A 144,179-nucleotide genomic window follows, 5' to 3' on the forward strand; every position below is an offset into this window, starting at 1 on the left:
CTGTCTCCAAGGTGGGCATCATGGCCTGCTCTTCGTCCTCCAAATCGTTGTCTTTCTCCTCCACCACCCCGCCCTCCTGCAGACTGATGCCAGGCGTGTGTGGGCTGGACTCAATAACCATGGTGAGGGAGGTAACCGGCTCCTCTCCCAGGATGGCATCCAGCTGCTCGTAGTAGCAGCAGGCGTGAGGTGATGCTCTAGATCATCCACTCTGCTCCCTGGCCTTGTGGTAGGCCTGGCACTGCTCTTTTATTTTGAGCTTGCACTGCTCCTGCTGTGCCCTTTCTCTGCCTGTCTGGCGGCAATCCTGCCATAGATGTTGGTAGTCTGCTTCTTGGTGTGAAGATCCTGGAGGCTGGTCTCCTCCCCCCACTTCTTGATGAGATCCAAGGTTTACATACAAATGTAGGCTGGACCTTTTCTGCATCCCTGGGCAGAGGAGGTCATGGCACCAGCAGAAGTGCTGTCAGAGGGTCCAAGGAAGCATTGGGGGTGCTCATGTCTCTGCGGTCTTTGCTTGCACAGGGCTTGCGAATGGCGATGTAGGGCAGACCAGTCTCCTGTTCCCAGGACTTTTACAGCTCTGCAGGAGGAGGAGATCCATGGAGACACTAGATGTGGTCAAAGCAGTCAGAGCAGACATCTGTGGGGGGCCTCCAGAGGCCAATTAGTTTGAATTAGCAGCACTGGAGTGTCCACACTAATGTTATTTTGGGCTTACAAGTTTAGAATTAGCATTATTCCTGATGAAAAGCAGGAGTACAGAATTCGAATTCCGTGGCCCGTTATTCCAAAAAAAAGGGCTTGGTAGTGTGGATGCACTGCTTACTAATTTGGACTTGAGGGGGTTATTTTGGAGTAAGGTCCTAGTGTAGACCAAGGCTAACAGTGCTGGAGACTGATTACACTAGTGCTTTATAGCACTATAACTTGCTGTGCTCTGCGGGGTATTTGTTTCTTTTTAGTTTTCCCATATTTTTATCCTGACTGACATCTGAATTCCAACATCTTGATTCTCTTTAAGAAAGAGGAGACAGACAGGGAAAACCAATGGTGAGTAGCAGCAGGGATAGAGAAGAGACAATGAGATTTATTCCAGCTTCCCTATTTTGATCAATCCCCCAAACATAGTGTAGCGGTGACAGCATGCATCAGATTACATCTTGCATTATTCCTTATGTTTTAAAAGGAAAATGCAGGGGTTGGGTCAGGAAGGCAGAAGAAATAACTTGAAGGAGAGCTTGTTAGATAATTATGTGATTATTTAAGCAAAGCTCAATATTTAAAACCATCCTCTATAACTGTGCAATCATTATTCGACAAATGATTACAACACCTGGTGCTGTGATTGTAGTTGTTATTTTGCCTGTCTGTTTTCTTGATGGTGACATCTAACTATCATTAGAAACTATATTTTTTTTGCAAATGGATAGTCAGCAGCTTGAAAGCATGCCTGTGTTGAACCTGGTCCCTGCTGACTCCATTTCTCACAGCAGCCATACAAAGACCACCTAAGGTACAGCTACAATAGCATCAAATGAGCATCTCTGTTATTACTATACCTCCTAGAGGCCCTCCTTCTGCTTATATGGGGCATACGCTCAGTAAGAGACACTTTCAGCTTCTAAAACAGACAAAGGGTGGGAGAATGGAAATCTTATTACCCTTGTGTAACAGATGGGGAATTGAGGCAGACAGAGATTAGATGACTTGCAGCCAAGAAAGCAATGGAACCCAGATTGCTCAAGACTGAGAATTTAACCACAAGTCTATTCTTCTTCCCTGAAGAAATATCATCTTCCTATCATATACGCTGAAGATTTAGGATTGGCATAATATAATCTCAAACTGTGGCAGAGCATAAACCAGAACTGGTAGGGAAAGGACTGAGTATGTGCTTGGCAGATTCCTGGGCATCTACCTACTTGGTTTGTGAGGTTGCTATCATTGTACGTATCCCAGGGTCCAAGTATAGCCATAAAGGTTGGGATGGCTCTTGTAATGTGCAACACAAATCAGAACTCGATTAAAAATGTGTCTATCGTGTTTGCCCAGAAAGATGAACTCCTGTATTAGAATTCTGTACATGTGTCATTGTGTTATATACATAACATCTACCTCATATCTTGGGAGAGTGTGAAACTGCAACCCAGAAGGCGCATAGTTTTTATGGGATTCTGGGAGGGGATGTTTTTAAGCTACTGTGGGCTAGTGGGGATCAACATTGGTTCTGGATGCCTTTGGCAGATGGGGAGAGGGGTTTTTTTTGTGAGTGGCAAAGGACAAAGACTCAGTGCATAGGAAATGTCACAGGGAGACCAAGAGAGGAAACAGTGCTACAGGCTGTTGAGATCCAGGGAATCTTAAAATTGCTGGGGATCCAGAGATGCAGATTCCCCTTACTACAATCTGATGGGCAGCAGGTAGAGGGAGCCCAACCAAAGCTATGATAATCTAGTTAACGGAACAAGATAGATGGTTAAGATGACTTGGTGTATGGTCTTTGGTTTTACACCACAGCAAAAATAATGGGCTAAACTCTGCTCTTGTTTACACCCATAGTGGATGACTATGAGTCATCAGACAGAGGACCTACAGAGGTTCTGTTGTTGCAGTGACCACAGTATAAAATGAATGCAGAAAGTTAGCAAGGGCAGGTGAGATGGCAATTTAGAGCTTCAGGTTTAAACTAGAAAAAAGAACAGTAAAACAAAACAATATTATTAATTTTCAAATATATTACAAACTTCTACTCCTGATGAGCAGGAAGTGCATGCCTCAGCATCCTCATCCTGTAGCTGGATGCTGACACACACCAAAATTACTTTTTATTTTGTTTTCTTGCAGCTCAGAACACAGTGAATAAGTGTGCTGCTTGAGGATATCTAAGCCCGTGTCTTTTCTGAAGAAGCAACAGTGAACCATCAGGCTCCCGAGCAGAGGTGCTTCTAAAGAAACTTGTGAGTGAAGATCAGAAATGTATCCTTAAGCAGAATTTATCCCCCAGGGAGCACCAGCTTTTTTTTTTTTTTGCTCATTACCTTTTTCTGAGCAGTAAGTGTATGATAAAGACTTCAGGTACAATAACTGTTCTACTATAGCACAGTACAGTTAATCCAATTGAAGCTATTTGCAACCAGTTTAGAATAAAGCGCTTTACCAGGCTATTACTAACAAGAAGTTGTAATAAGAATGGGGAATGGGTAAAGGCAGAAGGAAACTATGGAGAGAGGGGATTATACAATGACTATCCATCAAGAGGAAATAAATTTTTCAAGAGGAAATGAACTGACCATAAAACTGACCATTTCCACTGCATGCATCTGATGAAGCGGGTCTTTGCCCACAAAAGCTTATGCTCCTATAAATCTTTTAGTCTATAAAGATGCCACAGGACTTCTTGTTGACAATAAAACTGTTATTTTAATTAAATCATTTAAAAAGGACTTTAATTGAAATAAAGCTTTTTAAAGGAAAAGAAATGACAATTGAAAAAACCAGAGGGAGCATGGAGTTTGTTTCAAACACCAGTGGTCAACATTCTCATGAGAAGACTTAGACTTATTTACATTTTAAAACAGAGTTCCAGTTGACTGAGCTTCCAAATTAAAACAACCAGATCAAATACTGGACTAAGAGAGGAGCAGTGTGGTCATTCTGCTTCTACAAGTCTAAACTATAATTTTTGTACCTGACAACAATGACAATGTTTATAACCAAGCAAAGTTCCTAGGGAGGCAAAAGGAAGGTTTAACTGAAGAGCTGATATGTACTTCAAAAAGTTACATACAATTGAATGTCACTCTCAGATTCTAAATCATGACCTAATTAGAATCCAAGAGGACTGGTACAGATATCTCAGAATACCAGACAGGCACATTTGTCATTGTGAATCTGTCCTTAAAAGTACCTGAATCATCCAGTCTGTAATAGACAGTCTGACTATAGTGGAACATTTCTGGATGAAAGGTGCTATATAATTTAATATAAGCATAATATAGTATTTTAAACTAGAGCAAGACAAATAATACATTCTGATTTATTTATTTATAAACTTTGCTTTTTTCCCTTCCTCTCTTTCTCCTGGTCTATACTAAGGGATAAATTCAAATTAAGATATGCAACTTCAGCTATGTTAATTGTATAGCTTAATTCAAAGCATCTTAACTCGAATTTTGGCATCACCCACACTGCGAGAAGTTGAAGGGAGCACACTCTCCCTTTGACTTCCCTTACTCCTCGTAAAAACATGACTACTGGCACTGACTAGAGCACCCTCTCAGTTCAAATTAGCCTGTCTTCACTTGACCTGCTAATTTGAACCCTAGAAGATCAATTGCAGGTGCTTCAATCTTATTTGTAGTGTATACATGGTCTTTGAGAGTTGTCCATGAAGAGGTCTACATTTTCTTGAATTTATTGTTCTAATTATTTATTGTTTAACTTCTGCAAATAGCTGTTGATCTCTAGATTATTCATAACCTCAAATCTTTTTTTTTTTTTTTTTGCAGGTACTCAAAATTCAAAATCTATAGCTGCTTTAATGCAGCAATTAGGCCAGGTAGATTGCCCCATTAAGTGAATTAAATTGTGCCATGTAGGCAAGCCTTTTGTTGGGACTGTTTGCAAAAATGATTACCTGGATGAAATACAACCTGTGTGCAGAAAGCCAGCGCAAATCTTATGAAGTACTTACATCTCAATCAAGCCATTCTGTGTGAGTCTTAGGTAGGACTTGAATGGTACAGAAGCCTTTTATAGTTTTTGCATAAGGATACATTTCACTCTTCATGGAATAATCTTCAATATAACTTAAAATTCACTATAAATAATCTCCCAAAGAAAAAAAAAGAACACGTGTGTTATTTTGGAATTTAATCAAATTTGCAAAAAAAACCATGGAAATTTTAATTTGCCCTGCTCTATTTTTAATTGAGATTGATACAAAAAGGTCTGCTGGAAGTTTGTAGGCATTTCACCTGCATCATGAACCAACAGTCTGATAACCTACATTGTATTGGTGAAAGATCAAAGCGTACACATATATGTCAAAAAGGTGTTAATATGATAGTGATCTTTCTTCCAGTATTATGAAAAAAATGCACACACAAACAGATATCTATTTGAAAGGCTGTTAGATCACAATTACCTTGCTGTCCGTATAAAAATAGACACAGTGACAGTTTGTTAATCTGAATAACACGATGAAGAACATGCAATGCTCAGAATTAGTAGTCTCTTCTCAGTCAGGAAATTATAGGGATAGTAGACTCCTTATTAGTTTTTCGGAAATCGAAGGAAATCAGGTAAGTGAACATTACTCAAGACTTTGCAGGATGAAGCCCTAAATTAGGATGTCCCCTCAATAATTTTTTTAAAATGTTGATTCACCTCCTCTTAAACATGCTTCTCCTTATACATTCCTACACACTGAAACCACATTATCTGCATAAGAACAGTCTACACTAGGGAGTTATTTCAAAATAATGCCCCTTATTTTGAAATAACAAGCAGAGTGTCCATACTACCAAGCCCATTATATCAAAATAATGGACCAGTCATTTTGAAATCTGTACACCTGCTTTCCTTGGAGAATAACACTTATTTTCAAATAGTGGAGACGCTGCTGCTATTTTGAAATAACTACTCCGCAGAGTAATTGGGGAGTAATTACTCCTGAATGCTTCCTGGGGCTCTAAGTCAAGGTCGCACATCCACTATAACAGATCCTGCCTCGGACTAATTTCGAGGCTCTCCCCTAGTGCGGACACACTATTTCAATGTTGTTATTTGGGGAGTTGTTAATTCAAATGTAGTTATTTCAAAATAATTCCCTGAGGTAGACATGACCTGAGTTTTCCTGCTGTGATAGTCCAGAGAGGTCACCTGGGCCATGGTCCAGACATTTTTAGGCATAGTCAGTGGATGGCTAGGGCTACAGAAGGCTTATTCCCTCCCCTATCTCTGTCCTCTGCATCATGGAATCATAAAAATGTAGGGCTGGAAGGAACCTCAAGAGGTCATCAAGTCCAGTTCCCTGTGCTGAGACAGGGCCAAATACTTAAGTCTTAGACCATGCCTGACAGACTCAGCACTGTTCCAGTGATATATCGCCCTCCTCCCAACCCTTCTCTCTCTACCAGAATTCTTAAACCATCTCTTTCATAAATGTTCAATACTGGGGAAGTAAACATTAACATCATTTCATTTAGCAATCCCTCCTCATTCCCTGGTAGTTCCCATGTCCTGACCTTCCCTATCTTGAGCAATCACAACTTCTGTACACTGCAGTGTTGATCTCCATTAGGAACCTCCCCTCTTTTCTCCATCATTCCCTCTGTTACTTTACTGTTAGGGACTATTCAAGTTGAATTTCTGTCATTATAGACCTATCCTTTCCAAAGTCTCTGTCTTCCACCAAGCTTTTAAAATTTGACATAGCGATCATATACTTTTTCAGATCTGCAAGCCTATGGCTGAGCTAAAAAGACTAGACAAAAGCAAAATGAAACAATAGAAGATAGACTGATAGATAAAATGCTTCAAGTTATTTAAAATACTAGAGGCTTTAAAACCCTAAGGCTCCTGAAGCCTGGGCCAGACAGACTGCAAATATGCATTTCTTTTTCAACACAAGCTTCTGTGTCTTTGATATAGTTTTGAAACAGATGTGTTTTGAGCTGGAGTTGGACTTGAAAGAGAAAATAAATGTTCAATAGAAAATATTTTTTCCTATTCAGAACAGAATCTAAAGAGAGAAAAACAAATTCTAAAAGATAGTGTTAATTACAGAGGAGAAACTCAAGTGATTCAGAGGTTCAACTCAGTAAGTGTTAAACAACTGAACTTTTGATCTGAACCTCTGCTGACTTGTTGAATCTTACAAGCATGTAGAACTGGACTTGAAATTACACTAACCAACCCCTTTGTGACACATCCATAACTTCCTGCTTCTGTTCTCATTTGATACGCCCCAAACAGCTTCTCTTGCAATACTGCAGAGTTCATTTTCAAGGCAGTGGTTCACAGTATGTCTGAAACTGAATCTTTCCACTCTGTTTCAACCACTAAAATCCTTGTCCATGCCTTGATTTCTTACAGGTCTTTCCTCCCTAACTCTCTGACCTCTCATTTTATCCATCTGTAATATATATCTTAAATACTGCTGCTAAAATTGCCTTTCTCCAGCCATTTCAATCATTGTCACATACTTCCTTTAGTGGTTTCCTCTCACCTCCCACATAGGTGACAAGCTGTCCAGATGACCAGTTGGAAAATACCGCAGTCTTACGATTCTTTGATCCAGAGCCCACTGAATACAATGGGAGTCTTTCCATTGTCTTCAGTTGGCTGTGGATCAAATTCAGACCACTCGAGTTGTGATTTGCTCCCTATGCAGTTACATTGAAAATGCACTGTTCGAAAACTGATGTGCTGCTCAGACTGAACAAGGGTATCAGGATCACACTGTAAGTGCCTAGTAGTTATGCAATGCTATACAAAATATGCAGGGAAGATGAAGTCCCTGTACTGTTTCATAGTAAGTGGAATCAGAACCGAAGAGTCCATGTTCGATGGAGTTACTCTTTGTAACAAGACACCAGCAGAAACAGGGAATGCTGGGGAGTTAGGCTGGAAGTAACTCAGCCACAAGGACAGAGCAATCTACAGGTTTTAATAAAGTTCTGCTTGTTTATCTTAACCTGCATTCTGCCTCACTCTCTATATAAAACACAATGGCAACATCTGAGCTGACTTCATTGAAGTGTAGTGCCTGGCAGTGTAAGCCACGGAACTTAGTCATTTCCCCCCCTCTTTCTCCGCTGCCCTGATCCCCTTCCTCTAAGCCGTGGATTTCAGAGATACAAAACTAGTCAATGATAAACATGGTATGAGGCGTTTGAGCTGTACCCACACCTAGCCATGCATGAGGATGTCTGCAGCAAGAAAGTAAAACTCTGCAGCAAGAGTCCCGTCAGCCTTGGGGAACTATTAATCCCCAATAGCAGAATGAATCTGGAGAGTGGTGCAGTTTTCTCGTTAAACACCAGTCTGAATGAGGGGAGAGGGATAAATTCCTATGTTACTGCCCTGTGCATACTGGCTGTTATTGACAGAATCCCTACTTGTGGACAGGGTAGTCTGCAGATTTTGGCCATGACAGCTGAAGGATTGGCTAATCTGGCAGGACAATTTCACATTAGAGCCCTGCACTAGGGTAGCATTGCAGGGAGTATGGCAAGTGGAAACACATTAACAGTGTGTGCAAGAGCAGAAGATGCTCTTAGAAAGCCCCAGACTTACATGGAAGGTCACATCAGTCAGCTACGAGTACATCATGACTCTTTCCTTGATTCCAAGAGCATATTAGATTCAGGGTGTAGGAAAAGGAAAGCAACAAGGGACAATATCAGTCTCTATGCAAATAGTGATGTTAACAGGGAAACATTCCGTGCAATTTCATCTAGTTAGTATGGTCAGTTATTGGGGCCCACCGCAATGTGATTCCTTGGGGTGAATTGGACTACGACACACCCATTACAAAGAACAGATGTAATCTAATTCTGTCCAATGACAGCATAATCCATGCCCTAGGAAAATATGATGTCGCAATGACTGACCTGAACAACAATAGATAGTACCAACAGAAGTGATACACACCAGCTCTTCCCTGGATGATCAAGGTAAGATCCTGGAGTAGCCCTTACATATCACAGGGTACCCCTTCTGCTCCTGTCTTCCTCTGCATGCACAGACTATTTGGAGACTCTGCTTGTGAACAACACACTTGGTATATTGCCATTGATCCTCTGTCACCTTCACAGCACCATGCAGCATATAAAAACTCCCTAGCTCAGAGGAGCAAGAGGGAGAAGAGCTTTCTCTTTGAGATCTGTTCCTCTTGGCTCCACCGTTCTAGCCAACTACCTATCCAGCCTGTCTCTTCTCTCTTACACTTCTTTCATATTCTTCCATTCCCCAAGCACTTTAACCTTCCCCAGATCATTGCAATCTGCCCATCAGATTTCTTCCAGGTAATTTACTTGGTGATGCAATGATCAGAGTGCTGGTACAGCTGCTAGTGCCCGGTACTCCATCACAGAAGGTTAAGGGAGTTATGGTAGAGAAGCTGAATGAAACCATGAGAGAAAATGACAAGCTTTTCTCGTGCACAAGAACATAAAACTCAACCCAGGAAAAACGTGATTCAAACAGCATGAGATGATGTACACTGAACATCTGTTCACAGCAGATCCCAATAAGAGCAAGGCAGCCGGAGATGAGCCAGGTCCAGTGGGTACAAAAAGGATGTGGCACTGTATGGGAATGATACATTTTCGGTTCAAGTCCACACCTGGCTTCTGTAGCAGAACCCATCCATCTACTCACAATGCAAGGTCTTGTTCAGTGCTGGGGCAGCTCCACAACTGCAGGCATTCACACACTGAAACAAACACTAATGGATGCTTCTGTCATGAAGCACTGCAGTGCAGGACAGACATTGGCATGATGGTGTGATGCACTGGAGAAAGGTCTGGGTGGAGCTTTTTGCAGGAGCATCCAACCACTTATGCCTGCCGAGCCCTGTCAGAGATGGGTCACTGGTATTCCTAAATATAAAACAGTCCTCTGGCTGTGGTATTTGGAGTGATGCTATTACTTCAGTGACCATCCCATAACAGTGCAATCTGACCACAAACCCCTACACAAATCATAGCAAAGACTGTTCTTAGTGATCCAAAGAGATTGCAGTTCATGTTAATGTACCTCCAGCACCAACAAGTAGAAATTAGATATTGTTCAGGACAATTACCAACATTAACTGACACCCTGAGTACTGCATTTTCGCCCATCACCCAGTAGCAGGGGAGGAGGGGATCAAAACATTGCATATATAAAATAGCTGCACTACCTCCTCATTTCAACAGCAAAGCTTATGGAAAATGAATGAGGCTACCGAAAAGGACAGAGCTACAGATGGTCAAGAGACAGATTCCAGGAGGAGACAAAAGCCAAGTGCAAATTATGAGCAGAACCATATTTTCAAATGAAAGATGGGCTGAGTGCTCAGGATGAGATCATTTTTTTGACAGAGTTGTTGATCTTGCCTCGTACTTTAGCACTGATTATGGTCTTAGACAATCTCAAATGTGTGTTTACTGGCTGGGAAAGAATACACAACTCTGCTCTGTGATAGAAGGATGTGACATCTACTGGTTGTGTGATAACGGCTAACTGAAAAACACTGTTACTCTGTTACCACATGTCTTGCCCACCTGCCCATAGGAAAAAGTGGTGGACTTATTTATATTCAGGGAAAAGCAGTGCTTGATTACAGTGAGCTACTATTGACATTTTTAGGAGGTTGATGCCATGGCCGATACAAGCAGCAAACCCGTGATAGGCAAGCTGAAGGCTCACTTTGTGAGATATGACATTTATTGATGAAAGACCCCAATTTGCATGGAAAAATTAAAGGGATTTATACAAAAATAGGAGCTTGACCACCATATCTCCTCCCCAGCATACAAACAAGAATAATGATAAGATGAAATCAGCTGTGAAAATGGCTGTTACTTACACAAGGTAGTTTCTTCTGGTTCAGACCACTGGTCAGCATTTCTGGCCTACAGGCATAGTGTATCACAAGGTGTGGGAGAGTAAGAGTCCAGTGCAGGCACAGATGGGGTGAAGACCAAAACCCTGCTACAGTATCAGTGAGGATAAGCTGTTTCAGCCAGAAGGATGGCATTACCCTTGAAAGGAGATGGACAACAATCAGAAAAAATAGGTATTGAAGTACAGCTGGTCAGTCAAGGACTGACCTGTCCTATAAACAGGCATTCCTGTGAAGGTCCAGTGATTGGAGAGACACCAGAAGGAGTGGACTACAGCAGTTGTGAGGACTGCAGTGGAACCTAGCCCATATAAGCTGATTACACAAGAGGGACAAGTGAGCTGAAGAAACAGAAGGCACTTATGAGAAAGCCGACAACTCCCAGAGACAACCCACAGAGGTCTTCTCAGAGCGAAGACCAAGAACAACCTATACTCCACAGAGAGACAGTTTGCTCAGAGATGGGTGAGAGGGACATAGAGGTCAGGCTCATGTGGTCACCTATTGAGGAGCCCAAACTACCCCAAAGACTAAGGACACAGCAAAGACTGTGGGGAACCAACTTGGTTAGATCCTTGCAACCTCTGGCCCAGGGGACAAAGGGTGGGAAATTGGGCATCAATTATTTGGTTTTATATTTATATTAAAATGTTTGTAAAATATAGGTAGTAGAACTGGAGTCAGAAGGTCCAAAAAAGGCCTAGTATTGAGAGGAAAGAGTGGAACAGGTAGGATGGACACTCAAACTTCCCCACAATACTAGACATGCTGCTGTTTCCAGGCTTGGACTCACACTTTCCTGCATGACCTCACACACAGGGGGAAATGGTGCTGACTTTGGGTGTGAGATACTTTTATTCTATGTTAGCATGCCTTTAAAAGCAGGAACCAAATTATTTTAATTTCAGTTGCCTTACACTAGTAAACTGCTTTGTTGCCCTGAAACATACAGAAATGTAAATGATATTCAAGCATCTTGGTGTGGCATTGGCTGCATTAGCAATTCCTTTGTTATTCAGTAAGGGAAACAGTGGCAGATCATCTAGAGTACAAAGCAGCAAGTAAAAGGGAATAGCAGTAAGTACCTCAGGGTATGTCTACACTACAAAGTTAATTCGAACTAACAGATGTTAGTTTGAATTAACTTTGATAGGCGCTACACATACAAACCGCTAGTTCGAACTTAATTCGAACTAGCAGAGCGCTTAATTCGAACTAGGTAAACCTCATTCTATGAGGACTAACGCCTAGTTCGAATTAAGTAGTTCGAATTAAGGGCTGTGTAGCCATTTAATTCGAACTAGTGGGAGGCTAGCCCTCCCCAACTTTCCCTGGTGGCCACTCTGGGCACCACCAGGGAAACTCATCTGCCCCCCTCCCGGTCCCAGAACCCTTAAAGAGGCACGGGCTGGCTACGGTGCCCGTGCCAGGTGCAAGCCTGCCAGCACCCAGCCTGCAGACCCTGCAGCTGGCACGGCACAAGCCAGCCACCCGCTGCCATCCAGCCCTCTGCCTCTTCCCGGGACCAGGCTGGCGGCTCCCAGGAGCCTGCCCAGGTCCGCAAGAGGCGGGCGCCCACCTGGTCTAGTGCAGAGATCGTGGACCTCATCCACGACCTCCGCACTAGGCACAGGAAAGTGGTCGTCTAGGGCAGGATAGCTGCCAGCCTGGCCACCCAGGAGCAGGTTTGCATGAAAATCAGGGTGGTCCAGTGAGACCCCCGACCCTGAGCCTTGAGCTTAGAACATAAGAATGGCCGTACTCGGTCAGACCAAAGGTCCATCTAGCCCAGTAGCCTGTCTGCCGACAGCGGCCAACACTAGGTACCCTGGAGGGGATGGACCGAAGACAATGACCAAGAAATTTGTCTTGGGCCATCCATCTCCAGCCTTCTACAAACAGAGGCCAGGGACACCATTTCTACCCCCTGGCTAATACCACTCCATGGACCCAACGTCCATGAATTTATCTCACTTCCCTTTAAACTCTGTTCTAGTTCTAGCCTTCACAGCCTCCTGCAGCAAGGAGTTCCACAGGTTGACTATTTGCTTTGTGAAGAACAACTTTCTGTTACTAGTTTGAAGCCTGCTACCCATTAATTTTATTTGGTGTCCTTTAGTCCTTCTATTATGGGAACTAATGAAGAACTTTTCTTTATGCACCCTTTCCACACCACTCATGCTTTTATAGACCTCTATCATATCCCCCCTCAGTCTCCTCTTTTCTAAGCTGAAAAGTCCCAGTCTCTTTAGCCTCTCTTCATATGGGACCTGTTCCAAATCCCTGATCCTTTTAGTTGCCCTCCCCTCTCCCACCCTCTGTCTTCCCCTCTCCCACCTCCTTTTCCCAGTCTCCCCGAGTTTTGTTCAATAAAGAGAGTTTCTATTTTTGAACACGTGTCCTTTATTTTGTACATCAGGAAGGGGGCTAGGGAGGGGTAAGTGGAAGGAGGTGAGGTAGGAATGGGGTACGAGCCCCCGATGGGGAGGACTGGGCTGGCTCTGTGGGCTTCAGGATGGAAGCTCTCCTGCAGTACCCCGATTGACTGACCCCCCCCCCCCCGGATGGCAGCCTGTGGCAAGTGCAGCTGGGCTGATGGCCGAGTGCTGTGATGTGCCTAGTGTGGGCATTCTGGGAACTCCAAGCCAGGACTGCTTTGCAAGCGGGGAACCCCTGAGAACTGTTTGTCCAGGGTGGGGGTCGGGACCCTTTAAGCACAGCTCTCGGCTAGCCTGAGACCTCAGCTCCATGCTCTAAGTCCTAATCTGATGCCCTGCCGGCACTGCTTCCGGCCATCCTTAACCTCGGTTCAGGGTTCACTCAATGTGGACATGCTAGTTCGAATTAGCAAAACACTAATTCGAACTAGTTTTTAGGTCTAGATGCACTAGTTCGAATTAGCTTAGTTCGAATTAACTAATTCGAATTAAGTTAGTTCGAATTAGCGCTGTAGTGTAGACATACCCTCATTAGCAATATTGTGCTACAAGTGTGTGAGACCCCACAGACTTCAAGCCAAGCAATCAAACAGGTTATGCTCAATGGATGGCTGAATAGTTCCAATGAAAATCTTGCTTTGATGACATGTGCCTACAGCTACCGGTTCCTAATTTTGCCTGCAGTACCCATCTCTATCTTTTGCCATCCCATACAGTGCACTTCTCTCTCAATTCAGTACCTTCAAGGTACATGAAAGCTGTGAAACAGCAAAATTATAAAATAATGGCCCCTGCTGTAGCCACTCATAGTGTGTAGATTGCTAAAATGATTAGATATATCCATTTTAATGACAGAGGAAGATTAGTAAAACAAACTTAAAAAAAGGTACATGAGAACATATTTTGTGCTATTGATGATAATCAAGCCCAGGACATTTAAAATATTATTTGTATGTATTAGTCTGTGGATATATATTAGGTCAGGTGGCAGGAATTTCTCTTCCATCTTAACTTTGTAAAGTGCCTTATACGGCATAACAGAGGTGCCATAAAGTAGAAGCATCCCGTCAGTTCCTGCTTGCCTTTTTCACAGAATTAGGTATTGTTTGCCGCAGAAACCCCCTGCAGCACCTCCAGCTGTGTCCCTTCCCAGCTCCCTCTCCTCCCTCACCCGCGACTCTGGAAGCATCCTTGTTTTGGTAGCATGCATTATAGCAGTGGTCCCCAACCTTTTGGGGCTCCCGGGTGCCCAGGGGTGGGGCCTTTCATGCAAGGGGCACCCAGGGGCAGGGCTGCATATGTGCCGCATGCCCGGTGCCGGCACCACCCATGCGTAGCACTCCCGGGGCCGGTGCCACTCCTGTGCTGCATGCCCAGGGGTGGAGCCGCCAATACGCCATGTGCCCAGGGCTGACACCGCTCCTGTGCTGCATGTCCAGGGGCAGGGCCACCCATATGCCGCGTGCCCGGGGCCGGAACAGCCCATGCGCTGCATACCTGGGGCTGTGCGCCCAGGAGCCAGCAGTGCCCATGCGCTGCGCAGCTGGGGCCAGCGCTGCTCCTGTGCCGCATGCCCTGGGGTGGGGAAGCCCATACGCTGCTCTCCTGGGGCTGGCACAGCCCATGCACTGCACACCCAGGGGCGGGGCTGCCCATGTGCTGCACGCCTGGGGCTGACGCCGCCCCTGTGCCGTGCGCCCGGGGGCCGGGCCGGCCCTGATCAGTCGGCGGGCGCACAGAAATGGCCCCAGAGGCGCCATGGCACCCGCGGGCACTGCATTATAGTAACCCCATAAAGTGGTATTGTGTATTAGTAACCTTATGTTATCTCTATGAGCATATCTACACAGCAGGGCAAAAGTCGAATTAAGATACACAACTTCAGCTATATCAATTGTGTAGCTGAAGTCAAAATAGCTTAATTCAGCTTTTGGCATTGTCTACACAGCAGGAAGTTGAAGGAAGAACACTGTTCCTTAGACTTCCCTTACTCTTTGTAAAATGAGGGCTATAGGAGTTGGAATAAGAAGTCCTCCAGCTTGACAGTCTTTCAAAATAATGGCTTGCTGTGTAGATACAATTTTTTAAATTTTGAAATAATGTCAGAAATAATGCTGCTGTGTAGATGTATCCTAAGAGCATTTCAAAAAAAGATGTCTTTAGTCTGGTTTAAGTAATGGGCTAAAATAGCAGTCAAGACACCATAACTAGTTTTTAAGTACCGTATTTTCCGGCGTATAAGGCGACAGGGTGTATAAGACAACCCCCTAATTTTCTAGTTAAAACATAGGTTTTCGTCTTATACTCGCTGTATAAGACTACCCCCCCTTAAGAGACCAACTGGCAGCGCACCAGCGCCCCTCCGCCTCCCCGGCTTTGCTCCCGGTGTCCTGGTCTGCTGGAGACGGTCCCCAGAAGACCAGGGGCACCGGGAGCAAAGCCGAAGTGGCGGCGGGGTGCCGCGCTTCTGAGGCTTTGCTCCGGCAAAGACTCAGAGGTGTGGGACCCCGCCGCTACTGCGGCTTTGCTCCCGGTGCCTCTGGTCTGCTGGGGACCGTCTCCAGCAGACCAGGGACACCGGGAGCAAAGCCTCTGAGGATGCCGGCAGCGGGACAGCCCAGAGGGGGGGGAGGGGCTCAGGCAGCGGGGCAGCCCAGACGCGCCTGGGCTGCCCCACTGCCGGCTTCCCCCGAGGCTTTGCAAAGCCTCGTTCGTACCTGCAAGTCGGGGACAGCCTGTATACCCGGCGTATAAGACGACCCCCGATTTTTGGGGGATGTTTTTTAGTATAAAAGGTCGTCTTATACGCCGGAAAATATGGTAACTTGGATTAGCAGCTCAAAATTAACCCTGGCTCCCTTTCAGGCTATGATTATCTTGAGGTAGGAAAGCTGAGCTGCTTTGTCTTCACTACTATTTTAACTTGATTAGATTAGTTTGTGATAGTTAACTTGAGTTGGGAGAACACCTTTGTCTGCAGTGTAGACATAGCCAGTGAACTAGTCTAAATTAGAAACTGTTTGTCACTTATTCTAGCAAAGAAGTGCTTTTATCAGTTCCCTGAAAGAAATAAGTTTTACAGGTTGCACCTCTGAAAACTGGCAGTCTCTAGCCTGGCAACATCCATGGTCATGCTCCATGACTAGAGAACCTGGGAGCCTAATGGCAGGAGGGACGGCAGCCTGGCTGGGGTAGGGACAGAGGGACCAGAGCCCCATAGCACAGTGCTGGGATCTAAGCAGGAGAACCCTGGCAGCTCATGACAGTATGGGGCTGGGGAATCTTGGCCATCTGCAGCACACAGGGTGGGGACTGAAGATATCTGGCCCCCCGTGGCAGCGTGACGTTGGGGGCTGAAGAATTCCTGCTGCCAGCAGCAGCATGGATCTGTGGGCCAGAGAACTTTGGCCGCCCATGGCAGCATGGAACTGGGAGACAGAGAAGGTTGGCCACCCACGACAGCATGGGGCCAGGGCTGGGGGGCTCAGTGGCAGCAGGGCGGGCAGTCCGGCTAAGAAAGTAATAGAGGGAACCAGAGGCAAGGGGCCAGCTGTCTCGGAGCCGGAAGCAAGGGACAACTCCCCTGGTCCAGCAAATTCTCTTGATTGGCCCTGGGCAGATCCTGGTCAGTAGTGTTCAACCAGTAGTGTTTAAATTGTTCATACAATAACTTTTTGCTGGCATAGAAACACGCACACAAAAGAGCACTCTCAGCTTTCACACACATTGTGACCATTACAATTAGTCACTGTTCACTTCGCTCAATTTCAATTTGTTGTCTTCAAAGACAGACTGTTCAGGAGTTTTCAAGGACATTTAACTAATCTATTTGAAAAGGCAAAGTAACAAGTTTTGGAGTGACAGAGACACAAACAAGTGTTGGACAAGTGGAATTTTTTTTTAATTACCTACAATTTTAAAACTGGTCAATTTCCTCCAGACTTTTCAGGGAAAAAAATGTCTAGCCATCTGAATGAGTTACATGATTTTTTGAGCTAAAACAATTTCAATAGCCCACATTTTAGGAGAATAAATTATAAAAATAGGATTTTTTAATAAAACCTGCTTGCAACCATGACTACAGATGAACTACTTCCCCTGTATTTCATCTAAACCTATCAACCTTTTGTTCCTTCCCACTTCTCCATGTTATAAAAAGTTTCCCTTCTCTTCCATCATTTTACATCACTTTGGACAATTAAGAGACCAAATAGTAAATTTGTTACATGGTATAGTCACACGCATCAATCAATCAATCAAACAAACAAAAACAAAACAGCAAAAACCCCAACAAAAAGAACAGCCGGTTGTGTTATGTTACATAATTAACAGGATTGGTCAATAATCATTTTCCCATTGGGACAGTTATTACTTCCCTTATTTAAAGGCACACAAACATATCTTAAGACATGTTGCACTGAAAATCTTAACTATATCAATTTGTAATAAAATACTGAAGCAATGCATTAAAACCAGGCTTATGAATTACAGATGCATTGTAACAGGACCTTTACTTTGCTATTTTGCATAATATGGTGAGATGTTTAATACAATGGAATTTTTATGCAGATAGCTTTTTAAATTTCATAATGTCAGCTTATCTGTTCAATGTCTGTCCAGGAAATATACTAACTGGTAAATAAATGTTTACCATATTTTTATCCTGTGCATGGTAAATTGGTTCTAATTAGGCAGGATTAGAGTGGTATTGATGCATGCATGTGAAATAAAAAGACGACCACTAAAGGCCAATTTACAGTCTCATTATTCACCACATGTGAAAATAAAATAGGTTTGGCATGAAAAATGAGGATTCTTTGTCAGTGATCCAATGACAATACATTTGGAACAAGTTCCTACTTCTCATATTGATAGCAAATATCTGATCTGAAGGAAATGATTCTTTCAGTTTTTGAGATGTGATGCCAGCTCATACTGAATTATGTTGCATTAGTTCATATGCCAAGAAAAAATTATGTGAGACACAGTGTAAAGAATGCTACAAAAAGATGAAAGTTTTAAAGAAAAAAGTGATACAAGCAGGAGTGTCTTCTACTTTTTTAGAGAACTTGATAGATCATGAACTATGGCATAGTCATTTCTTACCCACAATTGTCATATACCATTTGAATATGTAGTGCCTGCCTGCCAGGCAGCTATTGTTGTTACTATAATTATTTGTTTGTATTGTAGCAAAGTCTAAGATCCCACACCATGAATCTGAACCCCACTGTATGAGCATAGTTCAAACACAGAACAAAGAGACCATCCCTGCCCACAAAAAACATATTAAGTCTAAACTCATCAGTTAGTATTTAATAAACAAAGAGAAAAAGGTAATAGCTAGAACTTAAATTTTTTAACCATAATTTTACCATGGTTTATTATGCTGTCACATGATATGATGCTCTCTTGTCATTTATTTTTCTTCAAAGCTGCCTAATAATGAAACATTGCATTGTATACCTACGTTGTTTTCTGCTTCCTGAGTGGAGATGAATGGGGGAAACCTGGGCTGGCTAAAAGTTCTGTATGCATCACTTAAGGCAGGTGAACAAACTCTGAACAAATAACAATAACAATAGAAATGTAGCTAATGCCCTTCACCACACAAGATTCCAAAGTCCTTTATTGCTTCTCACTTATAGATAATTTTCTGTAAATTGTAAAAGTGGAAAATTCATCCATGGGCTCCAGAAATATAGGCTGAGAAACTCTGAACTACAAGGCTATGTCTACACTGGCACCCTTTTCTGGAAATGCTTAAAACGGAAGAGTTTTCCCTTATAAGTATTTCCGGAAAAAGCACATCTACATTGGCAGGATACTTTTCCGGAAAAGCACTTTTTCCGGAAAAGTGTCCGTGGCCAACGTAGACACGCTTTTCCGCAAAAAAGCCCCGATCGTCATTTTAACGATCGGGGCTTTTTTGTGGAAAAGACTACTGTGCTGTCTACACTGGCCCTTTTCCAGAACAGTTTTTCCGGAAAAGGACTTTTGCCCGAACAGGAGCAGCATAGTTTTTCCGAAAAAACACTGACAATTTTACAGTAGATCGTCATTGCTTTTCCGGAAAAGCAAGCGGCCAGTGTAGACAGCTGGCAAGTTATTCCGGAAAAGCGGCTGCTTTTCCGGAATAAGTGGCCCAGTGTAGACACAGCCCAAGTGTCAGACTGCGTCTACACTGCAGTGCTATTTTGGGATACCTGAGGTATCCTGAAATAGCTATTCTGCATCTTTTGATCGCACCGGTTATTTTGAAATATAATGGGCTCACTATTTTGACGTGCCTGTAAACCTCATTCCACAAGAAGTAAGGGATGTTTCAGAATAGCAATTTATTTTGAAATAAGTGCTTTCAAAATTGACTTGAAATAAGCTATACTATTTGCATAGCTTATTTCAAACTATGGGTGCAGTGCAGATGCAACTTCAGAGGGGTAACCGTGTTAGTCTGTAACTGAAAAAACTTAACAATGAATGGTCCTGCAGCACCTTAGAAACTAACAAAAAAATGTAGATGGTATCATGAGCTTTGTGGGCACAACCCACTTTTTCATATGAATGGACTAAGGGGTCCAGGGTACCAATGCATGTACCAAATTACAGTGGTAATTTTTCAGCAAGTCAAAAGAATGCTCTTTTGCTGAATTGTTCAGTCTGAAAGACAAAAGGTATTTTAAATTAATCTACCATATCAGATGTTTCTCCTTGTTCAATTTCTGATAAAGGAATTCTTGCATATGAAAAAAGTTTTGGTTTACCTGGACTTTAGTTATGGCAGAATGTTATAATTTCTTTTGAAGAAAGAGGAGTGTCCAACCCATTGAATTAGGGTACAATTTTCAAACGTATCTAAGAGACTAACGTGCCTAGTGATTTGGGCTTGATTTTAAAGATATTTAAGTATCTAAAGATGGAGAGAAAGGCCAGATGAGATTTTCAAAAATTCCTGGGCACCTATTTCCCATCAATTTTAATTGGAGACAGGTATCTAAGCACTTTTGAGAATTCTTTAGGCACCTAAAAAATTCTCCCAAAGTCACTTAGATCTAAAACCTCAGAGTCTCTAGTTGCCTGACTACACTGAACTTAGGCACCTAAAGACATTTGAGGAGCTGGACTATAAGCATTTTTGAAACTTTTATCTTTATCACCTCTGTATGATGTTGGTTACCTAGCCTTACGTGTAATTTTAGAGGGAGCCTAGGAAATTTCCACCTGCTTAGGGACATGAGATGGGACGAAAGTTCAGCATCATGGAAATACTGCCAGCAACAGCAGCAGTACTCTCATCATACCCTTTACCCTGCTGAGAGCTGTGTGCAGACATGAGGACTCCATTAAGCAATGCTACACCGAGCAAGTCCTTTCAAAAATGCTATCCCAGTCATTCAGCAGAGGGAGCCAGCACATCCAGAAGAATTACCTTTCACTTTGCATCCTAACTCCACAAAAACTATTCTATATTTTCAGGAGAAAGACCCTTGGAATCCAAAAGAAAGTACTACTGGTTAGAGCCGAGAAAAGTTCCACCGTGAAATTCTGTAATTTCAGTGTTTGTTCTTAGCTTGAAACTAGACTGTGATGGATGAACCAGGCCTGGAAGCCCCCTGCTGGAGGCTTGTGACCTAGCCACACCCTGCTGCCAGAGAGAGGTCTTCCAAGGAGCCTAGAGTGGCTGCCCAGGAAGCAATCAATCATGGGTCTGTAAAAAGAGCTGGAGACTAGAACAGCAGTCAGTATATCTGGAGCCTTCAAGGAGGGGGCCATCTGGCTCATCAGATGCTGGGGTGTGTGTAGTAGTACCCCAACAAATGATCAGAGGGTGCACCACTCACCAGGTGCTTGAGTATGGCCTACGGCTGAGAGGCAGTCTGACAGCTATGGTTGGAGGGTGGGTGGGGCTCTGTGCTTCTCTAGGAGAGGGGGTGGCAAAAGGGTAGGTCTGGTCTGGTATGGACAGAATAGGATGTGATATGATTGCGTGTAACTTCCACAAGCCTCTGGTTCACCCACCACCTATTGGTATCCTATCTACCAAAGCCCCAGCTCTCTAGCCTGGAGAGGGGGATGTGATGGGCTCCCCCCAGGGTGCCATCTGGAACTTGGGTACCATTGACATTCACCAACCTGGGGTCCCTCAGCACTGTGCTGCTATGACAAGCTACAGACTGCTTGTCACCTGCACATTGAGCAGCCATTTCATGAGCCAACAATAGAGAGGCTTGATACTACAGCCAAAGGACCCCAGAACTGTACCTTCCTGCCCTGGTCCAAATCCCAGTCAGTATGAATTTATAATCCCGTTCACTTCTCCCCCCCCCACACACACTGAAACTGCCCTTTCAACCGCATGGGCTCCTTTACTACGTCTTGCTGTGGGCAGCCTTCAAGCTGTCTATAGCACACACACAAATAAGGCTCCTTTGTTGAATTACACAGAGTCTGCAATCAGTTCCGTGTGGGAAGACTCAGCTCAGAGATTGTCTAGCTCTGAAGTCCATACACCCTCTGGAGTATAAACCCACAATTATATTGTCTTGCACTATATAGAGAACTATATAGTGCAGGGCTACTCAACTTTGGAAGCCCCGGGGGCCACAATGATACTCACAGCACATACTGAGGGCTGCAACTTAAGTGTGGTTGCATATACATGCAAATATACATGCAAATAGCTTATTTCACACTGATGGGCATGAATACAAAACACTTCCCACAATGTCCCAGTGGCACCTCTTCCCTAGGGGTTAGAAATGCCAACACCCTGTACCTGTCTGTTCTAGCCAGTCCGTCTGCTTGCGTCTTTCAATGCTCACCCCGCCTCACTGTTGTGGAATATGTTCCCAGTGGAGACCATGTTCAAAAGATCTCACCCCCGAAGCCGCGTGTTGAGCCCCACATAAACCCAAACCATACCATGGGCTACAAAGAAATGATCCGTAGGCCACATGTGGCCCGTGGGCCATGTGTTGAGTAGCCCTGATATAGTGTAAGCTCATAAAAATTGTCCCCTTCCTCACTAAGGAGGTTGATATGCACATTCTCCTCTTTCCCATTATGAATTGCACAATTGGGTTTTAGAATAAACAAAAATAAGTTTATTAACTAAAAAAGATAATGTTCAAGTGATTGTAAGGGATAGCAAACAGATCACAGCAGATTACTGAGCAAATAAAACAAAGCATACAAATTAAGCTTAATTGTTAAACAATACTGGATATATATTAAAAAAAAACCTCACCCAAATGTTGTTTTAAGCAGATTGCAGGGTTTCTTGAAGATAGACTGCATGGGTTGCAGCTTAAATGTCCAGGTATGCTTTTCACAGGTTAGACCTTTATTGCCTGCATTCAGCCACTGCTCCTCCTCCCCCTTGCTTAGTTCTTTTGTTTCTTGAGGTGTTTTCAGGAGTCTTCCTTTTAAATAGGATATGTATATGGCAAGAATCCTTTGTTTACCAGTGGGATCCCCACACCTTCTTAATGGAAAAATACTGGACATTCAGGATGAAATCTAGTACCAGGAATTACTACAGTGCAATAAATAGAACATAATGAAATGAAATATATAATACATATGTCCAAAGTCTTGTGGTCTGAAATTATAGAAGGTAGAGAGTTAAGTACGCTCATCTGTGGTGAGTTTGTAGAAGTACAGCAACATAGTAAGTTTCATTTGCATAAGCTTTCTACCTTAAAATCTTCCAAGTAGCAGTTGGGGAGTCATGGAAACTGCACTCAGACTCTGAAATGGTTGGATAGTCGGACTGAACTGAGAGGATCAGGGCTCCCCTGCCTTGTGGCTAAGAGTGTATCACTGGCAGCAAAGACAGTGCTTAGGGAAATGACAGATCACTGATCCACCTCCTCCAGTGAGGAGTGTGTGAAATGATGACAGAAAGAACTTCATGATGAAAGATGGCCCAGAGGTGGCTCTTTTGCTGAAACTGTGGAGGGAAGCAATACAGCTAAGCAAACTCTAGCGAGGACCTCTATCACCAGCACAAATAAAGTTGAAATTACACAGATTCAGTGTTTGGGGAAGGTTACTCAAGTTAAATATTTAGTTTTCCCATACTCATGTAGGAGTGTGAACCAGTGAGGTGTGTATTAACTTTAAGAGGAACCTCTAGATATTTGGGAATGGTCCTTGTTGATACCGACAGCACCTGGAAGAAAGATTTAGGTTACAATGTCTACACTGAAACTGGAAGGGTAATTTCCAGCTTGAGTAGACATAGCCTTTTATTTTCAATGTTGCCAGTGCTACTGCAGGTATCTATGATATGAGTTGTGCCAGGCTGCAGGTATCTATGACATCATGAATGGAGCCAGACTGTAGCAAATAGCTGCCCAATTATAATTCAGATTTATACTTGGGCAGCTAACCTCTTCTGCTGCTCACACCACAGTGGTGACCCTTCTATTTTTAGCTTTCTATCACAGAGCTAGTACAAGTATGTCTATTCAGGCTGGAAATTTCACCTTGCAGCTTCATTGTGGACTTACACTATGATTTCCGCAGAATCACAGCTCATTCCTTATTCAAAAAACCCTTGTCTTTCCTTCATCCAATTATGCATACGCAACATAACACTACAGAAATCTTCCAAGGAAAAGTCATTTTGCACAATACAATTGCTAAAACTACTATGTGCAGTATAATGCTGGAGAGAAGGAAGCTTGTAATTTTAACTTTTGCAGCTATAAATCAGTGGTTCTCAACCTTGCCTGGCTACTATGCCCCTGATTTGTCTTGCATACACCCGAGTTACACCTCATTTAAACAATTACTTGCTTGCAAAAATCAGACAAATTCAAATGTGCCACATCATACTATTACTGAAAAAAATGCTTCTTTTCTCATTTTTACTATGCAATTATAAAATAAATTAATTGGAATATAAATATTGTACTTAAATTTCACTGTGTAGTACAAAAAGCAGTATAAACTAGTCATTGTATGAAATTGTAGTTTGTACTAACCTCACTAGTTCTTTTTATTTAGCCTGTTATAAAGTTAGGCAAATATCTCGATTAGTTGATGTCACCCCCCACTCAGAAGACCTTTACATACCCCAGGGGTACACGGACCTCTGTTTCAGAATCACTGCTGTAAATGATGTTATGGAATGAAATTAGACTCCACATTATTTCATCATAGCTTTTGTAGGTTCATCTACTGTATATATGACTTGCTGAATGTTAACCTAAACCAGAATTAATAGCATTTCTATTCATTGTGTCTGATGGTCTTTCCTATTTCCATGATTTCCTGTGAATAATTCATACAATCTAATATACTTTCCTTTTAATTCTGTAACATCAGGACATTTAATTTACGGACAAAATCTGTAGAAAAGTTCCTTCTATCAAATGAATGAATTAACTCAGAATGGAAAATGATCTTGATGGTTAGTTTAATGCATTCTGTCCCCTCTACCACCTCCCTCCAGATGAAAAAGACAAAAGGGGTTTTGTTGCTGCTTATGTTTGGGGTAGGTTTTTTTGCGCTCTCTTTTTTTTTTTTAGTCTGGGCTGCAGCACGGTAAATTCTAATGAATAATTCAAATGTAATGGGAAAACAAAACTTCCAGAGCCCCAGTTACTCATTATTAATTGTAGATTTTCTCCTAATATTCTGCAAATAATATTGCATTGGAAGTCGGTACCCACAAAAATCTAATGAATATTATGTGAAGCATTTTTAAAGTCTTTAACTTTCACCAAAGGTGCAATGAAATTGCCTTGGGTTATGTGCATAGATCATCCCAAGAGTCATAAAATGAAGAAGATCTTTTCTGTTTCTGAGAGAGATTTAGTTTACTTCCAATCTGACTAGCAACCCCAGGGACTTTCACTTTTCCTCTATAAAAAAAAAAAAGCTTTACTTTCTCCATATAATTGGATAATTGTGAAGATGATTAACTTCAGCACCAGAAGGGCATTAATCCCAGAACATGAATAGCACACTTTGATGTTGCTGGTGGCCAAAATGCACCACCCATTCATTTAAATATCACAGAAAAATAATCTACTTTGGGAAACATTGGAGGGATTTTTTTCCCTCTGCTTAATTATTACAGGTATGATATTTTAATGAGCTTTAAATATAATTTAATTCATTTTTCTTTATGTAAATGACTCCAAGCCTTTTGTTCTGGGAGATCAAAGTTGCTTGTACAGCCTCTACTACTCTCAATCACATAAACAAACATTTTCTTTGGCATTTCAGAATTTTTAGCATTTTGGGACCTGTATTACTATGTACCATCTGATGGTGAGGAACTGAAGGTCATTTGCAAATAGTCTCTGAGGATATCATTTAGATAAGTTGTACTAAAATAAGGTAGCGCAAATTTCTTTAATGGCCTATGCAAGGAACCAGAATAGTGTTCCAGTGACATTTAGCATCATGAGAGACATATGAATAAGTGAGGACAACAAGATAACAGATGAAAACACATTTGGATCATAACTAGCTTGGGCTATCTCCACACATCAAAGCACAAATGTATTTTTTTGTGGGTAATGAGGATTAAAAAATCATCCTCCATTCTAAATGTCACCATGTATATATCTAAAGTCTTTTGAAATGATGTACAGTTAATTGTTCTATGATTCAAGAAAAAATATTAATGTATTTTTGCATAGTACCTTTAGTTAGAAGAAGAGCTAATATTAATTATGCCTTATTAGATCTCTTAACAAGGGAAGTAAATATGCCCCTCATATTGTGTACTGAAGCTTTTGACTTTGCCTAAAGAAAGGATGATAAGCAGTGAGGATGAGAAAGGGACTTTAGTTGGAATACTCTGTGCCTTGAAAATGTTCTGAAAGACAAAAATGTGACTTGTACTTCAGTGAAGAGTTGAAGTTAGGTGTATGAAGAAAAAGAGTGCAATAATGTTGTACATAATAATATTGCCTTAGCATTCCCCTGTATATAGACAATATTATTGAGAATCCTTTTTTATATGATTCAGTTGTGTATATTACTTAACTTCATCATGTATCAATGTCAAACAGTGCATAAATAGTAAAGCTAAGAAGACAACCCAGGAGACCTAGTTTCTAGTGTGCTGGTATAACTGATCCGAATTTATTTTTACTAATTACAAAGATAAAACACCATGTTAGACTTATAGCCACATGTACTTTCATCATGAATGCCATAAAATGATGATTTACTTGAGCAAGAACAATAATCTGTACTGTATTATGTGTCAAGGCAAAGACATTTAGGAGATGGTTTAGTTAATCTGGAAGATGGAAGAGACCATGGTGTTTAGGGAAGCATGCTTTAATATTTATTCTTCCAACACACTTATTAGTGTGAATGAATCAAGGCTTAAAGATATGCAAATTAATTTTAAAATGTGCACTAACCTTTCAGGAATTTGCATAGTGAATAAAAAACTAACATCAGGGAGGAAACCTTGGTACCACTGAAGTCAATGGCAAAACTCTTAAGCTATTACTCCAGACGCTCCCAGTGCCACAGTTTAAAATCATCACAATATTTTTTGGTTTGTACTCTTTTAAAATTCTATTTTCTTCAATTGCCTATCATTATGTGTACTCACTACTCATGAGCTACATAGCAGGCATGTTAAATATATTAAATGCTTGCCTTCATCAAAATATCCTTTATTTACTTATTATTTATTTAAAATATTTTACCCTGCCTATTTAAAATATTCGAGACAGCTTACAAAAATTTTAAAAATAATTACATCTATGTCTATATATAAACAGAATAAAATACAAATTAGTCCATTCTATTGCATCTTTACTAGTAATGCAAGAGGATGCAGCAGCTTCAAGGTCAATTATTTTACAGAAAAAATATTGTTTCAAGCATGCTTTTATGAAAAAAAACAAAGCTTTAGTAATTTTTAATATTTTAAAGACTACATCTTTAAGACATGAAACGTTAGTACTGAACTTGATTTTGAAAGCAATGTGGTCTTAAAAATTGCATTTGTAGAAGACTTCAGAAATGCACTAGAATTCTTGGGAAATTCAAATTGATTGGGGGGCATTCAAAATTTCTTGTTTTAAAGGTTCAACATGTCTGGAGTCATAAAGATTCACTATGATGACAAAACAGTCAATCTGGTAGCATGGGGATCTCGGCTCTCTTGCTCCCAGAGTTGGGTGATGCTGATGACAGATGACAAACTTGAGCTGCCTGGGAAAATAACAGTGAGTTTGCATATCTTAGTGTTACCTCAGAGGAAGTTGAGCCTCCTAAAAGGTGAGGTGATCACAACTAAGTAAGGAGGTCGACAGTACTTTACAGGTCCAAGCCTCCAAAGAGCAGATTTAATTAAGAAACATTCAAGGTAATACAGTTATGGAAGTGGGAGATAGACAAGTAATTTAATTGGAACCACCAGAACTCATTAATAGCAATAATGCAAAAGGGAATCCAGGGGGTTAAAATAGGAACATGTTCTATTTGTAACAATGGGGCAGTTTGCCTCGGTATGTCTCTGAGGGCTTAATCGAATGCTTACTGAAATCAGTGGGAAAGAATACACCCACTAACTTGAAGGGGAATTGGATTTGGCCCTAAATTATCACCGCAGGAGAAGTCAAAAACAGACTTGTTAAACCCCTAAGAAATGAGTGTTGAGGATAATCCTCAAGAAAACAGCAGATAGGTTTAGATAGTCCAAAAGGTCTTTTCTAGTTCTCTGATCTGTGACTGCATGATTCAAAATTGGTGTCAGCTAAGACGATGACAAACATGAGTGTTATGACTGTAGTCCTTTAGCTGAAAAGTATAAGTTCGCTCAGGAAAGTAATAGTCCTCAGGCAAAGTGGTGGGAGGATCATATGTTCTCCTACATTGAAGGAAGACAAAAGAATAGATAGCTAAAACTCAGATATAGGTAGGATTGAGAATACAATCCTTAGATATTAAAGAACAGTCAAAAGGCATAAAGGGCAGTTCAATGTGACAGTCAATGCGATAGTCAATGCACAGTCAACAACTTTTGCTTTTGCCAGTGGGTGCTTTGCCTTCTAGCTTCACTGTCTACCATGTACATGTTCCTGCCATCAAATAAGCACTCCCCCCCTTTTTTCGGTGGGTGTTTGAACCAGGAAGCACCCATAGATAGGTGCCTAACAACCCTTTGTGACTTTGAAAGTCTCCCTCTTGAATGTTGGAGTTTAAAGTGGTTTATATGAAATATTTTGATAAACAATTTGCATCCGAAACAAAAGACGTTTTTGGGGTGAGGTAAGCACATACATTTTCCCCTCACCCTATTCTGAACAGACTCCACAAATACTCACTTCCTGCAGACCCTTAAGGAATTATTGAAGCAGAGGAACCTTCTTGAGTCAGTAAAAATGTGTCAGTATCATTCTGCAAGATGTTCTGCTGTCAATCTTGTTAGCAGGCAATGACTCACAGGGAGGGTTAAAAGAACTGCTGCCTTACCTTTTGTACATGAAGAGGGGTTAGGATGACAATCTATTACTTTTTTTTTAAAGTGCATTTAACATTCAGGAACAAAAGTCAACTTGTCCAGTTTTTGGTATGTGTGTGTGTGTGTGTGTGTGTAAATTTTCTGTGAAAAGAATGTAAATACATAGAGGCAGATCAATCTCTTTCCATCAACCTGGTATTCGCAGCACATTGTGTTTAAACCAATATTATTTATACATACTTACTATACTAATTAGGGCATTCTTATATGCAGATATATTTTTGAAAAACCCCAAACCAGTAGCCACTTGAGCTGATATGAAAAAGCAAAATTAAGCTGCTGAAACCATCCTACTTGTAAGTAGATCAGAGGGAAAATATGTCTGCATAGCTTTAAGTCTAGAGAGCCCAGCATAACTTTTATTGCAACCCAAAAGTATCTTTAACATGCAAAAACTTCTCAAATAATTTTTGGCACAGAATCACACTAAGCCTGTCTACAACATAATGCTTCATCTGTAAACACGCAAATTACTTGGCTTTTAACAATAGTCCTATAGAAAGTGCATTCTAATTAAATTTAAAGGCAGACTAAGGTTTTGTAATTAGGATGAATTATAAATATGCAAGTGTTTATGGGAGTGCTCTTTATGCTTTATAGTGTAAAAATGCATTGTAATTTCTAAAATCACTTCAGACTCTACTGGCACACTTGATATATGCTTCTGAACTGTATTAAAGCCATAAATGGCCCAAACTGTCATGAAAATGAGAAAGCCATAAACATTAGGTAGCACAGGATATAGTGTGTGTGGGTGGATGGCGGGAGGAGTATCATTCAGTGGATAGTGGCTACGTTAGAATTATTTTCTTACATTAACAGGATATAACACCAGATTATATTTATGAAAATATATTTATGGAACAATAATGGTAATAGTAATTTTTGCTAATTAAAAAAAGCAAGAGTACTGTACAAAATTGACCTACAGCAGTGACTCCTGTGCATTTCTCATTTTCATACTCTGTAGGATGAATTCTCAGTCACAATACTATAACCTCTTTAGTCAGTGGAGTTATTCTGCATTTCAACCTTGGTAACTGAAGGCGTTATTTTGTGCTGTAACATTTTATATTAGTTATATGTAACCAGAAAATATATCATCAGGCACACAAGCACAAATTTACAGAATATATAACCCTTTAATAATTCTCCCCATCTGTTCCTCAATATTGAGTGTAGCACAACCAGTTCAAGCTGTAGAACAATCTACTAAATATTCAAAGCAGATTTAAGCTATTAATCAACATTTCTACCCCTACCAAGGAAAAATATACAAAGGGAAGGGTCTTTGTATAATGTATTGACTAATATAGATAGTGCATACTGAAATGTTGAATACTCTTGATAATACTCACCTCATGTGAGGTCCTCCAAACCACTTAAGCTTCACAATAGGCCTGTGCGGAAAGGGCCATCGATATAATGGCTACATGATAAAACACTTTCTGCATTGCGGAGGGAAGCAATGGCAATACCTCTGGGGCAGGTTACAGAAACTTATATGATGTAGATCTAGGGCTGTATGTAGCACACTCTGCGAATATTGTAGAGTGGCTGTGCCACAGTGGGTATCTCTTCAGTCCTGTACCTCAGTCCAGGTAAGGTGGTGGATTTAATTCACCCCAGTGCACTCCACCCACTTAGTGCCTAATCAGTTGTGTTGTATGAGGCTAAATTAAGTGAACTTTAGGTTTAATGAACTGACAAGCGCTTAGGATTTAGACTAAGTGGAACTATTTTTAGTACTGGAATACAGTAAATGAATCAGAGGTCCAGAAGTTCTGTATTACCATCTTGTTTCCTACAGTATAACCTCTGCTTTTATGCTCATCTACTACAATAACTCATAGTAACTGCCTAGTCCTCAAGGTTATGTCTTAAAAGCACTCTAATATTTCAATAATCCATTTTCCTGTGGCTCATTGCTTTTCTGTTTCTCAAGACATTCACTTCTTGAACATTGGCACTGCATTCACAGTCAGTAACCCTGAACTTTAACTAATATCTTTTTCTGTATCTTCTCACTAATTACTACACACACCGTATTCAATAAACCTTATCTTCCTACCAGGCAACTCATTATTTTAAAAACTCTTTAACATTTTAAACTAAGCCATGTTCTTGAAAAATTTTGGTCCAAAGACACCCACCTTTCAGTTCAATACATTTCTACTCTCAGCTATTTTTTTTATCACATGTTAGATTAAGGAAATGTTTCTGAATAGTTTATAGAAGGTTACTAAGTGATTAATAAAGGGTTTAATGAAAGGCTAATCAATTGTTTTATGTTCTAGGTCCATAGTTTGCTTATCACACCTCTTATGATGTGTTCATAATCCCTCCTCTTGTAACACAGCAACTATTAATCAGTTATTAAGCCTTAGTAAGTTATTTATAATATCAGGGATGACATATCTTATTCTCCACTGTGTGCTTCTAAGGTCTTTCATTATGCAGACTACTGCTGTTACACTGATTGTTTCCCTTCCCTGCCTTGACTCCATTGTACTCTGGTTTCCTTCTCCTCAACTACACGGCTGTGTCTACATTGGCCCCTATTCCGTAATAGGGATGCAAATGTAGCACTTTGGAATAGGCAAATCCACAGGGGATTTAAATATCCCCCGCGGCATTTGCATTAACATGGCTGCCGCTTTTTTCCGGCTTGTAGATAAGCCAGAGAAAAGCGCCAGTCTGGACGCGATCCTCCGGAAAATAAGCTCTTTTCTGGAGGATCTCTTATTTCAAAAGAGCTTATTTTCCAGAGGATCGCGTCCAGACTGGCGCTTTTCTCCGGTTTATCTCCAAGCCGGAAAAAAGCGGCAGCCATGTTAATGCAAATGCTGTGGGGGATATTTAAATCCCCCGCGGATTTGCCTATTCCAAAGTGCTACATTTGCATCCCTATTACGGAATAGGGGCCAATGTAGACACAGCCAATCAGTTTTCACTATGGTTGCCAGTTTTCACTATGATAGCCAGTGATGTCTTCTTATCCTTATTTTCTGGCACTTTTAACATAGATCACTATTTCCACTTCCATTGGCTTTTTGACTATGCTTTCTTTTTTCTTTCTTCTTTCCCTTTCTTTAAAAATTTGTCACTGAGCCCCATCCCTTAGGGTGTGTCTAGACTACATGCCTCCGTCGACGGAGGCATGTAGATTAGACAGATCGACAGATCGGCAGAGGGAAATGAAGCCGCGATTAAAATAATCGCGGCTTCATTTAAATTTAAATGGCTGCCCCGCTCTGCTGATCAGCTGTTTGTCGGCAGATTGGGGCAGTCTGGACACGCCACGTCGACAAAGAAGCCTTTCTTGATCGGCACAGGTATGCCTCGTGAAACCAGGTTTACCTGTGCCGATCAAGAAAGGCTTCTTTGTCGACGCGGCGCGTCCAGACTGCCCCGATCTGCCGACAAACAGCTGATTGGCAGAGCGGGGCAGCCATTTATATTTAAATGAAGCCGCGATTATTTTAATCGCGGCTTCATTTCCCTCTGCCGATCTGTCGATCTGTCTAATCTACATGCCTCTATCGATGGAGGCATGTAGTCTAGACACACCCCTACAGTGGCGTGAGTTTGGAGAGGCTTAGTTTCCTCCAGACTGCATTACATGACACCTACATACAAGATGTTGAAAAACCTGTCCTTATTGCTCTCCTTATTCCTCCTCCTTCTATGCTGAAAAATCCATAATTATTCCCACCATCCAGGCTCATAATTCCTCTTTCTTCCTTCAGCCACATTGAGATCTATGGGTACATCTACACTAGCCCCCTAGTTCGAACGAGGGAGGCTAATGAGGGTGATCGAAATTGCTAATGAAGCAATGATTAGCATATTCCCTGAGGTTTAACTGTTAATTCGAACTAAGGGGTTTTATCTTGGAATCACGCTTCTCTGCCATGTGTAGACGCGGGCAGTTACTTCGGGCTCGTCAGTTTCCAAAATGGTGACAGGCTGGGAATATGCTAATCAAGCAAGGGATATTTAAATCCCGCGCTTCATTAGCAATTTCTGTCGCCCTCATTAGCCTCCCTAGACATACCCTCAGATCCTGTTGGTTCTTGCTTTAATACATCTGTGATGGCTAGGAGGAGTGCTGGCCTTTTCCCAACATCCCAGCATTTAGTAACCAAAGGTTTAAACTCAGAGAGCAAGGAGGTGTTGGCAGGGAGACAGGCGAGCCAATGGGGGAAGGTGTTGAGATTTGAAATGAAAGAAACCCTGTTTGCTTTTGCTTTTTTTGTGTGAGCTTTAAGCTAGGAGTTGGGGGGAACAAGATGAATTGAACCAGGCAGAACTATTAAACCTACAAAGAACACTGGGCATGGAAATGGACTGGACCTTGAAGCACGAATCTGAGAATCGATGGGAATGGAATATAAATTTATTTTCTTTGTTTTGTTTAGTTAAACTAATCTGTCTTTGCAGGTTTACCTTTCTCTATGTCTTTTCCCTCCTCAGGCAGCAAAAGAAAAAAAACCCCCAAAACTTCCAAACAGTGAACGAAACTAAAACGTGTCCTTTTAAAATCCTAAGATCTATGTACCTGGTTCAAAATGATCCCACCAGTACTGCCACCATGTGAAGGCTGTTCCTCACTCTGGCACTCCAAGTGCAGAAGGCGGGGATCCACCAGAGAACTTAAAATACCTTGCCTCTATAGGCTTCTTCTTAAAAGCTCCCCATGGTCACAGATTGGGAGGCCTGGGAGGTAGCCATCACCACAAAGTGAAAAAAATTCTTTCTTCTTGAACCCAGGAAGAAAGCACTTGGACTTCTCCAGAGGAGTACTCCCAAACTCTTTTCCCACAACAGAGCTCAAAAAGAAAAAGAGAAAAGCTGCTACCTCTGAGTCTTAGGCATGCACACACAGACCTCTTACCCCCAGGATATAAGAATAAAATCATAGCCTTAAAAAAGGTGATTTTATTAACAAAACAAAAATATATACTTGATAAAGCATACTTGCATACGAGGGCTATGTCTACACAGCAGCGATATTTCGGAATAAGTTTTTCTGGAAGAGTTTATTTCAAAATAATGCATCTACACAGAAAATGTGTTTTGAAATAGCACGGAGAGTATGTCTACACTACCCCCCTAGTTCGAACTAGGGGGGTAATGTATGCATACCGAACTTGCTAATGAAGCCCGGGATTTGAATTTCCCGGGCTTCATTAGCATAAAGCCGGCGCCGCCATTTTTAAAAGCCGGCGAGTGCGAACCCCGTGGCAGCACAACTTCACAAATGATTGGTTAGCCTCACCCAGTCAGTCAGGTTTGTGCATGGAACCCTGCGCCTCTGAATGGCCAGAGCTGATTAATCACCTGTGAAGCTGTGCTTCCCAGCTTAGAGGGAACACTGCTGTCTGCCCCGCCCCTGCACAGGCTGCAGTCATGTGCTCTGGAGCCCCCTGTGCTTCGTGGCTGTCTGTTATTGAAACAGGTAGTTCCCACTGGCTGGTTTCTGGACAGAAACTGGCCAATGAGACTGTGCTGGCGGTGGGAACAACTCCTAAAGCTTTCCCCCTCCCCTCCAGACTCTCAGCTTTTAAAGAGAAACAGCCCCGCAGCCGCGTTTCTGAGCAGCATATGAGTGGGGCGAAGCAAGCAGGAGCCTGCTTGGCTTCCTGCAGCGTCCGCGGTCAAGACCTGGTGGCTTGGCAGGCTGGATCCGGTCCATGGGCCAAATTAAACCCTTTCTAAGGCCTTTTAAAAACTTAACTTTGCAGTACACTGGAGCCTGCAATTCATAGAAGTGAACAATTTGGAAATGACTGCTAGGCACAAATAACCATGACTGCCATTGCTCTTTCCCCCCCTTGTGAAAACTTCTCACAAATGGTGCAAATAGGTTGCACAATTTAAATGTAAAAAAGTCTTGAATTGTGGAAGATAAATATTGTACAGCAATATCACTGGAGTATGTGTCCCATGAGCATTGTTTCCAATTTCTGTTTTCATTGGCAAAATGTACACATTATTTCATACACACATTCGTACACACATTGTATGTAAGTTGTACAACTTGGCTAAATTAATGCCACTGTGGAGTTTAATCCATGGGTATTCAGAGATGCTCCCATTGATAACAATGGAACTTTGTGAATGCACAGCAACCTCTGAAAAGTCAGGCCATAATCTTTGACACTTCCTGACTATTTTGACTTAAACTGTGCATTCTTAATGTTGCATAAATGCAGAATTAAATAAATTTTGCATTTAATTAATACAATATTATGAAATCTTCATCCCGCACATGAAGAAAACAAAGCTTGCTTTTGTCATTCAACAGAACTCAGAGTGATGCTTTGCTGAAGGCCAAATTAAAATAATGTCCATTGACGACAAAAAGCCACTCATTAGGGGGCATAAAAAGATTTGACAGAAATGCAATCTTCCATGATTCCATCAGTATGAAATTGTTGCAGGTTGTCAGCAGCCATTGCTAAATGAAATATGGCAAGTGACAATTACCAAAAAAAAAAAAAAAAAAAAAGTCACAACAGGTTGGACCTCGCTGGTCTGGCACCCTCGGGACCTGGCTGGTCCTGGATGAGGGGATTTCCCTCCCTCCCATCGTGGCCATGCAGCCACCGGGCTAGGGTTCCAGCCTGTCCTGCTGCTGTCGGGACTGTAACGCCATAGCCAGAGCTGCTTGGGGGCAGAGCTCTGCAGTCGCCTAGCTCTGTAGCTAGGGCCAGAGCTCTGTGGGCGGGGCAGAGGGCCAGGGCCAGAGCTCTGGAGTTCCCCATCCACTGGAGCTAGAATGTGGCTGGAGCCCGGCAGCAGGGACCAGGACCAAAGCTCTCTGGCTGCCACTGGAGTCGGAGTTCCCTGGCCGGGGCCGGAAGTCTACGACCATGGCTAGACTAGAGCTCCCCAGCTGCTGGGACTCCCTGCCATGCTGCCCATCCTCTCCCTTCCCCCCACCACACTCTGGGATCCTGGCTGAGTCGCTGGTGCCCTTTATGGTGCTCCTGCCCCACTGCCAGACCTCCTACTTCCTTGGCTCTGTGGTCCAGGGACATCCGTGGTTTATGCCGGACCACAGATGTTGCCAGACCAGGGAGTCCTGGTTAAGAGAGATACTACCTGTATAAATGAGGAGAGATATGCCCACTTTCAATTTATGAGTACATTAAAAAAAAACTCTCAAAGAAAACATCTTAATATTTTACCCAGTACACGTCTCCTGACATTGGGCAAAACAAGAAATATGCTTTGGAAATCAGCCTTCTACAAAAAGCCCCCAGGGAAATTGTGAAAGATGTGTTATCTTGGGTTATACATTGTACTCAGACTGAACTGTCTATGCAAATACCTGCCAGGAAAGCAAAGTAATGTCATCTTTTGTGTGCAATACTTTAAACTCTGCATTCAGTTAAGCATGTAGTACAACAGATTCAGAAATTTCATATTAATTGAAAATGGTTCTTTAGATACATTGAACAATGTACAAACCCCAGTACTACAAGAACAGAAGTAACAGATCATAATTATATTGTCAGCTTTTAACAGTATTAAAGTTGGTTGAAAATCACTTTCATTCTCAATATTAATTTCTTTCAGATTTTATTTCCACATAACATCTACAAATTGCATTGTGCCAGTGTGACCAGGAGATTAACTTGACACATAAGCAGTAAGGTATGTTCATAATCCATTTGGTCTGCTTTTGTCATGCATTCTAAATGCACTTTATGATTAGACAAATACTTTTTAATAAAGATTATCCTGCATTATCTCATTGATATATAAATGATATAACTCCTGGCATTATCTGCTTTAGCACTGAGAACTCACAAATTAATGTCTGCTGATAATATCCAGAACTTTCCTGGAGCTTCATAAAGCAGCAAAGCATGATTACTCTCTGCCCCTTTCTTAAACCAATTTACACCTCCCATGCAAAAATATATATCCCAACATGGATTCAAGGGAATACATCTTTTTCTTCTCATCAGATACTTCCCCAAGAAATACTGAATAAATACCATTTCATAGCTAGTCTTACTTCCTTATCTTGGCCGGTTCCACTCACTTTCCTCGTGGAATGAGGTTTAACAGTTAATTCGAACTAAGGGGTTTGTCTTGGAATCCCGCTTCTCTGCTGCATGTAGATGTGGGCAGTTATTTTGGGCTAGTCAGTTTCCAAAATAGAAACCAGGAATATGCTAATCTAGCATGGGATATTTAAATCCCGTGCTTCATTAGCAATTTTGGTTGCCCTCATTAGCCTCCCTAATTCGAACTAGGAGGCTAGTGTAGATGTACCCAAACTTATTAAAAACAGCTACAAAAGAGATGGCCAAGGCCAAGGACTATGATGAGATAGCCCTTCCGTGTAACACAGGAAAGGTGGAATGGGAAACAAAGGACTTTTTATCCCTTATCCAGGGCATTTTATTTGAAATCTGAATGAGACCACCAAACTACCACTTGTGGCTATAATCAGACATTTTTAACTAAGTTTTCCTTCAGAAATGACAGTTCAATGGAATTTCTATCTTAACACACCTTCTTGCTTACTGTAAGGAGCAAATTTTAAATGCATCATTTGCAAGCTATCTTAGAGCTTTTTATATCACAGGTGTTTAGAGCGTACTGAAATGCTAGTATAATGTCACTTTTAAAGACTGGCATTCTTCAGAGGCTTCAATTTTCATCACTAAAGAAGGCTGATCTCAGACTGTATTTAATGTCACACTTCTTCCCATGACAGTAAGTGACATACACCAGGACACAGTAGTAGGAGAAAAAAAAAACCTGCAATGTGGTTCCTACTCAAAGTGCCCTGAGAGTTTCAGCCTGTTTAGTTTGTGCTGCATCAAGATAATGGTGCTGTATAATGAGAACAATAGGGCATGACAGCACAGCACTGCTGTTGTCTGCTTCATCCAATGGTGAGGTCACTATCCCATGCTTGTACTCTTAACAAATGGTAATGCATCACTGACAGCACAAGGAGGCTGAGTCTAGAGGGAGAAAGTTCTGTTTTATACATATCTATTTGGATAATAAATAGTGAGGAAAAGGCATATGGCATTTTAATTGGATTTGGATAACATTGTCTTTTCCTAAAGTTTACTTTCCGTAACAACAGAAGAACAACCATACTGGGTCAGACCAAAGGTCTAGCCAGACCAGTATTTTGTCAGCTGACAGTGGCCAATACCAGATGCCCCAGAGGGAGGGAACACAAAAGGCAAGCCTTATGTGATCCCTCTCATGTCACCCATTTCCAGAGGAACAGATGCTAGGGACAATATTCCTATCCATCCTGGCTAATAGTCATTGATGGACGTAACCTCCATGATTCTATCTAGCTCTTTTTTGAACCCTGTTAAAGTCCTAGTCTTCAAAACATCCTCTGGCAAGGAGTTCCACAGGCTGACTGTGAGCTGAGTGAAGAAAAACTTCCTTTTGTTTGTTTTAAACCTGCTACCTATTAATTTCATTTGGTGACCCCTAGTTCTTATATGATAGGAATAAGTTACTAACTTTTCCTTATACACTTTTTCCATACCATTCATGATTTTATAGACCTCTATCATATCTCCCCTTAGTTTCCTCTTTTCTAAGCTGAAAAGTCCAAGTCTTTTTTAATCTCTTTTCATATGAGACCAGTTCCAAACCCTTAATCTTTTTTGTTGTCCTTTTTGTAAGGGGACTGTTAGCCCCTTACTAGAACTCTGTGGGAGTTTTTTGGTTTGCCAGCTCCCAGTATCAAAAGGGGAAGGGTCCATGAGACTGACAGACCTCAGAGACAATGGAAAGCAGCCAACACTCCAGCTCAGCCTGATCAACAAGTTGAACAGGCCAGTGAGAAAAGCAAGAGGCCAGGACCCATCCTCCCTGTGAGCTGGGATTGTTCAGGGTCTCTCTGAGCAAGGAGAGAACTGAGACACAGCTAAGAGCAGTGCAAGCTGTGTGCAGAAGAAGTCCTGCAGCAACAGAGCCAGACACAGACAGCCCAAGGAGTGCAAGATGTGTGGAGAGACAGTTTTTGCAGCAGCAGAGTCAGACACACAGAGCTCAAGGAGTGCAGACCCTGTGTTAAGCAGCAGACTGGCAGTGCTCAGAGAGCCAAAAGGAACAGAGAAGCAACGCAAGGAGCTAGAGACTGGCCAAGCAGCACAGCCTGCAGCTGGATGTGGTGAGCAGCTGGGAACTGCAAAGTGTGGGGAAGAGGCTCTGGACTGGGAGAGGGGTCTGGCCACTTAGAGCTTGAGGCTGTGGGGTCACTGCCAGAGCAAGTGTGTCCAGCCTGAAGCCCCCTGCAGCACATCCAGGGCCTCTAAGGAAGAGACTGTGAACTGTCCTTACACTCTGCAGACTGCTGTTTTGATGTCCCTGTGCTACAGAGCAGGGCTGTGTGTTCTCATTTAACCAGTCTCATCTTTTTCTTATTCTTTTCTCTTTAATCAGTTGATGTTTAATAAATTGTATTTGCTTTGAACCTGATGAAATAATCACTGCGCCAAGAAATCATACAGTGTAAAGAGAGCACCTCGGAGTGGGGACACCCTAACTCCTGCCCCTACTGACATTAGACTTACTGGTCTGTAATTGCCAGGATCACCTCTAGGGCTCTTTTTAAATATTGGTGTCACGTTAGCTATCTTCCAATCATTAGATACGGAAGCTGATTTAAAGGATAGGTTACATACCCCAGTTAATAGTTCTTCAATTTTACATTTGAGTTCTTTCAGAACTCTTGGGTGAATGCCATCTGGTCCCAGTGACTTGTTACTGTTACGTTTATCAATTTATTCCAAAACTTCCTCTAATGACACCTCAATCTGGGTCAATCCCTCAGATTTGTCACCTAAAAAGAATGGTTCAGGTTTGGGGATCTCCCTAATATCCTGAGCTGTGTATGCATCATTCCAGGACTAGTGCAACTAATGGTCGGCCCCAATGATTGTCAACTTTGGAGTGTGTTTATCAAAACCCTGAGTAGGAAGGCTGGCATCACAAAACAATGTTAGGTTACACTAGGAATGAACAATCATGGTCTCAAGCTGTAGTCTGCCAATCCCTGGGGATTGTCTAAGAGATTACAATTGTTAGAACAGTGGGTTTTGACCTATTCACCCACAGGGGTCTCCAGACCATGTTTGAGATTTCCAAAGGGATCCCCACCTCTGTGCAAAATTTTGTAGGGGTACACCAACTAAAAAAGGTTGAGAACCATTGATTAAGGTCATGGTTACTTTAAAGGCCCTATGTGACCGGAATTTCTAGCTGAGAGCACAGGGGGCAGACAGACCTGGACCTGCCCCAGTTGGGAGATATGCACCCCTCCTACAGCTGTACCCGCTCTACCTGAAGTAGCCATGGAGAGGCACTTCTCACCTGATCCCAAGTTGCTGTGGTGAGAGAGGGCTGGAATAGTTCTCTCCCTAGGTCAGCCTGAATACTGAATTCCTCATCTCCATTCCCACCCCAGAGCAATGATTTAAATGATGCATGTACATTTTCATTTTATTTTCCAAAAAACACCCAAAATTAATAAATTGAGTTAAGAATTCGAACACCACAAAGTAAATCTTCTAGTATTACATCTATATTGCGCTATAGAAAAGAGGCCCAGCTGAGATCAGGGCCTCATTGTGCTACACACTTGACTAAAAGAGACAGTCCTAGCTTCACAGAGTTCATAATCAAATGATCTTCTGTATTTGGAAAGCACTGAGTGCTACTCTATTGTAAATGCAAATGATAAATATATTAAAAACATTTGCATGAGAAATTTAGTTCCGGAAGATATGCAAATCTAATCAGGTAATAGAAACATATCAGGTAACTTTTGTGACCAAACAAAACAGCTGAAATATTAAATACAATGAATAACCTACAGATCAAGATTTTCTCCTTGAACATTTGTTTACCATAGAATTTCACGTGGCAAATATTTCTGAGAAAATAATAATCCTTTCATAGTTAATACATACATAGGAAAAGTTGAAGTACAAAGACAGGCAAATTATTTGTAGTTTGTTTGTGGATTTGTTTGTGAAAAATAAAGTTATACTTCGGGATGACCTACAGATACCAAATTTTGCATAAACAATCCTCCCACTTAAATTAGCAGAATGCACTACTTTGTACACCAGAATATGCTGGGTGAAAGGTTTAAATAATTATTTTTGTTTTTCATTGGAAAAAATTCACGATATGATTAGAGTTCATAAAAAGTATTTGCTAACAATTAAAATCAAGTCACCTATTCAACTATTATTTTAGTGAAAAGACATTTTTTACTGTTATAAATCACAAAATATCTCAAATTAGTTATGAAAAGAGTAATGAAAGATTTACAAGTTTCTGATTCAAATTAACTAGGTATGGTAATTATTCAAGAAAATGAATAATGTTTGAAGTTGAAATCTTATACATTTAAAACTGCTCTTTTACTTCCCTTTTGCAAGCATGTTAATAAAAAATTCTGTTACTTATATTTAATTTGTTGAACTTCCCTATAAGTGTAATCTACACAAAATGACTTTGCCCAGTCAACAACGGGCCTCACCTGCTAGTAAGATATAATTGAGAAAATATGGGTGTTTTCTTTTAAAACTAGTATTAGTTATTTGCTAACACATTTAGGCCCTGACTGAGAAAAAATCCATTGAAATCACCCATTAAAGTCTAAAGGACTTAAGTAACCTCTTAACTGATGGCTTAATCAGGACTTTGATCCTGTGAACCTATTTAACTTTTATAAATACAAACTCCTTGCATAGTTTGTGAATACACCCTCCTCTCAGGATACAAATGTCCATAGTGCCAACTCCAAGTATTTAAAAGTTATAAGTCAGGCACCAAAATAATTAAATTAGCTTTAAAATAATTACATTTTTTAAATTTGGTGTTATTTGCCTAAGGTAGGAGCACTTACAGTTAAAATTTTCACCCTTCACTTCATATCCATAAAGGATTGAAACTTACATTTTAAAAATAAATGATAGCTAAGATTTTCAGCTAATAATCTAATTCCATCAGCTGAGGTTTTAAGAAAAGCTCCAAATATTGAGAGAGAAAAATCACAGGAGTTGGCACTATGTTGGTACTACCACTACAATTGAAATTTACAGCATTGACTACTATAGGTCTTGACCTTTTACAAAAATGAGGCTGTCTCTGGGAATTGCATAACCCATGGGAATGAGCAAAGGTGTCAATGAAGCTCTGATGAACCATTATTCACAGCTCTGATGATGTCACAAAATGTTTCATGACTCTCCAACCCCCTCCTAACAAGCTGGGACTTATGCATTATGGAATGAGATAGACTCTAAAAAGGAAGATGGAAGAGTTCCAAGTATATTCTAGCAGCATACAGTAGACCTTCCTGCCAATAAAGAATAAATCATGACATCTGAAGGGAAGCACAAAACCAGTCTGGTTTCTAGGACGTCGATAGCTGAAGTCAGAGAAAATAAGTGAGGGGTCTGTCTCTCCCTGTATGCTGCACAGCATCAGAGCAGCTGTGCTGTCCTGATCAGTATCACAGGGAAAGAATCCCTAAATGTTGAAATTTGGGCCTTTTCAGCTGCATGGTGTTAAGACACTTTGTTGTTTCAGGTTATTTGCATATCATTTTTCCTTAGATATGAGCTTTACATGGCATTCCGTAAACTCAGTTCTAAATGAAGGAGTTAAGTTGCACGTCACCACTCTCTTTGAAGGATGGTTGCTGGAGAAGGACAATGATGCCTGTAGCACCAAATGATGAAATGGAACTTCATTCTAGCCCTAACACTGTGGTTTTAATCAGAGCAAACAGTGTCTTGTACTTGGTTTATGTTCTCCATGGCTGGAGGTCTTTTCATGCTATAAACTCCACATCACTGAAACCATTGTTCATTGATGCAATCATGAAGAAAAAAGTCACGTATAAACACCGCAGAACATTATTTCCAGCTCAGTGGACCGGCATTGGTTAACAGAATGTAACTTGACAAGTCACGTTTTCAATTCTCAAGCTAAAGGCTTCTACAGAAAATACAGTCCTAACAAAACCACTTGAAAAGTGTACGTCTCTCTCTCTCTCTCTCCGATACAGTTTCCATCATCACCAAAATTGAGAACGCACATATTCAGTGCTGATAATAAATTGGGGATGGCAACCTTTGGTCAATTCCTTATTGTCAAAAATTCTCAGGGGAGAATACATCTGTATTTATTCAGTCATACTGTGATTCTGAAAGATACAAATATTGTAAGACAGTTGTGCTTCGGTGCAAGGTCAGGTGTGCTGATAGCAACTGCTGTTACCTTCATGAGAGCTTCCTAGACTTATGCCCTGGAGTATCATTTGGGACTAACAGGAGAAATAACTCAGCTGTCTATGCAGATTCAGATGGAATTTTGTTTATGGCCTTGCAGATTGGAATGAATAGAGGAAGTATTTCTCTGAAGAAAAGGATGGAAAAACCTTTTAGCATATTGGTTACATGATTTTTCCTTCCAGTCAATTCTACAGGCATTATTGGAGAATACACACACTGGTATGATATGACGAAAAGTGACAAAACAGTAAAAGTAAAGAAATTCTGTAGATATATAACCAGTTATCCAATCATGGTTTCATAATGTTTATGTAGTCGAGTATCTACATGGTAAAAAAAACCCTACTTTCTCTAGGTAATGGCCCAGCTAAAGTCCTACAGGCTATATGCACAGTTGCTGTCATTCATATCATTATAAGACATTGATGTAAGCCTGAAAGGAATCTATTTTGTCTGGCAATAAACTGAGTTTGCAGAGGCACCAAAGGGATCATTTAAAGTTGAATTGCACTAGAAATCCTAGAGAGCCTTATTGCCTGCATATCAATATGAGATTAATTAATCTCTCAATGGTATTACAATAAGTAATGCATGGGAATGAAAAAGAAATGCCCAGAGTGTAGATAGTATAATACTTTATTTTAATTGAATTAATTGGATAGTTTGTCATTTTTCATTATAACTCCATAAGGACTTAAAGTATTTATGATTTCATGTATCTGCAAATGATATTAGTTATCATTCCCGCAAATAATTCAGCTGAGATTTTCGTATATTCGCTGTAGCATATACTAAATAATTAATTAAATTCCCAGTCTCTCTGTCCTTTTGTATACTTTGCCCACTAATGTTAGTGGGAGTTTTATGGATAGTAGGGTACTGTCGTCATCAGAGCCTTAACGTGTCATTTGACAATTTGAGATAATGCTGTGAATTCTTTTGTTATACTTGATGAACTACCTATTGTTAAGAGGTTAAGAGAAATAAATGTGAGTCATTAATCCTGTCACACTAGTTCTTTTTTGTATGGCCACTACAAAAGGTAGCCTCTACACCAAGAAATCTTATAAACTACATATGTAAAGTAATGAGATGGTGTTTGGTACTTATGCTACTCTTGAGAGCTTACAGCCATGCAATTGTACCAATGCAGCTGTGCTGCTGTAAGATCACTAATATAGCTTCTCTAAGATCTCTCCAGTCAACTTCATTAATCCACCTCCATTGAATGGTAGTAGCTGTCCACACTGGTGCTTACATCAGTGTAATTTACCTCATTCATGGCATATTTACACTAAGAAATATTTTTGAAATAACTTATTTTGAAATAATTCCCAAAATAATTTCAAAATATCATGTCCACACTACTGGGAAGCCTTGAAATTACTCTGAGGCAGGCTCCATTAATGTGGAAGCGCTACCTCGACTTAGAGTTCCAGAAAGCACTGGGAAGTAGGTCGTTTGAATTACGCTGGGGAGCAGTTATTTTGAAATAATGCACCAGGGCATCCACACTGCTGCTATTTTGAAATATTTATTTCAAAATTAGCGTTATTCCTTATGGAAATCAGGAGTTATTATTTCAAAATAACCAGCCCATTATTTCAAAATAACGGGCTCGGTAGTGTGGACACTCTGCTTATTGTTTCAAAATAAGGGGAGTTATTTTGAAATAACTCCTTAGTGTAGACCAGGGCTAGAGGTGATTTATTCACATCCCTGAGTAGCATAAGTTATAAAGACATAAGTGGTAAAATAGACATAGGATTAGTTTCCCTGGAATAATTCAGGGAAATTAATGGTTGTCAGACTTTGTCTCAAGCAATAGCCAAGGTTAGTGATATAAATAAAATTAAGCCCTAAGCAGAAGCAGTGCGGTTATAAGAGCCTTTCCTACCTGCTATGAAAAATACATACAGTTTTATAATGGTTTATGCTTTTATTAATTTTTAAGGACCCAGAGCATGGAAAAAGTACTTTTTATATAGCATATATAAATTTAAATAAATTATTTATTTAAATTCATCTCTAAAATCCAGATTCTAGCATCCACACTCACGGGACTACTTGTGGAGTGACAAACTATTCATTGGGATTCATAGTGACAAAAATATGACCCCATATTCACATGCAAAGAATAAGTCTTCCCAGAGAATTAGCTTTATTCAGTAGTCATAAGATATTTCAGTTCATTTTTTTTAGAATATAAAATATTTTAATGTACTTCAAATATTACCTCTCTGTAACTTTCTCAATTCCAAACACAATGGTACGCAGAGGACTATGGGTCAAGCAAGACAGGAGATTAGCATGTACTTTGAAAAGGGCAGCTCCAACTCTCAGGATGATGCCAAGAGATTATAAACCAACTTCCTAGTGTCTGAAGTGGCACTGATGCAAGTCTAGTATCGCAACAACCAGTAACTGGTTTCAAACAAAATTTGCCATATTCACTCCAAATCATCACTACAATTCTTTCCTTCTCTAGTTACTAACAAGGAACTAAAAACAAAATACCAGTTAAAAATTATAACTTCTGACTGGCTAGCTGAAAATTATGTAACTGCACTTAGAATATGTAATGAGAATGTCAATAGTTAGGACTTTAAAGCTTCATAAAATTGATAGATATTGATGCAGTAGTAAACTTAAATGTAAAAGGCTCTGCTCACTTAGTAGGTAGGTATATATTTGTTTTATGTGTTCTCTCTGCAGTGCCTGACGGGTGTGCTGGTTGTACAATATTCATCATAAAGCAATCTAAAAAATATAGGGCAGCAAATAATTAGCAGAAGAGGATGGTTTGACCACCTTTCTACTTATCTGTGGATTTCAGACAGACACAGAGGGAAAAGAACAAACTTACTTTACAAGTATTACAATTAGCAATGGATAAATCACTTTGGATTAAATGATTACATAACTGTTAAACATTCACAATAAAATGAAAAATTATCAAAGTACTTGTTTTTCACATTTTATAATGATACCATTTCCAGAAATTTTTCTGTAAGCCTTGCATTTAAAAAAAATAGAAAATGGACACATGTAAGTGAAAATTTGATTGACATTTGAGAAAACTTAGTTTTACACAACAATGATGCAGACCCGCATATTTTAGATGTGAAAATATCACTCCATTGAAATTTTGCATCTAGTGAACTTTGAGGGTCATGAAATCATGTTAAACAAGAGAGCAAAATGTTCCACAGAAAAAAAAGCACAAATGTTAGATTTTGAATTTTGCAGTCTAAAATAAGCATCTCCAGCCACAAGCCACAATGTAAGTCGCAGTGAAATCAACTCACTAAAGGGTTCAAGTTATGTGATTAATTTGAAAACTTCTGAGGCTCAGTGCTACAATGGACTCAACACTTTGGCTTGATGCAGCAAAACAGCTACCCAAATACTTATCTTTAAGGAGATGAAGAATTTCAGAGCCCTAAGGGTATGTCTACACTACCCCGCTAGTTCGGACTAGTGGGGTAATGTAGGCATACCGCACTTGCAAATGAAGCCCGGGATATGAATTTCCCGGGCTTTATTTGCATAAGCGGGGCGCCGCCATTTTTAAAACCCCGCTCGTTCGAACCCCGTGCAATGCGGCTACACGGGGCACGAACTAGGTAGTTCGAACTAGGCTTCCTAGTTCGAACTACCATTACTCCTCATTCCACGAGGAGTTCGAACGAGCGGGGTTTTAAAAATGGCGGCGCCCCGCTTATGCAAATGAAGCCTGGGAAATTCAAATCCCGGGCTTCATTTGCAAGTGCGATATGCCTACATTACCCTCCTAGTTCGAACTAGGAGGGTAGTGTAGACATACCCTTAGAGAGGAAAGAGAAGCACAAGGCTTGCTCCTTCACCATTTTAGTCAGTGGCCAAACTCCCCCTGAAGAGTATAGGAGTAGACTCACATACAGAGAGCTGAACTGAGTTGGCCAAAAGTCATACAATAGGTCTGTGTTATCCACTCAGCCATGCTGTTAAAACGGTGCTTATGAAGAAGCTATGGTCTTGCGATCATTCAAAATAAGTAGCCAGCAAAGGGGGGAGGGGGGAGGGAGAAGTCCTGGAAAACTGGAAAATTACCATCTGTTTGTAGAAAATGTACGACCTTAAACAGATAGTGTTCAAATACATTATTCACTGAGACTTAGTCACACAGCTCTAGTGAGTATCCTGAATGCTGTATGCGAGGAAGAGGGGGAAGAGGAAGTGTAGATGGAAGATGAAAAAGACAAAGGTAGAGAGGAAATCAAGGCTAAAGTGAAAAACCAGACACCGAGCCCAACTTTCTCAACAAGAGAGACAGAACACAAGCCAGTAGTGAATGAGATACCAATGATTCCACAACCTCCCAGGAAAATTTATTTAGGTGCTTAACAACTCTGCAATTTAGGGAATTTTTCCTAATGTCCAACCTAAACCTCCCATTGCTTCTTTTCCTATCACCAGAGGTTAAGGGAAATATTTCTTTTTACTCTCCTTCTTGCAACAACCTTTTAGATACTTGAAAATTGTTATCATGTTACCTCTTAGTCTTCTCTATTCAAGATGAAACAGACCTAATTCTTTCAATTTTCACTCATAGATCATGCATTTTAGTCCTTTAATCATTTGTGTTGCTCATTTCTGGACTTTGTCCACATCTTTCCTGAAATGTGGCATCTAGAACTAGACACACTACTTCAGCTGAGGCCTAACCAGTGTGGAGTAGAGCAAGAGAAGTACTCCTACTACTGCATACAAGAATGATGTTCATTTTTCTGTTGTTGTTTTTTGCAAAATTGACTCATATTCGGCTTATGATCCACTAGTACTCCAAGATTACTTTGTGCAATACATTTTCCTTGGAAGTCATTTACATCACTTAGGAAACAACAGTTTGCATTTGTCCCTGTTGAATTTAATCCTATTTACTTCAGGACATTACTCCAGATCAAACTACTTGCAACCCCTCCCAGGTTAGTATCATCTGCAAAACTTTATAAGTGTACGTTCTATGCCATTATCACTGATGAAAATATTGAACAGACCCAGACCCAGAACTGATACCTCCAGGGGCGGCCCGTGGCTATAGGCCGACTCGGCCATCACCTAGGTCACTGCCTTCAACGGTGCCCAATGATGAGGTCATGGGGTGCCCAGGGCGACCAATGATGATGCCACCCCATTGATGGCCCATTGACAGCCGTGCAGGCAGGGACGGTGATTGCTCCTTCCACCTGGGACATCAGCTGCTGCAGCCTGCCTCAAGCCACTCCTGGATACCTCCAAGACCCCCTTGATATGGCCTTACAGAAAGGTTTTCTAACCAGTTATGCACCTACCTTACAGTAGCTCCATTTAGGGTAATCATTTTTGCAAGGGAGCCACTCCACAAATTTTGGTACATGGTCATGGACTGGCTCTGGCCCCCCCAGAAGGGATGGGGCCTCAGGCAGAGGGGATGAAGCTGGAGCTCCAGAGAGAAAGAGAGAGATAGAGTGTGTGTGTGAGTGTGAGAGAAAGAGAGACTTTGTTCGTGAGAAACAGACTTTGTGACAGAGTGTGTGTGTGTGGCACAGAGACTGGGAAAGTGTGTATGTGACAGTGGTCGTGTGTGGCACAGACTGGGTGTGTGCTGACTGCTGCTGGCTAAGTTTCTGGGAGAAGCCGAGCTCTGTGTCTTTATGGGAAATCTGTCCTGCTCTGTTGTCTCCCCACCCTGGTTCTGCTATCCTCTGAATCACATGCTTCAGATTGTAGTAGCTCTAATGACTGCGTCTCTGTCTATAACCTCTGCTCTGCAGAGATGGGGTACAGAGGCAGGAGGACACTCTGACTTCAGCACTCCCCTCTCTCCTCTACCCCCCTTCACAGCTAGCAGGAAAATCTTGGAAGCAGTTTGGTTGCAGGGTGGAGCAAGGTGGGGGGAGGGCATCTGAACACATGTACCTCTGCTAATCACCTGGTCTGGAGAGCAATGCTTAGTGGGCTGGATACAAGCTCTGAGCCTGAGTTTGCCCACTCTGATCTAGGTTGTATTTCCCTAATTGGTTTATGAGAATGTCAGACGAGAAAAGATAGTAAATGATGCTTGTTACCCTGTGAAAGAAAGCTATTAAATTGGTTTGACACAATTTGTTCTTGAGAAATCTGCACTGACTCTTACTTATCACATTATTCTCTTCTAGGTGTTTGCAAATAGATTGCATAATTATTTGCTCCATTATCTTTCCAGGTACTTTGAAATTAAGATGACTGGTATGAAATTCCTCCAGTTGTCCTTATTTTACTTTTTTATTGATGGGCACTGTATTTGCCTTTTTCCAGGCTTCTGGAATGTCGCCCATCTTCCTTGACTTTTCAAAGATAATCAGTAATGGCTTAAATATTTCTTCAGACAGGTCCTAGAGTATTATAAGTTGGATTTCAACAGCCCCTAAATGATTTGAAAAGATTTAACTTATCTAAGTAATTTTAAACTTGTTCTCCTCCTAATAGTTGAGGCTCCAACTATGACCCACACTCAACAGTTAAAAGAATTTTTGAAAAAAACAACCACCACTGTGGAGCACACAAAACTAATACAAATTGTTCTCTAGTGAATTGTCCCTATGCAACTCAGATGAGGTCAGAGAAGTTGTGTAACCCCACAGAATGTGAACATAGGCTGTGTCCTTGCTATGATCTATAGGTGAGACTCCACTGCTGATGTACACACTTAAGTAAGCTCTTATCAAACTAGTGAGAGTCTAGATAGCAAATGTAGCCATGGCAGTTGGAGTCATGACTCAGCCATGTCTTCACTGGCACTAATGTACACTAGCTTGATGAGAGCTATCATGAGTACACGTAAATGAACAGTAGTATCAAACCCAGATCTCATAGCATAGATGCAGGGTAGACATAGCCTAGTGAAAGACTGATCAATGATGAAGCTTTGCAAGCTTATATGACATACCCTTTCATCTATGTGTTGTATGAATCCATGATGGTATAAGATTCCAAAAAGATATGAAAATGGTATCACTGTATTAGAAATTTATTATAAAATCCTGATTGCTTTGCTCACACCAGACGTCCTGCTGACTTTAGCAGCACTACTTGCATGAGAGCACTTTACTCAATTTTTCCCTGTAAGTGTCTAATGTGTAATTTGGGATTTAGATTTTTTTCCTTTTGGATTCAGTTGTTATAGAGAGTAGCATCCTGCAGTTTTCTAAGGGTATGTCTATAGAGCCTGCTGAGGGAGAAGAGGCTACTTTTCTCTCTCCTTTTGTCTGTAATGAAACATTATCTTTATGAAGTCTCCAGATTTTATGTTAAGGAAATTAAGATGGCAAATGATATTTTCCATTTTGCACAGTCGTGTTGCTTTATAATTGTTTTTGGCTTCAGTTCAGATAGTACTTGAAAAAAATCAATACATTTTATCACTTTTTAGTGTTTAAAAATATGATCTATTAGTGGCTCTGCTCATTTGGACAAGATTTTATTGTTTCCTTCCCCTCACCAACCATCTCAGCTATATCTTAAGACATTCCTAGTGAGGTTATAGTTTATTAAATAAAACTCATCTACTTGGAAGTCAGAACCTAGAATTTTAAAAGGATGCTTACAGAAGTCCACATGCATTTGCATCAAACACCCACATCTAACCAGAGTTGCTCTAATGTGTTCGATGTTTTGCATGATCAATTTCAGTATACACAAATGTCCACACACATTGGAATTTCCATACAGGATCAGACTCCTAGATCTTTCATGTCAGGATGATTTTTTAATTTGAAAACAAATCAAAGGATTCTCTCAGTGATACCTGGTTAAACTAGGGGTGATGTCACATAACTAATACTTGGATAACAGTATTCAGGGCAGATGGAACATGGGGAACTGAAATTCCGATTCTCTCACTCTTACAATCCCAGAATACCTTCACTGAAGCCTGTAGAAGTAACTGATGAAAAGCTGGTGTAAATTGAAAGGAGATTAAGGAACAGAATGATCAAAAACACCATGTCCATGCAGGCCAAATTAAAGCACAGACATTATAGGCCTCTGCTTATGACCTCATGCCCTTGAGCGTAACACTTTGTGGGCTATGTAACCAGGCGCCTTTCTGCCACTCTGAGTCTACACCCAGGCTACGTCTACACTGCAGGCTTCTTGCACAAGAATTGTTTTGTGTAAGAGTTCTTGCGCAAAAGCGCGTCCACACTGCCATGTGCTTCTACGCAAGAGCATCCATGGCAGTTTGGATGCTCTCTTGTGCAAGAAAGCTCTGATGGCCATTTTAGCCATAGGTATTTCTTGAGCAAGAAACCCCTGTTGCCCATCCACACTGCCTTCTTGCGCAGGAGGGCTTATTGCTTAGGGGGAGAGGAATAACTCTTGCGCAAGAAGCCATCTGTTCCAACGCTTAAATGTAAATTTACTTGCGCAAGAATGCACATGCAGGGTAGACACGCCGGAAGTTTTTGTGTAAGAACGGCTGTTCTTGCGCAAGAAGCCTGCAGTGTAGATATAGCCCTGGTGTCTATTATAGGGTGGAGGAGGTATGTGTTGTACCCAAAGCAGGGATGCAGCACAAGTACCATAATCTTGATCTTAAACTTTACTTCTACTTCTGCAAAAAGTGAATTAAAAAAAATACCCTTACTTACCTCACAAGGGTTTTGTGAGGATTCAATATTTGTAAAGAACTTTGAAGATGAAAGAACTATATAAGTGTTAAGTAGGCTTCTAATTTTACTCTCTTCATGTTATCTACAAGGGAATTTTCCTTTCAGGTTTATTTTCCTTTTTTCTTCCCTTAATTTTATTTCTCTTCCCTACATCTATTTTCCTTTTAGCTTCATTTATAGCATAAAAAGTGATCTCTAATTTTCTTCGAGTCAAACTTGTGAGCATATTTATTGATGTTTTCTAGATCATTTTTTATTACTGATTCAGATTTATGACTAAAACAGCTGCCCCATTTCTTTTGTTTCCCTGTGAAAGAGCTCCTTGCATTTAGCCATGAGACCAGTAGGAGAAAGGAGCATAGCAAAATAGTGGACTACAACATGCTGTTGAAGCCAAAAAAAGAATTTTTGCTTAAAAACAGACAGCATGATACGGTCTGTTGTTTTGTTCCATGTTATTACTAAAGCAGTTTTCCCCAAAATACATCCTAATTCATTATGGTCACTAAACTGTGATTCTGAAACACTAAGATATGGAATTAGAGAGAGAAGTTAGGCTAATTAAATTGGCCAGGACACTTCAGGAAAGCATTTTGGGCCAATTTAATTGGTAGTGGATGAGGGAAAATTCAGGAACAATTCTGTGAAATGCTGTTGTAATTATGTGTAAGGAGAAATGTTGCCCTTATTTTCAAATTTCTTAATTAGGAAAATGAAGCAGCAGCATTAATAACCTTTGTAGTCCACAAATATGGAAATGTTGGATAAAGTTTGTTTCATCAAATTTTATGTTAATTAGTCAATTACAGGAAAGTCTATATACATTACTTTATACTCCCCTCCCCCAGTGCTGTTCTTAGGATTTATGGGCCCTATGCAATACCATTAAACTTGTGCCCCTATGTTTGATGGCAGCTGGGGAAGATGACGATTTTTTAGAGATCTGATTTTATAATCTTCAGCAACACACTAATGACATATTTTGAAAACAAATTTTAAACTAAAGCCAGAAACTGATAGTATGTACGTGGGGGTTGGCAAATGCCGATTAAATGGCTTCATTACCACTTGAATGGCTCTTTCACAGGTTCAGTGTTCTGTTAGTAGGTCTGTCAGGCTTTTTCACTTTTTAAGTTAACTAGATTCTTTCTGAAGGAAGCAGAGCCACAGAACAGGAACAGGAATAGATGGGTGGCCATTAAGACCCAGTGCCAAATTTTTGGGCGACCTATGCAACTACATATTCTGCGTATGGCTAAGGATGGATCTGGCCTCTCCTCTCCAGATCTATGAACAAAGAAACAAAGAAAGAGGTGGAAGAAGAAACAAGAAAGATAAACATAAGTGGGAGGCATGCAAATATTCCAAGAAACAAAAGTAGCCAGAGGATTAGGGATGGGACTGACTTGTACTCTCCAACTTGAAAAGCAAGCATTTCTCTTTATTATCCAAGTGATGTGTGTGCGTTTGTACGCGCATGTGAGTGTGCACACTTCATTTTACCACACACACACAATCCAAAATGGTCAAATAACAGAAAACTTATGAGTCAGGAAGAATACTAGAAACAATTTTATATCTTCAAAAGCGGCGAAGAGTCCTGTGGCACCTTATAGACTAACCGAAGTGTTGGAGCATAAGCTTTCGTGGGCAAAGACCCACTTCATTAGATGCATGTAGTGGAAATTTCCAGAGGCAGGTGTAAATATGCAGGCCAGAATCAGGCTAGAGATGACGAAGTGGATCCAATCAGAGAGGATGAGGCCCACTTCTAGTAGCTGATCTGGAGGTGTGACTACCAAGAGAGGAAAAGCTGCTTTTGTAGGTAGCTAGCCATTCACAGTCTTTGTTTAATCCTGAGTTGATTGTGTCAATTTTATACCTTATAATTCAAAAGTACCTTTACAGGTTTCATGTAGTATTAGCTCTGTCTGCCTACCCATGTAGCATCCAATCCAATACTAACCTAATAAAACTGTTATATTTCGAGAGTCAAAGGCTTAATCTCTTTAGTTTGTGTCCATGCTGGTAAAAAACCTACTGCTGACAATGTATATCCATAACTGGTAAGCTAAACTAGATCTGAATATAGTTTAGTTACAAGTGTAACCAAGGACAAAATATATTCATCACAGTTTCTGAAACCATGTGTTTTTAACATCTTTAATAATTATTCTCAGTGGCTTCAAATGAATACTCAAGAAGCTTAGCTTGAAACAATAACAGTAATATGGCAGTGAGCAAAGATAAAAGAATATTATAGATGCTAGAGTGTGAGAAACAGGCCATATGTTCCCCCAAAAGCTAAGGAAAACTTGCAACATTATGTGACTGCTATAATTAAGGGATACTGCATGGTGTAAAAGGAATGAAGGACCATTTATTCTCTCATTTTTAACAACTAAAAATACATCTAGTTTATTCCAACATAAAATCAGGCTATAGAGACTCAAATGTGAACCATCAGACCCAAATTCAGAACAGGAGCAATTAACCAGGTAGCTCACACACCAGACTATACCTATCATATGACAACATGCAATAATTTGAGTAGAACTTCTTAATTAACCCAAATATTCCTAAAATGTGAGTATTGTACAGTACTGTTAAGATTTATTTAAACAAATCAACAGCTTTGCTTCCTAATTTTGTATTAAGCTGAGCAAAGAAATGAATATGGTAGGCTTGATTCTTAGGACAGTTACAACAACTTCAGACCCTTGAATTCCATGAAGCACTCCTCATTTTTAAGGCTTGTTCCTGTGAAGTAGTGAGGGGGTGTCATGGAAGATCATGACCATCTTTCTGGAATTACTTTGTGCTCGTGTTCTAGAAGTAAGTCTAAAATAATGGTAAAAATGGGTGTTCTGTTAAAGGGGGAAGTTAAAATGGGGGTTGAATTCCAAATTATACTACTGGGGGCTCTCATCTTGGCCTCTATATGACAGACCAGTATGAAAATGTGTTAGTGGATGGTGACAATGAAATAATTGTAATAGAGGTCCTAGACAAGACAGAGTGAGACCAGTGATTGTAAGGAGAGACAAAGAGGCCCTTGATCCTGACTAGGGTACTATATTTTGCTAAACTGTATGTTAGAAGACCTCCACCCATTAAGGAATTTCAGTCTGAATTGAGAGATTTGTAAGAGTTCTGTGCAGAACACAGATCCCTTCTCAGTCAAGTTAGAAAAAGAGATCAATTCTTCACTATGTATTGAGCACAGCTTGGGTACAGCTGAAGGGTGGGGGCTGAAAATGATCCTACTGTGACTCCCTAATTTTACTCTCTATAGCCCTAGTGTAACTTGTGGCTGACGGGAGCATCTTAAAGTCTTGATCCTGGAGAAGACCATGCACTATCAGAGAATCAAAGCAGAATTTTACTCTTTTCTCCCTTCATTCTCATCCCATCTGCTTCCTCCTGTCATTGACCTGTCTCTTGCTCCTCCTCCAAGCCTCATGCTGGGCAACTCCAGCAGAGCAAGCAGTGGGTGGCAGAATCAATGAAAGAAGCAACAGAGCTGCTTGTCAGCTTTACTCTGATTTGAGATTCCTGATACAGAGGACAGGACACAGGTTTTCATGGGGTTTTGCAGTACAAAATTAACTTACCAGAATGGAGAATCTGGCCTCAATTCTTTTAAAAAAATATTAACCTAAACGTTTTATTTGAAAATCTTCCATTTTCTTTTGGACCCAGTGGAAAAAAAGCTGAATGGGTATGTTCCAAACTTGCAAAAACATCACTTTGGAGCCATTTGTGCCACGTTTCATTTTAAAGTCTGAATTATAAACTCCTGAAAATAGGGGATTATTATGGAAAGGATGACACAACCTTGACTATAATGTTATCAAAGTGATGTTATAATGTCAGTGCCGTGATTGAAAAGAAAAATTGTTTTAAAAAAATGTTTCTAAACTCAGTTTGAAAACTACACTACCTGTGTATCCTGTTAATAAAAATACACTGCCTTTATTTTAGTGGGACATTTTGATAGCATATTGAAGACAAATACTCACACAATGCTGCATCATGCAGCCTTTTAAATGTAGGTTTTTATGCACTATAGGCTTAGGAAATTTTTTTGAAGGGACATCAGCAATATCAAAAATTCAACAAAGAGAAAAACAAAAGTCATTATTTAAAATGTTCACAAATCTTTTCTGAACAACATGTTATATTTCTTGGTATGTGTCCATTAAAATTATATAATAGGATTCTGATGTAAAGGTACTTTCAGATGTATAGTGACTCACATTATATTTTAATACATTATAATAGAGACTGCTAATTATGATTACATGATATGAAACTGGCTTTTAATCTGGGATATAAAGGGGATCTAAAGCTTTAAAGCATTTATAGGGGAAAAATATCATAAAAAGCTTTGCAAGGTACAAGCTCATAAACTGTTGTAGGCAAATAAACATTTCTACATGCCAGCCTCCTCAAACTGTACTCATAGAAAGTTCCCTTTTTTGAAAAGTGCATTATCCGTACACACAGATTTGGATATAAAATATGACTCAAATGCAATAGTAAGTGGTTGGGACATCTTTGGAAGGAGACTTCTTACAGCACATTGTCATAAGTACATAAATATCAATTAATACATAGCAATCTAATTCCTATCTGATTTATGACTGCTGACATTTTTTGAACTCAGGAACTAAGAGGCAATAAAAATTGTCACAGTGGCTAAAATGCTTAGTGTTAATTTTGAGTTTCTTCCTTGGGCTCATGCTTTTCCTCAGTTATGTGTCTAATTTCCTTGGATAACGTTCTACTGATGTTAACATCCATAGTAGATTCACTTTATTTCCCTGCTGTCTGCTAGGACTTATATGGTGTAATGAAAGCATTTATTTTATAGTGCCCATAGAGACCAGCTTTCAATTGACCCACTACTCTAAACTTTATTAGAGCTTAAAGAATAAATGAGTATAACACAGAAATCCTAATTCTTTTCTGCACTCTAGTTTATTGTAAATTCATGTTCAATTGAGAGATAGATAGATTGTCATAATTTGTGGCTTGTACAAGAAAAGAAATGTTTTGAGAACATTCCGTTTCTCCTCATTTAGAGGCAGACTGTGATCTAGAGGAGTGAAGTTATATCTAAACTACAAAGCCTAGCCCAGTAGAGGCCCTAGTGTAGATGCAACAAACCGTGGCAGAAGGAGTTTTACTGAGGGCATAGGAACATAACCTCCCTGAATGACAATGATGACAAAAGTTTAATTTTTTCAAAAATTTAAAATCACTTCTTGACTAGCCCAGTGCGATTTGTAATAGCTGAGATATAACCCCCACTCCCTGCTCAAATGGGTGTATAATGGAAACAGTGAGAACACCTTAATTATAGGGCACCACTATAAAATCTATTTTCATGGAAGAATTAAAGTGCAGTTCTCCTTTTTAAGTGGCCTTTCGTCACACAGAAAAGTGCAATTAGGAATTGCATCTTGGCAGGTAAGAAGCAAACAACTCTCTTCAGTTCCAGCTCTCCCAGTTGTTGGGGAGCAGATTATTTGTTGCTATAGTATTTTCTCCTCTTGTTTTTACAGAGGTCAAGTGCTTGGATATAGTTCAGCTACCAGAAAAATCACAGGTTGATAGGACCAGAAGCTCTCTCAGATTTCAACATGCTTGAAAGTGATGTAAACACACAGTACCATGGAAAATGTTTCAGTCCTGCAGGGTTTTTGTGCTAGCGTCTTCATTTAACAATGATCTGTTTGCTTATTTTGTACTTATGTAATATGCAGTCCATTGCAACATCCTTTTTATACTGTCAAAGGTGTTAGGATTGTGGGGGGAGAGCTTTGATCCAAAGGCAATCACAGATTTCATTAATGCCAATGGGCATTCTCTAGTCACGGCTTCGTCTAGACTGCAGGCTTCTTTTGGAAGAAGCTTTTCTGGAAGAGATCTTCTGAAAAAGCTTCTTCCAGAAGAGAGCATCCACACTGCCAAAGGGCATTGAAAAAGTGATCTGCTTTTTTGAAAGATAGCATTCACACTGAATGGACGCTATCTCGCATTTAAGCTGTGATTACTATGGACGGAGTGGCCACCAGGGCACCTGTGCTTTTTCCTTTTTCCTCTTCTTTTGAAAAAACTCCCTCTTCCCCATCCACTCTCCTTTTTCTGAAAGAGCTCTTTTGGAAAACTCCCTTGTAGAAAGAGTTTTACCAATGTTAGGAAAACTCCTCTGTTTTGAAAGAACGCGATTGCAGTGTGGACGTAAGTGAAGTTTTTTCAGAAAAACTGATGTTTTTCTGAAAAACTGTAGTGTAGACATAGCCTCTGTCAGGCTCAGTGGTAGGAGCAATGAAACTCTTTATGTAGTGGAACAGTTGCAGACGATAGAGACTACTCCTGGAGCCATATTGCCATACATGAGCAAAGCTAACCCAGCTAGAACAGGGCATTTCTCTTCAGGGCCTGAAGACTGAACTGCTGCCTGTGTGTGCTGGAAGAAGAAAGCCTAGGGAAGGAGGCATGAGCATGACCTTGGGAAGAAGAAAGATGGAGCTTCTTAGGTAAGTCTTCACTGGAACAACACTATTGGAGAATTTCAAACAGGAAATCTGCCCGCTCTTTGTATCAGAAAAACAGGACTTCATGTACCTGGCTCTGTATCACTGATTGCTCATCCTCATGAAAGCAAGACCCCAAGTATTGACTGTTTACCCTGTCCAGTAGATAGGACACTAGCCTCAAAGACCTGGATACAATCCCCAGCTCTGCCACAGACTTCCAGTGTGACCAGACCAGTCACTTAGCTTCTCTGTTTCAGATTGTAAGATACAGATAACACTTCCTGAACTCAGAGGCATGTTGCCAGGCTAACTACATTAAGAGGTTCCTGGGTATTATAGTGAAGGGAGTCCAAGAAATATCTCCAGATGCTTTTCCAAGGAAACATTCCCCTTTTAGCTGGACCAAAGCCACATATTCAGATTAGAACCGAACCTTAAATTATGCTTTGATGCAAGGTTTTGCTTTGGCTCCAACTTTTCTGCATAGTGTTAGGTAGCATTTTATCCTCACTTTGAATGGCTTTAAATGATTTACAGGAAGTGGAGGGCAACAGAGAAACAAGCCGAACATCTCGGGCCTTCAATTACCCCATGTGTGGAATGGGGATAATTGATATTCACCCCTTCTTTGTCCTCCTTTTACACCATTATTTCCTGTCACACATCACCTCCACATTGAATTTTCTTAGGAGTACTATTCTGCCCAGGAGTGGAAAAAAAAAATTACAGGGAACATTATGTTTGACCTGTCCTCTTCATAATTTACCACTTCCCCCATCTGTGTGTCATCTGCAAAAATTTTTAGCAATGATTTTGTACTGTCTTCCAAGTCATTTATATAAGTGCTAAATAACATAGGGCCTAGAACAGCATTTATGATACTTCTAGATTGACACCTGATTCAACTTGTAGGTTTCGAATTTACGGTACTCAGCCCTGCAACGGAGTAGATTGTGGTTACAACTTTCCAGCTTACAACTGTAAGGAACCAACTGTGTTTTAAATTCAAGGATTCCCTGTATTTAATTTGTGCCATGTAATTTTTGTATCACCCCAGTTTCTCATTCAAAATATTGTCCCATACAAAGTCAGATGTCTCACAAAAAATCTAAGTTTCGTACATCTGTGCTATCACCTTTATCAACCAAATTAACAATCTCCTCCATCATTAGACAGCATCTATCTCCATACACCAATATTGACCTTCCTTTAACTATTTATTAATTGGTTCCCATATCAGCTGCTCCATTATTTTGCACAAGATTGGTGTCAAGATGAAAGTCTTATAATTATCCATATGGTCATCTCTACCCTTCTTAAATATTGGCACAATATTATGTTTCTTCTAGTCCCTTGGAACTTCCACAGTGTTGCAGGTATTACTAAAATCAATGTTAATCAACTAGTGAGCTCTTCCAACATCTCTTTGAAAATCTCTTGATGCAAGTTAGCTGTACCTGCTTATTTTAGTGTTTAGCTTTAGTTTTGACAGTTTAACGTCCTCCTAAATTACTGTTGGAATGAAAATATTTTATAATTGTATTTTATGAATATATCCTCTCTTTTTCCAAATATAGAACTGCAATATTTATTGATTTCTTCTGCATTTATTATTGACAATTCTACAATTTCCATCTAGTAATGGAACAATACTGCTGTTAGGGTTCTATTAGTTTGCAGTATATTATTTTTCATTGTGCTTAACTCTACTGATTGTAGATATATATTTGTGTCCTTTTGCTTTCCTCGTCAGGTTTTGACAGTTCTTTCCTTCTAATTTATCTTATGTTATTACCTTTCTCTTTTCCACTTCTGATTTATTAGTGAGTTTTTAGTGGCTTTCCCTGTAAGCCTATATACGTTTTTAGCAAAAGTAGCCTTCCTTCCTGCAGCTTTTGGGACACCTTAAAAAAAGGAAAATTTATCATTCAGATATTTCTGTTTTAGGTACTCTCTTCCAGCAGATTTGGCTTACTTTAGTTTTTTAATTTTTGAAATTGGTCTTTTTAAAGCATGAGTGTTACAATCTGGGATTTTTTGTGAAACAAAGTAAGTGCAAACAACTTAGCAGCCATTAAATTTTAATTCTGTGATCAGTTAAGATCAGTTATAATAAAGAATTCTATGTTGGATTTGACACTTTTTGAAATTTTCATTTAGAATTTCTAAAAATTCCAAGGACATTTTAGTACTAGATTCACGAGGACTCAGCATATGTTGCTCAATTCAAGTCACCCAATATAATAATACATATTATAGATAGATGCTTAAAGAGACAGTCATCTTGTTGCCTCATGTGCTTTGGTGGCCTGTACAGAGATGAATTAGTACCCACCCTATATTTGTTAGAACACTGATCAATAAGCATTCAAACCATTTGTTTGTCAGTGACTTGAAATGGGTAATGGCATTTTTGAGAGAGTGCAGTTTTCCCTCTACTTTTTGTCCACTGGATCCTATCTACCTAAGGTTATTTCTATTCTTAAAATGCTACAGCTGGAGCAGTGCAACTATGCCACATCAGCAGTTCAGTGTAGATGCTTACAAATAGAATAGTCTGGATTACTTTGGATACTGGGTGCAAGCAAACAATGTGTATTTCAATAGGACTAAATATAAGGTCACACGTCCAGGAACAAAAAAAATGTAGGCCAGGCTTACAAGATGGCTTCTGTTTCCTGCAAACTTAGTTAAGTATCAAGCCAGGTCTGTTTCACTCAATAGTCACTTAGACACACTTTGATAGAAGAATCTCCGGACCACTCGGTCTTACAAATTCTGATAGTCACAACAAACAGGAAGCTCCTGACCACACAGTGGAGTTGATTATTATTTCCATTGAGCCCCTACGGGGGGCTGTGATAGTACCTAGATCTTATAAAACTACAGGATCCACCCAGCTAGAAGTTCCACCAGTGTGGACTAGCCAGGGCATCATGTTCCCCTTCTTGGTAACTCTGTTTATAGGGATTGTCAGCAGGAGAGGCGGGCATGGTCAGAGTGCTGCTGCACATCAGCTATAGTTGGCTGAAACAATAGCCCTGAAGGAAGAAGAATAAGCAATTGATATTATTTAGAGCAACCCTCTCGTTGCATCAAGTACACCCGGGCTGATATAGAGTTCCCAAAGTCCATCTTGACCACACTTATATTGGGTGCAGTTCAAAATGTCATCTGTTTTCTTTACTGATGTTAGATCTGTTTTCTCTATTGACAGAGTGAAACAAAGACTGTTTAGGTTATTTTTGTTTTTTAAATATCTATATGTTGTACTGTTAGCTTAATTAAAACATTTCCCCAGTATCGGCAATTTAAACGATCTCTTAGAATTCTATGAAAATTGAAAGAACCTACTGAAATTTATTGTGGTTTGCTTGGAGTTAATATGTAATTCAACATGCAATGGAGCATGTATGGTTTTCCCAAGCAACATCTTATGGAGTTGATCAGCTGGAAGTGAGTTGAGACAAAATTCATACCCATAAATGGTAGAAAAGTGTAAAGAACCTTCTGTTTCATGAGCTGATTCCTTCTTTAGACTCACTAATTTTAATATCTACTGTATGTGTAAATGTGATGGTCATCTATGCTGAGACTTACAGTCAAGATTGTCTATAAGCTTTTAAAATTGTTAATCACATGCAAAGCAACTATGTTAGTGAATCCTTTAGCTGTGAAACTGTAAAAACAGCATTGGACTATTTTTTTCCTCTGTGCCTTTTAAAAAAGCCTTTTATTTTGCTTGTTGAAGTAACTCTTCCTGATAATCTTGGAGTACATTCAGATATCAATAATGTACAGTGATTTATATTTTTGCTAGTAAGTTCAGACATAAGGTAAGCCTGTGGCAGATTAACCTAACTGATCACCAAGGTGGAAGGTTAACAAGGGCTATAAACTAGGCAAATGTTTAGATGTGATTAAAGTGAGTTTTCTAGGGGAAACTGTACCATACGGACATTAGTACCCTTTTAAAAAGCCTCTGCCTCTTCTTCACTGTCAGGTAGGCAAAATGCCCTCTAAATATCCATATGTTTTGGATGAGTTCCAGACTGGCTGAATTCACAGCTTTGGTTCATCTCTAGTTACTGCAGTAAGGTGATGTATGGTAATGGAAATTTCACTGAGGAATGGCAATTTAAAGCAACAGAAAATAATGGTAAAAATATTTGGCTATATTTCTCATTACCATGAAGAATTGCAACTTGAGATTTCATGACATGAAAAAGCTGCTTACTCATCTCCTTTGATGAGATCTGAGATATTTATAGAAAAAGGAGTAATCAAAGGCGGACAGATTCTATCTGGTGTTTCTTCAGGTGCCTAGTGGAGTGAACAGAAGCAAGGAGCCTTTCCTCCTCCATCCCTGCTACACAGAGTGTATGTGTTGCCATGGAAAGGGAGAATAAGGAATTGGCCCAAAGCTTTGCCCCCTCCCATACAGACTTGCAGTAGTCATCACGGGTTGGCTGCCTGCATGTTGTCCCTTACTCAGCCATCCTTAGACTCCGGCTCGTGACCCTGTTTTAATGGTATTCCCAGGGATGGTATTAGACTTGCTTTGGCCTAGGATTAAAACAAGAGCCCAAGCACCAAGTGGCTTCAGCCTTGGGTGGTGAGGCTCTGGTTACAGGCCCTTGGGCTTTTTGCTCCCTGCCTAGAGCAATGGAGCTCAAGTGGGCTCAGGATTTGGTCCCTCCTGCTGGGGTCCTGGAGTAATTTTTGTTGTCAGATGTGTGTGGGGGGAGGGAGGAGTGTCTCAAGTTTGAGAACTCATGATCTAGTCCAGAGCCCATAAGACTTGAACCCAAAGTTCTGGAATGTTCAGATGTTTCTAATGGCTATGTTTGAAAGACAGGCACTAACTGAATCCACCTGCAGTGTCCTAACATTGGTAGCATGTCTCTCAAGGGCAACAATCACCTGACTGAAGGTCTTAGTATAAACCAAAACCATATTTCAAGAAACTTGGGTGATGCTATGGCACAAGTGTCCATAATCGAGCTTTTACACCTTCCTCTGAAACACTGGGTACTGGCCATTGCTGGAGAATCTGGAATGGCCAGTGGTCTACTCCCATATGGCATTACCAGTGTTACCATAAGAACACTCAAAGGTGCAACTTTTTTAATGTAGATGAATTTCACGGCATATTAATCCCAAATCCTGGAAGTGAATGAGTTTCACGTGCCCTGGGGGATCTTTGGGTTCAAGGGAGGAAGAAGTGATTCCTAACCAACAGCTTCAGCTCTTCCCCTGTTCCCTTCCATTTCTGTGGTGTTATCTATGTGTGAAGCCCACAGCCTTAAAACTCAGGAGATATATCTGGTCTTTTTTCTCCTGAATGGAAAGCAGTGGTACAGGAACATTTTTAAGGGTGGGACTGCTAACACCCTTCTTACCTCTATCTCCACTCCCAGCTGAGGCTAGGAGCAAAGTCCTGTCATAGAATCATAGGTCTGGAAGACACGTCAGAAGGTCATCGAGTCCAGCCCCCTGCCCAAAGCAGGACAAATCCCAACTAAATCAAACCAGCCAGGGCTTTGTCAAGCCAAGACTTAAAAACCTCTAGGGATGGAGATTCCACCATCTCCCTTGGTAACCCATTCCAGTGCTTCACCACCCTCCTAGTGAAATAGTTTTTCCTAATATCCAACCTAGACCTCTCCCACTGTAACTTGAAACCATTGCTCCTTGTTCTGCCATCTGTTCCTACTGAGAACAGCCTTTCTCCATCCTCTTTGGAACCTGCCTTCAGGAAGTTGAAGGCTGCTATCAAATCCCCCCTCACTCTTTTTTTCTGAAGAGTAAATAAGTCCAAATCCCTCAGGGTATGCCTACACTACAAAGTTAGTTCGAACTAACGGACGTTAGTTCGAACTAACTTTAATAGGTGCTACACTAGCGCTCCGCTAGTTCGAATTTGAATCGAACTAGCGGAGCGCTTAGTTCGAACTAGGTAAACCTCATTTTACGAGGACTAACGCCTAGTTCGAACTAGCTAGTTCGAACTAAGGGCTGTGTAGCCCTTTAGTTCGAACTAGTGGGAGGCTAGCCCTCCCCAGGTTTCCCTGGTAGCCACTCTGGCCAACACCAGGGAAACTCTATTGCCCCCCTCCCGGCCCCGGACCCCTTAAAGGGGCACGGGCTGGCTACGGTGCCCGTGCCAGGTGCAAGCCTGCCAGCACCCAGCTAGCAGACCCTGCACCTGGCACGGCACAGAGCCACCCACCCGATGCCCCCCAGCCCACCCCCTCTTCCCGGGACCAGGCTGGCGGCTCCCGGGAGCTTGCCCTGGACCGCAAGAGGCGGGCACCTTCCTGGGCTAGTGCGGACATCGTGGACCTCGTCCACGATCTCCACACTAGGCACAGGAAAGTGGCCGGCTAGGGCAGGAGAGCTGCCAGCCTGGCCACCCAGGAGCAGGTGTGCATGAAAATCAAGGGGGTCCACTGAGACCCCCGACACTGAGCCCTGAGCTTACAATGGCCGTACTGGGTCAGACCAAAGGTCCATCTAGCCCAGTAGCCTGTCTGCCAACAGTGGCCAACCCTAGGGACCCTGGAGGGGATGGACCGAAGACAATGACCAAGCCATTTGTCTCGTGCCATCCCTCTTCAGCCTTCCACAAACTTTGGGCAGGGACACCACTCCTACCCTCTGGCTAATAGGACTCCATGGACCCAAACTCCATCACTTTATCTCACTTCCCTTTAAACTCTGTTCTAGTTCTAGCCTTCACAGCCTCCTGCAGCAAGGAGTTCCACAGGTTGACTATTTGCTTTGTCAAGAACAACTTTCTGTTACTACTTTGAAGCCTGCTACCCATTCCTTTCCTTTGGTGTCCTCTAGTCCTTCTTTATGGGAACTCAGGAAGAACTTTTCTGAATGCACCCTCTCCACCCAACCCCTGCTTTTAGAGACCTCTATCCTGTCCCCCCTCCGTCTCCTCTTTTCTAAGCTGAACAGTCCCAGTCTCTGTAGCCTTTCTTCATCTGGGACCTGTTCCCAACCCCTGATCATGTTAGTTGCCCTCCCCTCTCCCAGCCTTTCTCTTCCCCTCTCCCACCTCCTTTTCCCAGTCTCCCCGAGTTTTTTTCAATAAAGACAGAGTCAATGTTGGAAGAAACGTTATCTTTATTTTGTACATCAATAAGAAGGGGGGCTAGGGAAGGGTAAGTGGAAGGAGGTGAGGGAGGAATGGGGTACGAGCCCCCGATGGGGAGGACTGGGCTGGCTCTGCGGGCTTCTGGGGGTGGAAGCTCTCCTGCAGCCCCCCAATTACTCCCTCTCCGCAGATGGCAGCCTGCGGCAAGTGCAGCCGGGCTGATGGCCGAGTGGTGTGATGTGCCCAGTGTGGGCACTCAGGGCACTCCAAGCCAGAACTTCTTTGCAAGCGGGGCACCCCTTAGAACTGTGTGTCCGGGGTGGGGGTCGGGACCCTTTAAGCGCAGCCCTCGGCTAGCCTGAGACAGCATCTCCATGCTCTAAGTCCTCCTTTTATGCCCTGCCGGCACTGCTTCCGGCCATCCTTAAGCCCTGTTCAGAGTCCACTCAATGTGGACTTACTAGTTCGAACTAGCAAAACGCTAGTTCGAACTAGTTTTTAGTTCTAGATGCGTTAGTTCGAACTAGCTTAGTTCGAATTAACTAATTCGAACTAAGTTAGTTCGAACTAGCGCTGTAGTGTAGACGTACCCCCCGCCTCTCCTCGTAGGTCATGTGCTTCAGTTCCTTAATCATTTTGGGTTCCCTCTGCTAGACCCTCTGCAATGAGTCCATATCCTTTCTGGAGCAGAGGCTCAGAACTGGACACAATACTCCAGATATTTACTTTTCTAGATCTTCTGGCAACGCTCCTCTTAATGCAACCTAATGCAGAGATAGCAGCTAGGACCTGAGGTAGGAGGCTGGCACTGGAGCCCCCAGCATGTGGGGCCATCAGTCAGGACCCAAGGCACGGAGCCAGCAGCAGAACCATTGGTGCACAAGCCTAGCAGCAGAGCCCTGGGCACACTGGGCAGCATCTGGGACTATGGTTGCTGAGCCAGCAACAGAAATCCCGGAGTAAGGAGAGGCAGCCTGGACTCTAGGCACTAGGCTGGAAGTGCGGGGACTGCTGCAGCATCTTCTGCACCACTAGTTCCCATGCCTATGATGGAAAAAGTGATTGCATAACCTGCATCTCCCTTCTGGTATTACTGACATGCTGGCCCTAGCATGTACTCACCCTCAGCTGCTTCAAGGATCTTCAGAGGGGACACGCTCATGTCCGAACCCCATTTCAGCAACAACAGGAAGGGGATCATTGCTGTTGGCATGGGAGAGTGTTCTCTCTCAGTTGGAACAATCTGAAATGACTCCTAGGGTTAGCCTGGGAACCCTCATTCTGAGTTTCAAAACCTAAGCTCAGGGAATGAAACCTGATGTGAGCTGAAACAGAACAAAAGACTGCCTACCTCCTGTGAGGCACAACAGCTAGCTTTTTGCACAGCTCTAACTGATACCGGAAATTAGTATTAATATCTTATTCTGTTTTAAGGAACACTTTTCCATCACGTGTTTCTTTTATTACGAATGTTTCTCCCCGGTCCTTTTTAAATTGAAATGTTAATTTACACTCTTTTTAATTCATGTTCAGATGGTCTAATTTTGTTCCATCTTAATAAATGATAAAAGGCACATGAACAATAGATGAAAATAAACTATTAGACATCCCTGCACTTGAACAGTCTGATTATAGCAGTGTGCCTTTTGCAAAGTGTTTGTTTCATAAGGTTCACTGTTATTTAGTCTTCAATACAGAATTAGAATGACGTGGTGAAAAGGTGTCATGCATAAGGCATACATCAGAGTGAGAATACCAGTTTTTACTATCATTTGTATAATTTCCTGATAACCAGACAAATGGTGCAAATTGAATTATGCTTCTTGGTTTGTGGTTATGAATGATTTCTTCCAAATGTGATACTCTAATGTGCAACACCCATAAAAGCACAGCACATTATGTGAATACTCTGGGCATTGTCATTCCACAACTGATTACTTCTTTGATCACACTATCGCTATGTCAGCCTGTTTAAAGCTCATCAATAGGAATAAACAAGCTCAAAGTGTTTGTCTTGGAGTGACTGCACGAAGCAGTCCGCAATCAAGACTGAATGTTTAAAAGACAAAGCACTGAACAATAAAAGGTTAACTTATAACCTCTGGTAATATGATAAAATGTTGTTTGGGTAAAAACATTCAATCAAATTCAAATCTGACTTTTCTTCATACAAAAAAGCCTTTTCAGTGCAAATTGATCTCCTCCCCAAAGTGCAAGACATTCAATAGCATTCAGGATGCCCTATTAGATGCCCATTTTCTTTACATTTCATATGAAAAGCATGTCTAAAGTGAAAACTGGCGATGTTTCATTTTAAGAGGCAGCAAGTAGCACAGATGGGCCAATCATTCAGTAATCTAACCGTTTTGAAAGCCTCTGAGTAGAGCCAGTGAATCAAAGAGTAAATCAGTGGAGCACCAGTCTAAACCACCCTGTCTGTAATTGCAGGCTGCACCTTGGAAAACTGGATACTTCATCCTGGCACCAACTTTTGCAACTAACAACAATTTGGTAAGTTCAAAGGTTGGGGGAGGAGCCATATCATCTGCACATCAGCAACAAACTTTAGGATTGTTTTTATGGCGATAAAGATTATGGGATGGCAGTCACCATCTTAATCTAAGATAATGATTAAAGCTGTTTACTGTACAAAGCCACAGAGAACAGATGCTGGAAACAAATAAGCATACCTATGACTGGTAAAGTGCTGGACTGAGGCAGTTTAGTCCTACACTCTCATTCATTACTGCAGGTATTACCAGACTTTATATTCCACTAATAAATGCTAAATTTTTGGCCAGATTGTCTGCTGTGACAGTTGCTTTGCATGGCATTGCTGGTGGAATCTGGCTATGGAGCTGGCACTGTCTGAAACTGGGAAGATGAGTCCAAAGTAAAGCTTATCCCGCCAATACTTTAGAGGCTCCTTCGTTACCTGACTCCTTGTGGCAGAGTAGGGACATGGCTAGACTGATGTTATGTGCGAGAGATTCCTGGCTCTGGGTTTAACATTTGGGGCAGTTGGCAGGCAACATATGTTGGAGAAACTGACTTGAGCTACTTCTGACTGACTTGCGGAGCACTGCACACAGCCGCCTCATAGTCAAGGGAGTGCAGAAGCGTACTTTGTGCATTTTTTGCCTTCCACTCTGAGATGTGCTAAATATAGTTTATTTGGACTCCAGGATATGGGTCTTACTCTCTTCCTTTGTAACATACTTGTAAAATTCTACATAAAGTTGTTTGTTAGAATATATAAGCTAGATATTGATATGCATAAAGTGCATCCTAATGATATACCTCAGCACATTTTTATGAATTGTATGCATGTGCTAAGCATTAGTTTACATTAACTGAAATATGGAGGCAGTAAACACCTACTGAGAATGCTTAATTTTAAAAAAATCATCATGGTAGCAGTGTGTCCCTCGTAATTCTAGATAATATGTTTCTGATTACCATTTGCCTCTCAGCTCCATAATGTGAAAACAAACGCAAATGTAAGTCTCTGTCTATACTTATGGTCATATGTCATCCTATCCAACTGGGCAATAAAACAGCAGGATGAGGCTGGTGTTAAATAATAAAAAATGTGATGCATGAAGAAGGAGGTAAATATGTGCTTATTTAAGTTACGACTATCCATACTGTTTCACTGTGCATTTTTGCATCATCTCTGCAATGAACAGAATAAGCTGTTACACAGTTTACATAGGTTTCTGTAGCATTCTGAATATATGAATAATTTATACAAGTCTCCTAGAATTGACTCCAACTATTACCAGATTAATAGGATTTAAAGATAGGAATACTGTGAAAAAGTTGAGACCACCGCAAAGATCTTGTCTCTCTCTTTTATCATTCTTTGGAACTAGTCTACTTAAACCTCAGTCTCAGAGGATCTACTGAGTCACCTAAAAAGATGGTTCTATTTTGTGATTAATGGAAGCTTTCTGCATGTATTAATGTGTCATGTTTTGGCCCAAAGAGCACCATACCTTTCAAACAGAACAAAGGTTTCCCTCACTCCTGTCTGCAAGGAGAGCATGAAGCTCTGATAGCAAACCTGCATTCTAATGCAAGCTACCTTCCAAAATAAGTGACCTGACTTTTGCTGTAATGAAGATTATATTACAAACTTCATTCTTATTTACAGTAGGATGCCTTAACACCACTCTGGAAGTGTGAAGGGATTTTAAAATGTGTGTAAGTTAAGGCCATATTATGGCTTCCATCTCTCTTCCTGAATGGTGAAAATGAAAAAGAGGCTGTGTGTGTTGAAAGTGGTGTTTACAAGCATTCAACAGTTCACCATAATGGTTTTGTGCCAATACAAAAGTCAATAACTAAATTTTGTTAATCTTGTTTGATTTCTAAATGTTATAAAAAAACCACAAAAATCCAGGTACAGGGGGAATACAGAAACAGGTCCCTTGTGACCTGGGACAGTTTGCTTGAAATACTGTGGAAGGACATTTCTTTCAAGATATTCATGAACTTATTCTGATGGGGAAGTTATTTCATTTATAGTCTTCAAAAATGTTAGCCAAGTTTTCCCTGACTCTAATGTCACAGGGCAGGCACCGATCACTAAAAGTTAACACAAGCTTACATACTCTGTGGGATCAGTCCTAGAGTACTCAGCTCCTTGTAAGATCAAACACTTGGAAAGTATAAGCATGATTACACTATAGGTCACTTGACTTCTTCAATAAAATGGGTTGGACTCTGGTTTCTTACAAGTCTTAATATCACAATTAATGGACTCCATCCACAACATACGATTTTCAAGTGAGAACTTTAACACAGAGACCGAAGTTTAGATAAAATTAATTTTATCCCTAGTCCTATGGAAATTTTCTAGCCTGTGGATGGAAGACATTTGTACACACGAATGGCCCTTCTATAGTTGTATTCCAAAACAAGTTGGCTGCTGCTTTTTCATGCAGTGGAACTATCAGAAAATTGTGTTGAGTTTTGAAGTCTCAAAAAACACAATATGAAAAAGGTATCTCATTTGATTTTCATATTCCATGCAGTGCCTAAAGTGAGCAGAGCTCACAAGACCTGATCTCTTGACCTTTTCTCTAACAGGACCTGATTATCTGAAGTAAAACAAAGAAAAAATACATGATTCCATGCAGTTGAACAAGAATAAAAAAGACAGAGAGGTTGAGCAAAGAACTACAAGTTTAAGGAAGTAAAATCTGAAAACACTTAATTTGAGAGCCTGACTATTCATGTTCTGCACATTTTTACTTTACTATCCTGCTTTATCCCTTGTGATCTTCCCCCATCTCTTACCTATGTTAGTCTCTTTCTGTGCACTGAATATATAATATACTAGCACAAGACAGATGTACTGATAAGCATGTCAGCAAGTCAATCTCATCTCTGCCAGGATATAAATTAGAATTAGGTTTCATGATGCCCAATCTTAAATAGGTTTTCCAATATTCTTTGGGCCAATCCTTCCTTCTGCCAATTGACAAAAATATCAGGGATTAGTTATTTCATCATGTAAATCAAGATGTAGTTCACCTTTAATGGACATAACTTTTTGTATCACTGTTGGGAGTGTAAGTGCAAACAATGGGACAGTATTAAAAAGCAGGACACAAGCCCTTTATTGGTTGTAAGTTCTAAACTTAGATTTCACCAGCAAGCCAACTGCACCCAGGGCAAACTTCTCAGATGCTTTAACAGCATTATCACTGAATCACAGGCAGTCCCCTTAGATAATCCAGTCTTTCTTGACACTCAGGTGAATGTATCTGTGATAGATGGCACCTTTCACTAAGAACCACAGCAATAGTGAGGGTAACTCCTGATGCAAAAGGACCAGTCATTTACTCCAGGTGAATTGCATTTTAAGTCTCACACACAAGCCCATGCGTGTAGCCAGTCCTATATTGAACTACATGAAGATCCATTCAACAGGAAATTAGCGTACATCTACACAGCAACATTGTCTGTGTCTACACAGCAGGCAGTTATTTTGGTTTGGGGTTTTTAAATCTCCCGCCTTCCACATGCTCTGAGCAGCAAATTCAGGTGAGGGGAAGAGTCCATTGCATTTCTCATCTTCAGAAGAAGAACAGAAAAAATAGAGTCTTTAGTCCTTTTCTTGGTAGCTTCTCGATCCAGATATAGGCAGTTTCCAGCTGTAAGATTCAGTCAAAATCTGTCAGACAGTGGGTCTTCTTTTGCAGGAGGAGAATGAGAATTTCCGTAGAAGAGCAGTAGCTCTTCACACTGAATAAAGTCCCTCTCTTGTATTCAATATAGTTATCCTTTTAATATCTTGGGACCAACATGGCTGCCAGATGGGTAAGGCAATAAATTTATTTAGACCAACTTCTTCTGGGGAGAGAGAGACAAGCTTGAGAGCTACACAGGGCTCTTCTTCCAGTCTGTCCAGCTCAAAAGCTTGTCTTCTCAGCAACAGAAGTTGGTCCAGTAGAATGTGTTACTTCACCTCTCTTGCCCCTCTGTTGAGTTATAGTCACCACAGCTCACCATACAACCATTCAAATATTACAAGATGGAATTCTGGTATTAGAAGTAAAATTAATGCATGCATTGTGCACAAACTATTCAACAGATTCTAAACACTACATACTTACTTTTATCTCTAATACATTCTCTGTCGATATGACCTTGCAAGTGAATCAGATAGATGCATAGATGGAATCCATTAAGTGATCAGATGAGACATGTGTGGCTTGGCCTGTGCTGGCATCTGGTCTGCCAGCATCATGGTTTCTGCATGTGACTGGACTGAGTGGTGGGTGATAAAAGACTCAACAATCTTTTCGGTCAGTGAGTCAAATTTTTCAGTGACAGCTACATCTTAATGAACTACTTATCTTGTAGCCCACCTCCCATTTGTTTTGTGATCACATAGTCCACCTTCCTTGTAAATCTTAATGACAACGTCCCTGTGGCAAGTGCAGCAATTGCTTCCATGAGAAAGCATATCATGTATTTTTAGTTTTTGTTATGCCTTTTAGAAACTGCATACAAGGAGAAGAGCCAAGTGTATGGGACCATATGGCTTGCTGCAAACCACTATACAGTGCTCATTTGGAACCTTTGCTTTCAGCCTCAGCCAAAGGAAAATGAAGCTTCCTCTATCTTACCCCTCCGGGAGGTTTAGCTAGCTCACTACTGAAGTGCATTGATAAGGTGCACGTTATTTGGAACCTCACACTACATAGATAAATAGTGGTTGGAATCCACTGTTTGAATTTTCCAGGACTTTAGTTCTGAGGATGCCAGTCCAGTGCTTTTTTCACTGAGGCTTTCATCCTCTGAGCACTTTACTTACAAGAATAGTGAGTGCTTCACTTCTTACATAAATAGTTAACTTGATTCTAACAGAGCTACTCATCTGAACAAAGTGAAGCTCATGCGTAAGTGTTTGAAAGGACAGGTTCTAAATTAAACTTTGCTTTTTTAAAAAATTCAAATTTCAGTGAAAGCGACGAGGAGTCCTGTGGCACCTTATAGACTAACTGAAGTGTAGGAGTCAGGCCTGTTCATGATGACAACAGCACCTCCTTTGTCAGCCTCTTTGATTATAATGTCAGAGTTGTTCCGGAGGCTGTGGATGGCATTGCGTTCTGCACAACTGAGGTTACCAGGCAAGCAATGCTGTTTTTCCACAATTTCTGCCTGTGCACGTCGGCGGAAGCATTCTATGTAGAGGTCCAGACTGTTGATCTACAACCCATCCTGGACAATGATCCCTCGCTTTCACAGGCCTTGGGAGGTAGGCCGGTCCTTGCCCACAGACAACCCGCCAACCTGAAGCATATTCTCACCAGCAACTACATACTGCACCATAATAACTCGAACTCAAGAACCAATCCTTGCAACAAACCTCGGTGCCAACTCTGCCCACATATATACACCAGAAACACCATCACAGGACCTAACCAGATCATCCATACTGTCACTGGTACATTCTCCTGCACATCTACCAACGTAATATATGCCATCATGTGCCAACAATGCCCCACTGCTATATACATCGGCCATACTGGACAGTCCCTATGTAAAAGAATCAATGGACACAAATCTGATATTAGGAATGGCAACATACAAAAAACTGTAGGGGAGCACTTCAATCTTCCTGGACACACAATTGCAGATCTAAAAGTAGCCATCCTGCAGCAAAAAAACTTCAGGACCAGACTTCAAAGAGAAACTGCTGAACTACAGTTCATCTTTAAGTTTGACACAATCAACTCTGGATTAAACAAAGACTGTGAATGGCTTGCTAACTACAAAAGCAGCTTCTGCTCTCTTGGAATTCACACCTCCAGATCAGCTGCTAGAAGTGGGCGTCATCCTCCTTGATTGGATCCACCTTGTCATCTCCAGCCTGATCCTGGCCTGCATATTTATACCTGCCTCTGGAAATTTCCACTACATGCATCTGACGAAGTGGGTCTTTGCCCACGAAAGCTTATGCTCCTACACTTCAGTTAGTCTATAAGGTGCCACAGGACTCCTCGTCGCTTTTGCAGATTCAGACTAACACGGCTACCCCTCTGATAAATTTCAGTGACTACACACTACCTAGACCTAAAACAAAAAACTTCAACTTGTGTGCTTCAAGATATCTAGCAATTTTAAGAATATACATAAAAAGAAGCATACGTGGAATTATTGGTGCTTTAACTGACACACATAAAATTCAGACATCTTGGGAGTCTGGAGTCACATTTAAGAAGTTTGAAAGCCTGAGGAACACAATTTCCATGGAGAATCAGCTTCATCATTGATGCTGTAACCATATTTACAGTACTTTCAAATGTTTATTCAGTGTAGGTATTTTCCCCATCTCATTCTGAACCAAATTGAAACACAATCAAGATTTGCACTGGATCCTAGATTTGTGGCCCTACTGTTTGATTCTATAGAATTTGCTCTTTTCACCTCTTGTATGGGTTATTTAATGAAAATGCTTCTTTCTGTTTGTGTGATTTCATATTTCTCCTAGCCTATTTTTCAAGTGAGATTACAAAATCCTGTCATTAAAGTAGATCTTATTAGCAATAAATGACTATTTTGATCCAGTGTTTCTTTGAATTCAGTGATCAAATTACATTTATATTTTTTCAGCTTCTAGATCACATAAATCCAAATAAGATGCCTCACAATAGCGAGGATGTGCTTGAAGTCCGACATCACTGTATTTAAATTTATCACCATTTTAAGAATGTTTCCTCAATAGAATATACAGGCAGTCCCCGGGTTACATGGATCCGACTTACATCAGATCCCTACTTACAAACGGGGTCAGGCAACCCCGCACTAGCTGCTTCCCGTCAGCAGACCAGGGAGATGCGAAGCTAGCGCCCCCCTCCCCAGCAGACCAGGGAGACGCGGAGCGGCTTTTCTCAGCAGACACCTCAGCTTGAGAATAAAGGACTGAGGGAAGTGAGGTGTGGGAGAATAAAACTGAGCTCTGGAGAAATGTTTGGCTAGAATTTCCCCTACAATATGTACCAGTTCCGACTTACATACAAATTCAACTTAAGAACAAACCTACAGTCCCTATCTTGTACGTAACCCGGGGACTGCCTGTACGTCTTTTTAAAGAGTTATATCTAAGAGCAAGTGTGCTATTAAAATAAAAATGTGAAAAGTGATTTGTCCACTTAAACTGAAGTGCTGTTTTATGAAGTGCAGGTTATTTTTTTTAAATGTGAAGATACTGGCAAAATGAGTCACCCTGCTAAGAATATAACTCATCTATCCTATGTTTAGCTGGGTGCTCGCCATGTTCTACATGTCTTGCCTGTTACAGCCTTATCTCCTACTCAAATGATGCAGAGCTTCTATCATTCTACCAACTGTGCTAACCTGTCACAGATATATCATTGGCATCTGAGCCATGCTGCATTTCCTAAATCAAAATTTAGAATGCAAACTTCTGATATGGTATTAGATAATGTAAGGAACAGAGATGAATGAATGGTGAGGGAAAATAGACTGTTAATATTAGCTCAGATTCAAAAGTTAATTTTGATATGATCATTTTTGTGCCCCTTTCATACACCCTTTCAGAGAATACTGAATGGCTTAGAAACTGGTGAGGCTCATGCTCAAATGTTGAATATTCACCACTTTTAATTTAAGTGAAAATTCACAACTAAGGCTGTGTTGGCTCATCTGTATAAATGATGCAGTATTGTTTCTGCTCCCAGAATGAATGGTTTGAGGGACTAATTGATGTAATATAAACTGTGAATTTTGCATACAAGAAGGATATTTTCAAAAGTAAAAAAAGTAGTAAAGCAATGATGACTTTGGGCATTTTGGCTGTTTTGTATGTGTTACAGGTTGGTTTGTTTGTTTTTGCCCAGATCCCAGAAATTCAATATTCACTGCAGCAAATACATTGGATAATACTGTGATCTGTACTCAAATATTTGAAAAGATGAAATTCATTAAATTCTGAGTTATTAACTCACTTTTAATAAGTCTAACAAAAATAGTGACAAATTAACTTTACATGCCCATCTTTATAGCCTTTAGATGTGTGAGAATCCCACTAATTTTACTTGCATAAAGAGTGCATAAAGAATCCCCGTAGGTAAGTTATTTAAAACATCTTTGATCCAATGGGATGCCCCAAAGCAAGTACAATTTAAAGGCAGAGACAGCAAAGAAATTTATGCCAATGCCATGATTTATTTTTTAGAAACATAGTAAGACTGTAGAAAACCATGAGGCAAGTAGTTTTACCTTAGCACAGAGAATTTTCATAACTGCTGTGCATAAATTTTAGCAGTATTCTTATGTGATCGATCCAGTTCATTGTCACCTAAGGGCTTTATTCTATATAGACTGCTGTATATGCCCATACCTTTTCTACCTCGTTTGGCTTTTGTGCCTGACAAGATGGTGCTGTTGTTTCCTGACCCAAAAGCATAAACAATATGTGCCTTGCTCTGCTCCTGGGAAGAATTTAGCCTATGGTATTAGTAAATGGAACTTCACTCCCTCGCTCTTCTCCTTTTTGTAATAAGCAAATGAAACATGTGTCCATAAGCAAATTATATAATTAAATAAATGAACATTTTAATTATCATAGGTGAGGATCTCTCAGATTATTAGTTTTTGGTGGGGATTTTCCATATAACCCTGTCACAAAGGCAGGTTCTCTCTTTGGTTGATATGGATGAATTGTTTGGAGTAGCATATTAAAAAAAACATGCAGAAAGGCACAGAGGATCCCTCCCCCCCATACGCTGTCTAATATTTCAATTCTAAAAAATTTGGGGTGATGTAGATAAAAGTCAGGAAAGCATCTAAATTGTTGTTAGCAAATCCACATTGAATCATTAAGGTTCTCTCAATTGCCGTCTTTCAGCTTGGGAAACAGAAATATTCAGAAAGAGATAAGATATCCTCAAAGGAAATATTCTATAATAAAATGAGAACAAAGAACTTAAATCCTCAAACTTCCTTATTAATCTCAAGACAGTATCTACTAATAAAGAGGTGATATTGGTGAAATGAGCAATGAGCCTTCTATCAAAGAAATATTAGCTATAACTTGGCCTAGCTGCAATCCTGAAATACAGTACTCACTGTGGAGAAAGAATCCAATATTAAATACATTTTGTTCCATTCAGCCAGGAAATGATTAGTGTTTTTTTTTAAATGGAACATGTGCCACTTCAGAATGTCAACTCCTTTTCTATTGAGAATGATACAATATTGCATTCAAAATTATAGGCAGAGATTATATCTACCCACTTTGGTCAGCAGGGGACTGGTTATTAATATGTAAGTTGGAATGAATAGCACTGTTTTTTGTAATGTCTGAATGTTTGTATAACTTTGTACATAAATCACTGGGGGTATGTCTACACTACCCCGCTAGTTCGAACTAGCGGGGTAATGTATGCATACCGTACGTGCAAATGAAGCCCGGGATTTGAATTTCCCGGGCTTCATTTGCATAAGCCGGCCGGCGCCATTTTTAAATGCCGGCTTGTTCGAACCCCATGCCGCGCGGCTACACGCAGCACGGGCTAGATAGTTCGAACTAGCAAGCCATTCCGAACTATCTGTGGAACGAGGCGTACAGATAGTTCGGAATGGCTTGCTAGTTCGAACTATCTAGCCCGTGCCGCGTGTAGCCGCGCAGCACGGGGTTCGAACAAGCCGGCGTTTAAAAATGGCGCCGGCCGGCTTATGCAAATGAAGCCCGGGAAATTCAAATCCCGGGCTTCATTTGTATGTTCGGTATGCATACATTATCCCGCTAGTTCGAACTAGCGGGGTAGTGTAGACATACCCTGGGGGACTAGATCAGGCTGAAATATTAAGAAGGCACATAGCACAATAAAGCAATTATTGCAACAGTAGCCACACAGAACTTTTTTTTAAGAATTAATTTACATATTAATTTCATATGTTCACATTAAAAAAGCAATGGTGTCCTTGAGTGCCCACCAATCAGACTAACTGTACCCCTAACCAGTAGTTGGATGTTCTGCTCCTCATTCTCCTGCAATCTTGCGGAGGCCCTCACGCCACTGCAAAGTGGTCATTCTGATGTAACAGCATTTTGTGCCCCATTTGCAATGGCATAAATATTTACACAGGATCCAGGATAACACAAAATCAGGACTAACATGTGGGTGTCCTCCTGTGTTCTCTCTAAACTGTGCAGGAGCACAGCTTCACAGGTGATTAATCAGCCCTTCCCAGTCACCATACATGGAGCTGACTGATTAGGCGGGGCTGATTAATCACCTGTGAAGCTGTGCTGCCTCAGGGAGGACATAAGTCGGGGGGGGGGGGGGGGGGGGGGGAGGGTTTCAGCCCTTTCCTCACTTACAAAAATGGTTGTAAGTGCAGGGGGGGTCACAATTTGAGCCATTGTAAGGTGGGAGGTTCCTGAAATCTCAGCTAGGGCTTAAATACGTGTTTTAAAGTCTGTAGTTAGCAACCCTGCCTACAGAGTAAAGGGACAATCTCTTCCCTGCATATCCAGGAGGAAGGAGAATGACACCCTTTGTGTGGTTTATACTTTTTTAACATCTGAGATGCCTTTCAGATATGACCTGATCCTGATTTTACTGAAGTCAATGGTAAAGCAGCTATAGATTTTAATGGGGGCAGGATAAGTCCTGTCCAAGACTAGCTCTACTTGAAAGCAAAGGTCAGACTCTAGTCCCCTTTCTATCAGCAGCAGAAAGGGAGTGGAAACCTCCACCAAGTTTCCTCATTTAGTGTGGCAGATCCTAGCAAGCACAAAGCCTGAACACCAGTTCCCATGACTTTATCTAGGAGCTCCAGGAGCAGAAGGCAGCAAAGAGAAGAGATTCTGAAGGACCATGGACAGATGGCACAGTTTACAGGAGCATTGAAGCTGCTCTAGCCTGTGCCCAGAGTCAGGGCCAGAGAGGAAAAACGAAGCATAATCTACTGTAGTCAGTATAAGTAGAATGTGACTTTAGATAGTCTGTCCCACAGAATGGAACCATTTATCCACAAATGCTGAAGGTTCAGATAAAAAACCCAAAGCATATCCAGGGTTTTGTCCACATTTTATTTAACTATTTGCAAATATACCATTATTTGAATATAAACATTATTCACGTTTGGCCATGAGAAACACTGCTGGCATCACATTACAGATTTCTGAAAACTTGGTCAGCAAAGGTATGACATACACACATGACAAGGCACCTATTCTTCCAAACGTAATTAGTATAATTCTGCATCAAATTGTATTCCTGCATGCACTTAGGCTACTCTGCACTTTGGAAACATAGTGGCCATATTGACTGAAGTTGCAACCAGCAGTCACCTTTCTGCATTAAAGTAAGGAATTTTGGCTGCTCAGTGATGAGCCATTAATTTGGCTTCAAAGCAATTTCAGCTCTGGGGCATATTACTTGACTCAGTTATCAAGATTTTTCCTCATCTCTTGAAAGTTCAGCAATATACTATAGGCCTAGCTGAAGCCTAGCTGTGCTCTGTGCCAAGAAAAAACTAAAATCCAACGTCCTATTGAGAGATAAAAGCCGGATATCAATCACAGTAAGGAGAGACATATAATTTAGCAGTACCTTTTAATACATTATAAAATTCAGAAGATTAAAAGATCGGTTCAACAATGCGCTAAGAGGAAAAAATACAATAATGTTCTATTTCTGCAGCATACCAGAATCTCTAATCACTGACAGTGCTAATGAAATAAGTCTAACAACCCCAATGTGAGGTTGTGAAATCCCATTTTAACAAATGAAAAGCTGAGACTCAGGCCACGTATACAGTACATCCGGCAGTTCGGCTTCCCTTAAATCGGGCTTGGCACTATTCCCAAAGCGGGAGGCCGACAGGAGCAAATGCTCCCATCAGCTTTCCTTACTCATGGCAAGAATATGCGTACCAGATGCCAGTGGGGTGCCCACTGAGTTCAATTTAGCAAGTCTTAACTAGACTCACTAAATCAAACTCCAGAAGATTGATTGCAAGAATGGCAAGCTTCTGCAGAGTGAAGACGTGGCCTCAGAGAATACGGGACTTATAGAAAGAAATTCAGTGCAGTTCTAGGGTAAAAGGGAGAATTCCTGATTCTACCTGTACTTTAATTACAAGACCATCAGTCCCTCCAAAATTAAGAAAGTCATTAGAATTTCTCTTCTGCTATTTTTAAAAATCAATCATCAGAGTAAGCGAGTGGTTGTAATGTGCTGATTTATTATTAAGGATTCTGCTATAATTATATATATTTCCCACGAAAGGATTAACTTGACTATTTTTTTCCTGAGTATATCACTGCTGAGGCCCTGCAAATGTGCATCTCTTGTGTGCCATGAGACTCTGCTGCTCACTGATGTTCCATTAATTTAATTGGAATATCAATTTAGAGTGTCAGAACACAGAGAATGAGGAAATATTTCTTGACAGTGAAATCTATTATGTGATGGACTAGCCTCCCAGATAGCATGGATTATCTACTGGAACTTTTTAACCACTAAGGAATCAGATTTATCATGATGCTTATATTTTGATATCTTCCAAATATTAAGATTTTGGATCCATCAGAAGGGTTAAATTCCCAGAAAGTTTGTATTACATGAATTTTCCGCTTATTAGAAGAAGCCACCTTCACTTAATATTGCAAGCATCTGTTGGATTCTCTCCTCACCCTGCAAAAAAACTATTCATGTTATAGATCCAGCTTTATAAACTCAACCAAATGACAGATGAGTTGCTAAGGAATTTTCCATCTGGACTGGGAGAGCCAAGAGGTAATATATGACAGGAGCTCCACATGAAGAAATATGGAGGCATTCATTTATGGAAAAGTGAATCCATTGCCAACTGCATAAGTCTGCTTTCTCATATCGGCCCCATTAACTCTGCAATGAGCTGTTGAAATAGCAATGCAGTTGGAAGCTACAATACAAGAGGCTAATTGGCTGGCAGACATATATTACCTATTCCAGTCTCATGAAGAGAGTGAAGTCCAGAACCTTTGTATGCATAACCATCTTGATATAATGAAGTCAGAAAAACAAGACAAAGACTTGTGGGTGCTATCACGGAGCTAGTGTATCAACCAGCTCATGAACCACAGCTGTAGAAAGAATAGCAATATAATGCTATTTTGGGGGCAGCCTAAGCTTGTCCATACTTAAGGTTGTGATGAAATTCCACCTGAATAAAAGATGGAAAGCTTTCTATTTTTCACCTCAGCAAGTGAATTTAGCCTCCAATTTTAACACATTCATGCTTCATAGGCCAGCTGAATTTACCATAGTACCTTTTTTTTTTACCAAAAGTTTAAAACGAAACAAAACTCTTGAAGTTTCTCCTGAGAGTTTAACATTTTTTTCCAGAACCTTAAAACTGGGGCTGCTGATTTGTCATGGAGGGAAGGGGGTGTCACAAAGCAACTTTTTGTTTATCCATTACTTTTTTGCTGGGTTTATGATTCATCCACCAGGGATGGCACTCGCATTTCCACGGAACTGGGCCCAGTTCTCTAATCTGAGCATTGTAGTGCTGCTCAGATTTGACCTGCCCAGCCCTCTACCATGATGGAAACAAGAAGTAGGGGGAGCAAACTTGAGTGGCCTTGTGAACTAGCATGCCAGGTCTCAATGCCCAGGTCAGAGAGCTGGTTTAAACCCGGCAGGACACGAGAGTGGTGGGAGCCATCTCTCTGTGAGGTAAGTGTGGTGCAGGCTCAGTCTCCCATCCTCCTTCTTCTGGGACCTCCCCTCATACCAGGTCAGGATTACAGTGTTTACCTACTACAAACAATGCTGTAAGTTATCAAATATAAATCTAGTAATCTGAGCTCCAAAATGGTAACTATATCTAAATTATAATCATAGCTCTAATAAACTTCTTTCTGCTTCAGTTTCCTCAGCCATAAAAACCAGAGTGTGACATATCACTAGAAAATGTTTCAGGTGCTTTGAAGATGCCAAGCACTAGTATATATACATATGGCTAATAATAAAGTAGACTCAATACTGCTCTCATACCAAAGGCCTCACATTGGTCCAGACAGAATATTTAAGACACAGGAACCCTGCAGTAGAGGAACTGCAAATATTGGTGATATGTGATATGGTAAAATACTGATACGTCATCAAGTGCCAGAAAACCCAAATCATAGAAGAGTTAAGGGGTGTCTAATGCAGGAGTCTGAAACTGCCAGCCCACAGGACATCCCTAGCCAGAGCAATTGTGCAATCCAGCCTGGGAGTCCCTGTAGTAATCCAGCCCTATATGGGCCCTTACCACACATTACTGAAGATAGAGAGGAGGCACAGAAGATAATTGAAAGGTATCAGATCTTCCCTTTGGAAGAACGGGCTCTAGTTACAAATCTGTCCGATCCAAAGCAAAACACCGAGTTTTGGAATAGACTTAACAGCTTGTGGGAAGTATTCCTCCAAATTCTCAAGGAAGGAATGCCTGCCAACCATCAAGCCATATTGGCCCTAGGCATTTTGGTTGGAAACATATACACAGAACACAACGCAGGAGTAGGAAAGGGCTGCCAAGCAACTTCAGGAGATTGTCAAGCCCTTGTTACCGAATAGATAACTACAGCCTCTCTGGCTGGAATCGCAGGCTACCCAAGGATGTTTCACAATGCACAAGTCGGGGCTGTCCAGAAAAAAAAAAGTTAAAACCTTTCCCTCACACACTGTTATAATTGGCTTGAGGGCGTGGGAGGACGTAACCTAAAAGCCACCCTAAAAGCCAACTAGTGGTAATTGAATTTGAAGATGTAATCATTATAAGCTAAATCTGCCCTAACAAGGAGACACATTCTGCAACATAAATCTCCTTACAGAGCATGGTCGAGTAATCCACCCCAGAGTTAGCAGCATAGATCAACTGCTGCAGCATGGATGTTATGAAAACCCTATACTGAGAAGTTTAAAATTAGTAATAGCTGACTGCAATAATACACATTTGGATTTACCTATTGAAAAGAATTAGGAGGTGTGGAGGCTAATGGGAAAGCCCACCCTCCTTACCAAATTAATACTGGACAAACCTGTGTCATTGAAAAAAAAAAAAAAGGTCATTTAGCAGGAATCAGGACAGATCATAAGACAATCAGGACAATCCAGCCTGGGTAATCTTCGAAGCCGCATCCTCGGGGGGGTGTCATGGGTGGAGAGGACGGAGCAATGATTGGAATAGTCTGGGCTTGAGGAACAGTAACAGACAATCCCTCCCTCCTCTCTGGCCCACTGGGACTCCTGGGTCAGATCATGCTACTGCTCTGGCTGAGAATTGCCTGTGGACTGGGAGTTTCAGACTTCTGGTCTAATTAGAATGGAACAGATAGGCTTCTCGCCAAATGACATAGACATAGTAGACAGAGTGAATTTGAGCAAGTGGAAACAAAGAATCATATAGAATCATAGAATACTAGGACTGGAAGGAACCTCGAGAGGTCATTGAGTCCAGTCCCCTGCCCTCATGGCAGGACCAAATACTGTCTAGACCATCCCTGATAGACATTTATCTAACCTACTCTTAAATACTTCCAGAGATGGAGATTCCACAACCTTCCTGGGCAATTTATTCCAGTGTCTGACTACCCTGACAGTTAGGAACTTTTTCCTAATGTCCAACCTAAGCCTCCCTTGCTGCAATTTAAGCCCATTGCTTCTTGTTCTGTCCTCAGAGGCCAAGATGAATAAGTGTTCTCCCTCCTTCTTATATCACCCTTTTAGATACCTGAAAACTGGTATCATTTCCCCCCTCAATCTTCTCTTTTCTAAACTAAACAAACACAATTCCTTCAGTCTTTCCTCATAGGTCATGTTCTCTAGACCTTTAATCATTCTCGTTGCTCTTCTCTGGACCCTCTCCAGTTTCTCCACATCTTTCTTGAAATGCGATGCCCAGAACTGGATACACTACTCCAACTGAGGCCTAACCAGTGCGGAGTAGAGCGGAAGAATGACTTCTCATGTCTTGCTCACAACACACCTGTTAATGCATCCCAGAATCATGTTTTCTTTCTTTGCAACAGCATCACACTGCTGACTCATTCAACTTGTGGTCCACTATAACCCCTAGATCCCTTTCTGCCATACTCCTTCCCAGACAGTCGCTTCCCATTCTGTATGTATGAAACTGATTGTTCCTTCCTAAGTGGAGCACTTCTCATTTGTCTTTATTAAACTTCATCCTGTTTACCTCAGACCATTCCTCCAATTTGTCCAGATCATTTTGAATTATTACCCTATCCTCCAGATTAGTCGCAATCCCTCCGAGCTTGGTATCATCTGCAAACTTAATAAGCGTACTTTCTATACCAATATTTAAATCGTTGATGAAGATATTGAACAGAGCCGGTCCCAAAACAGACCCCTGCAGAACCCTACTTGTTATGCATTTCCAGCAGGTTGTGAACCATTAATAACTACTCTCTGAGTACGCTTATCCAGCCAGTTATGCACCCACCTTATAGTAGCCCCATCTAAGTTGTGTTTACCTAGTTTATTGATAAGTATTGTAAAGCAGGCTTTTTCTGTCCATGGCCTTCGCGTATAGCCCATCCTGCCACACAAGGCCCCTCACACAAAACCCAGATACTCAGAGGAGCCTGGGCAGCACAATGCAGTTTTTGTGAATGGAATTTGACCTTATAGGCATCCTGGAACTCAAAGGCACCAAGAAAATAGGGAAGTAAGCATAACTAGATAACGCCTAGCTGAATTTACAGATAAGCCTCATTTGACCGTAGCTTGACCAGTCTTAGGGGCAAGGGGAAAAAGTAAACATAGGGTAATAAAACACAGTTGTCTCACACTAACTATGCCCCATCTGGTCCTGTCCACGAGGGGATCGCGCATACATCACGAAAATTCCTATAGGGCAGTATTGTCATACTACCTCATCACTAGCCTATCAGGCCCTGCCAAATGCAGACCCTAGCATGGCACAGACACCGAAGTTTTGTATAAAAGACCCTCAATCCCTTTGTTCAACGGAGGTTCCGTGTATTGAGGGCACGTGTCTTTTTTTTGCCCGGCTAAAGGATTGATCACCCTGAGGCTGCCTCCCCACCCTTCGAGTCAAATATAGGGGTGCACGAGTCCTGAGCATGCTCCGAGTTCTAGTGTGTCTTTCTGTTGTTATTGTTACTGGATTTGTAAGTATTGCTTAAATGTATTAGTTATTGGTTTAATTAATAGTTAGATTGTGTTAATTTCACTGTGTAATTCTGTAAAGCGTATCTAAGTTCTGTTAACCACACTGTGTAAATTGTATAATTTTGTGTTGTCTAGTAGTGTTGTATTTAGGTTAAGTATAAGTGTTAGAAATAGAAGACCCAGAGTTGTTAAGTTGTAAAAGTAGATTTATGACTAACTCCACCAGCTGTCCTAAAATAACCATAGAGGGGCTGGCTTTGGACGGTTCTTTTATTATCATTACTTTGGCTTTGTTTTTTGTATTTTTTATTTGTATGCTGCGTTGTCTTAGGCAAGTTAGGGATAGTGATTTGATATGAGTTGAATTGTAATCAAAGAAGTTTGTAATTAGTTAAGTACAGCGAAGTTTAGGGTTTTCTACGCAGTAAAAGTATTGAGCAATTGCTAGTTTAAACACCTATTTGGTAATTATTGGTTTTGACCACTTAATAAAAATAATTTGTTTCACCATCATCCAGTAGTTTTCACTGGGTAGTCAGCTTTAACCCTTGAGGCTCTCATCACATCACCGAACCAAGGTGCAACAATAAGAATATCATGCAAGACCGTCTCAAATGCCTTACTAAAGTCTAGGTATACCACATCAACTGCTTCTCCCTTATCCACAAGATTCGTTATCCTATTAAAGAAAGCTATCAGATTGGTTTGACATGATTTGTTTAAAAATCTGTGCTGGCTGTTCCCTATCACCTTGCCACTTTCCAAGTGTTTACAGATGATTTCCTTAATTACTTGGCTCCATTATCTTCCCTGGCACAGAAGTTAAACTAACTGGTCTGTAGTTTCCTGGGTTGTTCTTATTTCCCTTTTGATAAATGGGCACTATATTTGCCCTTTTCCAGTCTTCTGGAATCTCTCATGTCTCCCATGATTTTCCAAAGATGATAGCTAGAGGCTCAGATACCTCCTCTATCAACTCCTTGAGTATTCTAGGATGCATTTAATCAGGCCCTGGTGACTTGAAGGCATCTAACTTTTCTAGGTGATTTTTGACTTGTTCTTTTTTTATTTTACCTTCTAAAACTACCCCCTTCCCACTAGCATTCAATATGTTAGGCATTCCTACAGACTTCTCAGTGAAGACCAAAACAAAGTCATTAATCATCTCTGCCATTTCCAAGTTTCCTGTTACTATTTCTCCCTCCTCACTGACCAGTGGGCCTACCCTCTCCTTGGTCTTCCTCTTGCTTCTTCCTTTGTCCTTTGGATGGTGGAAAGGAAGAAGTTGGCCATGAAAGTCAGAGAACAAACCTTCATTTTAAATTAAAATCTCATGTGCAGTACATGATTTGTAGGACACTCTCTCCCATGATTTTCTATCCAACTGGGATATCTTTTTTAAACACCACCCCGCTTAATCTGTTTTATCACAACACAGCAAGTAAAACATGAGGCTGCAGATTCCAGTACTACATTTCCCTAAAATTATCTGATTTATTTTAAGATGTTTGATAAATAAGCAGCACCATGAAGCTCATAGTAGAGACCATTTTCTCTTTAAAAATAGAGAAAATACTGATAACTGGGTCTACTTTCATACCTTAACTCCATTAACAAGGTCTACTGACTTGCTCGAGCTATTTTTTAGCCCAGCTGGTATTTTTTATCTTTGCTGATTAGGAAATTAGATTTTTAAATCTCAATGGCTTAAATCCTGGCTAAATTTAAAATTTACTCTGTGAGCCTTGTACCAAGCAGCATCTATAGCCATACATCACTTGCTGTGCTTTTCTTCCCAGAATTTGCATTGAACAAACAAACAAACATACATACATTTTAAAATTCACCAACTGACCCTACTCAAAGTCTTATAGATATTGAATAGAAATAGGAAGGAAGTAGTTGTCTAGGATTGTTAAACACTGAAGATGCATATTGTAGAAATACCTAATCAGCATCTGATTCCCATTGTGCTATGACATACACACACACACACACACAAGAAAATCTCGTAGTCTTGATAAACAAGGCAGAAAGCAATAGACAAGTGTCAGTTACATACATTAGTTCTTTCCTCACAGTCAGCCGAAGCATCTCCTTATCCTTCTGTCCACATGCTTGAATCAATGTGCCCCTCCCCAATGCTAATTTAATATGATTTGATTCTACAGAACCTGAGATTCTTTGCATTCTACAGAAATAGACTCAGGATCACCAGGGTGGAAGCAACTGATCAGATGGATGCTTAGAGGACCGAACTGCTTTGCAGTTATTATACCTGACCTCCAGCACCTTGTCTTATTTCAGGTGCCGGGGTGCCTGGTTGGCTTCCATCTATAACTGGGGCCTTTGTCCTTAACAGTGTATGTATGTTTGGTACAGGGACCTGGGTCCTCCCTCTCTAGAAGGTCCCAGATTAGATCCTTGTAGGAAGCAAGACCAGAAAGGTACTCCCTGCAGAAAGATTAACTCCATTGCCAGGAGTACTTCCTACCTATGTGCAGCTTCAGTCTGGCACATAGTCTCTATAGTACAGTCAATATTTGAACAAAAAGCATTCAAATTAGTAGGGCCCTGCAAATTCTCAAGAGGGGGCACTGCTTGGAGGATACACTGCCTGCAGGCCTAACTCACTTCATGATCCCCTCTCAGTTTCAAGCTTCTGTCCACCATTAGTGGGCTTCTGAGCTTCTTTTATCCTACCCTCCAACTGGAACATGCTGGGCAGGTCCAGAAGGCTGAAGCAAGATGGCTCTGAGTTGCCTTTTAACCACCGTTGGGCCAAATGTGGGGTTTGTATACCCCATCATAATTCCTCTCTTATAGGGTCACTTAAGGTCTCATTCCTGAGTTATATCTAGTTTATTCTTGGCACAGCTGACAGAGGGCACAGTGATAATAACCAGCTGTAAGTCCTAGGCTAGCCTGGAGTAAAAAATTCCTCTCATAACTTGAGGTTACTCAAATTTATGTCAGTTGCAATGCAAAGCAACTAATCTCAAGCCTCAAATGTCTAAAAGCCTCTTTGCAGCTCTTGCAGGCAATTCCAGTGAACTTTCTCCCATACAGGCAAGGGTGATACAGCAGCCAGTATGTACTTAAAGGATCCCTTGGATCTGGGAGTTGGGAAAAGCTGCTCTGAAGATACGTGCTGTCTCATTAATATTGTTTAAATATAGCTTAGGAGTGTTTCAAAAGAACGGTGAAAAAATAAAATGGCTAATTATCTAAACACCCACGGTATTTGAGTATAATGGTATTATTTGATAAACTACAGTGACTATTACATACACTCTCACAAACATAGGAATCATTTTAATCCAAAGGAGGATGTATGTGCATTCCTCTGGAGCAAGAATCATTCACTAGGAGCAGATGCTATTCCTATCACAACAGATATGTTTGCAACCATAGGAGGTTGGATATAGGTTGGGTTTATTCTTAATTTTTAACTCCTTTGTGCAGTGCAAAACGGACCAACAGCACTGTGAGCTGTGTAACGTTCAGATTTTCTTACCACTGAGCTCCATGTCCAATAAGAACCACCATCCCTTTATATCTAGTATCCACAACTATTTTTGTATTGATAAGAACTTCCAGCTTTTTTATGCTTTACAAACAATATATGGAGTAATCACTCAAGACCACTTCACTAGTCTAAAAAAATATAAATTTCAATCCTGAAAACAATCTGCTGAAAATCCAGTAATTTATCAAAGTTTATCTAGATTTTTTTCAGAAAGTATTCTTTTACATTTTAGGATATAAACTTAGGACAAGACTGAGAAAAATCTAACATTTTAAAATTATAGCCCAGGTAATAAATGCATGCCTAAATTTCCTCCTGCTAAAGAAAGGAGGCCAGCATAGTAAATGTTACCTAATTTCCCCTTATTACTTCAGTAATTCAGTTATACAAAATAGTGACATTAATTCAAACAGAAAGGTTTGTTTGCTGCTGTGATTTTCTTTAATGATCCAACGTAGACTTAGCGTATGTCTACACAGCAGCTGGGAATGTGCATCCAAGCTCAAGTCGTCAGACCCTCACACAGGGAGCTGACAGACTCGCCAGGACCCTGGGCAATGTGTGCGGGGTGGCTCCTCTTTCCCAGAAGGGGCATGGCTAAGGGCAGACAGTGCCTCACTGGCTGGATAACCATTCTCAGACAGTAGTTAACAACTGTTCACAGTCATGCTAGAAGGGCATATCCAGTGGGATTCTGCAGGGCTGTGTTTTGGGACCAGTTCTGTTCAATATCTTCATCAATGATTTAGATGATGGCATAGAGAGTACACTTATTAAGTGTACAGATCATACCAAGCTGGGAGAGGTTGCAACTGCTTTGGAGGATAGGGTCATAATTCAAAATGATCTGGACAAACTGGAGAAATGGTTTGAGGTAAGCAGGATGAAGTGAATAAGGACAAATGCAAAGTGCTCCACTTAGGAAGGAACAATCAGTTTCACACATACAGAATGGGAAGCAACTGTATAGGAAGGAGTACTGCAGAAAAGATCAAGAGGTCATAGTGGACCAGAACATAAATATGAGTCAACAGTGTGACACTATTGCAAGAAAAGCAAACATGATTCTGGGATGCATTAACAGGAGCATTGTGAGCAAGACACGAGAAGTCATTCTTCCGCTCTACTCTGCACTGATTAGGCCTCGATTGGAATATTGTGTCCAGTTCTGGGAACCACATTTCAAGAAAGATGTGGGGAAATTGGAGAAAGTCCAGAGAAGAACAACAAAAATGATTAAAGAAAACATAAGCTAGAAAAAATGAGCCATGAGGCAAAGCTGAAGGAATTGGGCTTGTTTAGCTTGGAAAAGAGAAGACAGAGAGGACATGTTAGCAGTTTTCAGGTATCTAAAACGGTGTCACAGGGAGGAGGGGGAAAAATTGTTCTCCTTGGCCTCTGAGGATAAGACAAGAAGCAATGGGCTTAAACTGCAGCAAGGGAGGTTTAGGTTGGACATTAGGAAAAACTTCCTAATTGTAAGGGTGGTTAAACACTGAAATAAATTGCCTGGGGAGGTTGTGGAATCTCCATTAATGGAGATATTTAAGAGCAGGTGAGATGGACATCTATTAGGGATGAACTAGATGATGCTTGGTCCTGCCATGAGGGCAGGGGACAGGACCTGCCCCTGATGATTTCTTATCTTGATGATCTTTCGAGGTCCCTTCAAGTCTAATATTCTATGATTCTATGCACTACTGGTGAACAACCACCTCAAAAAAATCAGCTCTTTACACATTTATACAATGAGGGTCTAGCCATGCCCTTGTCAACTATTAAGATTTGCACCCAGGCATAAAAAATGAATATGGGTTAATCTCTTCTGGACAAATTTGGAAAATTCTCAGCAAAGAGAGCCACTGACATAAGAGAAGCTTTAGAAATACTGATATGAAAAACAGGCTTTTTTTTCTAATCTAACAACATATTTTCCTGGAAAAGGAGGCTGAGGAAAGGATAGTGGAATCACTGATGTTTGAATTTTGGAGATAATCAGCCACAAGCATATGGCCATGCTGTGGATGATCTGCAGGTAAATCATCCCAAAGGGCGACATTCTGCTCTCTGTTTTACTGACACAACTCCTGTTAACTCCAAAGGCAGTTATGTGATTGCATCAAATGTCAGAATTGGGACCTCATGTGCAGTACATGTGCTCACATTTCAGGCTTGACAAGTGTCACACTTCTATACTATAATTATAGCAAATAGCCTGTGGAGTCAAGGTTGAGAAAGGTCTGTCCATCAGATGTTGACTTTTGAGAACATTTTCTAACCTGTGCAAGTGATTTATAAGACAGCTCCTTAGTAACAGGGGGGGATCTTGCTTTACAAAAAGATCTAATGTAAAAACATACTACATGGTGAGACTCTAATTCTTTCCATTGCTTGTGTCATTTTTATTTCAGTTGTCTGGATGACACACACAATCCCAGTTATCGGTCCATACAAACACTATATAAATTTTTGTTAGTCACTAAGGTGCCACAGGAATACTTATTATTTTTAAAGTTACAGAACGACATGGCTACCCCTCTGAGACATATAAACATAGGCAGTAGAACAAGCTGCACAAGTTTCCTCATGCCATCTCACCATTATGCCTCATCTCTAATCTGCAGCCCTATGAAGAGAAACAGGTAGGCCAGTGGTCAAGTTGTTCCCAAACAGGTTCCAGACGTTCCATCTTATAGGCCGTGTCTAGACTACATGGCTCCATCGACGGAGTCATGTAGATTAGGGTTATAGGCAAAGGGAAATGAAGCAGCATTTTAAATAATCGCCGCTTCATTTAAATTTACATGTCTGCCGCGCTGAGCCGACAAACAGCTGATCAGCTGTTTGTCCGCTCAGCACGCTAGTCTGGACGCTCCCCTGCCGACATCAAAGCCCTTTGTCGGCAGCCCCATTATTCCTCGTGGGATGAGGTTTACAGAGGCTGACGACAAAGGGCTTTGATGTCGGCAGGGGAGCGTCCAGACTAGAGCACTGAGCGGACAAACAGCTGATCAGCTGTTTGTCGGCTCAGCGTGGCAGCCATGTAAATTTAAATGAAGCCGCGATTATTTTAATCGCGGCTTCATTTCCCTTTTTCGAATACACAAATCTACATGCCTCCGTCGATGGAGGCATGTAGTTTAGACGTACCCATAGATATGGAACAGGGGCAGAAGGTATGCAAGAGGCTATCACCACAACAGAGAAAGATGGAGATGATTTGTTAGGAATGCTAAGCCATGATAATACATAAAGAATCACAGTGAGTTGAGGAGCCCCTTTGTACTGGTACCCACACAAAATGAATTCTGTATTTTCAGCTGTTCATTGACACCATTTCAAAATTCAATTCATACCTGATGCTCAGAGTCAATGAACTGCTGGAAATACAGAGGGTTATAAAGCATATATCCACCTCCAACTTGGTGAATGGATACTAGCAAATCCACTTGACACCTGAATTTAAAGAGAAAAAAAAGTCTTATCCAGAGCATGGGGCTATCCCAATTTAAAACCACATCCTTCAGATATCATGAAGCTGCTGTCATTCTTCAGCCACTGATGGACATAGCGCTATAGCTACCTGGTTTGAATTCAACATATTGGGGCCCAGGAGAGAAAGGCCAAGATCAAGCACCACTGTCCAGGCCTGAAGCTGAAGCCTGAGCAACTTCAGGGGCTTTTCAATGGCCCCTGCAGCATGGGAATCCATGCAATTGCTCTGCTTGCTACCCTAACACCAGCCCTGCATGGCTGCCTGCATTGATGATATTGTCATCAACAGTGAGAGCTGGGCCATGCATCGGAAGCACAATGCAGTGGTATTGCAGAATCTCAAAGAGATGGGTTTGATGGGCAACCCAACTAAGTGCTGACTGGCCACCCAAGAAGGCACCCTCCAATGGTATGCTGTGGGGGCAATGGAGGGGCAGCTATGACTCTTGGTGGACAAAATCCAAGTCCTGCCTGGGGGTCTTGTCCCTTGCATAAAAAAGCCCGGTAGTTTTTGGGACTAGCGGAATGCTATCAATGGTTCGTCCCATACTTCACTTGACAAACGTGGTAAAGACACAACATTCCAAATGGCCTGTTGGACCAAAAGACATGAGGAAGTATTTAAAGACCAGTTGACCTGGGAACCACCATCATTCCACACAGATTTCTCACAGCCCTTTATTTTCAAGACAGGCATGTCCAATGTCAGACTTGAAACAGCACTCTCTCAGAAATTCAGAGGAGAATAATACTATTCTCTCTCTCAGCAGGACGTTGCTCCCACAGGAGGAAGCATGCTTGATCATGGAGAAGGCAGCCTTCGTAGTGAAGTGGGCCATAGATGCTCTGCGCTATTATTTGTATGAACAGTTCTTCTGCCTGTTAACTAACATTGCACCATTCGAGTGGCTGAACTCAATGAAGGATAAGTCAGGCATCATGTGGTGGTAGCTGCCACATGCAGGCATGGAAAAGCTTCATGAGATGGTGGGGACATGAATCAACCCCTACGCACCACACCCCAGGGTCTCTGAGCAAAACTGTGTGAAGGGTTACCCAAACCCTATGCTGGGCTGGACAGGTTAAAGGATACTACTAATCCTAGGTTGTCCCACCCCTCCAGAACATCCTCCTATCCATCCCTGAACAAGGGATTGCAAAGGGAGCAACCCAGTTCAGGAGGAGGAGGCTGGAGAAGTAAGACTGTAGTAAGACTGTACACTGAGCCTAGTTGACACTAATGGTTTGGTTATCTTTTTCTTTTCACCTTATTAAGGATGAAAGCTGAGAAAGGAAATGAAAGAAAAGTGATCCAGGAAGTGTAACTCAGAGGGCATGTTTGGAGGCCAGGCACTGCTGATCCTTTTGTAACTCAGAGGGCACTAGGTTGGAGCCTGGTGGAGTGGATGGATTTGGGCTGTCCTAGCACTGTTCCCACTACAGGAGCGACTTCAATTACTTGTACTCCTTACTGCACCTTCGAGTAGAGAAGAATCAGGACTACAAGATTGACTTACTGGGAGAGGGTACTGGGGAGCACTAAGTGTAATAATCACTAGGCTACCTACCCCACCAGGAACTCTCTTACAGAGAGAGAGTGAACAATGCAGTGGGAATGTTCAAAGCTGGGGAAAATAGCTTTCAAAACTAACTGTAAGCCTAGGTGTTTATCTTTAAACATTCTCTTAAGTCCTTTTAAAGTCAACCTATTTATGCTGACCATCTTCCTCAAGTACTGCAGATAGGGAAAGAGGAGTCTTTGCTTTGCTATTTAGCACAGTGAAGCTGTTCACGCGGTGATTTGTGGGAGGCCTCCTATTTAGAATTCTGAAAGAACACTGGAGGCAAGTTTGAGCCAACTAACTGTGATGGAATTTACCAGTACCCAGGAAGGGATGAATTTCATCAGAGTTAGGGTAATTGGCTCGAGCTCTCCTTTCATATACTTTCAGAATTTTAAACACTTTCTCTTCAGAGGCATCCCTGCCAGAAATGACTTATCCCGGGGCTAATAAAAATACTCCCAAAGAGAGAACAGCTTTCACTTTTTTGATGGACCAACTGCACAAAAAGTTATGTACTTTCAAAGTTTACCAGAGAATGCTATTTTCCCTTCCATGCAAGACTTGCAACAAGTTCTTCACACTTCAGTTTTTATAGATGGAACACACCATAGTATATCACATATAATCCTCAGGCTTTCAAGCAAATACACCTAATATAAAAGCAGTCTTGTCTCCTATTATGCTAATTGGTGTAAGAAATAGTTTTGTAGAAATGGAAAAACAAATGATTGTACAAATTATCCACTTTCTGCACCCCCTCATTGCAAGCACACACATCCTCAGCAGACAGTAGAATGCAGCTTTTCAATTGAAAAACCAAAACCAAAATAAAAACCCAAACCTAATATATTTTTGACATTGAGATACATCTATTAAGTAGTACTTTAATCAATAGGACTATTCATGGAGTATAGTGGAGCTGTTTGTGATATTATGTCATATGAGTAAGGACAAATTCTTCCAACATATTAGTAACACATCTCTGTCCATATTGAAGAAAAGAAAAGAAAAACATTTTCTTTCTGATCCAGATGCTTACTGCTGTTACATATCTAAATTCGCAGCACATATTTGGGAGTAAGCAAAGTTTATTCCATGAATTTTGCTAAAACTGGGGGTAGAGATTAACAACCTATTTAAAAGTCCGAGGAACAGTGTACCCATCAATATTTAATGGTAATGTTGAATGGTTAGTTCAATTCACAAATAAAAATAAGGTTTGGAAATGTAATGATTACAGTGCACTTTAGTTATAATTACAGTGCGTGGACCAGGCAGTGTTTGCTTTTTTATAATAAATCATTATTTCCCTTGCTTTGGAATAGAGGAGTTTCCTTATTTCCTGAGCAAGATAATATGTATATTGTCATCAAGGTGATAAAGATATTATTTGGATTGGTTGCTGTATAATGAAAGGTTCATTAGTGCATTAAAAAACAGAGAGCTTTGCTAGGAAATGCTAATTTGTCATAGTGAGGAATATTTATCTGCTTTGCAACTCGAGGGAATTTAAGTTATTCTTGTGGAAATGAGTAATGTAACAAAATAGGAGCCAGTAATCAAAAATAAACACAGATCTTCCAGAATAACACAGCTCTATCAGAACTTTGTATTTTAGATATGAAAAACATTTTTGTTAAGTAACTGATGCTAGACTCCATGTGTTTCATAACAGTTTATTGCCTCAGTGCCTATCCAGATGAACAACATTTGCTGCTCCCCCTCCCTCTTTTTTTCCCCTAAGTACAAGGCTGATATAGGTTGAACTTCTCTAGTCCAGCACCCATAGGGCCTGACTGGTGTCAAACCAGAGAATTTGCTGAACCAGGGAGGTCAATATTGTCTAGCAGCATTAGCAACACTTCCACTGCTTACTGGGCCCTTAGAAGGCATTTATGAGTTAATTAGCACTAAATAACACAGAAACATTGACAGCCAGGACTGGTGGATGTAAACAAAATTTATGGTACTGTGGGAAATTTGGTCACACCCATGATAAGCGGCTATCTGGCTAACTAAAATCATGCCAGACCATGGATGTTGCTCGACCACAGAGTACCGGACTAGAGAGATTCAACCTGTGTTGCTGTGTCTTGCTGCCTGTTTGAAGAAGATTCTCTGTCTCACTCATTGTGTCAAATGCAGCCGTATAGTGAACAAGATCTATGCAAGTGAGGGAGAAAGCTTAGAGGGATATGGCTGGTGTCTGAGTGACCAATTAAAAACAAAAGCCAGAGACAGAGGTACATGTGGATATTTAATGAATGTTCAGAATACTAGACCTACTTACATATGTATGTAATCTTATTTAAATGAATAGTGGTAGAAATGTAGCCGTGTTAGTCTGGTGCCACTGAAACAAAAAACAGGACTGTGTAGAGCTTTAAAGACTAACAAGAGGGTTTAATAGGTGATGAGCTTTCGTGGGCCAGACCCACTTCCTCAGATCAAATAGTGGAAGAATATATATGGTTGTGACAATTTTCTTCCACTACCGTATTTTCCGGCGTATAAGACGACTTTTTATACTAAAAAACATCCCCCCAAAATTGGGGGTCGTCTTATATGCCGGGTATAAACATACAGGCAGTCCCCGACTTACAGGTATGAACGGGGCTTTTCTCGCCCTGGAGGACACGGACTGCGGGACCTTGTGGTCCCGCCCCCCGTGTACTCCGGGGCGAGAAAAGCTGCTCCGCGTCTCCCTGGTCTGCAGACCAAGAAGACGCGGAGCAAAGCCGCGGAGGGGCTCCGGCAGCGGGGCAGCCCAGGCGCGCTGCCCGAGCCCCTCCGTGGCTTTGCAAAGCCTCGGGGGAAGCCGGCAGCGGGATAGCCCAGATGCGCCGCGGCTGTCCCGCTGCCGGCGTCCTCAGAGGATTTGCTTCCAGTGTTCCTGGTCTGCTGGAGACGGTCCCCAGCAGACCAGGGGCACCGGGAGCAAAGCCGCAGCAGCAGCGGGGTGCCGCGCCTCTGAGGCTTTGCCAGAGCAAAGCCTCAGAAGCGCGGCACCCCGCCGCTGCTTTGGCTTTTCTCCCGGTGCCCCTGGTCTGCCGGGGACCGTCTCCAGCAGACCAGGGACACGGGGAGCAAAGCCGGGGAAGCGGAGGGGTCCCGAAGAAAGTAGGAATAAGAGATCCTCCAGAAAAGGGTTTATTTTCCGGAGAATCACGTCTAGACTGGCGCTTTTCTCCGGCTTATCCCCAAGCCGGAAAAAGCAGCAGCCATGTTAATGCAAATGCCGCGGGGGATATTTAAATCTCCCGCGGATTTGCCTATTCCAAAGTGTCTAATCTGCATCCCTTTTCCGGAAAAGGGGTGCAGTGTAGACACAGCCTCAAAGTTTTGTCAATTATTTACATGGAAGTAGGATCAGACTCCTAAGTAGCAAGTGTGGATTAACATCAGGCTAAATATTTGCTGTTTGAAAACCAGTGGGCTGAGCAAACAAAATAGCTTCCTTTGAGATGAGAAGAAGACACACTGAAAACATTCTTGTCCCATCTTAAGGAGCAATGGTTTTGGTGCTGCTCTTTTGTCCTCCTTACTTTGACAATGGCAGGTACCCTTTTGAGCTGCTAAATTCCCCTGTTCTTTTTGTTTGAAGCATACCTCTTTCTGGCTGCTTGTCTTTACCAAGCCCAGTGTTTGGTTTGGATTAAAGTACAGGTTGGACTTCCCTAGTCCAGGGCCCTCGGGGCCTGAGCAGTCCTGGATGAGGGAATTTGCCAGACCAGGGAAGGTCCCCTGCCACTGGCCCCCTCAGCCTGCTGTCCTCCCCACCACCAGCAACTTTGGCTCTTCTGCCATCCGAGTGACACAGCTGCTCCGGCCCTGATGCCAGAACAGCGTAATACAGCCCTGGCCGAGCTGCCCTGGCTGAGCTGCATTAGTGACAGCACCAGCCCCACTGCCAAACCAGCATGCAGCCCCAATCGGGCTACTGGTCTGCCCTGGCCCCAGCTGGGTTGCTGTGGCCCCAAATGGGCTTCCCCTGCTGGGCTGCCACAGCCGAGCCTTACTTCCAGCCAGGCTGCCATGGCTCTGCCCTGGCTGCCGGGCTGACACACAGCCTCGATTGGGCTGCTACACAGCCTCCATCGGACTGCTGTGGCACCAGCTCTGCTGCTGGGCCAGTGCATACAGAGTACCCCAGCCAGGTTGCTGGGCTGCTGCTGCCCTGCTTCCAAATCCCTGCTACCGCTGCTGGGGCTCTGGCACCACCACCACCACCACCAGCCTCACCATCTGCAGAACTCTCAGTTGCTGGCCCTCCTGCCCCGGGGTGCTCTCATTCAAGAACATGGATGTTGCTGGACATCCTGGTTTTAGGAGGTGCAACCTATAGTAGGGAGTCATTAAATCCTTTCCTGGGGCCTCCTATAGATTTAATAACAGCCTTCCTTAAAAAGCCCGTGACAATTTTATTTGCTTATCACATAATTTATAAAACTCACACTTAAAAGCTACACAAGAGTGAACATCTCAATGCTCCAATAATCTCTTTGAGCATATCAAAGTAGTAAGTAAAGAAGAAACTTCTCACAGTTTATTTTTGACTTCAGAAAAGTCTTGGCTAAGACCTTGCGCAAGTGTTTCCTACAGAAGCTGATTGGTCACCAAGGCAAAGGCAAAACATACCCTGGCTCAAAACCTGGCTATGAGACAGAAAGCAAAGAGTGCATAAAATCGTCAGTTTTCATCATGGCAAAAGGTTAAAAGGGGTGTCTCAAAGTTCCGTACTCATTCATGTGTTGTTTAATATATTTACTAGTGATCTGGAAATGGAGGTGAGCATTGAGGCGGTAAAATTTGGAGATAAAGTTATTTAGGTTACTCAGGACCAGAGGGGACTGTGAGGAAACCCAACCAAGCTACAGGAATGGGGGACATGTTGACAAAAGAAATTCACTATTGACAATTGTAAACTAGAGCACATTTGAGAGAAAAAAATGTGACAGACTACTCAGACATCTTACTGGGTTCTAAATTAACTTCATCTATTCAAACAAGGCATTTGGGACCATTGTTGATGTTCAAGGAAAGCGACAAGTCAACGTGCAGCTGCTATAGGATGCATAAGGAAAGGGATGGTGAATAATAAAAAGACTATTGTATTATTGTATGCAATACTGGTCATTCCATCTAAAAAGGATATTTCATACTGAAGAGTGTTCAGAGAAGAGCAATGAGAACGATTAAGGGACTGGAAAAAATTCATAAGAGAGACTGAAAAGAATTTGATTGTTCACATTACAAATGAAATGAAAAAAGGGGACACGATAAAATCCATAAAATAATGGGTATTATAGAGATGGTAAATCAAGAGTTTCTGTTCTTCCTGTCCCATTATGTAAGACCATTGGGCCATTTAATTAAACAAAAAGGTGGGGAAATTCAAAGGAGAAATTAAACTATGGAACTTGTTACCAGAGGTAATCACTGAGGTCAAGATTCAAAAGGTTTTAGACATTATAAGGCTATCAACTATGAATAAAACATGCCCCCCACCTCCTCATCCTTTCCCCCACATGGATTTCCAAAATTTAGTAAATATACACCGTGACATCAACAGTAATATTGAAACGTGAAGAATGTATCAGCATTTTGCTTCATTATTAACCTTGTTTTGTTTTTTAAACTACCTGTTTGATAAGGACCAGATCCTGTAATCAGCATACTTCTACTGATGTCAATGGAGTTGTTCTAAATTGCCATTCCCTAATATATTTTCCTTTGTGCAAATAAGTCCATATTACATCACCACACACTTAAAGGACTCAGAATGCATTGAACGAACTATAGACTTCTTACTACTTGTCAGTGTCTGTGTATTTCTTGTTAGAAACAGGAACATTTTTGGTCTTGCCTAAAGAAAAGATATTTATATAGTGCCCAACGCATGCTTGATATTATACAAAGTAAAAGACAGGTCTCTGCCCTGCATGTGTGTAGGGGTTGGAGATCAGGTGGGGAAGAAAGGAGATCACTAAAGTGAAAATATCAAAAAGGTTAGGTATTTTGGTTTTGCTCTGGTATCTTATCTAAACCATAGAGAGCCTCCCAATCTTTTCTGATTCCCATTTTGCTTATTGCAAGGCACCCATGTTAATGTACATGAAACAGAGAATATTATATCTAGAAGAGTTTCTCTAATTTTGTTGATTTAAGAAATGTCTGCTCTAAGTCACAAAAAGTAACTGTGATTTACAAGGTTAGCTAACTAATCAGCTTCATTCAGACAGGAACGTCGATCCTCATTATGATTTTAAAGACTAACTGATATGCAGAGGTACTTAATCCAGACCAACTGAGTTTTTCAATAGTATACTGCCTGTCTTCATTTCACAATATTTGCATTTGGATTATATAAAACATTTAGAGATGATATTAAGTGTGGATTCATCACCATTTACTGCAGGAGCAGTCCTCTGTTCCACACACATTTCAGGCTTTGTTTGTGAACTGCTTTTCAAAACAATTATCAGAAGCCACTGTGCCTGGGATTCCTATCACATCAGAGTAGAATGGTGCAGGTGTGTCATTTCAGGAGGGACCCCAACATGTAATTTAGCTCTTGGAATAGTAACATTTTCCAGATTGCTGTAGATGACATGTGGCCCTCTTGATATTAATGAACATTTTGCCATTTAATTTGAGGCAGGATCAAAGTTATAGAGGATTTGATACTCTTTTATACACAAGCGCCACTGATCTTGTCAAGCTCCACCCAGTTTTCTGTGATGAGATTTAGCCACTGCATCTCTTGTGACCTTTTAAGCTTCCCTGTATCCTTGCCATACTGTTTCCTCCCCTGGGGTTTCTGGCATAATTCTCGGGCAATGACTCAGTCTTTCATCACATATATCAAAATCAGCCTTTTATAACCTTCTAGTTCCTCTGTTAGGTATTCCTGGATCTACCTCCTCAGGTGGCTTTGTTACTAGGTGACCTTTCCTATGACAAACTAGGTATCTTAATTAGAAGGCTGATCAACAGAAATAGGTGTTTGTATTTAAGGAGAAGATCATCCAGATTTAATGACCCTCTGTTAATAAATTACAAGGTCAGAAGAGACCTTTGTGATCAACTAGTCTGACTGCCTGATTGAATTATCACAATATAATTTCTACTTGAATCAGACAGTATCATAAAAAGGACCATGCAACATATCCACCCATGATTTAAAAATTGCTGCTGGTGGAGAATCCACCCAAAATCTTTAGTTGTCTTAATGGTTAATCTTTTATAGATTGTCTGGTTTCAACTTCCAGCCAGTGGATCTTGTTACACCTTTGTCTACAAGAGGGTAGAGCCCATGATCAAATGTTTATTACCCATGTGGGTACTTACGCAATATGATCAAGTTGATCCTTAAACTTCTTCTTGTTAAGCTAAATAGATGGAGGCTCCTTGAGTCTATCACAATTAGTGATGTTTTCTAATCCTTTATTGTGAGCCTGTATCAATTCAAACTGGACTGAAATTCCAAGGTGTGGGCCACTGACAACAAAGAAGGTAAAGAACATCTAAAATGGTATCTGCAATCTGGTATAGATACATAAAGACGGACTCTCTTATGGAACAGAATTAATACATTGTACATAATTTTGAGAATCTGTGCCACATAAAGGGCCCTTAACACAGCCACAGTGGTGGTCTTGGTGTTAATGAGAATGAAGCCCAGGGTGTGTATGCCTTACTTGGCCACAGTCTCAAAAAGATTAAAGTGTGTCTCACGGCAGCAAGGGAAAAATCTAAGTCTGTCTGAGTAAACTTTGAAACTTTTTTGTTAATATAGCAGCTGGACTAGAATTTTATATGTTTCCAATTACATTCCACAGTCTTGTAATTAGGGTGTAAACTGTGGTTTTAAAATCAAACCCGTCACTAAAGGAAGCAAAATTGGACAGGAAGCTTCTTGAAGCCAAAGGAGTTGTGAAGGCAGCTCCTCATGCCTTCCAGAGGGTGAGAGGAAACACATCCGTTGCTACACGTGCCAAAAAAGGGTTTAACTGGATGGGTAAAGAGCTCGGTATCCGTAGTTCCCTCTTTGTTCCATTTGGATTTTCCAGATGTGGCTCTAGAAACTACGGTCTTTTTATAGAAGAAATCCAAGGGCTGGGATTGTGCTTTGGTCAGAGTATGTAACTGGCAGGGCAAGGTGAAAGCACATTTATACAGACGCAATCTCACATTGCCCATGTCAGTGCTCTAATGGCTCTGCGAATGCATACTTGTTCATTTCAATTCTCAATGGTAATGATAACACATATACATTTACGGTCCTGCCCACTTGTAGTCATTAGATTATCTATTTTTCAAGAGAAAAAAAGGGGTGTTACTGCTAACAAAATTCACATTGGAAAAATTACAGCCTGCTTATTTTAACCCGCTGCCCATGGCCCTTGTATCAACTGGAGGAGATATTCCACATCACTTTCTGCCTAAGAGAGTTATGTAATTTGGCTGCTTCAGTTTGCAGCATGAGTGCCCCTGTAAGTTAGTCACAAACAGCATGGTCACCTCAGTATCCTAAGGGGCTACCTGATCTCATATTGAAGCTGAAATAGAAATAAATGAGACTTACTATTTTTATTCTACTTCTCTACCCTCAGTATTCTTTTCAAACACACACAAACACCAGACTTTTAAAAGAGGTTTATGTGACCTCTCCCAACAACGCAGAAAGTTAGGGTAATTTTTAAATTGTCATAAAATTTGGATACACTGTAACAAGCCACACAATGTTGATGGTATGTCCTCTTCTACCAATGTGAGTGGGTTTGCTAGGAATTTGGCTGATTACTTTAAAAAAAAAAAGTGTTTAGTTAGCTAAAGTGCTCTGAAAAAACCCCTATAAAAGCCAGACTTGAATATCCAACACTTTAAAGCCTGACTGTGCTGGTATGAAAAGAGAAACAAAAAGCAATAAAAAAATGAATTGTCTGTGTTAGTCAGTGCAAAATAGAGTCTATATTGTTTTCAAGTTATTTTTTAGTGGAAGATAGATCTTTTGTTTGACTATGACAATTGGGATTATTTGTCTGAAGCATTATTCTCTATCGTATTTGTCCTTATTATCTAAGCAAATAAACATTTAATTGATTTGGAGATTAACAACCTCCAACTTTATGCAAAAAATTAAGTTCCCATTATATTAATGGAATGAAAAAGCTGCAGACTGGAAAAAATGTTATTTACTGAAGTTTTGGTGAACTTTCTGGAAAAGCAGCCATCACACTGAGATTCATTGTGTGCATAGTCATTGGCCCTTCCACCTCTTTTTTTAATGAAAATCTAATCCAAACCTAATCCACAGTAATTGTCTAATAATTTTAACTATCATTAAATAGTCACATTACTCTCTTCCAAAAGATATGCAATATGATTAACTCCATCCTTGCAAATATTACTTTTCACAGAAAACCCACTCATAGTGTTCTTCAAAAACTTTCTATTTGCCTTAGATTACTGGGAACCACAGCTTGGCAGTCTTCATGTTCAGTAACACATGTTGCACCTCTATAAATCGAAACTCTCTGGTCCAGCAACATCCAGAAGGACCACAAATGTTCCAGGATCAGACAGTCCCATTGGTGGGAGGCCAAGAGAACAGTGTGAATTGGGGGGGGGGGTGGGGGGGCGGAAGGGAGGGAGCAAAAAGGGAGGTGGGCAATGCACTGCCCAGCTGGGCTGTAGAGGAAACCAGGAATCTTGGGGGGGGGGGGGGGGGTAGGACAGGGGATGGGGCTGGCAGCAGGAGGCCAGAACTGACCTCCCTCATCTGGCAAACTCCCTCATCTGGGACCAGTTAGGTACCAAGAGTGCCGGACCAGGGAGGTCCAACCTATAGTTTAGATTTGGTCTATACTTAAGTTAGATTGATACAGTTACATCAATCAGTGACAGGGTGATGTTAGCAGCTATAAATAGAGTTTCTTTAAGAGTCAGTCATCTGTCCACTTAGGGTACATCTACACTGTATAAAATATTCATGGCATGACCCTGGCTAGCATGGGTCAGCTGACTTGGGGATGGGGAACTTAGGTAAAAATTATCATGTTGCTATCTGGATAACGGCTAGATGCCAGGTGCCAAAAGCTTGTGAGGGAGGGTCTCAGAGCCCAGTCACCAACATGACCCTAAACATCTACTCTGACAACTACATCATCTACTTTTGGGGGTTTGACTTGATGACTTCCTGAGGTCTCTTCAAACTCAATGATTCTATGCTGTTCTCAGGCCTGCAGCCGATGCCCTGTGAGACCAAGTGAATTGACTCAGGCGGTGAGGATAGGTGCTGCAGATTTTAATTATAGTGCAGACACACTTTTAGAACATGCAGAACACTGTGTAGTTACAGTAGGAGAGACTTAGGCAGTCTGATTGGGGTTGAAAGGTTAATGGACATTATTTGCATATCCCTGGATATACAAAAAATAATAAGACAGACACTTAGCGAAGGTATTCTGGTGCAATAAGCATGTGTATCTTGGGCATGTGATCCAGAAGGAACCTGCTTACATTGAGGTATAAAAACAGTCACATCCCTAATAAGTGCAACTGTGTTGACCTAACCCCAGTATAGATGTAGCTGTCAATGAGAAAACATTTCCAACAGTGGAGCTACTACTGCAGGGGGGTGGTGTTCCTATACTGATGGAAAAATCTCTTTAATCAGTGTAGGTTGTCTACACTATGAGGTTATACTTCTAGAGCTATAGAGACATGTCTGTGCTGGTATGATCTTCCCATTGTAATCATACCTTGATTCTTTAAGCAGTCACACGGATTGAAAAATGGAGTGAGGTGCTACGCTGAGTAAAGCTGACAATCTATTTACCCTAAATCAGTAGTTTGCTATAGAAAATGCACAGTACAAGGAAATAGTTAGGCACAAATTCAGGCATGGAGGTCACTATTTATGTAAGTCCAAATTGGCAAGTTTTTAGAAAGCCACTCTAATTTACTCAGAATTGGTCAGGGTCTTGAACTTGAAGCTTTCATGAACTGAAAACGCGGGCAAATGACCAATGGTTGGGTAATAGCCTATAATTAATAATGCAGTATGTGAGAAAATTTATCATCGTATGGGTAAGATTTAGGGTAACTGGAAGACTCAATTAAACTGCCAAAGTGAACTAGGGTGTGCTCTATTACTATATAGACTAAGGTTTTAATTAAGATAGAAATGCCCTTTTTCTAGAGGTGTAAAATAAATAGCTGAGGGCATGTCTATGATGGGGAGTTATTTTGAAATAACACCATTCATTTCAAAACAACAAGGTGAGCATTCATACTACCAATCCCATTATTTTGAAATAATGGGCTTGTTATTTTGAAATAACTCTTGTTTGTGAAGAGGGATAAGCTTATTTCAAAAATAGTTATTTCAGGAATTATTATTTTGAAATAACTTGGTAGTGTAGACATAACCTTAGTGAAGAATCAATTTAAGATTACATATTTAGGATGTATAGCAGAAAATAAACTTTGACCTTTTTAACAATGGAATTGTGTTCTAATATAAAGACAAAATAGTGAACTTACCCTGTCTGGAGAAGCAAACCGGTAATGTATCTAGTCATTGTGAAATAAAACTCTGAAAACTTTTTCCCTTCTAAATTTGAATGAATTTTAAGAGTTTCAGGTCATACCTCTGGGGTCCCACACAATGTTTTGCTGAATCAATTCAAAGGAACCATTCCACTGATGCAGTCCAATAAAACACCCTTGCAACATAATATACTACAATTGATTTAGGTAATTTTATTTCAGTAACCTAAGTAAAGATTAGGACTCTTGTGTAAGTCAATCAAGAAATAAATGAATATAATATAACTAAAACAGCAGCCTAGAAATTCTGTAAGATGCAGATAAATATTTCTTGGTTACCTGCACTTCTAACAAGAGTAGATCACTCAGAATAATAAAGAACAGGTCCATAGGTTTTACTAAGCACTTTTTTCTTGTTCTTGTCTTAAAGGATATTGCCTATGTAGTATTATTTATGATTTACATTCTTTTGTCTTTGATTACTATCCTGCACACCAAGAGCTGCTGTTCTTTTCCAATGGACAAGTAATGTTTTGCTCCATTTTAAAGTGAATTGAATGTAACCTATTTTCTCTCTATTTCTATTCTTTTTTAATATAACAAGTCAACCTATATGGTATCTTAATCTACCCGAGCATCATTTCAGTACAATGGTACTGCCCAGTCCTGGCCAGTTCTCCACTACTGCCATTGAGGGAAAGAGGGAGAAAGCTGGTCTGGAATCATGTAGTGGAATCACCTCTCAGCTCTGTTCTTAGCCTATGTCTACACAGCAGTGTAATTTCGGAATAATGTTAGTTATTCCAAAATAATAAAGTCTGCATCTACACTACAAGTAGTTATTTCGATATATTGTCAAAATAATATTGAGCTGGAGGACTTTTTACTCCGACTCCTATAACCCTCATAGTATGAGGAGTAAGGCAAGTTAGAGGAAGAATGCTCTTTCTTGGACTTACTGCTGTGCAGACAGCACCAAAAGCTGAAATAAGCTATTTTGATTTAAACTATGCAATTGACATAGCTCAAGTTGTGTAGCTTATTTCAGCTTTAGCCCTGCTGTGTAGATGGGCCCTTACACTGCAGGTCCTGGAAAGGACCTCTTTATTCACACTCCTTGCAGTTGGTAAATCCCAGTTGGGTTTAGAGACATAAAATATCATGTGAGGAAAGTCACCTTTGACAATTTCAGAGGGAATATTATAGGAAGATTGATCGTCAACAGATAAATTATTATTCCTGGAGATGTATCATTATAGAAACAGAATAAAGTGATTCTTTTCTGAACCCCACCCCCACCCACCCTGTTGACAGCGATGTAATCTAATTATGTATCTATACTATGTCCCTGTCCGTGAAGTTTCCTATATTGTGCTTATCATCAAAAAATCTGAGCGCCTTCCAGCAATGTGTTAAGTAAAACAACTGCACATCTGTCACATTTGTTCTATCATCCCCTCCCCAGGAGAAAAAGCATGCACAGTGCAGTGTCTTGTTTTGGAATTTTTTGTTTTTATTTTGGTTTTTATAATACTATTGTGATTCCCCTGGAACCTTTTCCACTTAGTTCCTCAAGAATTCAGTCCAACTCTAATCTGGTGTCTCAGTTCCTTTATCTGGCTTACAGCAAAGCTATTCTGAGTTGATCAGACTCAAGTGTAATGGAGGAACATAAGCATATAACACGTCCAAAATTACACAGTGAACCTCTTGCTTTATATATATATATATTTACTATACATTGCATGTATATGTTTTGTTACTTTGTAGAAACCAATCTCTGTAGAGCATGCACAATTTACTCTTTACACCATCTTATCCATTTTTACCTTGTCCATTGGAAATGGCTCCCTAGTCATCCTTCTCTTATCTTAGCTAGTGTGGACATTATGTTTCCAGCTTGCTTATCCAAATCCCCTTCTCTCCCCCGCTCCCCAAGAAATGAAGGCTCATCCAGGTTCAATTACTCATGTTGGCCTACACATACTCATTGCTCATTCATATTGGAGAAGGCAAGTTACAAGAAGTGCACCTTGCACTTTGAATGGAAGATGAGGATTTTTGTGATAGTGTTGTGGGATGTTCTACTCACATCCAGAGTACCTCCTCCTGGCTGCATCTAGGGATTAGCTTTGCCAGGCTAACACACTTTCCTGTGATTCTGTCCCTCTATCCTTCCTGGGACTTGACTGCTCCTGCTTCATTGTGTTGGCTCTTCAGCCAGATCATTGTTGTTTTCCTCTTTCAGGGATGTATTTAAGTCTTTCAGGACTTATTGTCCCAGGCAGTCTTCCCATTCACTGACTCTTCATGGTGCCACTTCCCCATTGGCTGGGAACCCAGGCCCATCCTCTACACTGGGTTCCAGACCATGGACCCTCCAATAAGCAGTTAAGGCATGGGTGGGTTAGTCCCTGCAGGGCTCCACTGCCACATTTATCTGTGCCTCTGCAGGTATCAGAGAATGGCAGTTCTTGTTGGCCACGAATTGCCATTCACAGCCAATGCAAGCAGCAGGAAACAGCGTCCCAATCCATAACTCTTCCTGCCACTTGCATTAGTCACAAAAGGAAATTCGCAGCCAACCAGAGCTGCAAACCTCTGATACCTGCTGAGGTGCCAGTAAACATAGTGGTGGTGGCTTGCCAGGGACTAACCCTGCAGGCTGCTATTTTTTTATTGCCCACCCCTGAGCTAAGGTCTTCACAGTCCAAAACATGACTGCCATATCCCTGGGCTACTTCCTACCTTACCTTCTCTCACCCTGAGAGCAGCTGCATCCCATAGCTGCCTTCACCTACTGCACTTTTTTCAAGTCCCTCCTGTCCAGCTGAGCCTCATCTCTAATTAATCCTTGTTGCTTGGTTTCTCCTCTAACTGCAGTCTAGGTGGTTAACTGGCTTACCTGGACATCTTACCCCATCAGGTCTTGTGTGGGATGGACACCCCATCACAGATGGTTGTTCATTCCCTTGAGAGTTCATTTCATAATCTCTGACCAACCCTCTGAGAAAGATCTGTCTCCTGCAAAGAAGAGCTTTGCTCTTGGTATAGAAAGATCCATTGTGCCATGGGAATATAGCTGTTGACCCTGGTTTTCTCCTAGACCTTTAAATATCCTAGGCCTGGGCCACAGAGTGATTTGAAGAGAAAGACTCAGATCTCCAACTTGATGAAATATTTGCATGTATCTATCAAAATTTGTGTAACTATGTGTGTCAATATTTTCTATGCTTTCTCTCCAAATGCAAACAGTTGGGCATCACACCAAATGGACTGAAGGTGAAAAATCCATTGCAATCAACATACTGCACAGACAACTGTGAGAGATTATGAACCTCGTTATCTCTAGCCTGCATATTTATACCTGCCTCTGGAGATTTGCACTACATGCATCTGATGAAGTGGGTCTTTGCCCACAAAATCTTATGCTCCAATACATCTGTTAGTCTATAAGGTGCCACAGGACTCCTTGTTGTTTTTGCAGATCCAGAATAACACGGCTACCCCTCTGATACTATGCTTAGTGGGAACATTTTAAAAATGAAATTAACATTAAGTACATTCACAAGATTTATTTTTGGTATCTACTGTTTGTGTCTGTTTCAAAGCAAGGATAAAACACATAAGGTGCATTGACCTTAGTTGTATTTGGACAGCCAAATCTTTTAGGCAGTTTTAAAAATATCAGGCACAGACAACATGAATATATTCACTCTGCTGGACCTATTCTTACTACAGTACCTGTTGCTTGGCTGCTAACTGCTTTGGGAACAGGAGCCAAATCATTAGGTAATGTAAATTGGTATTAAATTGTAAGTTTCTTGGGGCTGGGACTGTCTTTTTGTTCTGGTTTTTTTAGGTGCCTAACATGGAGGGGCCCTGATTCATGACTGGAACTCCTAATTGCTCAGACTATACAAAAGACAAATAGTAATGTCAACAGTGGATAAAAACCTAGTCGTGCAAATACAGGATGATAAGTAGTAGTATCTGTTAAGATTTTCTGAACATATACTCTCAGTAAATTCCAGCTCATTATTCCTCCCAACCTTTTTGAGGCTTTTTTTGTGTGTGCTCTTTATAGCTAACTAATTTCAAGCTTGTTGCTCATTAGTTATACAGTTTTCTTTTCTTTTTTGCTTGATTAGTTGGAAACACACAAGAGAAAACTCTGCAAGGAGATTGTAGACTTAGAAGTAAATTATTGTCAAGGTACAAGTTAAAATCCTTTTGAATAAGGTAAGCAGATGATCCCATTCTAAGCAGATGATCCCATTTGGAGTTCAGCCCTGCCAAATCTGCAAATGTTAAGATAACAGCTAGAAAATGAAGAACATATGCAATTAGTTTTTTCAGAAATGTCTGATAGCTGGTATTATAGATAGATATTGTTTATTGGAAATGGAACAAAGTAGATTACAGAAATTGTAGTCTGAGTTTCAGAAAGTGGGATGGGAAATGAAAATAGGCTAATGTATTAAAAGATGTATTGTGAAACTGTGGTTTAATGGTCTACATGTACAATGAACAAAGAAATGTTATAATGACTACTTGCCAAGAGAATAATGCAAGTGATCACTCGATCCCTAATGATCCTGTAGTTAAATTGCCCTGGGAATCCCCTCAAAGACACCTCATAAGCAAAACATAGTTTAGGGAACACAGGATGCCACTTTATTAAATAAATAAACAGGAATATAAAAACCCAGCGGGAAATTAATATGCTCTTTGTAATAAAGCTTGGCTATAGTTGCTAATTCTGACATCAGCCATTGTATCTTAATTCACAGGCTTCAAAGCTGAACATTTGTCAAGCCAGGAATATCATCTGGCACCCATGCCTGGACACATCACTTACATGAATCTATGCTCCTGCCTTGAAGTGAGGGTTAAACTGAATTAAACTAAAGGAAGTCTCTGCTAATGAATTTTGTTTGGTCAAGGTACCCAGGAACACCACCACTCTGGGATTCTGAATATATCACTATAGATATACTCCTCACCTTCTTACCATCAGAGCCCAGTCAAATAATTATCCCTGCAAAAAACCTCTAAGTCTGCCCCTGGAGTTGTGATATAGTATAGTACAGTTTGGAAAACTCAAACACAATGCTGGCTTGTCCCAAAGTAAGGTTGCCAGCCCTCCAGGATTGCTCTGGAATCTCCAGAAATTAAAGATTAATTAAAATTATGTCATGTGATAAAACATCCAAGAATACATCCAGCCAAAATTGGCAACTCTAGCCCAAAGAGTAAAGACAAGACAACGGTAAATTAACATCACAAGAATGTTCAGGATAAGAACCAACCACTCACCCTAAGCCCAGCGCACAGGAGCAGGGAGGTTAGCAGGGCAACCTTGCTGAAGCAGAAGAGGCATTTGAATGGCCCTTAGCTCCTTTCCCAACCTAAATGAAGAGGGGTGTAGCTCCCTCCTTTCCTCCTAGCCAATAAGGCAGCACCTTAGAGCCCGAGGCTCAAACTTTGGAATGGCCTGACACAAAGCAGGGCTATGATTGGTTGTGAGGAACAAGTAACCCCTAGAATCCACGTAGGGAAATCTCCAACAAATCCAGTCCAGTTGGCCAATGCCTAAACAACCTGCAAATGGAATAGAGGGGCTAATGGGGATATGAGATGAACTGTCTAAGTACAAACCTGCCTCATATAAATATTGTGCATACATAAATCTATATGGTCGCAACATATATATTAATATGTATGCATTAGGATCTGGCTTGTGACCCACTTGGGGAAACTTATTTACATTGCCTCACTACAAGGGCAAAATTATACAGCAATGAAGCATGAATTTGTAACAAATGACACTTGCCAAGTTTTTTAGTTCTATTCAGAGGCTATCACTCAGTTTTATGACTGTGGTAAATATTAGATTGTTAAGACTGGAGGTTTCCAGTCTTAAGTGGGAAAAAGTTCATGATAAGGGAAAATAAATTAAATTGATGGTTTTGAATTCAAGTTTGGCAGGACAATGGCAGTGGACTTCATTTAAAGAGAAAGAACTGGTGGATGCAATAGTGAGTTAAGCATGGGACACAAGCAATAAAGAGAAATAGCACAGATGGATTAACAGGTGGTGTGGGCATAGCACAAAGAGAAGATGGATGGAATACTAATAGTGGAAAAATATGACCAGATTCAATAAAAAGTCAGCTGAATTGCAGTGCAGGATACTAAATTTTGGAGAGCAGAACCACAAATCCATCTGGGGCATTTACTGTTGATTCAGGATCTTGCCAATGCCTGGGACTAAGTAAAGAAAAGCAATAGAAGAAATAAGATGATGAGGGCTATCAAAAGATATTGACAGCTGATTACTTTTTTTGCCTAGGATTTCAGTGGGCAGTCTGATGGTTGCAAATTTTGGATAGTAGCTTTTCAGTAATTATCAGGTTATCTGGTAACCCAGGATGTAAAATTTTATGATAGAGTCCAAGAAATCCAATCATTCCCCCACCCCCTTTACATTTAGTAAGAATGCACACTATGTTTTTCTTCCAAACACTTGTCTAACACTTTTAGAAAATGAAAATATTAACTGAAGTTGTTAATGTAGCATTGCAATCAAGAAATACTGAAAAGCTTTTGTGGAGACCTTTTTTCAGAGCTAAAAATCAATTCCATAGGCTCACTGAACAAGAAGATAAAAGACAAACAGTAGAAATAATTGTATTTAGATAATTTCCAGAGTTTTCCAATAAGACACTGATGTTGGTGCCGTATGCACTTTTTTCCCTTGAAGGCTAAATTTGCTGCAAGTTATGCTATGGGACAAAACCTGTTCATCTGATTCATGCGAGTAGTCTGTTTAAGTCAATCCTTGCTTAGTCTTATGTAAGTAAATATTCACTTGAATAAGGACTTAGTTCTCTGTGTTGTTATTGTTTCTGGCATTCTGATTGTCTTGCTATAGGCTTAATGTGAGCATTAGTTTGCTTTTTGGAAGGAATCTCAAGTGTCATTCTCCCTGATATTCTTAGCTTTACATTTTTCTTGTGTTGTAGTTTTGTTATAGTCATTCCTCCTTTGTATTTTGAAACCATATAGCTAGGAAGTCAGTACAACACATTGTTATCTTATCTTTGAACTTTTTTGAAGTACATTATCAATTTTAGGAACTTTTACAGGTGCTCATTACCCCAGTACCGCTCATTCCTTTAGTCTTGAATCCTGAACACTTGAGTTTATAGGCATTTATTCTGAGGTTTTTACTAAGCATACAAGTTACTGTAAGATTTCTGATATAAATAGTACACAAAGTTTTACATTTATCCTTGACAATTTCACCAGTCATGAAATCAGAAGATCACCACATGTCTGCTTTCTTTACCCCTACAGTCTTCTCCAAACACCATTCCACTAAACTGTAGCTCAGGTCCAAGAGATTGAACCCAGATTTTAACCCCCCAAATTCTGGATTAATAATGGCAAAGCATCTTTTAGGCTAAAGCTAGTAAATGAAAGTAATGTTGAATGCAAAAAGTTTGAGGTAAATCTGCTAGTTACAAACAGGAAAGCGATCAGTTGTTGTTCATGTCCACTGAAGATAAGAAAAGTCAAAATAATATACTTAATCTGCAACAAGGGAGATTGAAGTTAGATATGAGGAAAAAAATTAACTATAAGAATAGCTAAATATTGGACTGAGTTATCAAGGAAGGTTGTAGAATCTTCATCAATGAAGGTTTAAGAAGAGGACAAAAACTGGCCAGTGATGGTCTAAGAATCTATTTGATTCTGCCTCAGTTGAAGGGGTGAAAGAGGAAGAGGAAAAACTTGAGGTCCTTCAAACCGTAATCTTCTATAAAGTCTAAGAAATCAGGTTTTATTTACCCCTTCTAACGTAGAGGTTGACATTTCCATACCAGGCTGGTATGACCAGATGGGGTTTATTAGCAAGAGAAAGCATTTATTATATGAATTACTGCCCTTCTAATGGTTTGAATGAAGAAGGCTATTTTAAATAACCGACGTATTAAAATGCAAATGTTGCAAGGAATTTGTACTCCTTGGTCATGCCTCCTCAGGATTTTGGAACCTTGATGGCCAGCTCTGTGCTCTTTGGCGGACCAAGGAAGGCAGATTTCTTGTAGTGCCATAGTTCCATTGCTGAGGAAGATTCAAATTTTTAAGTGTCTATCAGATGTTCATGTGTAGTTGAAGAAATTTTTCAAGATGCAACAGAGTTACAAATAGGCTGTGCAATTTCACACATCTGGGTATATTTTTATTCATAGTTTACATGATCCTATTGAAGAAAGAATACTGATTTGTTTTGGTTTTTAAAAATACTTTGGTGGAGGTGGTCAGGAAAGTGATTTTTTTTCCTGTGAGAAACTGAACAACAAAAATCCATTCATCTTTTCTGTTGGAAAGTTTTGGTTTTGCTATAGGGGATATTAGTGTCAAAAGAAAAAAATTTACATTACAAATCAACATTTTGAAACAAAAAATCATTTTGGCTTTTCCTATTTCAAGTTCCTCTTCCTCCCAACATCTATTTTTAAAAGTTATCAAAATTATTAATATGATTAAAATCATTTTGAAATTTCATGGGGGAAAATAATTTGTATTTTTGTTAGAATTTATATTCTCCTATGAAAACTTAATTTTACATTAAAGTATATTTTTGGATAAGAGGGAACTTTGCTCAGAACATTTTTTGTTTAGCACTATATTTTAGGAATTATTTACTTTGCTCTTGCTGAAAACCTCAGCTATTAAGTCACCCATTAGTCTGTGGAGTGCTCCAAAATCATTGTTGTACTAGAGAGATGAACTCTTTAACTCTCTGCTATTTATTAGACTATTTTCCAACCCCCAAAATAAAACTAAATGTTGAAGATGAAAAAAACCCATTAATCCTCCTTTAATAGTCCTGTCCTCCAATTCTTTATAACCTAGAGACAAATACTTTATAACCTAGTGACAAAAGCGCTTTTCACAAGATATTCCATAGATGAAAAACAGCTCTAATAGAGAGAAACTTTCACTAAAAACTGTCAGTACAAAGCGATTTTCTGCATATCTTATGAAATTTAACAGTGTGTTTAAAACAGCTTCATTATAGTTTAAAGGGGAAACCCTACAACCTTTATTCAGGACTTGCTGAACTAATGAGAATTTTGCCTGAGTTAGGACTGCAGTTGGGATTTTCAAAGATATCACAGGGATTTAGGTTCCGAAATCTCGGTGTAGTTCAACTCTCTTGCACCCCTTGGAAAAATCCCATCGAAAAATAAATCTTCCCTTAATCTGTATTTACTGGTTACAGTTTGCAAACTTTATCTATCTACCTATATATAATAGAGTGCATCCTGTCTATCTGTGTGTCTGTGTGCAAGTCCATTTGTTCAAGAACACCTCCTAAAGAGAAAGAGCTGAGACCACCGAATTTGGTATGCAGCTTCCTCTTCTCCCAACTTAAAACAAGGTCAGGGTTTGGTTGTGCCAAGAGTTGGACAACTGGAAGCACTCGTAAAGGGATGGTATTACATAACATTGAAAGGAGGAGCTGTTTGGAAGATATTAGGAAAACCTATATCACTAGGGTTATGTCTACACTACCCCGCTAGTTCGAACTGGAGGAGTAATGTAGGCATACCACAATTGCAAATGAAGCCCGGGATTTGAATTTCCCGGGCTTCATTTGCATAAGCGGGGCTCCGCCATTTTTAAATCCCCGCTCTTTCGAACCCCGTGCCGCGTGGCTACACGCGGCACGAACTAGGTAGTTCGAACTAGGCTTCCTAGTTCGAACTACCTAGTTCGTGCCGCGTATAGCCACGCGGCACGGGGTTCGAACGAGCGGGGATTTAAAAATGGCAGCGCCCCGCTTATGCAAATGAAGCCCGGGAAATTCAAATCCCGGGCTTCATTTGCAATTGCGGTATGCCTACATTACCCCACTAGTTCGAACTAGCGGGGTAGTGTAGACATACCTTAGGAGAGTGGTGAAGAACTGAAATGGGTTACCATAAATTAGCAAATATAGCATGCATCCAAGTATAACACACACTCATGTATTACCTGCAGTTTTTCTATTGTATGTAAAAAGTATATTAGAATACCTGCAGGCGTACATAACCCACAGGTTTTCGTAAAGAACAATAAATGACCGAAATCTGTGTTGGCTTCTTTTCATTAGGTATATACATAGTATAGAATAGTAGGGTATGGTGAATCATCCTCTCTGTTTATAGTATCATTGAAACCCTAAACTGTCTATGGTACCGTAATCGTCCTGACTTTGAAGTTGTCAGCATTCGCCAGTACAGCTATTGCTTGCATGAAAGGCAAAGCCAGTATAATTTTGCCAGTCAGTTAACATATTATCACAGAACAAAGTCATCAACTATCGTATCAAAGAGACTTCTACCGCCTTCATGAAAGAATATGATGGTCTTCGATGTTGTTGCCACTCGCCAGCTATAAACATTGGAGAGTACGACATCATGCAGCCTGATAATACTGGGTCTTGGTATACCGGTAATGAACCATGGCTGAGGCTGCTGAGCTATAAAAAGCAATAAGCACTACCCTATTACCAGTATATAAACCTACACCAACCACAAAGTTTTAAAACTTTTTCAGTTTATAACAAATATAGTCCAAGAAAATATTTTTAAAGATGCCTAAATGCAAACCATATACAGCTGATTTTCAACTATCTGTTGTTAAATATGCAATAGAAAATGGCAATAGAGAAGCAGGCAGAAAATTTTCCATTAATGAAAAGTCTGTTTGCGAGTGGAGAAAAGAAGAAGTGGCTATTGAGAAATTAAATCCTCACTAAAGAGGAAAGAAAGTCAAGTGGCCAAATCTAGAAGAAGACCTGGCGAAGTGGGTTCTTGCACAGAGAGATAGCCAAAGTGTGGAAACGAGTCTTAAAATATTACTACACCATGATACCAGTAATATGAGTAAAAATTAAACTGCATAACAGCGGACATATATATCCGGGGGGGGAGGGGGGAACTTGGACAACCCATGGGCTATATTTGCTAATTAACAGTACTGAAGGAGGTGGTAGAATCTCCATCCCTAGAGAATTTTAAGTCCCAGCTTGACAAAGTCCTGGCTGGGATGATTTAGTTGGGATTGGTTCTGCTTAGGACAGTATGTTGGAGCCAATGACCTCCTGAGATCTCTTCCAGCCCTATAATTCTATGAGTGACCACTGGGGACAGTGAGCCTGCAAGGGAGAGCTATCCTGCAGAGTCTCCACTGGGAGCAGCCATACCATCAAGTGAATGGTCAAGAGGGCTGGAGCTCTGCCACCTTGCCTGCCAGCACACCAGCTAAGTAGCCCCCCTGTTCCAAACCCTTCCCCCCTCCTGGGCCTTGGATGCAGTGCTGGGGGGAGGGGAGAAAACAGGTACCTGTAGGCTGGGGAGTAGCAGGGTGGGGGAGAAGAGAACAGGCCCTTGGTGGACAATGGAAGGAAGAAAACAGGCCCTGTGTAGTCTGGGGTTGGGGAGAGAACGCTTCTCTGGCACCCAGCCTCCTGCACCCCCTCCCCCCCCCACAACCCCAAGTCACTGCCCTGAAGACCCAGGCAATACCAGCTAAATCTGCTAGTATATTATAATCCAAGGGTCCAGATAATTTACTCCCTTTGCAGAGTTTCTTATCAATCATTCAGTCAGTCAGCAGGGGAGGAAAGGGGCCCTGTCTCCAAATTCCACTAATCCTGGTAGATCTGCAGAAGGTTCTGTGCCTCTTCTTTCCTCAACCAAAGTGTGTGATGTAGGGCCAGGGTAGTCCATTTAATAAATATTATATATATCTCTATGAGCCATGGATAATATGCTGGTTCCTTTGGAAGGCATACCATTCTTGAGTCATTAAAATAACTAAAGGGCGATTAATGTAAAATCTCACAGCTGGTTATGCAGATATCCAGTCCTTTGAGTGTTTGGCCTACTAGGGGAAAAGGGAAGTGACTAGTTTTACTTGTTTTTAGTAAGCTTGCTTTTGGGGCAAAAAAGTTGAGCCAAACAGACTCGAGGGACTTCTTTTTGATCTGGCAGACGTGACCTTCTGTCCAGCAGAGGACTCCAGCTTCTTGAAGGGTTGGAAAGGCTGGAACATGCCATGGTCTCCTTAAAACCAATGTAGGAGATAAAATAAAGTGTTGTAATCCCTAGATTTTTTTTCTTTGTATGTTTTTCTTCTTAAATAAATGTCCTCTGCTTTGAATAAGCTGTTTGGGACACAAGTAACCAACAGAATACACTGATCAAAGCCATTATAAAGAAAGCAAAGTGCAGGGAGAGGGGAAATGAGGAGATGCTGGATTTTAGTCATAGCTCATTGGGGAGAATCACAGCGAGTGGAAGGGATGCAGCCTAGACCTCAATCTAGAGGATCCCTCCCCTGAGAGAAGTGACTGCTAGAGGTTTGAGTCCTGAGCAGGCATTCCTGGAGCAGGTATTGGAGGAGAAATGGGCCACAGGTGCAGTTTTTCTGAAACTAATATTTCTGATTTCAGTCCTAGGCAAGATCAAGAAGTGGAGAGGAATACAAAAATGAAGGGAAAAAAAATGTTTGTCTTATCTCAAACACTCAGAAAGCTTGGATTTTTTTTTGAGGAGATTTGGATCTATCCTTATTTTAACAACATTCATTAGCCAAAACCTACTGGAAATATTATTTGTATCTTTTTCTCTAATTATCTTTACTTTTACTTCTAGAAGATGAGGCTTGAACACATAACAAAACAACATAAATCATTCCTCTCTCCCTGGTCTCTTTGCCAAACTCATTTTTCTAATAAGGGTATTTAGCCTAATTTGTGTATCTTTTAAAAGTAAACTGTGCCTATTTTACTCATTCATCAGATTAAAAGGTTACACATTTGTCACCATAATATGCTTTGAACAATAAATATTTAAAATTTTCATTTAGTTGGCAATTCTGAGGAAAATACAGGAGGTAGTGATTTTGTAGAAAAGCTGTGAGATTCCAGGGGCAGTGTAAGGCAGGGGTGGGCAATTAAATGGTGGCAGTTCACAAGGGTTAGCTCCTGATGGGCTGCTGCCACTATATTTACCTGCACCTCCACAGGTATGGGCGATCACAGCTCCCATTGGCTGGGAATAGTGATCCACAGCCAATGGGAGCTGTGATTCCTTGTACCTGCAGAGGTGCAGATAAATACGGTGGTGTGAGGGCCAACCAAGGGCTAACCCTAGCATACCAGATCTGGCTCATGGGCTGGTATTTGCACAACCTTGATGTACAGGCATAATACAACAGTATATAGGAGCAGTTTCCATCCTGCATTCATATTTGCTTAACACTCTGAAAAATAATCCTTCCATTTAACATTGACCAATTATGTAAACTGAGTGGTGGGCTGATTTCAGTTATAGGCAGTCCCCGACTTACGCGGATCCTACTTATGTTGGATCCGCACTTACGAACGGGGCTTTTCTCGCCCCGGAGCTCATGGGCAGCGGGTCGCCACCCATGTCCTCCGGGGTGAGAAAAGCTTCTCTAGGTCTCCCTGGTCTGCTGGGGGGGTCCAGCACAGCTGCTGGACCCCCCAGCAGACCAGGGACACCCGAGCAAAGCTACCGCCTGGGCGGCTTTGCTCGTTTGCCCGGGAGCAAAGCCGCCCAGGCGGCGGGACCCCCGCCACCTGGGCAGCTTTGCTCCTGTCCCCTGGTCTGCTGGGGGCGTCCAGCAAAGCCTCTGGACCCCGCCAGCAGACCAGGGACACCCGAGCAAAGCCGCCGCATGGCGGCGGCTTTGCTCCTGAACAAACGAGCAAAGCCGCCCAGGCGGTGGCTTTGCTCGGGTGTCCCTGGTCTGCTGGGGGGGTCCAGCAGCTTTGCTGGACCCCCCCAGCAGACCAGGGGGACAGGGGCAAAGCCGCGGAGCACGCCCGCAGCGGGACAGCCCAAGCGCGCTCGGGCTGTCCCGCTGCAGGCGTGCTCCGCGGCTTTGCTCTCCGTCTCCCTGATCTGCAGGGAGACGGGGAGCAAAGCCTTGGAGCACGCCCGCAGCGGGACAGCCCGGGTGCGCTTGGGCTGTCCCACTGCGGGCATGCTCCGCAGCTTTGCTCCCCTTCTCCCTGGTCTGACCAGCAGACCAGGGAGATGGGGAGCAAAGCCTCGGAGCACGCCAGCAGTGAGACAGCTGTGGCGCGCCTGGACTGTCCCGCTGCCCGCGTGCTCTGCGGCTTTGCTCCGCGTCTCCCAGGTCAGCAGACCAGGGAGACGGAGCAAAGCCATGGAGGACTTGGGTGGTCCTGCCCTCCCCTCTCCCTGGTCTGCTGTGGGGGGTGCAGCTAGTGCCCCCCCCAGCAGACCAGGATTTTCTTGCCTACCCCTGGGGTAGAGCAGCTGGGGGCTGCCGGGTTGGTCCCGCAGTGCCACTCCGGACCAACCCGGCAGCACCCCAGCTGCTCTGCCCCAGGCGTCCTGATTCAGCCACTGCTGGTCAGTTTCAGCAGCGGCTGAATCAGGAGGCCTGGGGCAGAGCAGCTGGGGTGCTGCCGGGTTGCTCCAGTAGCGCCGAGGAGCCGCGCTACTGGAGCAACCCAGCAGCATCCCAGTTGCTCTGCCCCAGGCTTCTTGGAATCAGCCGCTGATCAGTTTCAGCAGGAGCTGACTTGGGGATGCCTGGGTTTCGTAAGTTGAATCTGTATGTAAGTCAGAACTGGCATCCAGATTCAGCCGCGGCTGAAACTGATCAGTTTCAGCCGCGGCTGACTCCAGTTCTGACTTACATACAGATTCAACTTAAGAACAAACCTACAGTCCCTATCTTGTACGTAACCCGGGGACTGCCTGTACATCAATCAATAACATGGCTGAGGGGGTTATGCAGTTTTCTGTTACAATGGATGATCCCGGTGTATGAAAACTTTAAAAACAGTTTGAAATGTAATAGGGTTATAATATAATTGTCGTTTGTAGCAAATGACAATAAACAGTACAGACAGTGAAAATATGAAAGGTTGGGAGTCAAGGACTCAGGAAGTAAAAGAAATACTTCAGTATTAACAGCCAAAAAAGTAAGATCCTAAATCCCCTTCTCTTTCGGCTGCTAGTAGAAAAAATACAAAACAAAAACTAGGATTGAGGCTGAGATTTACATAGTTTTAAATTATTTTAACATTTAACACATTAGTGATTCTAGAGTGCATATTGATCAAATCTGTAGATGACATGAAGCTAGGAAGGATTGTCAACAATTTGAAAGATATAGCTAAAATTCAAAAGGATCTTGATAAATTAGGGTGGGTCTACAATTCACCGTAACTCAAAATATAATATGTAATTTGAACTATGCAAATTGAGTATCTTATTTCTATGTTATTTCAAAATAGCTTATTTTGTCATTTTGCACTGTCCACCGAGTGCCAAATTTCAAAATGAACCGCTATTCCAAAACATCCCTTACGCCTCGTAGAATGAGGTTTACAGGAACGTCAGAATAGCAAGCCTGAAATAATGGGCTTGTTGTGAAGACGCAGGATAGCTATTTTGTGATATTCTGGTATCCCAAAAAAGTGTTGCCGTGTAGATGTAACTTCAGTGAACTGGGTTATAGACAACATGAAATTCAACAAAAACCAATGTAAGGTGCCACACTTCAGAAAGAACCCCCCCCCCCCCCAAAAAGCACAAATACAGAATGGGAGATAACTGGCTTGGCAGCGGCACTGATGAGTAATAATCTCAACATGAGTCATAATATGATGCTGTTGCCCCCCCCCCCCCCCCCCAAAAAAAGAGAGAGTGCAATTTTAGGTTGTATTAAAAGAGGCATAGCAGGCAAGTCACACAAGGTGATAGGACCTCTGCATTTGGTGTTGGTTAGGCTTTAGCTGAAGAACTGTGCCCAGTTTTCATCATTCATTATATAGAAAGGATGTGGAGAAATTGGGAAAGGATCCAGAAGTGAGCAATATCTGTGATCAAAGGTATGGGATGAAAGCCATATGATAAAACTCTGAAGGAACTGGATATGTTTGGTTTCGAAGAGAGGAGATCAATGGGGGTCTTAATAGCAGTCTTCTTTGAAAGACTGGAGAAACAATATTCTCTTTTGGTATAGACAGCTGGGCAAGAGGCAATGGGTTCAAACTACAGCATAGCAGATTTAGATTAAAACTCAAGGGGAAAAAAAACTTCCTCACTGGAAGAACAGTAGGACAATGGAACAGACTGCCTTCACTGGAGGTTTTCAAAGGAAGATGGATAGCCATGTCTCTTGGATGATTTAGGCATAACAAATCATGCATTTTGGCATTTGGTATTCCTGCATTTGGGTTAGGTTAGACTAGATGACCCTTGCAGCTCCTTCTAACCCTATGGTTCTATGGTCCTACCTGGGCTGGGATGCTCACTCTGAGATGTAGTGTAGACATAACGATAGCTAGCACTAGGGCTATGTGTACACTATGTGGTTTTTCTGGGATATCAGAGGTATCCCGGAAAAACTCCACTGCGTCCAGGGAGCATGTCTGCTCTTCCACTTTCTTTTTTGCAGAAGAGCAGATGCGCTCTTTTAGAAGCCCTATCTTCTTCCTCTTCCCACGAGGAAGAAGGGCTCTTCTGAAAGAGGAGGCTTTTCCAAAATTTGGCCCAGTGTAGATGGGCCAAATTTCAGAAAAGGCTGTTCCGAAAATCTATCAGAAAAAGGTACGCAAACTGCGGAGTACAATTTGCGTACCTTTTTCCAATAGATCATTGTATTATAGACATAGTGTAGGAGGTTGAGCAGAGGTGGGCTGGTTCAAGGCGTACCTTAGAAAGGATTGTATAACTTTATTCCTGGGAAACATCTGCAGTTGTTGCATTTCGAGCCATAGTAAAATTCCAGAATCCCCTTAAGACTGATATCTTATACTAACCATATAGTGTGCTAATCTTTTGTATTCTTTTCCTATTTCTTCATTCTAACATACACTAAAAATATTGACAATTTTATTTTCTATATAGACTGAATTTATCTGAGACAGTTTTTTTAATGTTCATATCCCAAATTTGCTTTTCAAATAATGAGGACAACATGTTGAGAATTTGATGCCTAGCTCCTTAGTTCATATTTTGGCACTTAAATAAAGGTGGCCCTATTTTCAGATGTTCTGAAATCCTGTCACCCACACTGAAGTCAGAGTCACATGTGTGCACATCTCTGAAAATACATCTGTTTTGCATACAGGAACTTAACTTCAGGCACCCACATTTCAATATATCATCTTGGGTGCGCAATTGGAAGCACTAGTTTTTGCCCACCCCAGGACTTAGATTTAGGCTTCTAAATTGGATAGTTAGTTTTGGACTTGCAATTCATTTTTGCTCTCAATTATTGGTTTTCTAGATATGTCTAAACTTGTTTTAAATGTAACCACTAAGAGATGGGATTGAAACCACATAAGAATCAGCTATGAATACTTTTCAGACAGCGTGATTTTTTAAAAAAGGCAAAGATCTTTGAATTTTGTAGCTTACCTTAGACTCCGTGGAACAAAAAAATACAGATGATATATTTAGGACATACTATGGATAATTAATGTGAGAAAGAACTTTCCATAAGCAATGCAATATACTGAATATGTGTGGGCATGTGCATGTACAACACACTCAAATAAATTCTATGTATAGATATATATGGAGAAACTCCTGGGAGAGTTCAGAAGAATTGTGTAGATGACCTTAAAACATACAGAGTAACCTCATTATCTACATTCTTCCCCAAAAAAGCAAGGCGTAAATTCAGTTTTAAGAAAAGCTAACACTTTCCATTCTGTTTTAAAGCAATTTCTTACCTGGCAGATGGATAATTTTGTCTTCACTTACATCTGTTGAGGTGCAAATTAATTTTTGCTTTCGATAGCAAGTTATCCCTTTTTGTAAAAGAAATTGTAACAGTAAGATATAAGTTTCTTTCCAAGCAAGATGCTTATGTTTAACGCAGAAATACATGGGATTCAGCAAATAATTTGTTTGCTTAAAATTAATTTGTACTTTCTAGTAGAATACACATTCAGAAGGACCAAATACTCGGTAGTATCATCTTAAATATTCCTCTCTTTTGTTACCTATTCCTAGAAAGAAATTACATTTTAATGGTTTTATACTGTATTAACAGATGAAATAGCTTGGATTTTATATATTTTAGTAAGCCTTTTAGAAAACACCAATAGCAATATTCAATAGGCTACTGCATGCTCCCTATATACCATACTTGTACAGTACTCCCAGCAGTATTATAACAAAGTCAAAAGAGAATCAAACAGTAAAATCATAGTAGCCCAACACTTACATCTTTATTCAAAATATGGTGGAATTGTAATCTTTGAAACAAAATTATAAGTTTGTATACTTAAACACTACATCATTATATATATATATATATATATATATATATATATATATATATATATATATATATATATATATATAGAGAGAGAGAGAGAGAGAGAGAGAGAGAGAGAGAGAGAGAGAGAGAGAGAGAGAGAGAGAGACATTTCAAGTTGTAGTCCTTTTTGTGTAATATTGTACCTTTGAATAGACTATTGTATTCTCATATACAGAAACTGAGTTTTGAGTCTCCTCTAATTTACCCCAGTGTAAGTCAAGACTAGCTTTACTGAAATAATAGAAGGAACATTAATTTATAATACAAGACTAAGTGGAAAGAACATTAGGGCTTTAAATTACTGTCATCGTCTTAAGACAGGAGTGTTAAATCATGGTAGTTATTTTTATGCAGTGTTTACACAAGTGACAAATGTAAATTGTATTAACATTATTAGGCTGCATTTTCTTGTCATGTGACACTTTAGTAACATACAATACGTAGCCTTAAGTGCATTAATTTCTATCTATATAAAAACAACCTACCAATCATGTTACCAATTAATGACATTCTGAAGTGAAAAGGTACTTATTACATAGAATTATGTAAATGTTTTGACTGCTTCTGATTTATTATAGTTTTTGCTACCAGAATTTGATGGATACCATAGTAATCCTGTAGGGATTTGTCTCATTCTTTAAAAGTAGTGCAAGTCATCAAATTAACATATGTATACTTGCCAATGATGTTGGATGTCACTGATAGACATTCATAATCCTTTTTGGTAAGTGATATAGTGGAAGCAAATATATTCAAAGATCTTTTTACTGATTTTTTTTGTTGATACACATAGCTTTAAAACATAAACACACCTGCTTTAATACCTTGCTGTATCAGGGACTTTCAAATCAATTCTTTCCTTTAGAAGAAAGTGTCCAAGAGACATTCTGGTGGTTTTTCCTTTTGCTAGTTAAAGATCAAACACCTTTGTTTATGTTAGTAAAAAAAAGACTACAATTTCACTCCCAAAGTATAATGTGCACATAAAAGTATGATTTTTAGAAGTTGGTAAAATATAAACTATTTTTTACCTGAACACACACCATTATTTCTCATTGAATTTTGTTTTCCTGCCACTTTTCTGCTGATCTTTCTATCATTTTAGTTCTTGAGGTATTTAAAAATTCTTTTTAAACTGGAGAAAGTGAATTTTATTCACCCCTTATTTGAGGGTGCCTGAACCATTTTTTGCTTATACTTTCCAGTCTTCCCAATTTGCTATAGGGTAAAATAGAGGTGATACATATGAAACATAAAACTAAACTGCATTGCTGATCTAAATGTATTTTAGAGAGATAAGGTGGGTGAGGTAATATCTTTTATTGGACCAGCGTCTGTTAGTGAGAGAGAAAGCTTTTTAGCCACACACAGCTCTTCCACAGGTCTGAGAAAGGAACTCCCAACATCACAACAGAATGCAAAGTGGAACAGGTTGTTTAGAAGTTTGCTGCGATGTTGGGAGTTCCTTTCCTAGACCTGAAGAAGCACTCTGTGGGGCTGGAAAACTTCTCTCTCTCACCAACAGAAGCTGGTTCAATAAAAGATATTGCCTCACCCACCTTATATCCATTTAGCTCAGCAATATAGTTTAGTTTTATGTTTCATATGCATCGCCTCTGTTTTAGCCCAAAAAAATTCAGATCTTTGTTCTCTCATCTGGCATTCTGAAACAGATATATACACATGCACTTCAACTATAAATGTATAGTTATAACATTTATTACATTGATAGCTTTTATTACATTTTCTTTGGACAGAGAGTTGACCAGTATGGGAAGTTGGAGAGGTTAAGATATATTAAATACATTTACATTAAATCATTTCATAGCTCTTCATATCTGGTACATAGACAGGTATGCCCTCTTGGCCACCTACCAGACCTGCTGTGAAGAGAATCAAAGGCTCTGGGACCCTGGACCTATCAGTGTTTTAAGCTTCCGGAGCTGAAGAGTGTCCAACTGCAGTCCAAATCTCAAAGACCCTGGGCACACATTTGGGGTGCAGTCCTGTAGTCTAACACTCTCTTCTGAGAGCTAGAACCCGCTGTTCAACTGCTTAGCAGCTTGGGGTGCAAGATAGACACGTTAGACTGACCTACAGTTAAACACAATGTTAGTGAAACAGATCCTCTCTTTGAACTTTATTTCAAAGTGTGACGCTTAGGGTTTATTGTTTAACTCTCAGACACACATGATAATTGGAAAGCAGATAATATACACACTCTTGCTGTTCAGAAGTCTAATTAGTTAGCCCTACAAAATACAAGAAAGTACGGATTACATAGAGAACAATTAACACCCTAACTGCAATGGCCCTTCCTAGCTCGTCCTTCCCTGGAGCACCCTCGGGGACTATCTGTGTCCGGGAAGGTTGGCAGGCAGGGCTTCCCCTGCCTCATGCAGGCTGTTACGTACTCAGCCATTTCTCACAGGATCTCTTTCCCCTATGATGCAGTCATTGTTTAGCCAACTTTTATGTTGTCAAGGCACAATCATGAAAGTTAAATATTCTCTGTTGTTCCTCAGTTGGTATGTCCCTGTTGCATGCCCCGTCTTCAATGGTGAGTCCACATACATAGACATAAGCGTTCTATGTTAGTAATTTCATGATGCCTCCAGAATTCAGAAGTTGTACAGATAGACCCCCTAAACTCATCATAGGAAACAACATTTTTATGATACTTCAGCCAGCTGAGTTCCAGATGGTACAGCATTAGATCAACCAAAAAACCAGGACCTACAGCATAATGTAACTCATGCCAGAACATAATATATGCCATGAACATACATACATACTATCAGTCCTATATAATGCTATAAACAAGTGCAATTGCTTGAGTGACAACCTAGGGCTGAGCTAAAAAACTGATTTTACCATTAGTGGAACAAATTTTTTAAAAAATCCATTTGATTAGAGATAAATTGGTTGAGATTGCCCATATTTCAATGTAAAATGCTAAACAAGTTGGCCTAATGCCGTTGAACCAGAGCTATGTAATGTCATTTCTTCACAGAGTTGTTTTCGTGCTACCAAACAGTTTATTATTGGTAGGTCAGCTGCATGTTCAGACTTATATAATCTCTAAACTTGTAAAGCAGGGGGAAGGAAAGAAGGAATACAGCCCCAGAAGCACATTCAGAAATCAATCTACTCCAGAGGCCTTGAATGTTTGCTGAACCTAAAATTGGTAGCAAAGACAACATCAATAAAGGCATATTGTATGATTTATAGAATGATTATTGCACTTAACCTGAACGGCTATTGTGTCTTCCCAATATGGACTGAAAGGAAAAAATGAATAGCACCACAATAAATTACATTTTTTTTGAGAGCACATAATTTATGGGCAATCTGGCATGTCTCAGAATAGATATAAGCTCTCAGTTCAGAAACATGGGAAGTAATTTATCCAAATGGATTAAATGCAAAACAAAAATCTGCCTCTGTCTAGTAATATTTTAAATTTTAAACAACATCTTTTTACAAAATCATTTCCCAGAAAATAAATAACGATTCCAGATTTATGAGGGGCGTTTATTATGATGATTTCCAGAATTTTTAATTTATTAAGAAACACTCAATAAAATACAAAATCAAGTCCAACTTGAACAAGGACTATATGTGCTTTACATGCCTCTGTAAAGTATTTCCTGGGTATCCAGCACAATCTGGTTCTAATCTTTAGTTAAAAGACCACCTTACCACTAACAAAAATATGTTGGCCGGTTCCTAATATCATTTCTTATAGTACAGCAAAATCCTGAGTGTGGACCACACAGGTTTCAGACCAGGCTGCAGTATCTCAGGGAAGCCACTCATCTAATTTAAACCAGATTGTGATCTTCTGAGGTGGTCTGCTGTCCTCTAGCACTGAGGCAAACTGGAAGTGGTTTTGTCCAGTATAGGATGGGGAGGGAAGGGAACTCCATTTTGAAGAACACATCATAGCGACCTCACACACAGAGCATGCAATGTCACAGCAGCAGGGGCAGGGCCTCAAAATGGCTCTGCCTGTGCAGTGTGATCTTGCATGCATGGTGAAAGTGTTGACATGATGGCTGGGATGAGGTATGTGCTCCCCACAATGGTGTGTGGCCCTGTGGCAAGTCCTCAAACACAGTGTATGTGAGCTGTCTCGCTGGCAGGGTCCATCCGTGCCATTCCGAGAATGTCCAGTATGTGGGAATGTGTGTGGGTACCCTAAGTACCTGTGATCAAGGGCATGCACTCAGCACCTACATCAAGAATGGCTTCCATACCAGACAGAAGACAGGTGCAGAATTCCTAGACCTCATAATTGCATATAATAGAGTCTGGCATGAATTGATCAGAAAAGTGAATTAATCTCTGTGAGGTAGTAGTGTGACAGCTCCCTTTCCTTCTAGGCCAGTGGTTCCCACCCACCAGTCTGCAGACCGGTGCTGGGCTGCAAACTGCTGGCTGCCAGGCTGTGGCACACTGCAGAGCCAGCATGAGCAGGGACTGCTTAGTCTCAGCTCACATTGGCCCCAGGAGCTACCCCCCACTGAATACCACAGCAAGGGTAACTCCTGGGGCAGCAACAGGACCGATGAGCCCTGTTTCAGGGAGCCCTGGCTAGGTGGGGCAGCAGCAGGACCGGCAAGCCTCATCCCCGGGGATCCCCAGCAGGTGGGGCAGCAGTGAGATAAGTGAGCCTCTTTCCCAGGGATCCCTGGCAGAGCGCAGCATAAGTGGGGCAGCCAGCAAACTCAGTCCCTGGGGTTCCCCAGCAGAGCATGACAGAAGTGGGGCAGCCAGAAAGCCCCATCCCTGGGAATTTCCAGTCTGACAGGAGAGAAGCGAGGCCACAGCGGCTGGGGAGCTCCATCCTCAGGGAGCCCCAGTGGGCTGGAGCCCAAGTCCAAGCCATGCAGGCTGCAGCGCAGTGGCAGTGGGGCTGGAGCAGAGCCAGAGACAGGGGAAGGTGGGGGGTATCCTGGGAGACCAGGGGCAAGGACTTCCCCATATCTGGCAAATTCCCTCATTTGGGATGGGTCAGGTCCTGAGGGTGCTGGACAAGGGAGGTCCAATAGTAAGGCCTGCAGGAGCTCTTACTACATTTGAAATGCAGAGCCACAGTGGGGTTAGTTCCCAGGCTGATGCAAGCCGGGATTAAGCAGTCCCAGTTCGCGCTGCCTCTGGGACTGTGAAGGTTGAATAGGCATTTTAATTAATTAAAATAATGAATATGCAAATGTTTCTGTGTCAGTCCACCAAAACTTTTTGAATGAGTTTGCCAGTCCATGGTATAAAAAAGGTTGGGAACCCCTGTTCTAGACAGTCCCTCTGTTTGCTATCCTAACCTCAATGGGTGGGACATACGCTCTGTAGTTGATGCTGTGATGTCCTGTCCTTTTCAATATGGGTATGTCTACACTTGCTCCCTAGTCTGAACTAGGGATGCAAATGTAGCATACCGAAGTTGCTAATGAAGTAACATTGCACAAGGAGTAACGATAATCCGAGGGAAGGGGTTTCTTTCAGAATACCGCGTCTATACGCGGTGAGTTAATTCAGACTAGTGGATTTTTTAAATGGTGACCGGCCGCAAATATGCTAATCAAGCACGGGCTATTTAAATCTCGTGCTTCATTAGCAACTTTGGTATGCTACATTTGCATCCCTAGTTCGGAATCGGGAGCAAGTGTAGACATATCCTATTTGAGCAATGCCCTCTCTTCTGTGAAATGCCTTCCTCTTGGGTTTTCAGTTTTACTGCCTGAAGCTCTAATTAGCAAAGTCTCTCCGGTAGGCAACTGTTTCTGTCAGCTCCTTCTGTATCCTCCTCACCATCTCCTATGCTCAGTCCAAACGGAAGAGTTGTTGTGCAAGTATGTGGGGTGGCTGCAGAGACCAGTGGTCACCTGTCCTTTTGCAAAGTGTCATTCTGCAATGCAGGGGATGGAGCAAAGAGTTGGTACTGAAATGTAGAGCAATCTCTCTTTGCTTTATGTCAAGTATATATAAAAAATAAAGGAGTTGGTACACAGAAGTACTCTTTCCCTTGATAAAATCAGCATAGGGGCTGGGTTTGTGGAGGGCTTGCAAATATTGTAGATGTACAGAACATTGCCCACTGTATTTGTGGGGTGATTTTAAGCAAGGTTATATTAAAGTGGGTTTCAAATGTCAGTGTGAATGCTGTAGATCATGGTCATTCTCCAAAAGAACATGTTGGGGCAGCGGTATATGCCTATCACAGTTGTGTAACTCAAAGACAAAAGTTGTATCCCCCTCCACATATCTGTTTAATTAACAGCCATCTGAACTGAGTATACTAGGAACAGATGTCTTGTGTATAACTGATTCTAGACAATTTCTGAGAAAAAGATCCCAAAACACCATTTGTATAAGCCTGACAAGACGTATATTCACTTGGATCTTGATTTGAATAGCAAAGTGATTTGATCCACCGTTCAGCTAAATCAGATACCCAAATACAAAATGCAGTTCACTGAAACATTGTGCAATTTTTTTTAGCCCTACAGGGAGCGCAGTGTCCAGAAACCAATGAATATATGTATTTTTAAAGGTGGCAAATATATTTATCACACTCTTCCTTTCGCATAGTAAACAATCAGGAATAATTCAATTAAAGTTATGATGAGAAGTTAATATAAAATACTACTATAAGGTTAAAGCTGCTTTTCTACATGGATTACACTGGTTCAGAAAAAGTAACAGAATGAAGTTTGTAAAAAAAAAAAACATTTAAAAATAATTAAATGTGCATGCATCAAGTGAATTCTATTACTGGGTTATAGGTATGCCTTATTTGTGACAGTTAGAACATAATAATATAAATGGGAATATTTTCCACTGAAGCCCCCCACTGTACTATATTTCCTCCTCTGTCAATTATGTTTCAGTCTGCTAGGAGCTGCTTTTACACCACCATCTTTCCTCCAAAGCACTCAGAGTGCGTTTGAACAAGTTGCTCACTTCATCTGTCATCTTTACATAAAGAGACCTTCTATATCCTGAATCTCCCTTGGTCAGTGGGCTGCACTGGGAGGCAAGTGGGTCAGGAAAATGGCCTACTCACACTGTTGCAAGGCTACTGACCACAGTTGGAGATGTCCCAGAGCATGATAATTATAGAAACATTAGGGAAGAATGTAAAGACCACTCCCCTTTCACCTAAAAAGACTGGAAAAGTTAAGCGAACAGGATCCATTGAAGAGAGATGAGGGGCAAAGATATTTCTACAAACATGAAAGTTTGGGTTTGTTGAATCCTGGTGACCTTCACCTATGTTCAAATGTTGCTCTCAAACTTTCTCTCAGCTCTGATTCTGTCATCTTGTTCTGGCTTCTTACTTGCTCAGTTATTTCAACTTTGCGGTTTACTAAAGATCTATTTTGTACTCGTTCTTCTATCTTGTACCCAGGATGGGAAACATAAGATCAAATTGAAATAAATGTCCTGCTGATGGAAACTAATATAACTCCACAATCACCTGATGCCTATTTATATCAGCTGAAGAGCTGAACCAAACTGAAGATGTGAACCAAAAAAAAATGTATTTTTTAGACTTATCAAATTAATATTTAAATGTGATATTCAAATCCTTTGGATATCATAAGATTTTGCAATATCGTTTATTTGTATTCATGTGCTTCCTGAGTTCTCTCCCTTACTGTTGTTTTAAATCATCCTTTGGACACATGTTATTCTATGGTTAACACTATAGAGAATACTCAAAAAGTTGTTTTAGTCTATTCTTCTAAAACTCCTAGCTTATCTCTGGATAAATGTTTTAACAAAAGGTAAAGACTGTGGAATGTCATTTAAGCTGCAAATTGCTTGGTTTAGAATTTGCTAGAGGGTAGAAAAAAGAAAAGCTTTTCCTTTATCTCTTCCTTAATCATCATTAAATCCTCCTAAGAACCAGAGCTCGGCAGGCAAACAGATCTAAAAGGAAGAAAATATTTTAAAATGGAGTAGAGGATATATGCAGCCTAACCTTGGCAGTGATATCCTCTCCAGCACTTGTCTCTGTCTATCAGATTTCTCTCTGTCACACCATCTGAAACTGATACCCCCGATGCCCTTCCAGGCAACACCTCGCTGTGTCCCAGCTCATTCTCGTCTGTGACACTTTCTTTCAACAAGACTCAGGCAGGCTTTTAAATAGAAAAGGAAAAGAAATCTGCCTTTACTTCCTTTCAGAGTTGATTTATGAGGAAATATATATTAATGCAGTCTGGTTTAATTGTTTCTGCAGAAGTTTTCTACCTGAGCAGAGGCTTAACTTCATGACTCAGACATGTAGTTTTATACTGAGCTTCAAAGGCACATGGCCTGGGCAAGATACAGCTCTCTCTGCATATTTGTTTGCCTCATTCAGATCAGAGACATGAATTTCACATTTAAAGTATTTACATAATTCAGTGGTGTTGTGTACTACCTTATTCATGAATATCTGAAAAGACAAATTGACATCGCATATCAAATAGGATGCTGGTAAAGAGATGGCAGTGAACTATTTCTGACAACCTAAGACCTGCTGAAGTTTGGACTCGGTAGAACTTTATGACTGATGGCAGAGTCAGTAGGTGTCACTTTAATTAATTTTCCTTCTGTGACGGCACCCATTCATACTGACACTGGAAAGACATTCATATAACTGGTACAGTCGCATGAATTCATGGGAGATTAAAAAGAAAAAAATCTCTGGTCTTTGCTAGGAGTACTGAGATCACTCACAAAGAATAAATCATCATTCTAAGAATTCTAAGGAGGAGGACAAAAGGGGATTCTAGTACCATATGTACCAACTCCATGGGTGCTGTGGGGTTGGAAAACCCACAGGAAAAAACAGTGGCTACTCAGCACCCACCCATGGGCTTTGTTTATCTCCCTCCCAACTGCTGCAGATTAGCTCCTGAGCAGCATGAACGAGGCACTGGAAGGGGAGGGGTTAGAACACATTTGGGGACACAGATGGGAGAGGCAGAGCAGGGGTGGGAAGAGGTGGGGTGGAGTTGTGTGGGAAGGGTTGGATGTGGGTGGGACATTGGGTGGAGTGGGGGAGTCAAGCACCTTTCAGGAAATGAGAAAGCTGGCACCTGTGCACAGTACTACTATAAGATGGAACAAGTGAATACCTGACAACTCCACTTGAGTTTGGCCTGATGGAGGGGTGGTTGGGTCAAACCTGCTTCTCTAAGCAAATGCCTTGTTCACTTATCACTAGGCTGATCCCTATTGAAAAGGACACTATTAACAAAGGGATTAATTGCTTGATCCAATCCCATTGGTTGAAGGAGAAATAAAACGGGTGTCTAAATCTTTCCATGTTTTCATCATTAGTACTAAAATCTGACATTTTAAGTGAAGAAGTTAATTTGCTGCTGCTAAAATTGAAATATTCGATATTCTAGGCAGCTCATTTGTGGATACTTCCAGCACAACTTCAGTATTTATATGCTTAGCGTAACACAGCCTGAATTCAAAGGCTGAATGAGTTTATCTATCTAAGAATACCTTCAGAATGTATTGCATAATATCACTCTGGAAAAGGATTGTGTGAGATTATGGCCCAAAGTAATTAGTCTTCCTTAGCTCGAACACTGCAGAGTAAATACCAATGCCTAGCTCCTATTTAGTATTTTTGGCCATTTAGTACTGAATGAAGAGCGGCTTGACAAGTTGGTACAGAAAATGATGGAAACAGCTAAAGGCAAAAGAAGAGATGCTATTTTATAGAAGTTACACTGCAGAAGTGTTACTCTGTACTGCATGCTGCACACCATGTGAAGGAAGTGGCTAGTCTCTTCTTTCACAGTATTACAATACTCCTTAAAGACAATAATCTCAAATGGGAGACACAATCTTTGAGAAGACAGGAGAAAATAGGGACTGATGCTCTTTAGATTTTGCAAAACTGTAACACCCATCTGGGAAGCCGTTACAATTTAGGTATGCCCTTGGTTGCTTTTAGAGCAGGGGTAGGGAACCTAAGGCCTGGGGGCCAGATGTGACCCCTGCCTTGCTTGAATCAGCTCCTGAGGCTCAGGGTTCCCCCCCCCCCCGCCAGCATTGGGGAGCCTATGCTGGCAACCCAATCCCCCCATCCCATCAAGGGGCTGGAGCACACAAAATGCATTATCCTGGGCTCGCATAGGCTCTGGTGTGCCAGCGGAATATGGGGAGTGTCTTTCTCCTTCTCAGTCAGGGGGCCACACCAGTGAGGGTTTGGTTTTTGGGTTTTTATTGCTTCTCACTTGTGTGGCCCCTAGCGGCTTTTTCCATGGGTCAGCAGCCCCCAACCCAAAAAACGTTTCCTTGTCCCTGCATTAGAGAATCACTTTTAATTGTGCTAGGTTCTGTACACGCAACATACCTATGTATTTCTGAAGTAAACTGCTATCTATTTTCATATATAACCTAGAGGATAAGTGAATATTCTCCTGATGTGATTATATGAAACTTAGCTTATTCCTGGCAGGGGCAGGCACAACGGGAGCAATCAGGGGAATGCCCCCAAATTTAGGAATTTAGGAATGCCCCCACCTGTAGGAGGAGGAAACAACAGGGTAGATAGCTTCTGACGGACCTCCTCTTCCCTCCATGCTGCCACTACTTCCTTGCTGCTGGAGTCCAATATCTTTCCTCTGCCTCCATCACTGTCTCACCTCAGGGGCAGTCTGCACAGCAGACCTCAGCACTGGGACTCCAGCAGCAGAGAAGGGAGAGGAGCTCAGCCAGCAACCATCTGCCTGGCTGCTTCTTCCCACCTCAGCCTGCAGGGACATGGGAAGAGCCACTGCCAGCAAGAGCTGCTGCCTCCTTTCTGCTGGGCATTCCAGCCAGAACCATCCTAAGAAATCTAGGGAGAGGGGACACACAAACCTTTCATTTATGTGTGTTTAATGCTCCCCTCCAAAAGCAGACAAATTTAAATTCCTGCACATGCCCCTGAATACTGGCGCATCACATCCCTCTTCGTGAGAGTAAAGAATTATATGTAAATTTCAGAGTTCCTAGAGATTCAGAATGCTTAGTCATCATTACCGCTGCCAGTTGTACAGAGGAGAGTTTACACTCCCAAAACAGATAGAATATGATTAAAGATGGTGGAGGTGATGGCATCTGAATCTAAGGTTTTTGGCTACAGTTTGTGGTTCAGATTTAACAGGGTTAAAATATCACAAACTATTCTTGAGAAAGCAGGATAAAAATTACGGAAATCTTTCAAGGTCAGATGATACTGAATAATAGAAAGTGTGTTATCAGCAAAGTCATAGGGGCAAGCGATAGCCCAGTTTCTCTCCAAAATTAAAAGGAATCTAAATTTAAGGTTTCATTTGTGTCCCATCTCTACCATGAAGCTTATACTTTTCTGTGGGGTACATTAGGGGACTAAAGTAGATCAAACGAGAAGAGAATTTTGTGATATTTCTTCTGGTCTTGATTTTTAGGTTATGGATTAGGAATCACAAGATCTGTGTCAAATCCTGGCTCTCTACCAACCTTCTTACATAAACTTTGGCGAGTCACTTAATCCCTTTCTATCTCTTTCCCATCCCTAAAATAGGGTAACATTTTCTGACCTTATAGGGGTCTTGTAAGGATAAATAGACTGTTTGTAAGGGGAAAAAAAGCAGGAAGGAAAAGTCTCTCAGCATAAGCCACTTTACCACAGACACTTGATGGTTATTCTAGGAAAATCCTAGGGTGGGAAAAGAACTGCTCGGTACACACAAGATGAAAAAAACTATAGTGAGGATTAAAAAGGGACTTGATCAAGAGGGAGAAAGGTTTTTGGGACTGTTGTGCATGGGAGCCAAAGTGCAACCGTGTCTAAAAAAATTAGATCTAAGCCTTTACATAAGATAGATGTGTGTACGCTATTTTAAAATCCTTTTTCTCTTATGCCTATGGCAAAATACACCGTACTTGTGCCTTAAGTCTTTCCACTATATATCACTGGTCCCAGACTCACTTGAGGAAGAACTGTAGGTGTCCAGACTCAGTTGGACTTGCTAGATCAGTGATCCCCAACGCGGTGCCAGCCCCTGGGCGCATTAGCGGTGCCAGCCCTGGGTGCGCAGCACATGGTCGGTGCTGGCCCTGGGCGTGGCGGTTAGGTGGCTCTGCCTCCGGGTGCGCAGCGTGAGGTCTGTGCCGGCCCCGGGCGCGCAGTGTATGGATGGCGCGGCCCCAGGCACACAGCATAAGGGTGGCACCGGCCTTGGGCATGTGGCACATGGGCGGCCCTGCCACCGGGCGTGCGGCGCATGGGTGCTGCTGTCTTCTAGGAGCGTGGCACAGGCGCCGGCTCTGGGCACACAGCGCATGGATGGTGGTAGCCCCGCCCCAGCGAGCACAGGACATTAGCTGTTCCGGCCCCGGGCGTGCGGCATATGGAAGGCCCCACCCCCAGGTGTGTGCGCAGCCCCAAAAGGCTGGGGACCACTGTGCTAGATAAACACAGCTGATACACAGGGTACTGTAGCCCAGAGCCCAGTTTAATAAGAAATTTCATCCTAGGATAAGGAAAGACATGAGACCTTCTATCTGAAGGGTTGCATTTAGAAAGACCAGAAAGGGGACAAAGGAGTTGTGAGCCTGATTACCATGACATAGGATCAGAACTTCAATTTACTCTATTTTGAATATAAATAAATATATTTTGAGAAAAAGCAGAGCTTTCATTGTTTGATCAGAGAATACTCAAAAGAGGCCAGTTTTTCAGGGATGAAAGGCATTTGAGTATTTTCTAAGTTACAGAATCAATGTGGCTGAAATAAAGCACACCGCAGGTAAATTTTATTGCTCAAGCAAATAATCAGACAACCTGATCTGAGCTGAAGCTCTTTTCCTCAGCAATCTCCAACTGCTTTGCTTTACAGTATTGCAACACATGCCTACTGTCCAAATGTTAAATTGAATCTGGTACATAGGAAATCATCTGGGAGGGTTGTTTCATTCTTTTCAGATGCAACAACTGGAATGCCAGAAGCTCAGCTTAAGGCTAGTCAAAAGATTTCCATCAAAATGGTTTCCAAGCCCATATAGAATAATGGGGACAAGGCTCCTGAACTACAACTCCCATGAGGCACCATGGCAGGCAGGCAAATAATTTAATATTTACGGGCCCAGAGTGGGGATATCATAGGAACATATTTAAAGATCCACCAGTGAGGCTGTTTTTTTTTCCAGGAAAAATGCTACAAAGATGCCTAATAAAATGTGCATGTTTATAGTGAGGATCGCTAATAAATGCTGGAGTTGTAGAAAAGTCAATGGTGATTTTATTCACATGCTGCAGTATGCACAGTAATACTCTCCTTTTGGGAATAAATGATTAGGTGATTAAGTCTGATCCTAAGTAATGACCTTTGGAATGATCCCGAAATTATATACAACTCCTGGGAGATGTAAGTGGCTTACCGAGCATCAGTAAGAGCAAGTTGTATATATATTGAAAGCTAGCATAATTGTTAGGGAATCAATTGTTAAACCCTGGCCATAGGGAATGAAAGAAAGAGTGGTACATGTGACCTGACTGATATGCAGATAGTTAGGGGCCAGGTTAGATGGTAGCTGTGGAAAATTACAACCCATTAAGATTTGTTTAAGCAATATATGAAGAGTTTCATAGTTCAGAGACTAGTGAATATACTATGTGTGTGTATTAGCAAGAAAACTGAATTTATGATGATAATATCCTCCCATTGTAAAAACAACAGAAAGGTTAAGGGGGCAGAAATCTCCAGGAGGTTCATCTCTTCCACCTTTTTTAGGAGAAGGAAGGGAAGGGCTATCACTTTTTTGGTATCAACCCCCTTAAACACAGGGGTATTCAAGGAGCCCAGGACCACCAAAAGTGAGTCACTGCACCATCATGTTGGCTCACAGGCCCTGTCCTCCCTTTCCTGCTCTTTAGCAGCACAGCTCTTAGGCAAACTTCTGGTCATGGGCTCTTGGTTCTAAGATGTACCTTTACAAGTAGAATCTACACTTGGAGAGGGGCCATGGAAAGTAACAGTTTGGAGATGTTTTCTCCCTGTTCTCTGCAGTGTGCAAGATAATGTACATCCTCCTAACCCCACTCTCCCTCTTCCTAGAATCAGATGCTTTTACAGATCTCCAGCCTGTCCTTCGCCATAAAAAACCTGGACATCTGTAGACAATGCTAAAACTGTGCTATAAATGGATAAGCCTCAGTTAGAAGTTTAGTATCACTCAGATTGTCTCAAAGAGAGAGTAGAATCTATTACAAAGATTGAAACAAAGACTGAACCCAGATTAGATTATAGCAGCATACATCATTCAGACATATCTGATTTTTGTACTCTCATTATTTATCCAGCCACAGAATATCCATAGATCAGTAATTGTGATTTCTTGCCACGAAAATTTCAATTTTCAGTTATTACATATCTGGGAAGAACTTGCTGAAAAAAAGTGAAAAGATGCTCATCTTTGGTTCTCCTCTGATCTTCCTCTTCTCTGCTTTCAATCAAGGAGCAGAAACAATACCTCATAAGGTCGGGGAACAACTATAGAGCATGAATAGCTAACAATGAAGTCCATTGAAATAACTTGCAAACCACAAAATTGTCTAGAATAAATTAATGTGATGTGTTTGTCTCACCAGTGCAAGCATTTTAGACAAAGCAGGGGAGGCAATATATTTTACTTAACTAACTCCTGCTGGTAAGAGACAGAGGGAAGTTGGTGCAATAAATGATATTATCTCACTTAACCTGTCTCTATATTATCTATAGATTGACATTGCTTCAACATTACATGCAACAATTTTGAATGGGAAGATTTTTGTGGCAATTTAATTAGAGACAGGATTTTATTTGTTGAATGCATTATTTCCAATAAATAGATCACTCAGCTCTACTTATAACTATATCTGTTAGCATAGTGACTCATGGCACGTACAATATTGGAGTAAAATGCAAACATGGCAAGGGGAGTAGCTGACCAGAGTTTCAGTAACAGAGTGTAAGTACTGAGCTCAAATAGAATTTCATGAACTGTAACAAAAGGCCAGATTTTTGGAAGTAGTCAGCACCCAATATGGTGAGAGAAACTAATTACTTATTTTGATATTTAAGAGAGAACTGCGCTCATTAGAAAATCTGGCTTTTATTCACGTGTCTAAATGGGAGCTGAGTGCTTATAAAAACCTGGTCTCAGGTGTGGGTGCTGAGTCCAGGAAAAATCTGTCTCTTTAAGGGTATAGCTACACATCACCCTGACCTCAAAATAAGCTAAGCAATTTGCACTATGTGCTTCGGTGCTATTCCAAAATGTCCTTACCCCTCATGCAATGAGGTTTACTGAGACTTTGGAATAGCAAGCTCATTATATTTCAATATAACAGGCTTTCTCTTAAGTCACAGAATAGCTCTGCTGTGTAGACGTAGCCTTAGTTACAGCAAATCCTTAATCCATGTGCTCCTTTTGATGTCAGGAGGAGCGTCACATGAAGATCAGTCTCTTCTTTGGTAGGCAGCCACTATGAGGTGAGTCCACATCAATCAATAATGCTACTTTTGGAACTTAAATTTATTTTAATCTACCAAGCTTCATCTTGCTCCCATTAAAGCCAACAGAAGCTTTCCCACGGAATTCAATGACAGCAGGATTGGGTCAAAAGACTTCCCTTGAGTTAGTTCTGAGTGTAAGCTTTTAAATAAACTTCATTTTTAATTCACCATGAAAAAAAATGACCTCCTTCCTACATCATCATCTCCTGAGGTACTCTTTTCCCTGGTAATAATTTTACATATTCAAGGATCCAAAGGAGAATTTTTTTACATCTTGAGAATTGAGCCAAGTTTCTTAAAGGTCTTCATTTGCAATTAAATACATTCTCCAAATGGACAACTGAAATTATCAGTTTTCCCAGTTTGATGAATGTTTACCACAATGATGAACTCTTGATAATCTGATGGAGAGGATGATAACATGTACATTTGGGGATACGGAGCGTCCCCACTATAAGTCACCCTGGTATACATCCGTTCCACACTAAAGTCATTGATGCTTGTAGGAACTGATGTGCTCTAAGTCCTCCCATCCCCTGCTCTTAAGTTGCATGCAAAGGAAAAAAAAAAAGAAAAAGAGCAAATGGAAGTCAGCAGTGGGAAAAAAATTCCCCTCTAAGTGTTTCACCATAAGTCCAAATTTTTTGGAGTGTATCTTGGACTTATAGTGAGGATGGCCTATATCACATTGACCTTTGAAGAGAAGCTGCTCCTTTACTTCTACTTCTCAAGCTAATTTTACCAACAAAAAATGGAATATTTTGTCTTCTATGGCTCCTTAGCTTGCTGCACTCCACCACTGCCATAAAACAGAAGATAATGTATTCTGTCAACAGAGTGAAATAATGTTGCTAGGTAATAGAGTTTGAAATGTTTACAAACCTATAAATGAAAACTGCTCCATTAATATGAATGAATATAATCAAATTCCTTCATGATAATTGCTACATACATAATATTGCAAACGAGCTATTTTTAGTACATTAGTTACAAGTTTTATGGGCTCGGAAAAGAAGTGACTGTTCATTAGCATTAACTTCTGTTATGCAAAAGGATGTTCTTTAACATCCTTTCATTAAGAGTTGAAGGCCCCATTCTTCAGGCATTTGCCAGTAGGCTGGGTCTCATTTTAATCAACTGTCTGTGGAAGAAAGACAGAAAACAATGTAATTCCATGTTTTAAGTCACACCAGGTATTGGGCTGCTGATTTGGGAGATTGTTATATCACATCACACTTGCCTGGTTTTGTGTGTGTTGGGTTACCAATATCAGAAATTTCATTCTCTCAATGCTATAATTCAGAGGAAAACTGAATTTCCTCTTACCCAGCTGGACAGAAGTTGATGGAGTGTTCACTCTGTGTTTTCCAATTTTCAACTGAACTGGTATGGCCAGAAATTAAATGTGCATCTAATGTAGCTGGGGCACAGATTTGCTCCCTGAAGCTTGGGGGAACCCGGGACTGAATTGTGTTTCCACATCTCAATATGCCCCTTGATTGCTCTTGGACAGTAGTACTGGAATTATTTTTATGGTGGGAATGCTGAGCTGTTCCCTACCAAACTTGTTCATTCCCCTCACCCCCCCCCCCCCCCCAGGCTGGGATAACACCTAGGCCAATGCTCTTTGACAGGATGGGCTAGACACCATTGTAGCTAAAAGTTGTCCAGTCCATCTAGTCAGGAAGAGTTTGCAACTTAGCCAAAGCTAAAGGCAACTGAAGAGTTGAGGGTTAGCACTGAGACCTAGCACAGCAGTGCAGCCTCCAGGGCTGGTGGCCTGGACTCCAAGGATAGCAGGCTGTAGAGACTGGGGAGGATCATAGTAGGTGGGACCACAAAAGGGCCATCCAGAGACTAGTACACGGAGCTGGCTTCTTGGTCTGGGGAAGCTGGGTGAAAAACCCAAAGGTACTGCAGCATCCTGTGTACCCATATTCCCTATGGGTGTGTCTAGACTACTGAGTTTTGTTGACAAAAGTGGACTTTTGTCGACAAAACTATACCTGCGTCTACACTACTGCTGAGTTCTGTCAACATAACGTCGACAGAACTCACCAGTTTTGTCGACGCTGGTAAACCTCATTTTACGAGGCATAACACCTTCTGTCGACAGAGTTCTGTCGACAGAAGGTGTTATTGCCTGTAGGGTTGCATCTAGACTACAGGGTTTTGTCGACAAAGCAGCTTGCTTTGTCGACAGAACTGAATGTGTCTAGACGCTCTATGTCGACAGAAGTTTTGTCGACAGTATCTGTCGACAAAACTTCCGTCGACAAAACCCTGTAGTCTAGACGTACCCTATGTCTATACTTTTGGGGAATTCACTCATGGCATGAGTGTAACCCATTTACATGATGAAGACATGACAAAAAAAATGTATCACAATTGGCTGGAGAAAGAAAAAGTGGGAAAAGTGAAGGGATCCAGAATGTTGGATACAAATTGGCTTAACTATGAGCAAAGCGTTGGGTGGAAGTATCCAATATACAAATTCCAGGTGCCCAAGTACCAGAAATGTCACTTGCAAAACTCTTGCATTATTATGAATGCAATGGTAATGCACCTGAGTAGGTATCAAAGCATGAACTTCTAGATCTAAATGCATGAGCTTCTAATGCAAGAGCAGAAAGAAATCTCTCCTCTCCTAGTGAAAGCTGTATAGCAGTCTAATCAATCTCTAGTGGCCTAGCTATACCTATACAGGAACAGAGAGTAACACCAACCTGATGCGGTTTAGATTAGATTAATGGCTTGATTACAAAATCTACGAATTTCTTAAATTTAATACCTTAAGCCCACTCCCTCTGCAACACACAAATATATGTAAGAGCCAAGTACAAGCTGACCATTAGGCTGCAAGGAATGTGAGGCAAGAAATATTTTTTCATATATATTCTACAAAGTACCATGAAAATTTTCAACATTTTATATCTTCTATAATAGTAACTCTCTTCTCTTGCTTAGATAAAACAAAATAAAGTCCAGCCCCATAACAGAAAATATAGAATTAAAACTCATTACAATATTTAATACACAGTAATCAAAACAGTTTAGCTCAGTTTAAGATACTGATCTTAAAGCAGAAGATGAATAATAGGGAATATGGTTGTTGGTACGAGTGTAGAGGTAGCTTCTTCTAAAAGCAATATGCTTTCAATGACAATTTGTGTGCATGGAGAGAGAATTTGGTTTCAACTTTTAGTATTTATATAGTTTTCTTCATATCTGAGTAATGCATTTGCATTGCACAATTTGCATCAGGCATTGAACTTATGAATACACACTTAAAATGTTGCCTAAATGCACAATGCATATGCCAATATGTCAGTATTGGGGAATGAAGTATTTTATCTATCAGAGCCATAACAAGCAGAGGCAAGCTAGAATTACATACAGCCCCCAACCAACATAACTGGACAGTATTTTTAGGTTTGCAAAAATAGCTTTGGCTCCAAAGACAAAATAGACCTTTTGCACTTCTACTAAGACTTTGACAAAACACAATTAGTGGCATTGGTTGCTAGCCAGCACATGAAGCCATGCACATTTTTAAATGTTACAGGAGAATTCCCATTTTAACCCTGGAACAGAGACCAGGAAAGAGAACAAAAACGCAAAATAAATGAAAACACTTTTTTGGAACTTTACTGTACCCGGAGATTTTAAAGTATAAATAAGTAACCAAGGCACTGTCCCAAACAGCTTACAATCCAATTTAGCCAAGGCACAATACATGAGGCAACATAACAGTAGTGAATGGAAGGAAAAGAAAATAGTGGTAACAGCAGTAAGGTTATGTGGTTACTGAGCCAGAGCATGAGTGCATTTAGGTAGAACTGTGGGGTTTGTCTTTAGATAGATCTTTTGATGGAGTTGTTTGTGATAGGTCAGTTTGGCTGATGATGACTTTCCAGGGTCAATTCAATTTAGGCACAGAGAAGTTCAGTGCTAAAGGCTACAAATTTTGTTTTATATATATTATATATATGGTTGCATATTTTCATTCTGTGGAATAACTTCGATTGTACAGCTCCAGATATATAGCTGACTGCAAACTATAGTAATAGTTCTCATTTTAATGAAAAGCTACCAGGCAAGGCAAAATTTATTTAAGGTTTATTTTCACAAAAATAAATCCTAAACTACCTTTGGAGTCTCAGCTTCTAGAACTATATTTACTGAAGGGAATTGACTGTGGTAGGCTGAAAAGATTCACAGTCAGAACTGTAATCACATAATGGAAGCAGCATAGGTCTTTTATGAGTGGATTGGGGGAGGAATTCTGGTCTAAGACTAAATAATTGTCTACTACAATCCTCCTCCGTAATGTCCTGCACCCTAGCAGCTCCCCTCCACACACTCCATGAAACTTATCTATTTCCCCATCAACGTCAGTGTGTTGTGGATCAGGCTGCCACAGCTAAAAGAAGATTTCTGGGGAGATAGCATGATATACATAAACTGCTACACTACACTACCCCAAATCTATGAGTTAAGATAACTCTCTCCCTTTTGTATGATTTTCCCGAACATTAGGTGCCTTCTTCCCAAGCTGGTTATGTTGCGAGAGTGGTCTCATCTTTTTGGAAATTGGAATCTGCAGAACTCCTGGGAGAGGTCTATGTAATACTGCTGTGCCCTTTCCAGGGGTGACTCTCCCTTATGCACATCATACCTTCTGGGCTTAGAAAGTAGAGATTGAACATGTACAGGTGAACCAAACATACTAACTTCATAGCTAGTAAGACTAGAAGGAGCCATTATGATAATCTAGTCTGACCTTCTGTGTAACAGTCCATAGAATCTCACTCAGTATCTCATCCAGTAGTCTGGATCATGACCATAATTTGCTTGAGCTACAGCATATCTTTGAGAGATCCAGTCATGATGTAAACACTTCTAGTGATGTACAATACACTCTCTCACACTAAGTTGTTTCAATGGGCAGTTACTTTCACTATTACATGTTTGTGCCTCATTTCTAATTTGTCAAGCTTCAGTTTCCAACCGTAGGCTTCCATAATGCCTTTTTCTGGTAAAGAACAATTGCTCTCAAGAAATGGCTTCCCCAAACAGAAACTTGCAGAACGTAGCTGGTTTCAGAAGAATTTATATGTACCAAGCTACACATCATACCATCGCTACACTGCTGTTTATAATTCCCTGAACAGGCCTGGATTTCTTCCCAAGCTGGG

At 41.0% G+C, this 144,179-nt stretch overlaps 1 long non-coding RNA gene across 2 annotated transcripts; it reads left to right on the top strand.

Annotated features, from left to right (window-relative positions):
- Positions 1-36,152: 36,152 nt before the first annotated feature.
- LOC112545266 (uncharacterized) lies at positions 36,153-110,080 on the top strand. Of its 2 annotated transcripts, none has more exons than XR_003088731.2 (4): positions 36,153-36,232; positions 67,659-67,721; positions 109,189-109,279; positions 109,831-110,080. It is a non-coding gene; the product is annotated as an uncharacterized LOC112545266 (long non-coding RNA). The 2 variants fall into 2 exon arrangements; XR_003088732.2 differs by lacking the exon at positions 36,153-36,232 and adding an exon at positions 62,950-63,035.
- Positions 110,081-144,179: the final 34,099 nt, after the last annotated feature.

The sequence above is a fragment of the Pelodiscus sinensis genome, chromosome 2, assembly GCF_049634645.1.
Source record: "Pelodiscus sinensis isolate JC-2024 chromosome 2, ASM4963464v1, whole genome shotgun sequence".
In the NCBI taxonomy this organism is placed as follows: Eukaryota; Metazoa; Chordata; order Testudines; family Trionychidae; genus Pelodiscus; species Pelodiscus sinensis.